General features: G+C 30.3%; 2 protein-coding genes across 2 annotated transcripts; both read right to left on the bottom strand.

Annotated features, from left to right (window-relative positions):
• Positions 1–4,671: 4,671 nt before the first annotated feature.
• On the bottom strand, positions 4,672–41,000 carry Rint1 (RAD50 interactor 1). The gene is made up of 10 exons (XM_075374965.1): positions 40,843–41,000; positions 32,634–32,875; positions 28,036–28,609; positions 22,258–22,483; positions 19,344–19,509; positions 12,048–12,213; positions 11,478–11,689; positions 8,906–9,071; positions 8,553–8,686; positions 4,672–7,296 (listed from the first exon to the last, which is right to left on the bottom strand). The coding sequence occupies exons 1-10, from the start codon at positions 40,972–40,974 to the stop codon at positions 7,122–7,124; spliced, it is 2,193 nt and encodes a 730-aa protein (XP_075231080.1). The 5' UTR covers positions 40,975–41,000; the 3' UTR covers positions 4,672–7,121.
• A 5,998-nt stretch (positions 41,001–46,998) lies between these two features.
• Positions 46,999–118,305, bottom strand: LOC142329732 (superkiller complex protein 2-like). The gene is made up of 19 exons (XM_075374465.1): positions 118,043–118,305; positions 109,192–109,371; positions 105,983–106,121; positions 99,640–99,893; positions 97,808–97,975; positions 95,528–95,640; positions 92,090–92,593; positions 82,151–82,499; positions 80,128–80,238; positions 77,201–77,432; positions 74,315–74,468; positions 69,329–69,476; positions 64,070–64,228; positions 58,108–58,343; positions 53,891–54,098; positions 52,462–52,606; positions 49,463–49,647; positions 47,455–47,601; positions 46,999–47,305 (listed from the first exon to the last, which is right to left on the bottom strand). Exons 1-19 carry the CDS (start codon positions 118,088–118,090, stop codon positions 47,105–47,107), a joined length of 3,681 nt encoding a protein of 1,226 aa, XP_075230580.1. The 5' UTR covers positions 118,091–118,305; the 3' UTR covers positions 46,999–47,104.
• Between the last annotated feature and the right edge of the window lie 7,431 nt (positions 118,306–125,736).

Consider the following 125,736-nt stretch of genomic DNA (forward strand, 5'->3'; position numbering starts at 1 on the left):
TCTCTGTATTTGAACCCTAATTTTTTTAAAATGCTGAACATTTTATTCCAGTCTACGTTATCGAATGCCTTTTCTAGGTCTATAAACGCCAAGTATGTTGGTTTGTTTTTCTTTAATCTTCCTTCTACTATTAATCTGAGGCCTAAAATTGCTTCCCGTGTCCCTATACTTTTCCTGAAACCAAATTGGTCTTCTCCTAACACTTCCTCCACTCTCCTCTCAATTCTTCTGTATAGAATTCTAGTTAAGATTTTTGATGCATGACTAGTTAAACTAATTGTTCTGTATTCTTCACATTTATCTGCCCCTGATTTCTTTGGTATCATTACTATAACACTTTTTTTGAAGTCTGACGGAAATTCCCCTTTTTCATAAATATTACACACCAGTTTGTATAATCTATCAATCGCCTCCTCCCCTGCACTGCGCAGTAATTCTACAGGTATTCCGTCTATTCCAGGAGCCTTTCTGCCATTTAAATCTTTTAATGCTCTCTTAAATTCAGATCTCAGTATTGTTTCTCCCATTTCATCCTCCTCAACTTCCTCTTCTTCCTCTATAAAACCATTTTCTAATTCATTTCCTCCGTATAACTCTTCAATATATTCCACCCATCTATCGACTTTACCTTTCGTATTATATATAGGTGTACCATCTTTGTTTAACACATTATTAGATTTTAATTTATGTACCCCAAAATTTTCCTTAACTTTCCTGTATGCTCCGTCTATTTTACCAATGTTCATTTCTCTTTCCACTTCTGAACACTTTTCTTTAATCCACTCTTCTTTCGCCAGTTTGCACTTCCTGTTTATAGCATTTCTTAATTGCCGATAGTTCCTTTTACTTTCTTCATCACTAGCATTCTTATATTTTCTACGTTCATCCATCAGCTGCAATATATCGTCTGAAACCCAAGGTTTTCTACCAGTTCTCTTTATTCCGCCTAAGTTCGCTTCTGCTGATTTAAGAATTTCCTTTTTAACATTCTCCCATTCTTCTTCTACATTTTCTATCTTATCTTTTTTACTCAGACCTCTAGCGATGTCCTCCTCAAAAATCTTCTTTACCTCCTCTTCCGCAAGCTTCTCTAAATTCCACCGATTCATCTGACACCTTTTCTTCAGGTTTTTAAGCCCCAATCTACATTTCATTATCACCAAATTATGGTCGCTATCAATGTCTGCTCCAGGGTAAGTTTTGCAGTCAACGAGTTGATTTCTAAATCTTTGCTTAACCATGATATAATCTATCTGATACCTTCCAGTATCGCCTGGCTTTTTCCAAGTGTATATTCTTCTATTATGATTTTTAAATTGGGTGTTGGCAATTACTAAATTATACTTCGTGCAAAACTCTATAAGTCGGTCCCCTCTATCATTCCTTTTGCCCAGCCCGTATTCACCCACTATATTTCCTTCCTTGCCTTTTCCAGTGCTTGCATTCCAATCTCCAACTATTATTAAATTTTCATCTCCTTTTACGTGTTTAATTGCTTCATCAATCTCTTCGTATACACACTCTACCTCATCATCATCATGGGCGCTTGTAGGCATATAGACGTTAATAATCGTTGTCGGTTTAGGTTTTGATTTTATCCTTATTACAATGATTCTATCGCTATGCGTTTTGAAATACTCCACTCTCCTCCCTATCTTCTTGTTCATCATGAAACCTACTCCTGCCTGCCCATTATTTGACGCTGAGTTAATTACTCTAAAATCACCTGACCAAAAGTCGCCTTCCTCTTCCCACCGAACCTCACTAATTCCTACTATATCCACATTTGTCCTACCCATTTCCTTTTTTAAATTTTCTAGCCTACCAACCTTTTTCAAGCTTCTAACATTCCACGCTCCGACTCGTAGAATGTTATTTTTTAATTTTCTATGAATGTGATAATATTATTAAAAAAAAAAAAAAAAAAAAAAAAAAAAAAAAAAAAAAAAAAAAAAAAAAAAAAAAAAAAAAAAAAAAAAAAAAAAAAAAAAAAAAAAAAAAAAACTATTGATAAGTATTGAAAAATGTTGGTTATAATATGTGAAAATGGAGAATGCAAACTTAGCAACATCAGTGTAACAAAAAAAAGCAACTTGCTTCTTGCTAGTCAAGACATCTTATCAAAGTGCAGTATCTACTTTACTGAATTATTAGCAGTATCACTACCACTTCACACATCACAGACTGAACTACTGTGCACATTTACAGATTTATGCTTTCTAAACTTTGAAGAATATGTGGCATGTTGTATATACAGTTCTGTCAGTTATTTATTCTTTCCCATCTAAGTAGCACTATAGCTCTAGAAGGGAAAGTATTGAAATGGGTCCAATTTGGATATATGTGGTTTTCACAGAATCCTGATGTTTTGACCCCTAAGGAAACCAAAAAATCAGATGGAAATTTTGTGGATGTTAATGTTCATATGTATGTGTGTGTGTGTTTGGTGTTGGCTTCTAAATCACTTTATATCTCCAGAACTACTAAACCAATTTTGACCAAACTTGGTCAGATTACTCCTACGTATCGGATGCCATTAAATTTTCAACTAAAAGTCAAGGGGGTGATGAGGCTATAGGGCAAGGTCACCCTCAGTATCTTGAGATTTCGCCTAATTAAGGTCATATTTTTTTAAGGCACATTTGTTAATTAAAAAAAAACAATATTTGCAAAAAACATTTTGCAAAATCGCACTCCCATCTCAAAAAAATTCTCTAAACTATTGCTATGTTGTGACGTAACAGGTGAGCAGAAGAATTATATAAATGAATAATATTTAAAGTGTAAAAATGTAACTTGGTATAGCTTGGTCTCAAACTTGATCGCTTGGTTGAATAGGTACTTGGTGTGTTAAGATTCGCACTTAATGCACCAGGTCGTCAGCACCAGTCTGCTGACAGTACAAGTGAAATTTGTTCTATGTAAGTTGTGAAAAGACATTAGTTAGTACCGACTGTTGCTGCTAGTACCGCACCCTGCGCAAATTACACGTGGTATATACGCATGCTTTAGTTAGAATCATTGAATTACATAAACAAAAAAAATATTATATTTTAAAAAGATGTTACATATTTAAATTAAGTAGTGTGTGTACGTGTGTGAAAGCCATACATCAGAAACAAATGTGTTGTCAGCTCTTCTGTTCTATGATCATGTGTATTTTGTATCAACCTAACACAACATCCCACATATTAGTAAGGTTCCAACTAACTCTTTTAGTCACTTCCTATGAAAAGTACAGAATACTGTGAAGATATTAAATACCAATTAACATAAGAATGTTAAGTTATTAACAATGAACTGACTTGAACAAATTACTTGTTTTACTCTTCGTTCACACTGAGTAATTTTGTGTATCTAAAATAAAAAGATTTAACTTTTTGAAAAAGCATGTATACATCAAGAAAAATTTCACGGTAATAGCTTTAACTTTCACCATTAATAAGTTGGCGACTTGAACAGAGAGTCTTATGTATTTTGCAGTTTGCTAGATGTGAATCTAGTTAATTATAGTTCAATGTGGGTTCCATAGAAAGTTTAATTGTGATCCTATAAGTGGCAATAACATTCATCGATTGCATAATGGTTTGAAATGACTGGATAAAGGGAAGAGTATGGGATAACAGAGGGTTCTGAAGGAAATTTTGAACTTGACAGGGAATCTTTCCTGTGCAGCCCTAAAAAATCTTAGAAAGGCTGACTGTGAACTTGCAATACTGGTGATGACAATGTGTAATATTTTAAAAAATCCTAACTTATGTGTCCATACCATTACAGCTGTTGGGTCTACCAACTATGCTGTGCTTGCCATCATTGCAATAGAAATATAGCAGGATGAAGACGATGACTTTTTATCATATTGTGTCAATATTTCATCTTATATTAATATTGTATGAGTCAATATTTCATCTTAGTGGAAAAGTTAACACACATAATGTCTGTATCTGGGGGGGGGATCAGAAAATTCCTGTAATGCTTGTAATGTGAAAGGGACTGCTCAAAATTAAATGTTTTTGTGTAATATCGTGATGGCAAAATTCTTTTACGCTGAAGCACGAGAAACAGAAGTTGCTTATTTGGATGTGATGCATACATAGCACTTTTCTCAACTGCAAGATGGACCCGAGTATTTTATTTGACAACAAGATTGTTCATCTCCTTTTAGGCATACATAAGGAATTAGTTGAATGATGTTTTCCCAACTGCTGGGTCGATCAGCATGGACCTAATGAGAGCTTGTTTATGATAGCCTCCAAGACTCAATATGACCCCATATAATTTGTTCCTTTGAAGTTTTATAAAGGATCTTGTACATGTGCCATTGCTACTTAATGGTCTACCTGATCTTGAGGCACAGGACTGAAGCATTTGTCGCTTCCACTACTCCAGACATGCCAGTACTCTACTCTACTATCTCTAACTCTACTCTACTATCATTTGGATGTGTGCTGTATGAGAATCAATACTCACATTCAATACTTGTAGGGAAATCTGTAAGAGTTTCTTTCATTTTATTTGTGATTCATTACTGTAAGTCAAAGTTAAGAGATATTGAATGGCTTGAAACTATATTATACTTTTCTTGTAAATCTGTAAAAATCTGTTAATAATTAAAGGTTATTTGCTTGGCACTAAAAAAATTAAGGTAATATTAATAAAAATAATAATAAATAAATAAAAAATTGTATATTTTTAAACAGAAAATAAATACAAATAACATAAAATTATTACACCAAAAATAATTTGCACATAAAGAAATTACATATCACTGCAGTAAAATATCTCTAAATGTGAATCTTGATCAGATAAAAAAAAACTGCATTAAGAGGATTGTCATAACATGGACGTTGTTTGTGACTGAGGATCTTAATTATCTTATTAATATTACACAGCTGCAGAAAATGTATTCAGATCAGATTAAATAAAAATAAATAAATAAAGCATAAGAATACCTAGTTTATTCACATGAAAGCAAATTCAATATGTATTAACAGATTAATAGAGCAGATAAGTAAACTGGATTTTATAACAGATTATCAATAATACTTAAACCAGAAATTATAATAATTAACTACGTAAACAATAAAAATTTTACCTTTATAGTTACATATTGAGAAGTTTTTATTAACTAACTTTTAAAGAAAAAGCTAATAATGTTCACTCTGCCTTTAGTTGAAAAGCATGTGAAGGAATTAACACTTAATTTTAGTAGTTTATATATGAAAAGGTTTCAATAATAATTTGAAAAAAAATTCTTTCACTAGGCTACATAGCATGAAATTCTCACTTTTTTAATGAAGTTAAATCACTTAATGTACATTAACAGAAAACCTTGAATTTTCTCAATTTTTACCTGACTGTAGTAGCATGCCTGTTGTGGACAGCATCTTGATTGAAAAGAATAAATTCTTTGATCTCAAATTAGCAGGATGATTATAAACAAAATGTTTTGAATGTTTAAATAAATATTCATTAATAATGAAAAAGTAAATAATGCAGATGCTAATTTTTTTATTTATTTATAGTTTATATAGGAGGAATATGAACAAGATGAATGATTCGATAAATATTTTTTTTAGTCATCAGATTGGTTTGACGCACTCCACCTTTTTTTATGTGCCAGTCTCTTAGCCTCAATATATTTTACTACATCCCACATCCCCAATTATCCGTTTCATATTTTTAAACATTTATGTTCCTATACCACTTTTACCCTGTAAACGTCATTCTACAATTCAGTTTACTAATTCTGGATATCTTGATTACCTACTTTTTATAAATTTCTATTTTCTCCAAAAAAAAAAAAAATGTTACTTATATACTTTCAAAATGTTGATATGGCTATTAGTAATAAAGATGAAAATATATCACAACTGATAATGATTTTAAAAGTATTTTAATTTAAATAACTCAAATATTATTTTCATTACATAATGTTACAAAGAGCTCTACATCCCACATCCTCAATTATCTGTTTCATATTTTTAAACATTTATGTTCCTATACCACTTTTACCCTGTACACTTCATTCTAAAAGTTTACTAATTCTGGATATCTTGATTACCTTCTTTTTATAAATTTCTATTTTCTCCAAATAAAATGTTACTTTTATACTCTCAAAATGTTGATATTGCTATTAGTAATAAAGATGAAAATATATCACAACTGATAATAATTTTAAGAGTATTTTAATTTAAATAACTCAAATATTATTTTCATTACATAATGTTACAAAGAGCTCTCTAAATAATTATATTAGTGTTTATAAAAATAAAATTTCTTAGATTTATAAAAATATCTAAAAAATTAAATTCTGGCTGACAAAATAGTTACTATATCAGCAAATAATAACAAAAAAAAATCAAAACCACAACAAATAAATTTTATAATTTATGTAATGGATGAAAAATGAATACAATCTACTAAACAATAAAAGCTTTATGACTTTCTTAAAAAGGAGAATATGAGGGAGAGAGTTTGGTAGAATGAGAGTGATGGTATTGGACATATTAAAAAGAATGGGGGATTACAAAAAGAATAATTTAAATTATTATGGAACTGGTATCGTCATGACTTATGATCTAGCTTTAACCATAGAACTGGTATTCTTTTTTATTATTGTTATTATTAAAATATTGATTGCTACAAGTAACTATGCAATTGCTATTTTTCAGGCAGTCATTTAAGAAAAAAAACAAATAATAACTGGTAGAAAAAACTAATAGCTGTCAGTTCTACAGACAGCCACCAACAAAGTGCAAGTAAAATTTTTCTCAGTAAAATAATACAATTTCTGATAACTATCACTGAAGCTGTTATTATAATAATCTTTTATTAATTATAAATACTTATGTGCATTCTAAAAAAAAAAGATCTACACCAGACTATATCTGGTGTATCTGGTGTAATTTTTACATAGTTATGTTTCAGTGTCCTCAACCTAATTAAAGGGTTTTCATCAATTGATTGTAGCTTAACTGTTTCAAAAATCTGTTCTTCAGAAAACATCTTGCTAAGAATTGCCACCTCAGAGGGGTTTTACTGGTTTACAACAAATATGATGATGTATTCAACTTTCAACTGATCCAAGTAAAAAAATTGTTAAAATAATGTCATGTTATTTACATAACATCAATTGAAAGTTCAACGCATCTCTTTAAAACTTCAACAGCCTGATCATCAGATAATGTTTGTAATTTAATATTAAGTAAAGATAAATTATTTTTTGTAACACCATTACGTAATATATCAGATGGTAATGGTCGAAATGTCAATAATATACATGCTTCTTGTATCCTGTAAAACACAAAAAAGAAACAATATAAAAATAATATCATAATGTAAAAAATAAATCATAAAATTAATGTATCATGACCTAAATGAAACATTTAAATTGTGGAAAACCAAATTAAATACAACTAATTGCTATTTTGCTTATACAACATATCTAAAATTTCCATAAACAGTTTATAAAAAATCATCAAAAAATTGCACATTACAAAAATTGCTACTAACATTTAAATACCTTGCAGTCAAATAACAATAACATGAAAACTAAACAAGATATCAGCAATCCAAGGGCATGTGATTACAGAAGGCGTTATGTGGAACACAATGCTGCCAACCACACGTCACTAAATATCTTCACTGGCGCGCATTTAAAAATGTTCGGTTATTTTTTGAACAGACCTCGTATATAGTTCAAATTCTCTGATTAATATGAACATCATCAGTGAATGCAAACTTTTACCTGAATAGGTAACAGATGTTTGTGTTTAAATAATTTCAAAACATCATAGAATCTGAGTTTCAATACTGTTAAATAATGTATAATTGTACTTTTACATCAATCATGTCCCTATATAATGCTGGAGCATCAAATTTAGAAACAAATATCATAAATTAGGTTCAGCTTGATTCATATTATTCGTACTTACAATATACTTAACTCAAATTACCTGACAGTAATGAATGTGAGTGTATTTTCCCCATTGTAACTAATCCCATTATATCTTCATCTTTCTTAAAAATATAAACATTAGTATACCAATAATCAACTGGTATATCAATAAGAGTTTCTGAAACTTCTTTGCTAAATGTATCTAGATGTTTTTACTTACCTGGTTGAATTAAAGAAGTCAGCTATACGGTTGTGTTTTTCACCAAACTAGCACATATACAGCTTAACTTTCTGTTGCACTTTATAGCCTTACATTATATTACTGATAGATACAGTCACATTTTTGTGTACTAAAATCCACACTCAGTGCATTTCACACTGTTTCTTGAAGTGCTAATACCTAAAGAACTATTTTAATTTAAATGGTACCAAAAATTCTCTCTATGATTGGATATAAACATTTGACCTACCATTTACATTGCAACTGACACTATATAAAATCAATTTAGTATAGAAGAGGTCTACTGTGAAATAAACACTTATAAGCTAGGAATCAAGAGCCATTCTCATGTTATAAACATCCAATACAAATTTTCAACAAATTAAAAAATGAATATAATCTTGAATGAAAAAAAAAATTAATAATACTTACTGACTAAAATAAACCTCAGGATGCTTTGTATATTGGCGAAATAATGGAAATAAATTGCGAGTCATATCCAATTGAAGTTGTTCAGCTCCACCTGGATTGAAGGTATTAGGTAAAATCAACTCTTCCAGTATGAACTGTAAACAAATTGTACAATGTAATAATATAGAGTAGATAACTGATGATATTTAATGAAATAAGACCCTGTCAGAATATTTGTTCTTTCCCCACTGCAAGAGTGGGAACACAAAGCATACTGATAAAAATGTGATATTCATACACATTTTCTTCTATTATACTAACATAAATACATTAAATTATTATTTAAACATTAATAAAAAGAAAAATAACTTAACTGTATTTAACTGAGTTGCAATCTTCTTCCATGTTGAATCGAATAATGGAGTTGCTAATAACTGCTCCAACTGATGTAATTTAGCAGCTAATACTTGAAACATAGGACAAGCAGTTGGTGTCACACTTGGTGAAATCTCATCACATGGACTACTCATAGCAAACCATCTGTCAAAGGAATTGTCAAAAAAAATAATACTTGCAAAAAAAATAACAGATAATTAGTGTACGAAGTCTGTAAATAAAGTAATGAGACTAGTTTTTTTTTTTGAAAATGGCAACACTGTAAAGTTACTAGTAAACATATGGTTATATAAACAGCTGATTTATATTAGGTATTAATATTTTTAGTCTATTGTTGCCACGTGAGATGTAAACAAACATTTCATGAAACAAGTTTTTGTTGTGCATTATAAAAATGAATGATACTAATTACAAGCAATGTTGTGCAAACAAGTTTTGTGTTAAAACTCGGTGAAAATGCTACTGAAACTTTTTAAAAATTGAAAAGGGTATATGTAGATACCACTCTGCCATAAGCCCAAGTTTTTAGGTGATTTAAAGCATTTTGAGATGGCTGGGAATCAGTTGTGGACGATCCACACTCTGGAAGACACGTCAAAAGGTGACGACAATGTTAAGCGAATCAGAGACTTGATATGGTACGACCGGCAATTAATTATCAGAATGATTGTAGAACAATTGAATTTGAACCACACCACAGTCCATCAAATTTTGACAAACGAATTGGAAATAAAAAAAGTGTGCAAAATTGGTCCCAAACAACCTCACTGTTGAACAGAAAAACAACAGGGTGGAAGTGTGCCACGATATTCTACGACTAATTGCAACTGATCCTGATTTTCTAAAAAATGTTACTGCTGGTGATGAATCTTAGATATTTGAGTATGACCCAGAAACAAAATGCCAGAGCAAGGAGTGGCACACTTAAAAATCACCACGTCCCAAAAAAGCAAAAATCAAAACCATGCTAATTTATTTCTTTGATAAGTCCACAAGGAGTTTTTGCCTGCAGGACAGACTGTAAATCAATGTTTACAGAGAAATTCTAGAAAGATTGTGTGGAAAAGAGTTGCCTGCGTGAGACCAGCCATCAAAGACAACTGAATGCTGCATCATAACAATGCACCTTATCACACTGCACTCTCAATTAATAAGTTTTTGGTAAAGAAAAACATTCCTGTAGTTCCTCAACCACCTTATTTACCTGACTTGAGTCCCTGTGACTTTTTCCTGTTCCCGACTTTAAAAGAAGACCTCAAAGGACACCATTTTGGAACAGAAGAAAACAAAAAAAAAATGTAACCGACCATCTTAAGGATATTTTGGTTTCTGAGTTCTAACACTGTTATGGAGAGTGGGAAAACCGTTTGAAACATTGCATGGCTTCCCAAGGGAATTATTTTGCAGGTGATAAGAGTCCATGTATAACTGGATTGTAAATAAAAAGATTTTCTGAAACAGTCTCATACTTTATTTACAAACCTCATAAATAAAAAAATTTTTTTTAGCAATTCTAAATATATTATCAATAATGTTTTTATGAAATGTTCTACTCATTGCTGTATGTCATGATCCCACTGACCAAACACTGCCATCTTTGAACTGAACAAAGCCTTCGGGTTGTCAAGGAAAATTATCAATGGTGGTTTTCCACTGCCTTCCATCAGTAATGATAAGTCTGCCAATTTATTGTCAATACTCAATATAAATGTAATAATACTGACACATTATTAAAATTTCTAGTTGAAGAATTTATAATATATTATAACAAAAATAATTGAAGATGCATAATTCTATGAAAGAGTTCCTTACTAAGTATTGGTGAGTGTTCTTACTGCTTTTTACAGTTATCAGGTGGTTTTAATTATATTTCTATTGAAACACATGCTACATAAATTTTTAACTCCTAAATATACAGTTTATTGTATATAAATACATTATATTTGTATAGGCAAATATATATATATATATTCATACACGCACACGCACGCACACACACGCACACACACACACACACACACACACACACACACACACACACACACACACACACACACACACACACACACACACACACACACACACACACACACACACACACACACACACACACACACACACACACCAAATACTAAATCCATTTTAAAAAAATACATTTGATAGATTTTGTAAATACATGTGCAGTTTGGAATATTAAACATATGTTTTTGGATTTGATGTTGCTTGATTTTATGACTAATTAATATATTATTATATGATTGTAATCCTACATCATCCAAATACTACAATTTTTTAAATTTCTTTAAAATAGCTGGATACAAAAATTGGTAGCATCTAAAAACTTGACATTTCTTCACACGAAGGATAATTACACACAAGGTGTTTCTGCACATTTTGCACATCACTTTCAAAAGAATGATTATAGAAGCTTAAACTACAGAACTTCACTTTGAAAAAACTTCATTGCTAATCACATTCTCTGTTACTGTGCCTATCTGAGCTACACCTAGAAGAATACAAAAATAATTATAAATCCATTAATTAACAAACCTGTCTCTTCTGTATGGACGACTTCTTGCTTTTGTTTCTAATATAACATTTTCACACAAACAATCAATTAACTCTTCAATAAGTCTATCAAACAACTGTAATGCATCATCGAATACAGAACCCTGTTGTAATGCTGCTATCTGCATTGTACTTAACTTGTGTTCACCAACTATCTCCAATTGACTTTTGTAATGTTGTAACATTAAGAAATGCTGAAAAAAAAGTAAAAATATTACCAATCAGTTACATTTACCATAAATCAATGACAGATTTTTATAATTTCCATACAACTAAAATTTCTAGTTAAAAACAATTTAGTAATAATTAAAAGTCGTACCAAACCTGCCAAATTCTCAATTTTAAAATTAGAATGATTAAAAAATTTAAAATTAAAAAAACTAATAAGCAAGTAATAAATAACATTTCATTTACTAACAATTAATCATAGAAAATAATTTTAAACAAGTTATTTTAGAGAAATAAGAAATTTTAATAATTTGTAATAATGTTAATTTAATCACTGTTCATAACATGAACTTAAAATATGTAAAGTTAGAAATTTAAATTTACCGGATCAGTTCCCCACTCAGACAGTGCAGTTGATATATATGAGGCAGTATTCAATATAGCAGGTAATCTAGAATCTAAAGGATCTTCCTGTTCTGTATGTAACAACTGAATAAGTCTAACTCTAAAATCATCAATCAGTTCTAACTGTACATCTAAAAACTGTAACCTGAAAAAATAATATCAAATTAACACACAACAAATAATATCCACACTGCAATAAATCCTCCTTGTAAGTAACGTTTCCAGTCATACATCTTAGTTTATCATTATTTTTGGTTGAGATTTTTCTATTTCCAAAGATACGAACATCAGTCAAATATAAATTGGAATTTCTTTGTAGCAACCAAACCTGTGATTGTGGTTTGAGAAAATGTGGGCAGGCAGTAGACATCCCTAGACTCACTGTATGCAGTTAAGTGCATCCAATCTGTTAGTTCCTAACACGGTTCAAAAGCGAACAATACCTAGTGCAATTGCACAGCATATTACACTGAACAAAAAAAAAGAAGTTTTTAATGTTTCTCTAAGTGTGATACCATTTCTTGAATTGCTTTTTCGCATATATTACAGAAATGCAAATACAATCTTCTATCACCCTTAGTTTTAAATAAATTATGCTTCAAACAAAATTACGGGAAAATATAGTTAAAATCTGTAAAATTTATTATTTTGCATGGCCATACTTGTGTTAGAATGATTTTGCTGATGCTTTTCTTTTATAAATAACCTTAGGCACATCCTGAATTAATGTCCAACAGTAATCGGCTAGCATGTTAACATTCCATTTCCCTTTATAGCAGCTTTCCATCACAGAAATCTCTTGGTGGAAATGTTCACCGTATTTGTCACTTACATCTCCGAGGTTGCCCAGGAAAAAATCCAGATATGAGTGAAGGAAATGTATTCTCAAAGACATATTACATCCCATAGCTCTGTATGAAGTTGATTAAAAATATCATGGTAATTGTCAAATTTTTGTTTGCCGAGAAAACTTTTGCAAACATCTTAAAATAAGCCCAAGCTGTACTTTCTACATTATTTAACATTGAGTTAAATACATCATCTTTGTCCAACTCTCTTATTTGAGGACCAACAAATAATCCTTCTTTAATTTTTCCTTCACTTACATTTGGAAATTTCTGCCTGTTGTACAAAAATCTGAGACTATCCTTCTTCATTGCTTTTACAAATTTTTTCATTAGTCCTAGCTTGATATGGAGAGGGGGTAAAATTATTTTTTGGGTTCAACTAAGGGCTCATGAATAATATTTTTCCCATCTGGAGTTAAGTTGTCTCGTTTCTTCCACTCTTTGGTAACATAATGTTTATCCCTAGCTCGGCTGTCCCATTTGCAAAGAAAACACATATACTTAGTATAGGCATGTATAGTATACTTAGTATTTGCCTAACAAAATAGCTATAACTTTCAAATCACCACATATGTTTTTTATAATTTATTTTTTCAAGAACGTCTTTCATCATATTGTATGTCTCTTTCAAATTAATGCCATAAGTGATTGGCATCAAAGGATATTTGTTACTGTTGTGTAACAAAACTATAACTTGGACGAATCCATGAAAAGGCGGCAGTCCTCAGGTTTATGAACTTGTCCTAAGTGCAATATAAACTCATCAATATTTGTACAATAAACCAAATTATTTTCATCAATAAAGTACTGAGAAAATTCTTTTTGTTGGCTTCAAAAGCTCAAAAGTTTTGTATTTTTTTGAAGTAAATTCCAACCTTGCAGTTTTGATCCTAACAGTTCAGCTTGATCTTTGATAAATTTAAATACCTAAAAAAGTCATTTAATTCACCTTGTGATATAAGATGTGGGTTATTGGAAGATAATTCAAAATCATTGTTGTCTTCTTCACTACTGCCTGACTCTTTATCGCTGCTTTCGAAACATACATTCACTGGCTCAGGAACTGAAATAATTTCACTGTGAGGTAGAGTCCTGATTGAAATTGGAATGAAGGATATTTTACAGTATGTTTAAATTTTTTAGAAATTCCAGGTGCACTTGTTAAATAAAAGTAACAATCAGTTACATGAACCTTTGGTTCACATCAAACCATAGGTACACCAAATGGCAAAGCCATCCATGTACCTTTCAGCCATCCTCTTAAATATACAGAAAAATTTGTGTATACTATATATCTTATCCTGATCACCAATTTTACACTGAAAGTACAAATCATATGTTTTTTTTTTTAAATTAAAGGTATAATGTTTTTTCTATTTGATTTTACAGTAAACTCACCACATAGATAACAAAAGGTATCCACATCATTTACATAATGTTGAGGCATTATGACACTGCACTGTTAACAAATTTAAGACAGCAATAAGACTGAACAAAATTAATTCATTCCTAAATCCAGTGCTTAATATAAACAATACAGCTGTGTTTTCAGCTACATGTTTTGACCCGGACAGACATGATTAATCTTGTCCATGAAGGCTCACTCTTCAGTATTAGATATAATGTCATAACATGTCACTATGATATGATTTAATTTTTTGTCTAGTATTGTTTATTTATAACTTACAAATTATGTTAAAGTTAAACAAAAAAAAAAACGGACTAACAAAATAAAATATAGGAGCTTAAAATGCTAACTATACATTGAAAAATGAAAAAACCTTTTAATTTAAATTAATAAATTTTTCAAAAATGGTGGGTGATGGTAAGATTCTGAGTTCATATTCATTTTCAGTATAAAAAACATATTAAAATCACGTATCGCATGTTAGAAAACAAAAATTATATTTATCAGTGTTATTATTAAGTTTTTAACAAATGAAAATGTTAAATCTAAGCGAAATTTTGCAAATTTTCAGATTGAGATCTTTTCAAATATACAAGTATTTGCACTCTATAAATTGTTCTCTGGTGATCATAATGACATTAAAAACTTGACTTATTGAAAATAATAAAACCTGTAAGAATTCATGAAGTTACCTCATGAATATTTAAATATTCATGAGCTACTTAACAACCAACAAGTAAAGGATGAAATTAATGCAAAAATCAGAAAAAAGCCAATCTGGACTATTATTGTACAATCTTTTATTCAAAATGAGTTACAGTTTCAAAAAAATGTCTGGATGATAGGTTCCCTGCATTTTAAATGCTAATCAGAAGGCTGAACATCTGCAATTTGTCAGACTTTTGGCTAAGTATGAGGCAGAATAGGACATACTTTCTTACTTGTAATGTACTTTCTTATCCAGACATGGATGCACCACTACATTTCCAAGGAATGTGTACATCAACAGTCTACATTCTCCACGCTCAAAGAATAATGGTGAATATTACTTCAAAATGTTGGATAAGATTAAAGCAACTTATCAGTCCAAAGAATGTGATGTTCCAATCTGTAGTGTGCTGCTTCTTCACAACAATGCACCCACTACACCCACCACAACTCAGTAAAAATTGCAGCAATCCCACTGAGCAATTGTTGAACATATTTACAGCTCTGATTTATCACTGACTATAATTTATTTGAATCACTAAAGGAAGCACTAGGGGAAGAATGTTTTTCTTATGACAAAGAGATGGAAGAATTTGTTAAATTGGCTTTGAACAAGCCCCAATACTTCTTATGAAAATGGGATAGAGAGAGCCAATCCACTAAAATAAGTGTGTAGATATAAATGGAAACTTTGAAGAAAAATTAAGTAAGAATACTTTGTAAATAAATGAATTAGTTTTTAAACAAATATGGTTTATATTTGACTGACTCTCATAACAAGATACAACTGTAAAAAAACTTACTACTTAACATCAGTTTGCAACAATATGGTTAAGATTGATTCAAATTTTACAAGCTATTTTAATAACTTTTACAAACTGATAATATGGTACTTAAAATCAACACTACTCTATGTGATGTTTCTTGTATCACTAAAGCAAACTATTTTTCTATTTCTAAAAACAGAAGTTATTTTACAATTAAAAAATATTAACATTATTTACTGATACACTTTGTGGAAATGTCTAACAAAAATTTTGATATGGTTCCTTAGAAACTTATCTAGCCACTCACAATACAATTAATCTTAATCGTAAGTCATATTAATATTAATAATAATGGATTTTTCATAAGGTCTTAATTAAGGCAAGAGCTTTTGTACAAATACATATAGAACAAATATTTCAATTACTTTTTATCTCCAAAGCTATTATACCATATTTTACCACTATAATAATAGACATGTATATGTTACATATCATGCTTATAATTACTTATCTGATGTGAAACATAAATCATTACCGAAAATGGCACAGGCATTCTTAAAAATAACAACCATTCAATGCAAAGCTTCAAAGAAAACAAGAAGTGAAGTAAGTGACTTTCCCTATGTTCAAGCTGAATATACTGTAATACATTAACCACTACATTGGGTGTCTCATGTTACTTGCATATCATGCTCAGTAACTCTAACTGAATGGCTGAAGGATAAATGACGAGCCAATGTCATTTGTTATACCAATGGTTTTGCATGAATCTAAGTACCATTTTACTGACTGCTACTTTTGTATGACAAATATATTTCAATTTCAAAATAAAAAAATTCATAAAATATGCAGATTTATCCTCAGCTCTAAAGCTGGTACGACACGGAGAGGAGTTACCTGTACCTGTACCACCATCTAATCCGACATTGCTAGAAGAACAATCTGAAAATGAAGCAGATGTAGAGGATGTTGAAGAATTTCTTCCTGTATCTAATGAGAAATTTTCTCATTTAATTAAACAACATGAACTTAATGATTAAGTTCGCAATTTAAAGTTATCAAAGCAGAAAGCTGAACTTCTGGGGTCTAGACTGCAAAAGTGGAATCTTTTAGCACAAAAAACAAAGGTTACTACATTTAGAACACCAAATAAAACTCTTTCAACTTATTTTACTATGAAATATTCATTGTATGTTTGAAATGATGTTGATGGCTTGATGAAAAAGCTTGGAATTCAGCATATTCCTAAAGAATGGAGTATTTTTCTAAACTTAGCATGAAAGCAGTTTTATTGTACAATGGTAACATACAGCCATCCATTCCATTAGCTCATGCAGTCGAACTGAAAGAAACGTATGAACGTATGGCATCAATATTAGAAGCAATAAAATACAAACAGCATACGTGGCGTTTGCAGTGATCTGAAAGTTGTTACGTTACTTACCATAAGTTGTTATTGTTACATAGTTGTAACGATAACAACTTATAACACTATGTAACGTTACATAGTTGTTACATAGTCGTTACATAGTCATTGTTTTTTCTTTGTGTTTGGGACAGTAGTGTACAATAAGTCGTTACCAAGTAAAAAACTGGCCATTGCAGCATAACTTTGTGGCTGGTGAAAAAAAATGTAAAGCATTTATCATTAATTAGGTGATAAAATCACACTGCTGCCACTTCACATAAAACTCAAACTCATGAAAAATCTTATAAGGGCATAAAACAAAGATGGACCTGGGTTTAATCATTTAAAAATAAGTTTTCATAAATTGAGTGATGGTAATCTCAAGGAGGGTATATTTATCAGTCCACATATCAAGAAACTGCTTAAGGACTCAACTTTTATGATAAACTTAGTGAATGTGAAATAGTTGCATGGAAGTCCTCCGAAGACGTTGGTGGTGGTTTTTAGGCAACAGAAAGGATAAAAACTATGTATTTTTGGTTAATAAGCTGTTAGAAAACTACAAACGTTTAGGATGTAGGATGTCATTAAAAATTAATTTCCTACACTCCCATTTTTTACTTTTTTCTCGAACATTTGGGCTATGTCAGTGATGAGCAAGGAGAGCATTTCCATCAAGATATTCTAACCATGGAGTGCATTGGTACCAAGGAAGATTGACTATTGTTGGAATAACAATAGTTATTGTTTAAAAATATTTATTTTTGTTTAAAAACAAATTTATTATTGTTTAAAAACTGTTATTTTAAAGACGTTTCCAACAATTTAGACTTTTAGAAACTGTTAGTTTAAAATAGTATTAATGTATTTCGATTTATCTGTCTTTGAATAAATAAAAATTTAGTTGATTTAACCAAATTTTAAGTTAATAAAAATAAATAATTTTTTTTAAGTATTAATTTAACAATAATTATGCATTTATTGGTAAATAAATTCTATGTATCTAAAAAAATTATATACTACACAAATTCTAATAACAGATTTGAATTCAGCACCCCAAAATTAGTTAAAATCACTGTATATGATTCCAGATACATGAAAAAGATTTTTTTGCAGACTTGTGATTAATACATATAAAAAATAAATAATAAAATATTCAACATTTACTTTTCTTAACCCTAACAACCATTTAAAAAGTAACATATTCTATAGCATACTTTCAAATAAATTTTACATCATAAATTACATCAACAAATTAGAATATTAGTTTTGAAAAAAAAAAAATAGCAGGTAAGAAATTTCATTTTCTGCTTTTGTGTATCATTGTATTGAGTACTTTTGGGCTTATTTTAACCTGGAAGATGAAATATTAGGTGAAAAATCCTTCCACCAATTCCAATTAGTTTGTGCATTGCAAACATGCACATACATGTACGTGGCATTCACAAATAGTTAAAGGTAATGCAAAGTGAATTCTAACAAGGTAATCAAATCTAATAGCTCAAAAGATTATTGAAGAACAAGAAACAATATTTTTTTCTTTTCTACGGAGTAACTAAATAAATCATCAAATTATTTAAAAATATTTTTATTTTTAAACTTAAAAGTGAATATTCTGCTAACATTTTTCAAACAGATGGAAAATGCACTCGGGGGATTTATTAATTTTCATAATATATGTAAACAATATTGTTAAACATATATCATTGACATAATATTCTTATACTTTTAAGATGGTACTCCCTGAAATGTTTTATGAAATTATCAGGTTGAAAGAATGTGTCTTCCCAAATCAGCTGATTTGGAAGCCGAGAGTTCCAGCGTTCAAGTCCTAGTAAAGCCAGTTATTTTTACATGGATTTGAATGCTAAATCGTGGATACCGGTGTTCTTTGGTGGTTGGGTTTCAATTAACCACACATCTCAGGATTGGTCGAACTGAGAATGTACAAGACCACACTTCATTTACACTCATACATATCATCCTCATTCATCCTCTGAAGTATTATCTAAAAACGGTAGTTACCGGAGGCTAAACAGGAAAAAGAAAGTAAAAGAAAGTAAAAGGTTGAAAGAATGCAGTAAACTACAACAGTTTTTAATATATTTTGAACAAGCAAATATTAAAAATGATTACCTATGTCCCGGCTGGGGTAATGTCCTGTATCTTTCAGTTATAGTAGATAATAATGTAAGGAATGCTTCACCAACTTCAGTCACTTTCATTTCATCACCTTCAATGCAGCTAAATGGTAACCACGCAGTTTCTGAATTTAACATTGCATCCATTTTTTCTCTAGCATCTAAATTTAAAAACAAATATCAAAAAACTATTATTAAAAATTAAACAGACATATTTTCAACCTAACAAGAACTGCATGCTGAGAACTCTTTATGTTCAAATAGTCTTATTTATCAATTAATTCAATAACCAAAGTCTTATTACTAAATGCAATTTTGTCTCGGGCCATGAGAACAAAAAGAGATAATTATGCAGCTTATATTTATCAAAGATGTGAAAGAATGTGAAAGAAAACTAGGTCTCTGTAAAGTATATGATAGTATATGACAAACAGAATGTAGCGAAGATATCACTGATGAGATCGTCAAGTAGAACAGTAACCTGATGATTCCTATAACATCTGGGATATCTAAGAGTGTAGCATTGTAAAAATTGGAGGGAACCCAAAGTAAGGCAAAATGCCATCAACCAAAGTCAGTTTCAATGAAGTAGTACTTTTCCTGTAGATCAATGAAGTTAAAGAGTGTTAACTATATGCTTTCAGCACACTTTGGTAGCACGAGCTCGCATTTACAAATAAGGAATACTGATGAACTTAAAATTTGGAAACAGTGTTAAATGATTTTTAACAGTTAATAAAATCATTTTAATCTTATAGCAATGACAGTGACCGTGTAATGATCAGCAAATAAACTTGATGTAGTAAGAAAAAATGAACTGCTAAAAACCTCTATTTTTTCACAGCTATCAGATTTCTCCAGAATTTAAAAACTTTTACATTAAATTAAAAAAAAAAAAAATCTTTCTTTAACTGATAAAACCTCTTTAATATATCAAATAATTATTTCTTTATGCGAGAAAATTAAAAATAAATTACAGAAAATATATTGTTATTTACATTACAAATTCTTATCAATTAAAAACTAAAAGTAAAATTTTATTCCTGTCATAACTTTTTAAGATCTTTGATTAACATATATCTTTGATTAGCATAATAACAATAATAATAAAATATTTGCAGAGTAATAATTTAAAAAATGAAACAGATTATAAAGTAGAGACTTTAGTTTAAAATAAGCAAAAATGTCTATTATATGAACATTATTCAGAAATTAAGCTATCAGAAACATAAAAGAATTACCTTTAAATTTATATTTTTATCAAATTCTATATACTTCAAACCACTTTTTAACATTCAATCCACTTATTGAGGGATTAATATTATTTATTCATTAAAAATTGTAAAATATGCTTTTGCATAAAACGCTGTACTAAAATCAGCTGTCTGCATCATTAGTAGACAATTTTTAACTATAATTAGTATTTCATCAAAACTATGATGTCAATGAACTTCTTTTTGTACAGGAAGAGCTGGAAGTTGCTGGATATCAGTGACATGCGAAGGATGACCAAAATTATATTATATCTGCCTGACAATGAAGTACTGACAAACTACCTACAGATGCAATTTTCTATTTTGTTGCTGTGGTGGTATACTTCTACTATACCACCATACTGTTGTTTTGATTTTTTAGATATAAGACACTCAAGTCTCATCTCATGTCACAATATCACTTAAAATTTTCTTTCTCTTTTCCCAGTAATGTGTGAGAAATGACAAAGCAGTTTTAAGAAATCTACTAGCCAGTCAGGGCTCACTTCGCTCACCCGACTGTCTAGGCAGGGGACTCCACCCCTAGGACCCTTGACATGTTCATATCCTCATGTTTGTGAGAATAGTAAGTATTTTACAGATATTTATTAAAGAAAAAAGGATTAGTAATTTTACTTTATATTTCTGTCGCCATAGTGACAGAAATATTATGAAGTAAAAGGATTAATACATTCACATATTATATTATATTATAATCGTTCGTATCAAGATACATGGTGCTTCTATACTTATTTGTTTTTAAAAAACTTCAAAAACTTATGTCTACAATAGTTTTTTTTTAACAAAATGTAAAAAAAAAATAAGTATAATAAATGTTAATGTAAACAATGTACGGTTTATAGTACAATTTATTATACGAGTTGGTTCAATTTTTTTCTGTGGTAGTTAAAATAAAAATGTGTGATCACATATAAGAAACCAACACACCATTATTTTTCACTTATGTGATGATAAAATTTATTATACAGTTGTTAGTTCAATTTTTTTTAGCTAGATAGTAGTGCTACATTCAAAATCAAAATGTAAGCATGTACAGCAAACAAACTAATGTACCACGCTTTTTATTGGAGAGATTACTGTGCTCCGACTGCAGCATCCTGGGTATACAACTAATTATTGGATAATTCAAATGAAACAATTTCAGGTAAAACAGAAAGTGATATTTGAGGAAACAAGGCATGCACAAAGTTGTAAAATACTGATTCTTGTAAATTTTCAATCATCTAAAGATGATCTTCTCATACATCAGGCAATAATTTAATAAAAAAATAGTTGTATGTGTACAGACTAAATAAATACACACTTAATAACCTTTCAACTACATAATAAAAGGTAAATTTGCATGAAAAGTGCAGTAAAACAAACTTTAGTTTAGATTCATATACAATGGATTAAACTATGGCCTAACAAGTTTGCTAGAATAATTATCAATATATGCAGATCTCACCACTGTAATTGAACAACCTATTCGCAAACACATAAGTATACACATACCTCTAGCAACATAATATAAATAAACAATAACATATTCACCAAAAATAATCCACATGCACATGTGCGCACGCACACACACTCACACACATGCAAACAATATAAGATTATACAGTTAGATAAATATGACAATATAAAACTGACATTTTCGTTCCATATTTATCCACTTCGTAAATATCTGTGCTTGTGTTAAAACAGTAATGGTAGATGGCAAAGAGGAAGGATAACCAAATGTTTCTTTTAATTCTTTATCAAAACCAAGAGATTCATCTACAGCATGTGAAAATAAAGAATCATCATATTGCATTGACGGAAGCTCATTGTCTAATTTTTCTAATGCTAATTGAACAAGACCTCTCATCAGCTCCACCTATTAATAACACGTACATTTATATATATATATATATATATATATATACACACACACATATAACAATAAATATGCTCAAACACAAAAAAAGAAGAAAAAAAGGTTAAATTGTTATTGTAGAAAACCACATCAGTTATAGAAATAAACCTAACATAATTAAAAAAAAATCATATAAATACATACTTTTAACTACTACGATATAAGGTAAATGTGCATGATGAAAAAAGTAACATTTATATTCTTTTTGTGCTAAAAGTAATCAAAATCAACTGAAACACTTATAGTTTATTTAAGTTACAAGAAAAGTGGACAACAGAAAAGAACTAGTGACACATGTACCTTAGGTTTTCATGAATACAGTTAAACCAGTATATGAAGATAAAAAAAGTAAATTTAACATTACTATTTTTTTCACAGATCATTTATTAAAGAATCTAAATATTTTAAAATGAATAAAGTAAACCAAATCTGAAATGAATAGCTAAATACGTATGATAAAATCCTAAAAACATCAAAAGAAATTAACTGAACAAAGTTTGCTAATGATTACAGCCTAGCAGCATCTATTTTCTAATAAAACACAAAATTTTAGTGTGATTTTACAATAATTAATTTTACGCATAGAATAATTTAACTAGTAGTTCTGTGAAAAGCAGATCTTGCTAACTTTGTACTTCGTTAATATATTGAGTTCCACAACAAGATTAAATTATAATGTACGTAATATCTGAAGCCGGGTCTGTAGTATGCTATGGCATCCCCTCCATTGCTCTTAATATCCTCATACAAGCAGCCAAAGCAGTGTATTCATAAAGTCACATCAATTAATTTGAAATGACTTGCAAAGTATCTAATTATGACATCAATATTATAGTAACAAAATATGTACTGGTAATTTGTTATTACAAATAAAATTATTTATGCCTAATATTTTGTTCATGATGTATATGAAGTAATTTATTTATTTATTTCTTGAAAGTATATGTTTTTTTTCCAAGTACGTTAAACTAAGTTTTGCTATAAAGAGTAACAATAACATAATACAAAAGTATATGAAATGAATTAATTATTTATTATAGGCTATAATGTTATGATTTTCTTTGACATGGCATTATTATTTTTAAAAAATATTTTTAAATAGCATGTAAACATTACTTTTAAGGCAACCAGTAGCACGTGTTCTGCATGCCAGGTTATAGGAGTGGGGTAGAGGAGGCAAGCAGAGGCAACTTGTAGGGAGGACCACCTTTAGATTTTGCATGTATTATAATATAGTGAAAAACCACACAATAACACAGGAAAAATAGGAAAAGTTAAATCACAATCAAAATATACTAAGAAAACATATTATAAGTAACAGATAATTGAATACATGTGTTTGGCTTTAAGAAAGAACAAGATATTTGAAAACATCCTCAGACTGTTTCCTAGAATATCTTGGATGGTAGTTTAGATTAGGAAAATACCAGGCGAGTCAAAATTTAAATGAAGAATAAGTGCTGGGTACGAATACCATTGATGCTATATTATGTGGATGGTCTTCATACTGTTGTAAATGAGGGTTTGTGAGAATTGCTTCAAAAACTAAGTGATTTGGTTGTTCTTTAAGATGGGCAGAGTAATATGCTAGTAGCTGTTCTGCCTATCCCAAAGTGGTAGCTCACCCCAATCAACAAGTATGCTTGCAACAAGGCTTAATCTAAAGGCACCTGCAGGAAAACAAATAAAAACATGGTGTATAGCATCCAGCATCTTAAGTACAGTACGACATGCTAAAGAGTAGGCGTGCAATCAAAATCAAAATAGACCAAACTTAATAATAATAAAAATGTAATATACATGATTGGTCCGCTCCCTATTGACATTCCTAAGGACTCATATCTAGCATATCTAGAATTTTTAAACATCTCACTTTTAACTATTTTACAAGTCTAACCCATGTAAGATTATCAAAAAGCGAACTAAAGATTTAACTCAGGAGAGGTAATAAATGGCTTTCCATTGACGACTTGTAGAATAAAAGGGTCTTGCAGGTGAGGAAATACTACACTTTTTGTTTCCTCAGGTGAGAATGTGAAGCTGGTAACCTTGGACCAAGTCTCCAGGCGAGATACAGTATTCTGTAGTAGTCTCAGCTGTGTCTATTGAACAGGTCATTACATGTATAGCAAAATCATAAACAAATAGAGAACATGTGAAACAGGTGGCTTTACACATTCGGTAATACTGTTGATGGCTATAGTTTAACAAAGAGGCACTTAATACACTTCCTTGAGGCACTCCATTCTCCAAGGTGATGCTACTTGACGCAATCTCCAACATGAACACAGAAAGTTCAGTCATTTAACAAACTCCTAGTAAAGACAAGCTTATTGACCATAACTCCCCATTCTTTACGAGTGTTTAGAATACCTTATCGCCAGGCCAGGTCGAAGACCATACTGATGTCAAAGAATAGCGACGAATTGCTAGAGGAGCAAAAAAGCATTTTGGATTGTTGAAAGAGCAAATTGGAACGGTTAGCTTGATGCCTTTCCATCACAGTATGACGATAGTGCTGATGCCCTAGATCAATTTACCTCTTTTAACTTCCTGGTATTTGAGAATGCTAGTATATACATTCCCAAAACAACAGGAATTCCAAAACATCCCTCCATTTCCTGGTGGAATGAGGGTTAAAAAAATCCAGACAGCAAGCACTGCGTAAATTTAACTGCAGGCCTACAAATGAACATCTGAATTTATATCATAAGTCTAGAATGATATGCCATCGTACATTCATAGATGCTAGGAGAGTCACAGAGAATTACATAGACACCATCTCATGCACTACTCCCACATCTATTGTGTAGAAGAAGCTACTTGCAATTTATGGATCTCAGAAACAGTCTATCCTAGGACTACTTATTCATGAAGAACTTCTTACATCATCTTCTGCAGTCGCAACTAACCTGGCAGACTGTCTTTGATCAGTGTCCCTAATTTCATCATATGCTAACAAATTTCGGAGGTATACGATACAGATAGAAATAGTACTGTTGAAAGTTGGTATTCGGTTGGCGAATCAAATACTCCCTTTACATCTGCCTTTCCACCAACCTGGTCAGAAGCCGTTGTCATACCAATACTTAAATGTGGTAGGCAGCATGCTCGTCAGACTACCGCCATATCTCCTTGAAAGGTCTCCTTTGTGCAAAATGATGGAGAAAATGGTGAAACGCAGGCTTACATGGTATTCAGAGAAACATCCCCGATATCTTCAAATGCAGTTTCCACTAAGGGCGATCATCCATTGACCATCTGGTATCACTGGAATAACTAACAGTTGTCAACTCTTTTCAATAGTTGTACTAGCTAGCATTTTGAAAGAGAAAATTTAAGAACTGTTAAATATATGTTGTTCTAAAATAGCAAGGAATCTTACAGCAAAATATAAAAATTCAGAATTCACATATGGCTGTAACTGCATCAAAAACACACAAAACAAATGAAATGTCAAAGGTAAAGTTAAAAAGGATCTTGTTTTTCTCAATCAGTAAATAATTTATTTATTAACTTTTCAGATATTACCAGAGTATTTAAAAACCGCAGCCTAATACAAATTGGTCATAATTTGGTTTCAGTTTTTATATGCGAGTTAACCATATTTATTTAAATTTCAATAATACGACCTAACGACCTAAAATTTGTGATTTCTACATTACAATTAGAAATTTGTAATCGACCTAAAATTTGTGATTACCCTATCACTTGCTTAAAACAGTGTTAAGAAGAAATATTATCAATTTTCACTATCCTTTTTGTAAACAAAACCACAGTGAAAGGTAACAAATTAACATACCTTTTCTGTGGTGAAACAATGTATAATGCACACAACTCAGTAAAAATGAAAAGCATCTAAAAAAATTAAATTAAATTTGTTATATTGTATTTAGTTTGAACCTAGTACATAGAAAAAACTAAACTTTGATAAATAAAAAATTATACACATTTTACTCAAAAACATCAATCAAGAGTACATATGTATTTAATGTATTAACTCTTTATAACCAGGATCAATTCTGACTTAGTATTTCAATCACATACTAAGCTTTTTTTTTACATTTTTAGAATCACTCAATCAGGGTGTTATTTACAATGAATATTCTTCCTCCTTTTTTTTTAATCTCAGGAATTTATTAAAATGTATTACATTGCTTGACATAATACTTTTGTTTCATGAACAACATATTTGAATACATTAATTTTTAATTAATTAAACATACCATTTCTGCTTATAACCTAAATCTCATTTTTAATATTGTTTACAAATGAAAATTAAATTTTAAGAGCAGTAGAAACAGTCCAGTACCTGATTTTGCTATTATTTTAACAGCTTAAAGATCTCAGATTGAAAGAATTAAACTGTTTACAACTGATGTGGATGTTTGTGTGTGATGAATCTCTGTTGAGCAACTTACAAATTAAAACCATCTTCCTACTGCTTTTATTGCATCATTTAATTACAGATGTAAAATAATTTTAGAAAGAGAATATTTAAAATTTAGTTACAACAAAACAAAGTGTTTAGATCAGATTTTTTTTTAAAATAATGCTAGAAACAGGACTTCAAATAGAAATTATTTAAGCTGTAAATTAAACTTCAAGGCTAGCACAGAGAATATTTTCAGTTTACAATAAGAAAGTTACCAAAAAACTTTCTTAAAAAACTTACTTAATTCTTGATTCCTTAGGTAACATTTTCCATGCATCATCCTTTGTATTTTAATTATAACACATAACAAGATTTTGTATAACCTTGTAGTACACATCTGTCAGCCAATTGATTTGAAGAGTAATGACTACTTCTTTCAGATTCATCACTAATAAAATGTACTCCTTTTTAGGAATTCTTCAGTTCTGTGATAAAGTGAAAATCATAAGGGATCATGTCTGACTAGATTGGATAATCAAAAAGTTTCAATTTGAAACATTCAATTCAAGGAGTAGTATTTTTGGGCAGGAGTGTGGAACCAGGCATTAGCAGTGTGAGACTAGGCATTGCCATAGAGAAGAATCATGCCAGTAGTCAATATATTTCTACTGTAACTGATCACCTGCTGCAATCACATACTGTTTCAGCACATTATTTGCCTCCAAGAATTATCACAACTAGGAGTGTTTGCTGAAACTTCTTCGGTTTGGATAGTGAATGAAGATGATGCCATTTCTACAACAAGTGTATGCTTTCTCGTAGAAAGTAGGAAATCCAAGCATGAACATTAAGTTTTACTTATAATAATAAATGTTCTCCATCCAACATAAAACTTTAGACACTAATTTTTATATCTGTAATATTATTCAGTATTACTTCCTTTTCCACCCTTATAAATAGCCTTGCCTAGAGAGTTCATAATAAGAAATACTTTAAGATATAAATGATAGATTTATGTGTTTACAACTAATGTAACCAAAATACAATTATATGTAAAAAAATAACTAATATATGAGTAAAAATAATAACAATAAAAACATTTATATTAAAAGAAGAAAATTATATTTAGAGTACATACCGTTGCTGAAATGTTCTGTATACCAACTTCTTTAAATACTGGTTGAACCCACCGATCAACAAACTGCTCATTATCTCTAATCCAAGATAATATTTGCGTTAGAAACCACTCAGGTTTATCAGGTCTATTTGTTTGTTTATTGCCACAAAAATGATATATAAAACGTTTTTTTAATGGTCTAACCAAAAGCAATATAGGTGAAGATAATGGATTGGAACTAAGAAGTTGTACTGAGGACTGGACCACAGATTTTGACACCAATTCGTCTGGTAATTGTATTAATAATAAATGTTTAATCAATAATTGAAATTTTGGAATAGATTCTGGTGAAGGAGTACTTAATAAATTATTACTACTAACAATAGGCCAATTCACTGCTTTTAGAATTTCTTCAAATTGCTTAAAAAATTTTGTTTTTAATATATTATGCCAATAATGCACAGTCTCACGAAGGAATGCAACAAGATGTGTACATTTTGAATTATGAAGTTGAGAACAAACAGCACACAATCTAGTAAATTCTGCAATAGCACGTTCATCATCATCTTCATTTAAAGCACTCTCTAATTCTTGACTGCAAATAAAAAAAAAGAACCATTATCCTACAGATCACACACAATCAAAAACATCCGTAAATGAATTTATGTAGTTGTATCATATTTTGCATAAATCATTTAATGATGTTGAAAGCAATCTGAAAATACGGATTTTATTGATAAAGGATGAAATACAGTAGTATAATAAGTTCATTTTGAATAGATATTTTAAAAACAGGATTCACTTTCTATTTATACTACTTTATATTACTTTATATTACATATCATGTAAGTTCAACTTCATTTTAGAAGGCATTTGAAAGATTAGAAAGAGATCTACCATTTAACTTAAGTTTAAATTCCTATCGTGATTAATATTACTAAAGTGATTAAACATAACAGACATATAACCCTAACAGCATACTGTTAATCTGGCTTTACACATTGATGCTGTTATTCAGTGATAGTTTAATACAAGGGTTATTTTTTTTCAAGGTCCGATTGGTTGCAAAATAAAAACCCGTGCAAAAATCAGATGAACCTTTGTGCATATGTGTTGTGCAGCAGCTCTAGTATGGCCTTCAATCACGCCGCGTCAACTTTGTTTAGTTCTGAACACGCAACTAGCACGTAAACATGTCTACAACAATAGCATCTCCCGCCAAGTGTGAAGTGCGTGCGGTAATTCGATTTCTTCAGGCTGAGGGGTGTAATGCAGCTGAAATTCATAGATGAATAAATAATGTGTACGGTGAAACTTCAATGAGTGACAGCAAAGTGCAACAATCGTGCAGGAACTTTAAAGCAGGACGTACAGATATTCATGATGCAGGCGGTCAGGGAAGGAAGCGAGTATCAATTCCGGAATGGAGTTCTCTTGATGGAATTCATGGAACGTGGCACGACCATCACTGCAGCCTCATACTGTGTGACTCTTCAACATCTACGAAGGGCAATTTAGAATAAGCAGAGAGGAATATTGTCAGCAGGCACTGTCTTTCTCCATGACAATGCTCAGCCACACATTGCAGCTGTAACAAAGAAGCTCCTGCAGTGTTTTTGTTGAGAAGTGTTTGATCACCGACCATACAGCCCGGACTTGGCTCCATCCGATTTTCACCTCTTTGCTCACATGAAACACTGGCTAGGAGGACAACATTTTGGCACAGACATCGAGGTGCAGACCAGCGTAGAAACATGGCTGAAAACACACGTTCTGTTCTACGACGAGGGTATTGGAAAGTTGGTACCACGCTACGACAAATGTCTAAATCGGAGTGGTGACTATGTAGAGAAATAGCGTAACTATGTAAGTACTAGTTACAAATAAAAATTTTTTATTTTCACTGTGGTTTTAATTTCGTGACCAATCGGACCTTGAAAAAAAATAACCCTCGTAATATACTTGTAGGTCTAATTTTTTTTTTAACAATGATCATTGTAAAATGTATGAAATAAGATTTTCTAGCTTAATTGAAATTTGCAAAATATTTTGATAAAACGTCCAAATAATAATAATAAAAGATGCAATGTTTGGTGATTAAGCTCACCAAACATTGGTATCCTTGATATCTGCTCCCTTCTAGCAGATACCAAGTGTATCTTGGCTTTCTAGATTCTACATCCTTATTTTAAGTTATAGTAGGATCAGACGACATGCCTTCACCAATAATGAGGAAGTAGACGATTAGATATTTGCAGGTGTCCAAATATGTCTGTTTATGCAATGTTGTGAGTTGTCTTGGAACCCATCTTGTAAAACTTTATCAAAGCTAAGTTTGTTGTGAATGATTTTGATAGACAGAACTATGCCTTATTTACTAATGATCAGCAACTTCATGGATAGTCACTTGTCAACTTAACAACATGTCAAGTATCTACTCAATGTTGTCATTAATTGTAGTTCTATAGATGGGGATTCAGCTCTTTCTTCATGTGTAACAATTAAACCAAACATTTTTGAAATTTTCAACCATTTATCAACAATCCATAGCAGCAAAATACTGTTTTTATGTTACTGAAAGTCTCTCATGGATTTCAGCACCTAGTAAAATTTCTGATCACAAAAAATGAATCATTGAACACTGCTTTCCTTTGATGTTGTTGATGCTTTCCTTTGATAACTGGAAGGCACACAACCATAACCTCAATTGACTTAGTTTGTTTATTTAAATTTTTTTTTTCCAGTAGTAATTATATAAAGCTTAGCAGTAACTAAGCAAACAGCACTGCTTCCAAATTAACTTAAAATACAACCTTATTGCATATAATTTTTTACTTATCCTCATACAGATTATAATTCAAATTATTCAAAGTAAGAATTGACTGGAAACAATGTGAGAGAAATTCAGAAGACTAACAAGATTTTTTATTTATTTAAGTCACTTCTAAATGATATCAAACAACTTTTTGTAACTACTACATCAGTAATTCAGAATCTGAAATTCAGACCATCTTTTTAAAAAAAATTAGGTCTAAAACACAAAGGTTAAGTTCAAGTCCTGATCAGGTAAAATATTTTCATAGCTGCAGAATTTTCTTATCATAGGATTAATAGTAATTAATGAAAAATAAAAAATTCCAGGTAAGACAGAAAAATTGCATCCTTACAAGCTGATGGTCCTTTTAACACCTATAACATCTGAGTTACTAGCAGAATAGTAACCTGGAAAATGAATTCTATGAAGTAGGAATAAAATACTAACAACATCTTCATTTATTAGTTATGATAATATACTTTACTCCAAAATTATTTATTTTTTTATAAACAGTTTATTTCAGATAAGTAAACAATTTAGCAAGATTTGGCTAGATTAGCAAGGTAGGGCTGTTTAATTAACAATTACTAAACCAAAGTAACTTCTGAAAATCTATGTCCGAAAAAAATTTCAAAATTCAAACATTCTCTACTCTACAACCATGTTTCTTCCCAAATTCATTTGAATTAATGTGATTTAATGTAAACTGGTTATCTGGTAAATTGCCAAATAACAAACGAGCAACTATTTTTCCAGAAACAAAATAAATTGTAATAAAAGAAGGCAAATTAATTTTCAAGCTGTAATAAAAAAAAATTAATAATCTGTTAAGGGACATTACATTATTGGAATTTAAAAAAATGTATATAAATGAAAGTGGGAATGAAGAATTACCTTCTGGAAAATTTCACTAAAAAAATAACAATCATCATTAAATGATAAAGTTAAAAACAAGAACATATGTAAAACATGTAATATAAACATAAACTGAAAAAAGGCAGAATTTTAATAGGGTTCCTCCAATCTGAATTGATGAAAAAACTTGTAAAAAGAAACTTAATTAAGTAGCAATCAAAAATTAAAAACAGTTTGTCAAGTTTGTCCACATCATCACCACCAATGACAGTTTAGCTCTGCATGCTAGCTCAAATTTCCACTACAGTGGATTACAACACATATAATCAAGAATTAGACAAGCATGGTATTATATGAAGCATCCTGAAGAATCACCTGATATATCATAAATTACGGTGGTGCAACCAAACATAAACAATAAAGTGTGACTTATTCATGGCTACTGTATCACACAGAAATTGACACGATAATACAAGTGGAAGAAAGATTGACCAAAGATAAGGAAAATGGGTGAATGACGAAAAAGGATAATTTATCAATAAAAGAACGACAGCATGAGACAAAAATCCTCTTCAAAAGATAAGCTTCAAAGACTCCTTCAGGCAGCAAGTTCCTATCCTACTCTCCCAACATTACATGGAATAGGTAGCCAAAGGTAATCTGTGCTGAAAGGTAATCTGAAATTTAAGTTTTATTTACTCTCAGGTTAACATACGTCTGAGACAGCCATTAATACTGAATCCCAGTGAGAATTCAAACTGAAAACATTTAAATTCAATTAAAAATAGGTTTTTTCTTTTTTGTACAATAACTATATTTTTTTGATGTCTGCAACTCTATATATGGTTGTAATTACCTACTTTTTCTACTTAATGCAATATTTTCAGTACTGATGGTCCTTAGCACATTAATATTTACTTATATTGCTAGATATATTTATAATACTTACTTTAAATTTTCAATAGCTCTAATACATGTAAGATAAATTAACAGTTGTTCAAGCTGTTCTATTTCATTGACATGTTTTTGTAATTTTATGACTGTGTCATTTGTCTTTTGAAAACAATTTTTAACAGCTGATGATAGAGATTCATAGTCAGCACTTAACCTTTCTATTTTTTTACATGCATTATCTACATCACTCACAGCTGCACTGACTTTGGACGGAACTTTACTGCTGGCAAGAGAAAACTGAAATTAAATAAAAAATAGTTTTATGAAAGATCAATTAATATTTATTGTTTTATTTTATAAATAAATATCAACTAATACAATTTAAGTAAAAGTGATTTATACATCTATAATAACAATACTTATCACTAAAAATATCTTGAAAGGAAATGTTTTTCTTTAGCGGATATGCTGGTTCACTACTGTATATGCTTTCAATTTTATTCAATTTAGCAGATGATATGTGCTTACAACAATGGATGATATGTGCTACAAGGACGAAGTGAACAGTAGATTAGGCTAAATAACAAATAACACTTTATTTAGATATATTCAGAAATGTTTAATCAAATAAAAAAAGTATTTTACACTGATTGGTACATAATAATAAATTATATAGATCTTTATAAGATAAATTATAAATATAAAAATATAAATTATACGATAAAAAATAGTTGATATTAAAGCCCATGTTAAATATTTATCATATAAACACATGAAATAATGTTAAATATAAAAAATTACAAAAATTCACAATTCAGAAAGTACTATTGAAGATTATTTTAAGCAAAATATTTCTGTACATGTTGAACAGAATACAGAAAAATAGGGGTTTTTAAAATGTTTAAACTAGTAGTATTTAAAAATTCATTGATTAAGTAATACTACTATTTTTTGTAAAGAAAAATATCTTGATTGAATTTTAAATAACATCATGATAATATTTTTTAAATGGTTCAAAATCTTATTAAAAATGACAATGGAAGCATAATAAGGCCCTTTCTCGTCTATCAACCTCACCGCTACGCTACTTGATGAAGAGTCAGTGCTAGTTGAATCTGAATGGAACAATACCACATTGGTTGCAACCAATGATGATAATCATCAAATTCTCTACTAATAACAGTCAAAGAAGACCTGGTAATCCCATAACAAACAAATACAGGTAGACAAAAAAATAGATCTAAAATTACTTGTTATTCATGTAAAAAAAAACATCACTATGTGAGTGAATGTACTAATAAAGTTACGAAGCTAGTGCTTTTACTACAGAAGCTGCTGAGTTTTCAAATTCCAATGATGACCACTAGACAATGGACAGTAGAGCTTCTACCCACATGACTTTTAATTGTCAATTCTTTAGTGAATTAAAAAATTTACAATGGCCATGATAGTATCAAGTTTTTTCGCCCAAGAGATGCTTCACCCTAATGCTATGATTTCAACTACTCACACTTCCAGACTCCTGTAACTTATCAAGAAGCTATGAGCTCTGCTCAGTCTGAACAATAGAAAGATGCCATTCAACAAAAAATAAAATCACTTGAAAAGAAAATGTTTTCCATGTAAAACAGTGTATTTACCCAAAGACAAGAAAGTCGTTGGATCTAAGAAGATTTTTAAAGTAAAATATCTCCCTAATGATAATATTAAACATTTAAAAGCAAGGCTGTGCGCTAAAGGGTTCACACAAGTGAAGGGAGTATATTTTTATGAAACTTATTCACCTACCTCACATTTTGACACAATTCGAGTTGTTCTAGCCATTTCCAGCGTCTTCTATTGTTAGCTGTTGTTGGGGGCTACAGATCTGTCTCGTGAGAGGCAGTTTCTGTGATCACCAGCATGAAACCAATTAACATCCTAGCTATGGAACATAGCAAGCCTTCTTACTCCTGGGTGCATACAGGAGATTAAAGACCACAATTTTGATAATTGGAAGATTAGGTGGAATGAATCTTCTACTAGTTGATACATGCATGGTATATTTCCAGATGTTAGGGGTTTGCAAGCTATTAGGTGGGTTTCATCCAATAGGTACATAACACAATTCCTCTTGGGACATGGTGCCTTTAGGGAAAGTTTGGCTAGGTTTGGTTTGGTCAATTCAGGCTTCTACCCATACTGTAGGGTCGATGATACTGTGGACCATGTCCTTTATATCTGTTCCCGGTACAAGGCTGAATGTATCAGAGTTGTTAGAGAGCTTGAGGAGTAAACTCCTTTCTTGATCTGCGGGTCAACTGGAACACTGCAGAAAATGGACTACAACAGCTGGCTTCCTCAGTATCCTCGCATTGGGCAGAACAGCTGTGGGGGTGTAAATAGAGTTGTACCCCGTTGGCTAGGAACTGCCTGAAGAGTTGACTGGCTAGAGGTAGACATGTTGGCATCAAGCTACGATTAGTTAGAAGTAGTTATGGTGATTTGTAATACACTAGCTGTTGGCAGGACAACGGCTGTACTACCAAGGATATGGTTATCCATGACACTGAGAGGTGAGGCGCTGCTTCAATGAGGGCAATTAATGAATGAGTAAGTATTGCTGTCAACAGGATGGTGACTGCACTGCTGAGGGCATGGTTTTCCTTGCAGCCATGAGGTGTAGCACCATCTCGACAAAGGTAGTTTATGTGATAAAATAAATGTCACACAGGACTCTGAGATGGATCTGAATGGGAGCAGGAGGTCTGTCCTCTCCCTGGTACACCAGACCGAAGTCTGTAGTTGTAATTAAACTAAAGGTTTAACTATCAAGTTGAGTTTCATTAAGGGAACTAGGTATAAATTCTGTTATTGCAAACAACATTTCTTGTGGTGTGTTTTACAGAATTAGCCTCGAATATTATGAGAAATTTACTCACTAATAACTTACTTAAAATGCAGAACTAGGGGCAGGGTTCATGCTTTCACGAGCTTGGTTAGCTAGTTCAGAGGGCAACAAAGTAGGACAGTCAAAATGTCTGAAAGAAGCCTACAGCGATGGTGAAAGCTGAGGCAGAAAGGTATTTACATTGGTGGCATCCCGAGACCTGGCTAATTACTATGAGATGTAATCAGTTAGAGGGTCAAAAAGACGATCTCTGTTAAAGCCCATCAGGGCTTGGAATGGGAGGAGTGGTGTGGCGATCGGAATCGTCACAAGTCAGGTGTCTTCCCCTACGGGGGTTGGGATGTTCTAGCCATTGTAGCTTACAAGAAATTAAGAAATAAAGACATTATTTTCATATGATAAAATTCAAGAGAAAATTTACATGGAGTCTCCTCCTGGTTTAGTTCAAGAAAATGGTTAAGTTTTTAGACTTTGTCATGGATTATATGGTTTAAACAAGCATCTAGATATTGGAAATAAAACTTTACTGACTTTCTGTTAAGTTTTATTTTTAAATAAGAATTGCAAAACATTGAATTTTTTTGGCATGTTTGAAGAGCAAGAAGTATTGTTAGTATAGTATGTTGATGATGCCAGGTTTGTGTAAAGATAAAAATATTTTGAAGAAAATTACAACTGAATTGTAATATACCTTTGATGCTACTATTTCTAGCTAGATCAGTTAATTTGTCTAGAAACAGAAGTAAATAATGATGGTTCTATATTTATTCATTCTGAAAGCTACATTAAAAGAGTTTTAAGAGATTTTATTTGACATCAATCCAGTTGGTACCATAACAAGGAGTTCATTTCACTTATATATAATATTACTATTATTATCTTTTACCACATAGGATCACTTTAGTTAATCAATTATCTAAGTCTCTTTGATGGAACTGTTTGGGCCTTGCAATCCTCCCAAAACTTTTTCATACATTCTGATCTTTGTACTCTTTTCTTGTGTTGAAAATGTTCTCATTGTGAGTTTTTTCTTGTGAGTGTGAAGTGAGTGTTTTTATTCTTGATTTTTTGTTTAATTTTATTCTATATGTGGTTTCTTCTGATGTAAAGCCAATTTCCTTCAGATCCTCGCTTATTTCTCTTATCCACCTGCATTCTGTCTTTTTTTTTTTCAATTCGAGATTGTACTATACTAGCTGTTTTAGAAGTTTAAATCTTGCATCCTCATGATATGTCCAAATAATCCTAGTCTCCTCTTATGCATACTATCAGTGATAGGTTCCAACCCTTTGTTGGGCATAATCCACCACTGCCCATCTTTCTAGTACTTTTTATAGAAGCAGGTTCTTCCAATTCTTCTTTTGATTTTCTGGCGTCTGTCTGACTTTGATTGTTCATATAGGTGGAAGAGTGTTTCTGCTGCAAAATGATTCTGGTTTCATTACTGATATATCTTATTTTTGCTTTTATTAATAGGAATTTTTTTATTTTAAGTGTACCAGGTTAATTTTTTAGCTTTAGCTAGTTTGTTTCTTCTTATTTGGATCAAGGTTTCTTTGTTTACATTATTATTTCTATAAGGTAGTTAATTGGGTTACTCTTTTGATTTTATTACCATTTATGTTTAGTTCTTTTAATCATGTAAGTTTTTGGGACATAATTTCTATATTTTCAATTATATTTTGAGGTCAATTTTATTTGCAAATTTTTGAAGTTCTAACATCTGTGATTTAGCTTTGTCAATGTCATTGCTAGCAGTGCCAAGTCATCAATGAAAAAAATACAGTTTGTTTGATTTTTTGGCCTATTTTTACTTTTGGGGGGGTTTTTTGAGCTATTCTCTATTACCATTTCTAGAGCGCAGTTGAATAATAGCAGTGAGAGCTCATCGCCTTGGCGCAATCCTGTTTTGATCTCAAATGGTTCCAAGAGCTCACTTCTAAATTTTATCTACGACAGTGTTTGTGAGGATCAATTTTATCATGTTCATTGAAGTGGTATGTAGTCTGAGGTGTGTTAGAATTTTTTGTATGGATTTTTTGTAGATGCAATCATAAGCTTTCTTGAAATCTACAAATGTTATCACAATGTCTCAGTTTCTTTTCCTGTAGTAATCCATTATTAGCTTGAGACTCATGATCTGGTCTGGACAGCTCCTCCAGGGTCTGAAACCTCCCTGGTATTCTCCTAGTTCTTTCTCGAGTTGTGAACCAATCCTGTTGATGATTCTTGAAAGAATTTTGTACGTTGTGTCTAGAAATGAGATTCTCCTGTAACTGTTAGTATCTATTTTGTCCCCTTTTTTGTGTAGCTGATGGATGAGAGCTGTCATCCACTGTTCTGGTAGTTCTTTGATCCAGATATTGACAAAGAACAATTTTTGCTGATCTTCCTTCATGTTGCCAGATCTCTACAGAAGTCTCATCTTCTCTCAATGCTTTCTAAATCTTCATCTCACCCAGTGCTTGGTAGACTTCTTTTATTGTGGGAGGGCTGATGTTTTCTGGCGGTGTTGTTATTGAGGTACTAGTGTTGGAAGTTTAGGAGTCCTGTTGGTTCTTCACAATTTAGGAATTTGTTAAAATAATCAGCTAGGATTTCTTTATTGTTATGGGCCAGTTTAACATTTTCATTCTTTATGAGTAGGGTGTAGGGTTGGGGATTCGTATTTTTGTAGATGATTTTTTTAATGTTTTGTAGTAGCCTCTCAACTGTGTTTTATTGAATTCTTCTTCTACAGATTTCAATGTGTCATTATGGTGTTTTTTTATTCTCCTTAGGGTTTGGGTAGTTTCTTTTCTTTGTTTTACAAGATTTTGGAAGGATGATTCTGATTTTTGGAATTTGTGAAATAACCATGTGTCTTAACTACACTGTTTTGTCACTTTCGCATACATACATATATATATATATATATATATATATATATATATATATATATATATATATAAAAACATCAAATAAGGTTGCAACAATTTAAAAAAAATGTATCTCAGAAACTACTAGAGATAATCAAATGACTATTTATTTAAAACATTCACAAACTCAAAAAACTTTTTTACATAAATTAGAATGTTTCAATAGAGTTCCAATAGTCACTCTGCAAACATCCAGCTGATAATCAACTTCTGCCCAGATCCTCTAGCAGTTGTGATCTGTTGTCTTAAATGTTGTACATCCTGATTTTTTCATTGTAGACAATGGTTTAATGTATTCCCATAAACAAAAGTCTAGGGGTGTCAAATCTGTGCTTCTTGGAGGTCAAAGCACAGGACCAGCCCTAGCAATTCAATGATTATGGAATCTTTCATTGAAAGCGCATTGAACACCTAGGCTAAAGTGTGGGGGCTTGCTGAAACACTACTTGCTGGTTCAATTTGATCTATCTGTTTAATTTGGTGCATACACTCAACTGATTCGTCACTTGTTTTGGGCTGCCTGGGGACTTCTTCACTTCCACATTGCCAGATTCTTTAACTAACCATACCACCATCTAATGCTGTTTGCTTGAGGGGAATCATTGCCATAAACATTCCATAAAGTTCTTTGAACAGTTATAATAAATATTATGCTAACCACAAAACACACTGCTTAACTGTTCCCACTGCATTGACTGACAGTGGCGCAGTGGTATTTGTTTTGCACATCAACTCAAGGTTATGGCTAGTCACATCTCTAAAAACTTTATGATATCCCGATTATTTTGCAGTTCCAATTAATACTTTATCTCAATTATATAGGGAGATATGATTTTTTTTTTTTGTTGCTGTAACCTTTTTTGATGAACCTGTATATATATATATATATATATATATATATACTGAGCATGGTACAGTACCATATTGTGAAACCATTCGGGGTCACTGATGTTTCTTGCCATAACAACTTATCCTGATATTATGTATGCAGTGAATATTATCAGCAGATATGAAACAGATCCTAGAGTAGTTCACTGGAATGCGATAAAACAAACTTTTAAATAGCTAAATGGACCTTTACAGTACAGCATTAAGTATGCTTCAAACATGGATGAATCTCTAGAATTAAAAGGATATACAAATGCTGAATTTGCAAGCGATTTTGACATCTGATTATCAACATCAGGCTATGTGTTCTTGATTGGTGTTGGTGCTGTAACCTGGTGCAATCAACAACTTCTACTTCTACACCTGAGTTGGGATATATTGCAGCATCAACTGCAGTAAAAGAAGTAAAGTTGTTATTGCAACTTCTTAAAGAGGTAAGTAGTAGTGATATGTGAGATAAAGGTAATACAATGCTTATTGATAATAAAGCAGCTTATTAAATTGCTATTAAAATTACATTTTTACCATAGCACTAAGCAAACTGATGTTTCTATCATTTTATTCATGAAGAATGTAATGTCAAACCTGTAAATATTAAATACATAAGTTCTGATAAATAATTAGCTGACATATTCACCAAAGCTCTTCATAAAGAAAATTTTTTTAAAATTAAGAGACTTCTTGAGTATAAAGACAAGTAAATAAAGTATATCTAAGATGTTAAATAAATTAAAAAAATGTTTGTGTGGTTTACAAGATTATGTATAGTTATTTTATTAATTAATTACTTTAATGATTAATAGTTGATTTATCAACATATTTCTTTTCTTTCTCTCAGAAAAATTTTCAAACTATTCCAAAAATGTTTGTAAACAATATGAACAAGAATTTGTCTTTGAACAATTGTTCACAACAAATATACGTTCTTTAAAGCATAAACACAATATGGATGCAGACATTTCTTGATGAACAATAACAGCTTGTCCAATAATCAGTATTTGGCAGAGACTAACAAATTTCACAGATTAGTAAGATCTGTTCTACAACTGTACTTCAAACTTACTAACTTGTTTCAAATAAAGTGAAAATGATTCAAACCCAGGACCTCCAAATGAAAAGCTGAAACGCTACCACTAGTGCCATGGAGGCCGGTAATATCACATTGCAGAAGACTCTACACATTTTTTACTAACTTGATAATTCATTTAATTCAACTGATGAATTCCTTTCCAAAAATAAACATCATAACATTAAATTTGGATGAACCTTGATATTTGAACAATTAAATATAGATTTTATGGATTTATAAGGTTTACATACTTCTGTAATTCTTTTAAGTAGGTAATATTTGCTTTACAAAATTGGCTTGATGTTACTTAATTTCAAATGTCAAGTACAATTTTTTTTTTTAAATGAATAAATAATTACTCTGTAAAAATAAACGGGCAAAATTAAATGTCCATGTTTTATAGTTTAATATTTACTATAAAACTGTACATATTTTCCGTAATTATATTTAAAAAAGAAAAATCCATGTTCTACAAAATATTTTAAAAAGTTTTACCAACCATATTTTCTATCTCTTCTTTTTCTTCCTGAAGTCTTTTAAACAAATCTTCGCACTGCGATAATGTTTTAACATCTTTACCAAACAGAAAATTAAATTTATTAATAACTTTCACCTTAATTTCTGGATTCATAACTCAAATTATAAAATACATAACCTACAAACAATAGTCAACACCAATCAGCTGATCGTAATTATAGAAGCAAACGTTTCAATTTAACATACTGTTTCGTTAACTAAATTAATTGTTAGTCTATATTCAATTTCAGTTTATGAATTTAATTCTCAAAATCAGCAGTCAAAAATGTTAAAATTAAAAAAATACACATAAAAAGTCTAAATAAAATTATATTTACATTAAGCTGTAATAAATACGAAATATGTCAATTTTAAAATCAGAAAGTTTGATTTTGAAGTAGACAAACTTATTCTGTTTATTATTTAAAACTTTAAATAATACTGGCATTACCGGGTGCGCTTATTGAGCGCCCAAAATTCTGATTCAAATTAATTTACAATTGAAAGATTCTGACAAGACGTTATACAGTGACACATACATAGAAAGACCGCGATGTGTACTTTTATATGTATGTAGTTTCTTTCGGTAACAAATGCTTTTTGTATTAGATTAAAAAAAATCAGAAGTAAAAATAGGGTACATTAATACTTTGTTATCAATTGTTATTGCAATCACTGGTTTTGTATCATTTGTTTTTATTTAATTCATGTTATAAATACCTACATTTAATGTAGGTAGTAGTGATAAAGGTATTACAATGCTTAAATAATAAAACAGCTTATTAAATTACTATTAAAATTACATTTTTTCACCATGGCACTAAGCAAACTGATTTTTCTATCATTTTATTCATGAAAAATGTAACATGTACATTTATAATAACCTACATTTATTTAATTTATGTTATTTAATTCTGTTTTATTTCATTTGCTTCCTTAATGTTAGGAAACTGAATAAAAATTTCACAGCATTTGAATAATTCCTAGGTTGATCAGAATTTAAACCAGCATCTAATTGTATGAAAAGTAAAGCTGCTGCCTTCATCATGGATGTAGAATGTATACATTAAGTTAAAAAAATAAAATTTCATTTTAAAAATCCACAAACAGCATACAAAATTAAAAAAAAATTATTCAGATTTGATGATTCAGAATATTTTTTAATTTGCTGAAAACTTAATAAGTTTCTATACTACTTTTGTTTTCCAATTCTTCTGTTTAACAGAATTTCACCAATGAATGATGAATTTGTTGCATTGCATTCTCTGTCTTTCATGCAGCTGTGAAATGTCAGATACCAAAGTGCAACTGAATTATTTACTCCATATAACTGAACCACAAAATCTGTACATGTTTGTATCCCTATAGTGAAGAGAAAAGTGTGTTACCTGAAGATTGATATTCACATGAACTTTGATGGCTGATGTGCTTGTTTTATTGAAGTTAATGAGAAACCACTTCACTGCTCACTTTTTGTGATTCACATCTACTGAACTCCCAACCAGTTGAGTACATTTATTCCTTAATCCTAAAAAATCTGGTTACCTTTTTTGAAGTGTGGAACCAAGGTTCTGCCCATCAAATCATCCACAACAAGCTCGGCTTCCATAAAGTCTGTGCATGATGGATAAAATGACGGCTTACTGTAAAACACAACCACTCAGCTGCTTCAACAAGAAAGGCAACACATTTTCAGCAGAATGGTCACTGGTGATTGAAGCATGGGTTCATCACTACAAGCCAGAATTGAAATGTCAAAATATGGAGTGAAAACATCTGAGATCTCTGACAAGGAAAAAATTCAACACTGAGCCATTGGTGGGAAAGGTTATACTAATCGTCATTTTGGAATGCAAAAGGGCCTATACTGTAACACTTCATGGAAAAGGGGACTATGATATTCCCCTTTTACTTGCACTGTAACAGTGCAAGTTACAGTGAAATGTTGGAAAAACATGCTAAAATCAGCAATTTGCAACAAATGCCAAGGTCTGTTGTTGTTGCATGACAATGCCTGCCCTTATTTTTTCCTGTTTAGCCTCTGGGAATTACTTCAGAGGATGATATGTACGACTGTAAGTGAATTGTAGTCTTGTACAGTCTCAGGTCGACCATTTCTGAGATGTGTGGTTAATTGAAACCAAAGAACACTGGTATCCACGATCTAGTATTCAAAACTGTATAAAAGTAACTGCCTTTACTAGGACTTGAACACTAACTCTCGACTTCTAAATTGGCTAATTTGCGAAGACATGTTCACCACTAGACCAACCTGGTGGGTATGACAATACCTGCCTGCACACAACTCACCTCACTGTTCAAACCATCAACATATTGAATTTTGAGGTACTGGAACACCCTCCTTACAGCCCAGATCTTGCTCCCACCAACTTTCATCTGATTGGGCCACTAAAGCATGCTTTGCGTGGTCGTCAATTTTCCATAGAAGACATTCAGGAAGTGGTGCAAAAGGGCTTTGCAACAAACTGAAAACCTTCCTTTTAAAGGAATATTAAAGTTTGTTGACTACTGGACCAAATGACATTGACAAGGTAGGTGACTATGTAGAAAAATGATGTACAATTTGAACACCTTTCTTTTTTCCTGTTTAGCCTCCGGTAACTACCGTTTAGATAATACTTCAGAGAATGATATATATGAGTGTGAATGAAGTGTAGTCTTGTACATACTCAGTTCGACCATACCTGAGATGTGTGGTTAATTGAAACCCAACCACCAAAGAACACTAGTATCCACGATCTAGTATTCAAGTCCGTGTAAAAATAGCTGGCTTTACTAGGACTTGAACGCTGGAACTCTCGACTTCCAAATCAGCTGATTTGGGAAGACGCGTTTACCACTAGACCAACCCGGTGGGTCTCAATTTGAACACCTACTTTTGTGTAAGTAAACTGCAGAACAAAACTTATAGATAATTAAATGTCTGTGATGATAAAATTGTCTGGAATCTATATTGTCTGTGATTTCAATACATTTTCTGGCAATGAATATGGGAAAAATATTAAAAAAATTCCTTCAAGTAAGGTTTTTTCACATTTTTTAATTTTTTGTTCATCTATAGATGTTAGCCTATTATAAAGGATCATTTTGAAAAACTGTTGTTTAAAATCTTTTTTTATGCATGAAAATCCAAATAGTTGATGTTCTGAATGAACATATTGGATTTATAATAAATCAGTTGAAAGATACTTTTGTTACTACAGAAGTAGTAACTTTATCTCTCTCCTATTACAGCATATTTTCCTCCTCACCACCACAATCTGCTTTCTAGACAAAAAATTACGTTCAGTACCTTTTTTTACAACTGTGGTGTCCATTTTACTTTGTGACAACTTCATTCACTTAATTTATATTATATATATATGTTTTTATGTACTTATTTTTTATTAAATTAAATAACAATGACATCATGAGGCTGAGTCAATGTACATGATTCTTCTTTGTACATTTATGGAAACTTTACACTTAAAAACCTCAAAGAAACATTATGTAAGTCATAAAAAAAGTATATATTTTGTGTATTTTGGTGTGAAATTAGGAGAAGAAGGCAAATCTTGAGCTCCTAATAAGGTTTGTTCAGCGCAAGTTGAAGAACTTTATCAGTGATCACAAAGAAAAAAGTCTTTCCACTTTGGATTACTTATGGTTGGGACAGAACCACTATCACTACCACTGGAGAGGTTCACTAATCATAGCAATGATTGTTACTTTTGTTCATATATAATATAAAAATATTGTACAAAATATTTTAGAAAAATTCAAAAATTTAGGCTGAACAATGAGCCTAAGGTGGCATTTCTAGATTCGCACCCTGATTACTTTCCTGAAAATCTTGGTTCAGTAGGAAAGAGTTCACAAAGACATGGAAAGGAGATACAAAGGGAGGTGGAACATGAGCATAATAGCTGACTTCTTGGATGTTAAAAAGGGACGACCTGCTGTGAGACCAGAGAAGAAAAAGCACCAAAAGGGCATTGAAAAAAAGAAAACTTTTATAAGGACATTAATTTTTCTGTGCTTTCATTAATTTTAATATTTTAAAATAATTTTGTTTTTGTAACACTTAAATAAATTCTAAATTTAATTAAAGACTGATAAATAAATTTTGAAGCCTTTTGTGAAAAATCCTTATGTAATGTTGAAAAATTCATCCTATTTGGATTCAGCACCTAAAAAGAATCTGCTATCAAATTGAAAACAATATTTTGATGGTTAAAAAACACAGGTCTCTGTCATTTTTGACTCGCCCTCATAAATTTCTCTTATTTAAACTCACTATTAAAAGATCTCTTAAAATATAAAAATTTAACTGCTATAAACAAATAAATTCATTTCCTGCTATTATAAACATGACATTCTGCATTAACTTCAAGGTAGTTGATCTCTATCGGGTTTCTATCTTTCATCTGGAGGTTTGGAGTTCAAGTTGTTATTACTCATGGCATTATTTCACAAGTTATGAAAAACTTATTTCATTATTATCCATCAACAGCTATTTTAGGATGCCAACGAGAAGAAAAAAATGAAATATAAGTTTAACTGCTATTGGGCTTTCTTTACTTTAAGTCAACTTTTCACATTCAACACATCTATTCATTGTTTCATTGGAACAGATTGTAGTTATTTAATTGTGTAAAAAAAAAAGCTTTTAGATAATTGTAATAACCTGATTAATTTATTACCATTGATTAACCAAATGGTAGCTGATCTGATAGTTTAGTATTTGTCCTATTCTATCTAGACTCTACAATAATTTTCTACACTGATATTTTTCATTCTTTGAGCTCATGTTACCTCTTTAACATATATAATATATATAATTTTTAACATATAATAAAAAAGTAACTATTTGTCATTGATATATACTCATTTATGAACAAATTGTTAGCTTTTCTGCTGACCTTCATAGCAGGAACAAGCATATCCAACTCTCATACAGATTCTAATTTTGAATCCCAAATATTATTCCTGCCAATAACTAGTTTTAGTTGGTATGCGGAAGTATTAATGCATCAAACTAATTAATATACAAAAATTTTATATAAACAAATCCAACATACAGCAAATTATTGGGGTTTCAGTTTGTTACATGTTTTGGATGAGGTATAGAACAGTGTTGATTTACTGCTAGAATTAGAGAGCAAAAAGAACAATTTTAGTTGGGCATGTGACCTTAGATTGATTCTCTATCTTTCTGCTAGAGAATGTCACTAGTAAAGATGGCGACTCCTAAACAGAAAGTCCTCTGTATTTTGCAATTTGCTAAATGTGAATTTGTAATTACAGTTTAATGTATGTTCCACAGAAAGTTTAATTGTGATCCTCTGAGAGAATATAATATTTACTGATGGTAGAATCAATCTAAAACAATCAGGGTGAACTTGTCTAAAATACTGAACTTGTCAGGGAGTCTTTCCTGTGCAATTCTAAAAAAAACTGTTAGAAAGTCCAGCTAGAAACTAACAGTGCCAGTGATAACAGTTAATGCCAGTAAGCATTTAAGGAAATGCTTACATATGTGTCCATACTATTTACAGCTCTTGCAGGATTTGTAGCCTATAAGACTACACTGTATGTACAGACTGCAATCAAAATGTTGCAACATGAAGATGATTTTCTTCAATATATTGTATTTAGTAATGAGTAAATATTTCATTTTAGTGGAAAAGTTAACAACATAATGTCCTACAATGGGGATCAGAAAATCCCTATGAATTCTTACAATGCAAAAGGGATTACCAAAAATTAAATGTTTCTTTTTTTTTGCAACATTCCAACAGCAAGTTTGCAAACCATTCTTTTTTACTGAAGCTAGGATAACAGGAAGTGCTTATTTGGATAAGCTGCATACATGACTTTGCCCTCAATAAGATATCCGTGAAGGACCAGAGAATTTTATTTGGCAACAAGATGGTGCACTTTCTCATTGGCGTAACTCTGTATGAGTGGTTAAATGACTTTCCTCCAACCACTTGACCAGGAGAAGTTTATTATTTGCAAAACTGGGAACAACCTACACACTGTTTGAGTCTAAGGTTACATTCTACACAACAGAATTTGATCTGCTCATATCAAGATGGTAAATAAGGTACATTCAAAAATAAAGTAAAGAAAACGATTGATTATAAATATAATTTAATCAAAAGAATCACAGAATTATAATAACTACAAATAAACAGCTCTTTTCTGTAAATTCATTAAAAAATTACATCATAAAAAAAGAATTACTGAAGATATAAACTAGCTGCAAAAACTATATCTCTCTTAATGGCATTTGAAGCCTTGTCCATCTTGCTTTCAAGTGTGCAGTCTCCAACCTTTTGAGCAACTTCCTTGACACAACGCAATACTTCATTTAACTGTTGTATACAGCGAACAATAATACCTTCTTGAACATCTGTCAACTTCATAATCTCAGAAAATACCTGAAATGAGTTAAGAAAAATTATTTAAGATCATTTTACATAAAATCAATCATTGGAAATCCGATATACTGAAAAAAAATTTAACAATATACTAAAATAAAATTAAGTTAGTATAAATATTAAGCAATTTAAATTAACATAACTGTTACCTTATCACATGCCCATTCATATACAACTTGAACTAAACCAAAATTCAGATCAACAAATTCATAAGCTGATTCACCAGTCATGTTGTTCATATGTTTATTCTCAATCTTCTGAAGTTCTTCATGAATTTCCTTAATCAAATCCCTGCCCTGTAATGAAAAAGACAATGAATAAAAATGTACTATGTTTTTCCAGTGATATTAATTTACACTTGAAGCTTTTAGAATGATAATTTAAACCAAATTTTATAAAAAACTTATTTCAAAACAATTTCAATCGTCTCTGCATCTACAGTCAATGACTTTTACTGCTGTTTATTCTCTTGTTATAACTAATGTTAATGCTGGGGTATTTTTTTAATTAAACAAATATTTAAAAGTGTTGGATTTGAATTAACTGTTCACTTAGTACATCACTGCTTTTATATGTTTAAATAGATTTCACAATATTTTTTAAGTTGTGTACAATGTTTGGTCCTTTCTTATAAATGTTTGAACATTAAGGTTATTGTCAATATTAATGAATTTATGTCTACAAGGTGATCAGCTAACACTGCTAGTTACCAATATACCAATAATGGTTGTAAAGATGACTAAAAATAATTTTAAATTAAGTTTTTAAAAATGTTTTATTCATAAAATTTGGTTTTGATTAAAATAAGTAACAATGCTATCAGAATGGATTTTAAGTTTTAAATTTCACAAATATCAATGAGGTTTTGGTTTTTCCATGTAAATGAAGAGATATATTACACCTCAGCTCAAGCAGCAAAGTCAATGGATTTTAGATACAATGAACTATCAGTAAGCCATTAACATAATTTTTTATTCTTCCATACATTTATTTATAATCTCATTACTGAATTTATTACTGTATTAATTACAAAAATTTTAATTAAAAAATTCACTTGTTACTGTGATGGTTATTTTAGGTTATTTGGCATAGTGGTCAGTATGTTGATGAAACGTTTTGAATTTTCATAAAATTAACTTATAATGTATCTATAAACATATTTTTTAAATTCTATTAATGTAAATCACCTAGTTCAGAATATTGAGTTAAACATGTCTTACCTTAATTTTACCGTGAAAGTACTTTTGTGGGATACCGCATCCTGTCATGATCAAAATGTTTATGAACAGCATATTAAATATACTAAGATAAACTATGCAAATGGTTTACTGTAATATTATAATGAAAGCTGGATATTAATTTATTATAAGAGTCCTGGTATATGCTGCAGTTTTTGTAAGACTGTCTCTCTCAAACACTGTCTGATTAAATTGAAATTTTGTTTGTATTTATATATTTTTCTAGTATATTTAATTTTTGATATTGTTTGAAGACATTGTAGACATTGTTTGAAGGAAGTAGTCTTTTAAAAACTGAGACTTATAAAAACAGAAAGCAGCACACTTATAATAAATTAATACACAATTTTCATTATTTTAGTATATTTAATTTTTAATATGCAGTTTAATTAAATATTTCAATCATGACTGAGGATGCGGGATCCCTGAAAATACTTTCAGGACAAAGTTAAGGTAAGATATGTCTTATCTCAATAATCTGTACTTTCATGGTTTATATTAACAGAAAATTAAGACTTGTCAAATTTATACCAATATTTGTTCACAACAACTTTTTAAATTTGTGTATGGGGCCACTTACATGGAACCTATTTCCAATTTATTTGTTGAGTTTGTTATTCTGATAAAAATTTTACAGGGATAAAAATTAAACTACTATGATAGTTACACTCCAATTCTATTGCTTGAACTTAAGAAATAAAAACATAAATAAACAAAAAAAACTTTAATGGGAAACATCTTCTAGAGTTTTTATTCCAAGTAGCAGGTAAGAATTGATACCCAATGAATGGGATGTTTGATTATTGAAGAAACAATTTGATTCCAGCAAAATAATTAAAAATAGATAGTTCTATTAACAAATAACAAACTAAAATTAAACTAGACAAATACAAAGGAATAAAAATAATTGTAAAATTACATTCAAAAGCCTGGGTGTAAGAACTTCTTCAATTTTTACATTAGTTTTTGCTTGAAATACAAGACAGGAAAGTAAAGCTGCAATTTCTGCAGGCTCAAAGTCAGACAGTGTGTTACGAAAGATCAGTTCAGTAACCATAATTTCATTTGTTGTCATCCTAATGGCACCTCTACCTTTAAGTTCAACTGAAAAAAAGAAAAACAATAAAATTGTTATTAAAAGCTATATAAATCTATTTTAACTATTTCTTCTAAATATTAACAAATTTTAATGATTTTTATAATTGAACTGTATATATATATATATATATATATATATAATATTTTAAAAACAAAGATAATGTTTTTGATAACCTCTTAACAATTTTATGTATTCGTGAAACACACAAAAATATTCTAAACTTTTCTTCAACTAACAGTGTAGTAATTATCTTTTCTAATTACCTAAGAGTTTATGTGTTTGTTTAATTACACACACACTTATCACAGGAGAAACAAATTTTATTAATAGTTATTACAGTTGCAGTATAATAACTAGCAACATATAAAATAATGAAATGAATTCCTTAAGAAAAAGTATTTAAAGTCATTGAAAAACATTTTTTCAATACATTTTAACACAATATAAAGCAGTTAAAATAGGATGAAAAAGTTAATTTTCCCCTATCTTGATTTTCAAAATATATAATTATGTCAAGAGCAGCTTTTGTTAAGTTCACAAAACTAATAAATTGTCTTTGTTTTTAACCTATAAAACTGCGTGTAAAAGTTTTAAAATCTGATAGGAAAAATCAATGTGATATTTATGCTAAATAGATATCAATAAATACCCATGTAATGAATGGGCATTTATACATAAATACCCTCTGGAATTAAGTTTGTACAAGGTGGGTGCATCCATTATGTTGAGCAGTGGTGCCCAACCTTTAACCCAGCTTCAGCCAATTAAGAATTTAAAATCTTTTGGTGAGCCACATATATATTTTGCTTCTAATATTTCAATTTAAAATCTATAAAATGCACAAAGAAAACTGCAATATGTTAAAGAAAATGTGGAATTTATTAAGAATTCAAATACAAATTAAATAAAAGAAAAACATATTTTAATGTGAAACCTGACAGTGCATTTCTTCTGCCAGTTTCTTGTACTCTGGTATATACGATGTAACAGTTAAATTCTTGCAGTCATTCAGATGTTCATTAATTATCCCGGATCTGAAATTTGATTTTAGCAAGTTCATTCTACTTTTGCAAAGGTAAGTTGATCCAAAGAAGGGGTGTAGCCTTTGAAAAATTTCTTTTAAGAGTGGATATTTTTTGTCATCTAAGAGTATCCAAAAATCTGTTTGTGGTATTCTTGTTTTTAATCGTAGATCAGATTCAAAATCAATTATTTCCATTTCTAAATTAGTAGTATTTTTATTTATCATATTTGAAATTTGTTAAAATTCAGAAATATTAGTATTAACAAATGGATTTAAAATGAATGAAGCAATTGGATGAATTTTACGAAAATCAGAAAATTTAATTTTAAAATTATTTTTAAGCTCAGTGAGAGATTCAGAATAATATCTGTTTCAATTTTCTTATATTTCTTAACATATTACTCCAAATCTGTGAAGTGACCAAAGTGTCATTCTTTTATTTGGGCCATCCACAAATTTAATTTTGATTTAAATGCATTGATACTTCCTATTAAATTCAATAATAGTTTCTATTTTTTCCTGAAGTTTAAGATCAAGTATATTCATTTTAGTTATGTCTGTAAGAAAGGCTAAATCAGCTAACCAGCTATCATCATTACTAAGTTCTACACATCTAATTTCAGAATGTAACACAGTATTGAGATCATCAGCCAGTTCATTGAATAATCTGCTCTGAAGTGGTCTGGCACGAATAGAATTGACAATTTCATGATGTGTTCATAATGCAGCACTTTTGTACAAAATACCTTTTGATGTACAACGCAGTGGTAATGAAAAAATGTGGAAACTCAGCATTGTTGTTGTAAAATGTGATGAAGTCAACGGCAGAAGTAACCATAGGAGGTGTGCCGTCTGTTATTATGACACAAGTTTTTGAAGCAGAAGATTAATTTCTGTAATATGGTTATACAAAGTTATTAAAAACTTTGTATGTTAGTTAGTTAGTACAAAGTTATTAAAAACTTTGTATATGCCATTCCCTCGTGTATTTCCTTTTAATGGTAAAACTGACAGTATATCTTCCTTTGCTAAGCAATCGTTAAAAACCATCCTTATAAAAATATTTATTTGAGCTACATTGCTGATATCTGATGATTCATCACACTGTAAACCTAGAAAAACCCTTTTTTGTAATCTTTTAATAATTCTCAGACATTGCTTTTATTTTATGAGTATCTGAATTTCTGGATAATTGAACTTCTTGGAATCTATCATACTTATTTTAAATTCTTGACATAACATCTCTGACGCAGCAAGCATTGATACTTTAATTATGTTGCCATCCTCAAAAGGTTTTTTGTAAATTGCAATATATATGCAATCTTAAGTGATGCAATTGTAGCAGCTTTCGTTTTATTCATGGACCTGGTAAACAATAATTGTCTGTCAACTAATGCGGTTTTCATTTTTTTCAATTTAGATTTTCTTAAATTGGTGTTAGGAGGATATGCAGCATCATATTTTTTATGAACCGTTGTAAAATGTTGTTCTATGCTGAATTTTTTCCCCAACAGTAACTGTTGAACCACAAATCAAACAAATACATTTGTTCTTAAAATAAATAAAAAAATATTTCTTTTCCCACTGTTCATGAAAATTATAGTTATACACATTTCTTCTTTTTTTCTTGTTCATGTGCTAACATGATTATGGTAACTACAAAATAATTTCTTATATATAATAATGACTGATGTTCTGATAAATACAAATATTTCTATACCTGGATGAGACCACTTCATGCACAACTTCTGATAAATAAAAGTTCTGTATATACATGTATTACAAAATAACTTACCGCTATTTGAACTGTCTACATATTTCAACTCCTTTAGAATTTCTAGTTTACTTTTAAAATCTTCACTCATAGAAAATTCACTTATCTTTTTATTATATGACTCTCTTAATCCTTCTAACTTTTTATATTTATATACCAATGTAAACTGAAAAAAGAATGAAAAAAATCAAATTAAGGGATCGTCTTCTCAGGCAAGATGCTAAACTGCTTTTCTTATAACTTGATTATTTTTTTTAATAATCTAGAAAGCCCTTAGAATAGCATGTATAAAATAATTTTGGCAAAGTAAGGATTAAAATGCCAAGAAACAAAGCAATCATTAATAAATTGGTTCCTTTAAATCATGTTACATAATGTTAGAAGGTGCACCTTGAAAATATATTATTGGGTAGCTTGAATTATGTTGATGCAAATATTAATACAAGTATAAAAACTGCTAAATGGAAATATTAAAATATTTCATCAAATATTCTGAAAGAATCTTTTCAGAATAAATAATAAACAATAAAAGAACCCATAAAATATTTTTAACTATAAATTAAAATCATAAATGCTAATAATTAACAAGATATTTTTCAAAGTGAATAAAAGTACACAAAAAAAGAAAAATAGAATTAATCGATGGACTTAACTCAATGACAATTCTACATAATATTTTTAACAATGTATGACAGATAGATCACACATCATGAACAGTTTTCCAACTTCCTTACTCTGCCAGTTTATTATTCAATTATTTTTAAATACTTGGACAACACAATATTGACAAAAGAGAAAGAAACTATGACAATTTTTAAATTGATATAACACTTTTAATCCATGTTCTATGATTCAGAATACACACACCTTTATTGATTTTTGATATAATTTTTTATTTATTTTACAATTAGTATTTATGTAATAAAATGTAATTTTGTGAACAAGCTCTGCAGTTGTTTAACAAATGGATTTTCAAATAAATATTACAAGAAATTATTTGAATGTATCAAGAGTTAATTGCCCTTGGTTAAGTAGACCTTTACCTTTCAAGACCAAGCCAGACAGAGTTACATTTCTATTAGCTGCTGTCAGATTTATAGTAAAATTGGAATTGTATTTTACTATATCGACTTATTTTGTATATACTAAGTGATTCTAAGAGTAAATAAATTGCATTTGTAAGAATTTTTACCTGTGCTATCTCTCAATATTCTTGTCAAACTACAAACATGGTGACAATATTGTAATATGCTTTCAACATCCATGTACAGTACAGCATTTAGTTTTTTATTATATAAAAAACTCCATTACAGTACCTCTTAAATGTGGAAGTGACTGTTTTAAAAATATTTTAATTAGATGGATTAAATATAAAGCAATAGAATAAACAATGAGTAAGCTTATACTTTAGTTTATGTTAAATTATCAAACAAAATAATATTGAACTTACCAAATTATCACAGTTAGGGATAGAACGAAAACTATATACACGTAACTTACATCTTAAACTTTGTAATTTATCATATGAAGTTTTATATGTCAGACTTGGAGGCTCAAGTTTTTTGTATATATTAACAATGTGGTTTACGGCAAAATATGAACTTTTTTCAAGAAGACCCCGCAAAGCATGAAATGTTTCATCATTTGGAGTATGATTTCTGAAACGAAGTAGTAATGCATTAAAGTATGAACTTCTGAGAAAATTCTAATAGTACCTTATAAAATTAATTTAGAGTTATACATATTTATGATAAATAAAAGCACTGGATCTATCTCAACTACCTGTTCTATTTTTACATATTACTTTTCACCTCCTTTCTAGGATGTACAAGAAAATGTTTACATAAGAAAACATTAAAGAAAAAATTTAAATTTCAGTAATTAGTAAAAAAAAATATTGTTCTTATAAAAACAAAACGATAAAAACTAAAATACTTGTATGAACACAAATATTAGCTTCTATATAATCAAACTCGGCAGAATACTCAATTAAAAGTGCCTCTCAAAAGCTTTTAACTCAAATAATTTACAGCAGGCTTAAAAACTATTTATTATGAATTAAAAAAAAAATGATAATTTTTTATTTTAATTCATAATAATAGGTTAATTTTACTTTTTCAACAGTTGTAATAGAGTATACACAGTATGTCTGAAAAGTTTCCAAACTAAATTAAATAAAAACACAAATAAAAACAATTAAAGATGAACAAATTTACTCACATCAGCCCTCTATATAGAACCCTTCTCTACTTTATATAACTAGAGAAGGTTCTATATACGAAACTTGAGTTTCGAGAACAGAAAATAGTCTGTTGTAGGCAAGTCGAGTGGGATAAGACAGAGATTTGATTTGCAGTATAATAACGTGTTAAAACTATTGCCATATGTGCTAGGGCATTGTCATGCAAGAGAGTCCAACTGCACGGATTGGATGACTGCAACACATCAGGCATTTCATTACTTCCAAATAGAATTTAGAATTCACAGTTCAACCAGTTGGGACAAATTCATGATGAATCAGGCCCTTTTGAGTTGAAGTATGCAATCAACATCGTTTTCACTCTTGATTTTTACTGTCCAATTTTTGCTGTTCTTTGTGCTCCAGGACTCAACCAAGCAGCAGATCGGTGCTTTCTTTGCAGAACATACAAGTAGCACCAGCTTTCATCTCCAGTTATAATTGTTTGCAAAAAATTCAGGTTGCTATCGGCAGTTTCAACAAATAATTTTATTTACCATGGCCCGTTGGTATATAAAATATATAAATTATAATTCTACTTACCAAACAATGTTATTAATTATTATGTGCTTTCAGAAGTTATTTTTCCATCTTCAGGAACATCTGATAAACTTGTATATAAGTATTAACTTCACATATTAATTTGATGTAGATTAAAATTAAAATAAAATAAAATTTTCATAAATGTAACAATCGTTCATCAAGTTATAGAACATAACTAATTACACTGATTGGTAAGCAGAATTATAATTTATATATTTTTAGAGTTTCAACGATATCTTGAGTGCAAGTGACGCATCTGTTTTTGTTTTTCCGTCAAGAAGTGTGGTACGAAACAAGAGCACACCTTTCGGCAGTTAATTTTTTCTGTTAGAATTGTATGTACCGTGTCTTTACGGATGTTTAGCTCTTCTGCTATGGTCTGAAGGGTAAGATGAGGTCATTTGAGCAGGAATATGTGTACTTTTGCAATGTTTTTGTCATGAACAGCTGTTGACGACCTCCCGCCTTGTTTGTCATCATCCAACGACTCTCTACAGTCTTTAAACTGCTTCTACCAGGATTATGTTGTAAGAGATGCGGCTTCATCATTGAATGCTTGCTGTATCATAGAATAATTTCAATGAAAGATTTTTGAAGTCATTTTTAAACACAAAATTTTATCATGCTTCTCTGTTCCATGTCACGACACACGAATTGGTCTATAAAATTTAGAACTAGGCGGGGGTTCGTGCTTCCGCGAACTCTGTTAGCTAGTTCAGAGGGCAGCGATGTAGGACATTCAAGATGTCCGAATGAGGCCTGCAGCGAAGGCAAAAGCTGAGTTTATAAAACACTGATGTAAATGTCTACCGAGGCACTTACATCAGTGGCATCCCAACAAGGCGTGGCTTTATTATTATTATTGTGAGAAGTAAAAAGTTTTAGGGTGAAAGACAACTCCCGTTAAAGCCAATCAGGGCTAGGAACAGGGGGGATGGTGGTGTGGCAACTGGAAGGCGGATGTCTTCCCCTACAGGGTTGGGATGTTCCAGGTCACGAGCTCACACAAGGTCACATGAACACAACATATGCGGTTGAATATAACTAGAGATTGGAGAGACAAAACGTTATGAAATTTTTTACAGACACTCATCAGACATATTACTGCATAGTTCCTTGGTTGTTTGAGAGATGGCACTACTTGTATCAACTACAGAAATTTAGTTCGTAAACTTTACGGACCTACTGTGTGTACTGTTTAATACAGCCATCATTTATTGTCCAAGCATAATTTACATTATAATTGTATCAAAAATTATACCTTTCCACGTTTTGGACTCAGGAGGGCCATAAAATATTGAGAAATGAAAAAAAATGGGAAGATAAATTCATTGATATGTATAAATGTTGTGTATCAATAAATTGTATAAATTGTATGTGTATCAATACTTTTTGATTGGCTGAATAAAAAATCCTCATATTTAGTAAGTGATTTCTAAAAATGGAGTACTGATGATAATTCTGAGACAGAGTAAAGGTAGTTGGGAAGATTGAAGTATGTTACGCCAGGTTTCTTATTTTGCCTGGGATTGGACTTAAAAAAATTTTAATAAAATAAGTTTCAAACTTTTAAAAACAATTTTCATCTTATACTTCTTTCTAAAATGATTCCAAATATAAAATTTTTCCTGAACTGCTGTTTTTGATACAAAAATTGTATATATTGTGTTGGTAATATTGTTTTATTATGTGTACGTCAGTATCTCTTAATAATTACAGATTTACTGAACAAAAAATCTTCGTTATAATGTAAAAACATCAGTTAAAATGAATTGGTAGAGTTTAAATATTTCTAGGTGTAGTAGCAAAGTGTATTTTTATATTACAGCATAGTTTAGTAGTGACACTGCAATTTCTTTATTTATATAAAGATGTTATAACTTTTTGACTAATGTTGTAGAAAATAGATTTTCAAGAACAAAAACTGTAAAATTAATTAAAAAAAAGACTAATATTACTGTTTGAACAAAAACAAGAAACTACTCCATTATAGACAATTGCAGCAGAATTAAATTATTAAATTTTTTGTATTGTTGTTAAGTTCATAATATTTAGATAATGCATTTTTAATACTCAAAACTAAAGCACACATAAGAGGAAATCATAAGATTTTGAACAAATTATTAAGATATCCACAAAATTGTGTTTACAATTTTAAAACTAGAAGTAGAAAATGACAGCTTAAATTATAAAATTCCTAAAATTACTGCTTACTTTTATTTTTGCAGTTTTTTTTTTAGTAATATTAAGTTAATATAACTATTCTAACATTCTCCTACAGGACCACAAGAATGTTAAAAATCAGATGTGTGAATAAAGTGACAAATGAAAAGGCGGTGCAGAAAATTGATGAATAAAGAAGCATTTGGAAAAATATAGTTAAAAGAAGAGACAGACCTATAGGCCACACGTTAATGCATCCTGGAATAGTTACTTTAATATTGGAGGAACACGTAGATGGGAAATATTGTGAAGGCAGACAACATTTGGAATAGTAGTTATGCTATTGAAAATTTATTTTTGCACAGCAATACTGCTGTAATATACATGATAAATTTTAATACTATTTTAACACAACACAGAACATTTTAGTTTTATTTTCAGTTACAAGTGGATTTGATGATGGTTGAAGCCAGAGTATCGCTAAAAAATAAGAAGATATCATATTCTTCTTACTACATCCGTGGCATACTATATCTTATGCAAAGACATACTTGTAGTCTATGAACCTAATTTACTTCGAGCAGACCTGACTAGCAGCTAAAAATTGTATGATAATGATAACACTATAGAAAAATTCTGTTTATCTTTTCACGGGCCCTCAAACTAGTAACTGTTTTACATAATACGAAGGGTATGATTAAGTATTAAAGAAAATAACTTACTTATTACACTGTCTGTATCGCCAATCATTCAAAACAGCATCATAATTTAATTTCATATTGTCAGTCATAGTTGTAATTTCCATAATGTTCTGTGGTTCAATTTTAATTACCATATAGTTTGTAGTATCCGGAACAAATCTTTCAGAGCCTCTAACTATATCACGCATTCGAAAATATATTTCATCATGACAAATGCATTTTTCTGATTTATGATCACATTTAGGATCATAATGTCCCTGTCATATAAATGAATAAAATTAAATGTAGCATCAAAACATAAAATAATTAAATATATTTAAAATAATAAATTTTTCCTCGCTTACTTTTGAGTGGGTTAATTCCCAGCAACACACATACTGAAAATAACAATTATAGATTAAGCTCTCTATCTGATAATAGAAAAGAGAATCTTTAAACATAAATACTTTTATTCAACTGGAATAAGATTCAAGTCAATAGAAAAGTAAAAGAATATACTTCAGAATTCATGTAAAAATTACTGCAGTTTATTACTTCAGTATCAATTTTCATATACATTTTTTTTTACAAATTTACCTAAGATGAGGTTAATGTCTTTATATGAGGCATATTCATAAATTAAGGGCCAGTTGGTCATTAAAAAAAATTAACTCGTGAGAAAAGTTTTTAGTTACTTTTAGTTTACTACCTTCCTATTTACTTTTCTACATAATTGTCATTCAGTTCTAAGCACTTTTTGTAATGCTGCACCACTTTCTTTAACCACTCTGCATAAAAGTTCATCAATTTGAAATTGAACCAGTTTGACAAATGCAGTTTTGAGTTCCTCGTCATTTTCAAACCATTGTCTACCAAGCTACTTTTTCAAATGCAAGAAGAGGAAGTAGTTGCTAGGTGCAAGGTCGGGACTATACCGAGGGTGGTCAGAAAGTTCCCAACGAAAATCTTGAATCATCTTCTTGGTAAGGCAGTGGTGTGAAAACATGTATTGTCGTGAAAGAGGATTATGCCAGAGACAGTTTCTTGCATCGTTGATTTTGGATCACACATCTCAGTTTGGTGAGCATTTCACAGTACACCTCAGCTGTAACTGTTGATCCACGTTCCACGAAATCAACATGATGCCCTTTTCATCCCAAAAGACAGTAGCCAAAATTTTTTGACTCAAGTATGGTGTTTTTCGATTTTTGGGAAGTTGGGGAACAATGGGGCCACTGCATTGACTGTTGTTTCAATTCTGTTGGTGCAGGATATCCATGTCTCATCACCCGCAAAAATGTGAGAAAATAAATCATCTCCATCTTTTCGATAGTGGTCCAAAAACGCTTGTCCCCTGCACCTTCTTTGCTCTTTGTGCTCATCAGTGAGCATTTTCAGTACCCACTTGTACATAATTTGTGATATCTGAGCTTTTCTGTGACAATTGTGTAGAGTAGTGCCCAACATGCGGAAATTCATCAGCTAGAGCACCAATCATCAATTGCCGATCACATCATAGTTTTTGGTTTACTTGTTCAACAATTTTGCTGGTCTGAATACTGGGCCTGCCACTTCACTCTTTGTCATGCACATTTGTGCGGCCATTTTTGAAGTCTCTACACCATTAGGGCACCTTTCCTTTAATCATTACTGTAGGTCCAAACACTAGGCACAACTCCTGATGAATTTCAGCAGCTGAAGATCCTTTTGCACACAAAAATCAAATCACAGCGTGCATTTCACGACGGACAGGAGAAACGATTGTAGCAGACATTGCGATGTACATTTACCAGCAGGCAAACAACTACTGAATCAAAACAACAATTGCAGTGGCTTCATAAATGGCCCTGCATGCATGAAACTGTGCTCAGACCCGCTAATATTTAAATATAAGCTAATGACCGTTACTTATGAATATGCCTCATATATAAGGTATGTTCAAAACGTTATGCCATAGTTTTACTTATAACATTTAGTTGATTTTAAACTACATGAACTCTACACTTTTTTAACTCTTTTTTACATAATTCCTAAAATTGGAGAAGCATCTGTGCCAGTGGTAAATGGGTATATCAAATAAGGTCTCTTTGTTAAGTTTCTATTTGCAATTGTTTATCAACACGGAATGAAACTATAGAGGCCTACAAAAGGGAAGAAATATTTTCATATACAGCCTGCAAAGGCAACTTCAGATCAGTTAGTTCCAATTGTACCAGCTTTGTAACTATAAATATATTATTTCTATCTTCCTGAACATTTTATTATCAGTCAAAACATAGAAAATTGCACCAACTATAAAAATCAAGTAATGATCAAATTTTGAGCAAGGAAGCTTACTTTGTAAAAATTTATCAGAAAGAATTTTCAGAGATCATACTGAATGACTTTTGCTTGTGAATGATTCACTATTAATGAAATACATAAACATTCCCTATGTTTTCAAAGTCCATCCTACATGGAATAGTCAACATTTTGCGTATAAACTGATATTAGATGGAATCCTTAATTAGTACCTAAGAAAAAATTTCATGCATCCTGGAATAGTTGCTTTAATATTGGAAGGACATGTAGATGGGAAAAATTGTGTAGGCAGGCAATGTTTGGAATATGTAAAACTAGTTAAGTGCAGGATGTAGGGGGTATACCGAAATAAAACGACTGGCACTAGATAGGGAACTTTGGAGAGCTACATCAAACCAGCCAAATGACAGAAGAAAAAAAAATGAGAGTGATCATTTTATATTGATATAACTCAGAAGGTGATGAATCATGAGTCTCGCACAAACCTATTGAAAGTAGATTCCAATCAACTGTTAAGTTTCTGTACAAGAACTGGAAACATCAACAAAGAGACATATTTGATAAACCCATTTATCATTGGCACAGGTGCTTAACCAATTTTGGGAATTATATAAAAAAAGTGTAGATTTCATATAGTTTATATTTAACATTAACTAAATGAAAGTAAAGATTTGGCATATTTGACAATAATTAGTGTTATCTTAGTTCAATCATTCATTCATGTAATCAACCTAAACCTAAGAATGTCAACCAGACTTTCAGTACATGCAAATGTACTGAAAAGTGATATGATTTTAATGATAAAAATGGCCTCTTACTAGCTGATTTCATGCCAAGTAGAGAATAATAAATTCACAGACATGCTTACACTTAAATGCTCTGTTGCAAAACATAAAACCAATGGTAAGGGCTTATGGTCAAATAACAATGTTATACAGTAGGCTCTTGATAATACAACACGTATCTGGCATCCATAGTGTTGGATAATCAAAATCTGTTGGATTACTAGAATTACCCTAATCTCAATGTAATAACCATCACAAAATGCCACGTACTTTCATATGCATTTATTAATTTGAATAATTGATTTATTGATTTGAATAACTACTTACGTAACAGAAAAAAATATTGACCAATAGTCTTGTTTTTTTGCTTTAATGAACAGTTTAAAATTATTTTCTAGCAAACGTTATAATATTAAAATATCGACAGCTGCCTCTTCATTTTCTTCAGCCTACTTGATACACATGTTAAATGCACTCGAAGCACTTTCATGACCAGCAATATTTGTTCATTTTCCACTGGTTTTTTTGCATTTTTTGTATAAAAGATTTTTCTATTTTTACCAGTTAAAATCACTGCACGTCTAATTCTGTACAGTGAAGCTGGGTCACTAATTTTTTTTGCTTTTTTCATCTTTTAAGAATGAATTTCTGCTTTTTGAAATAAACTTAGCATGTGTGCTTATGTTTTTGTGGTTTCAACATCTTCAAAACTAAAAACAACATTTTTCGGATACCGTTAAAGATACACAAAACTGGACACTATAAGGTAAGGAAAACTAGACACGTTAAAACAAATATGACAACTAAACATGGCACACCACGTGATACTAGCATGTAGTAAGATACTATAAAAAGTTTATTGCTGTCTGCAGACTCTGGTACTGTACAAGTCGTGGAATACAAGAGTATTCCAAGTAACCGTGGCCTACTCACTAAAAACATCATATTCACCACTTGGCTGTGGTGTGTCTGTTTTATTAGTTGTGAAGGCATGCATAAGTTTCAGGGAAAAAACAACAGTAGCATTACACGAATTGCTTCAGCAGTTGGCCAAAAAATGTCAGATTACCGAGGTGTTTGACTATAGAAAGTTGGATTATCAAGGGCCGACTGTATTTATGATAATGTTTGCCCACACTTCATTTCAGCTTGAGCAACGTTGAAAAATTTGGTTGGGAAATATTCAAGCACTCATCCTAAAGATCTGATTTGTTTCATAACTAAAAGAACTTTTAGCGAGCAGTCATTTTGTTAAACGTTGGGAAGAAAAAAGCTACTGCTGAGTGGCTGAAGAACCTTTCAACAGATTTCAATAATGATGGAACAAGTAAGCTAGCTAGAGACACACTTTGTAAATTATAAAATTCAAATAGACATTATAAATAAAGTTTCTAACATGTTCAATTAATTAATTTTGTTAATTTCTTTATATAAATTTATTAGACTCAAATGATCCTTTATTTTCTGAATGAGACAGGGCATAATGTCAATATCAAAGACTGTAATCAACAAAAAAATCTAAGCAAAAACTGACAGAAATTACAATTCTTTCAGTGCTGATTTTTTAAGTGAAAATTTCTCTAGGTGCACCACGCATTTATGGATGGGCATTGAAAAATTCAGGGTCTGAAATGAAATGCTCATTCTGTAGACTTAGATGAGCTGAGTTTATATATACTATATGTAAATAATATTAATTTGTCTTGTTCCTGATTCGCCCAAGTAGGGTCATTCATAATATTAATATCATATACATTACATTAATGCAATCAACTGAAGTACAGAATTAATAAAATAAAATAGGATGACACCTACCTTATTCCACAATCCAAGAAAGAGTGCTATCGTAAAACTAAAAAAAATTTTAGTTTTATTTCTGTTTTGATTTGATTGGAAAAGGATCTTTTAACAATTTTAAATCTCAATTTTAATTTTAATGTGTAATTTGCAAAGAAAGATTTGAAAAATTATAGAGCAACTAATGATGCGAGGTACTCATGATAGCGCTCTTGCTTGGATTGTGGAATAAGGTAGGTGTCATCTTATATTTTATTAATTCTGTACTTGGGTTGATTTAATATAATTTGAATATTGTGGAGGAAATATGATTCCTAAAAGGATTGATTTTAGAAAAATATATATATATATTATTTTGAAATGATTACGATTGCCATAGAAGTTTTCACTTCGGCCGTGTGGTCTTAAGAGCACATATAATTTTTCTATCAAAATAGATTTAAAAAAAATTTTTTTAATTAAACTGAAGGTTAACATACATAGCAGTTTCGTACTACCTCCAAAAAACATAGTCAATATTTGAACTTTATACAATATAAAAACTCAGAATAAAACACAATGTTATATTAATGAACTCACACTTAAATCCGACACACAATTTTTTCCCCTTCTAGAAATGTGTCTGACTAATGATATAATGACCTGTGACATTAGCAGTAATATAACTATCAACAGTAACATTAACTGATGCCACAAATAAGATCAGCAGCACCAATCATTTAAGACAGTCGCAAAGACATCTAAGATATTTTGAACTAAATTTAAAAAAAATCTTTATAGTAAAACTTGGTTCAGTTTGTTAAAAGAAAAGTTTATATTTTAAAATTATTATCATTACTAGTTTAAGAATAAGTTAATAATTTAATATTAAAAATTTAGCATTAATATAATGCAAAAAAAAGTTTACTTTGTACTGAAATGTAAATCCATCAGACATCCATGAAATACCAAGAGATATTTTGTTTAATTAGAGGATTTCTTACTTGATTGCTGTCAATACCCAATGATTATTTTTAAATACAAATAGTAGGTATTGTGTGTGAATGTAACACTGTATATTGATTTAACACTGTATTTTTGATTTTAACAAATTATAGTGAGTACTGGAAGAAAATTATTACATCGTTTTGGTTGACCAAAATTAATACTTGAAACATCTTTTTGTTACGGTCAGTTGATAAAATAAGTCCTAATCTATTACTAAATGGTCCAACTGCAACAACAATAACACGTCCAGGCACCAAATCTTTAGCAATCTTCATTTCGCCCAACTGGAATTCCTGTTAACAAATCAAATTGAAGTGCTATATTATATAACACATCATGTTATAATAGTTATAATTTAGACAATTGAAAGTTAAGGCCATGTTAAAATTGATTAGTTTATACTTAATGTTAAGTTTCTTCAAAATTTACAAATTAAATTTTCAAATTTTATCAAAAAAGAAATGGAAACAAAAAATATACTTCTTTTCATTCTTAAGAATTACAGTAAGACTTTATTTATAAAATTAACAAATTAAATCTGTTGTATCTTATATTTCATTAGTGATGTATAAGATATTAAACACCCAACAATTATATTAACATAAAATTGGTGAATGATAAACATTATCTTTACATTTATAGCTTCCAATCCTATTTTTATCTGTTAATTGTTTGGTACTTTACCAATATCTCTTTGCTCCATCTTTGAGTATCCATTTACCATATTAAACAGTAATTAAATCTGTAAAATTTGACCACTATATCTGTTCAGTTGATTACAGACAATTACACATTAATATAAGCAATAAAGAAACTACCAGTAAATTAAATAAGATTCAGAGAAAATATTATATGTAAATTAATTAGTACAGAAGCCTAATCCAGTCTTTTACAGACCTATTATCCACTTTATACAGTCCTATAATAAGTCCTAATTATCCATTTTCCAGTCTTTTAATTTGTCATGTCTACATGAAATGTATCAAACAAAAAAAAATAAAAAATAAAAAGAGCTGTAATAAAAGTTGCATAGAGCTGTAATAAAAGCTTGGGAAAAGCTCAAGTTATATAACATTATACAGAAATGATCTAACCAAAAATTCAGGAAGAATCTAAAATTGTTCGAAACCTAACTAGAGGGGGCTACTAAAGATTTTAGAAGGGAGGTTATTATTGATAATACTTCAGATAAATCTAACATTAAGTTATAACAGTATGTAATTAATAATGAACATGTAGTAACTAGTATAATTAGTTTTTTACTAATATCGAATGATATTCTTTTAACAGATCTAACATGAATGTAGCAATATTTTTAATAAATATTCTTCCACATCCGAGTAAAAATTAAATAAGCTATTTAAGAATCAAATATAAATCTCAGGGTAAATTGTTGACAAAAGGTTTTAAATCCTACATCTACTGACTCAAACGGGATAAGTATTGTAAATGGTTTAAAGATATCCGCACTACAGGTCGGATATCTTTAAACAAACTGTTTTAATCGAAAAACGAAAACTACGAAAAACAACTGTTTTAATGGAGACAATTTGAAATATTTAGGTGAAAATAGATGTTTTTTTCAATAAACTGGAAATGCTTAAGAGATTTCCTGGTTTTTAAAAAAGTGAAAGGATGAACAGTAATAACTGTAGGCCTACTAAATATTTATTAACCAACACATTTTACATGTTTTTAAAATTTTTCTAAGCAAAATGAATCCGCCATTTTTATTCTTCTCCAAGAACAAGCCAACTTACATTGTCTTTACAAAAAATAAATTGTTTTGTATAAATTTAGTCAGATAACACAGGCTACAATCACATGTTTTACTCAAGAAAAATTGAAATTTAATTTTTCCATGTATATCCATCCATCGGATGGTGCACGCTATCACAGTTCAGAAAATACTAGGATGTATCAAAAGGTTACTTTGAAAAATTTTTTTAATAAATTATATTTTTAAATATAACAGAATAAAAAATTATTAAAAAAATTAAATATAATTAAGCCCACTGGGCTGTTCTAGTGGTTAACTCGTTGCAAATAATTGTTTTAACAGCTAATTTTCGAAGTTGAAGGTTCTGAGGTTCAATTCAAAGTAAAAGTTAGTTGGTTTTATACAGATTTGAATAATAGACAGTGGATACCTATATACTTTGGTGGTTAAGGTTCAATTAACCACACGTCTCAGGAATGGGTTGGGGCCTGAGCCTGTACAAGACTACATTCCCTTTACAAGTCATACATATCATCTCATTGGGCAGGAGGGATATGCTTATTGTTCGTTCTCTAGTTGAATGGCTGCTATGTATTCATTAGAACAAAAAAAGTATAAAAAATGAAATATAATTTATATTAAACAAATATAATTACATTAGCATCAATGAATAATTAATTATTAACAAAAATAATAAAGTCATATTTTTGTGTATCATTATAATGAAGGATAAACACAGTAAATTTACAGCTGAATTATGATTTTCTGGTCTATGACCAGTTAAATGGAAATAATACACGTATATGAAATAAGTAATTTTTCCAGGAAGATTGAAAACTAGAATTTAAAAGTTAAATGGTCCATTTGTTTTTTATTTATTTTATGTTATGATATACATCATGACAAAAGTGATTTTAAACATAATATTATAACCAAAATAACTGATATCACACTCACCAAAAAAAATTTTCAGTAAAAGTGTTAATGAATCTCCTTATGATAAAAACATTTGAAATCAAAAAAATTGAGAATAAAAACTCTTACAGTGTTTCTGCAGAAAAAGTATGAAAAAACAAGCATACTACTCATTTGTTAAGAGCAACATCTATTTAGAGTAACACTATTTTGCTATTTATTATTTTGTAACTGAAACAGCCCCGTGGGCAAATCAATCTTTTAATTAAAAAAAAAATTTCAGATTCGAGATAAACAACTGATTTTTGAAGGATATCTTCACACTGTAAGAGTTTTTTGGGTGATTGTATTATTCATCATTTTTTTGATTTCATAATGTTTTGTTTCAAGGAGATTCATGAACATTTTTACAATGAAATTGTTTTTTTGGTGGTTGTGACTTTAAAATGAAGATAACAAAATATGTACGAGTGATTAAGGAAAAAGAGAAATAATTTGCGAACTGGTTCTAGAGTTTGAAATATGGAAATAACTTCATACAAACATATGTCTGTAAATGATTTGTTATAGATTTACATCTAGTGAAAAGTTTTACCAGGATTTCAGTTCACCCGGTGAAATGAAGTCATATTTAAATTTTTAAGACATTATTTTGATATCCAACATAAAACAGAAAATAATTTGTGAAAAAAAACAAACTAAGCTAAACTTTTTTTAGCTTTGAAGTACAATAACTTTGTTAAATAACTAATAAATGCATAAATTTTATTTCAAGACTTGTAAAGAAATTAATTCTGAAAAAATTTCTCTAAAAGAAAAAAAATCAAAACTTATTATAAAAACAAAACTATGTAAAGTGTTATACTTTGTAAACATTAAAAATAGCTCTTTTCTGTACAATAAATTCAGAATTTTGAAAAATTAAAATACCTTCAATTTACTTAAAAAAAAAAAAATATTCACTGTGATTTATACTACATTAATTTCCAATAAATGATTCAAAATTCTTCCATTGACATTCACGCACTTTTCAATATGTTTCCTTACATTTTCTATCACCAACCTAATTATATCTTCATGTTCCTTGATGAGGACAGTAGTACTGAAAATGCGAGTGATAAATTTGAATTTTTCTAACTTTTCTTTGTTTTATTCAGCTTATCTTACAACATTTTGATCAGGATTAAATTCTCTTTACATTCTGTTAAATGTTTTATGTGTTTATTACCCACTTAACAAAGTTATCAAGTACTCTGAACTTAATTGGGTACTGTGAACTGTGCTGTTGTTAGCAAGGGTTTTCTGTGAATTTTAATTTGAATATGATTGGTCTGCCATTGAAGTAATGCCGTACTTATTTACAATAGAGGAATATGCTGATATGGTATTCATTTTGGGTGCGTGTAATGGTAATGTTACAGCTGATGCAGTAGAATATGACATTTTCTGAATCGCAGGATTCAAGATTCCAAAACAATTAGTGTGACGTGTGACACTTTTCATAATCTTCAGGAAACATGTTCACTACCTAGTATTTGTATCAGCTACATGATTTGTCCAATACAATGCTGTTATTGATGAAATTATTATCGATGCAGTTCAGCATAGTCCACACGTCAATAAACGACATCTTCTGTAAGCAGATCGAAGTTCCTCATTTGATGATTTGGAAGGAAATTTTCAACATTGATTTAGCATCAATGTACGGTGTGGCCTTCTTCACAATCAATATTTAGACCGTTCATATTATCTGGCTGATTAAATACTAAGATCTACTTGCACTTTCTTCAAGATGAATTGCTGTAGCTGGTTGAAGTTGTTTTTCTAACACTGAGATGGAAAGTATACTTCCAGCATTATGCCTCCCCTCTTCTCTTGTACCATTTCCACTCACTTACATCATCATTTCCATGAGAACCAACAAGATCGACTGATCTAACACCTTTACATTTTTGCTTCTGGTGATGGATGGAAAAAATATTGCATACAAAACAAAAATACATTCTTGAGAGGAATTAATTGTCTGCATTATGATGTGGCTGAACAACTTAACAGCAGGCCTGAAGAACCATAAAGAGCAACAAAAGTAGTATAGAAGGGTGTCAAGTATAATATTACCTATAATGCACTTTGGTCTAGTGTACAATTTTTAAATAAAATTTGAATTTTTCTAACTTTTCTTTGTTTTATTCAATTTATCTTAATTTTGTTCAAAATTCAATTCTCTACAAGTTTTGTTTAAAATTTTATGCTTTTATTATGCATTTAACAAAGTTATTATATGTCAAACATAAAAGCAGAGTTTTTTACTCCACTTTATTGATTTTTACCCCAGATTTTTCAAAAACTACTGTATATACGGTTCTACCTATTTTATTCAATTTTTCAGGTCAAAACCAAAGAAATCACTAATTCTGCTCTTAATGCACTAAACTTTCAGTATGACCTCATTTCACGAGGGTGGCTGAAATCTGAGCAAACTCTTTTACTAGCCTAACTCCTATAAACAAAGCATTTTAGGACATATGTTTACATGAACGTTTTCCATTATTTTCACGAGAAAATAGGTTATTAAAGTCCTGGGAGAAGTCTGTGATACAACTGTATATACTACTACTACTTCTCTAATATATATAAATTAGAAAAGTACCCTATATCAAAAAAGAAGCTCACAAACAGTAAAAAAAAAAAGCATCTAATTCTGTTATATAAAACAGTGTTTTTTCCACAACATTCCATCGTACTAAATGATACTTACTTGAACCTCCTTCCTAAGACTAATAAAATCCAGAGCATCTTCATAGAAATCTTCTAATGATTCATATCCACGGTGTTTGCCTGAATTTTCCTGCGACTTTTCCTCCATCAAGGATTCATATGCCCATTTTACTTTATTTAATTTCTCTCTGAAAGAAAAAAGTTAACATAAATATAAAAAATAAATACAATTAATATAATAATAAAATTAACAAAAGACTTGACACACGTTTGAAGTGATAAATACCTATTCTTCCATCTATTTTTTGATAGTCTGAACTGGTCTGGACCATTAAATGAAATTTTGTGCAAGTTTTAGAAAAAGTAATAAATGTAAATATAGAAGTAACTAACTTACGGATAGTCATATGCATCCAACTGCATTTTTGGAAGCCTAATTTTGACAGACTGTAACACATTCTCTGAAAATAACTTCTTAATAAACTTCCTAAAGTAGTACTTGGGACTTTAGTTCCAATTTAGTGCTTATATATATAAATTTTTACCTTAAATTTCATTTAAATTGTCCAATAAAGAAACCATGAGATAAGAGATTATTTGTTCTCTCAGTAAATAAAGCACAAAAACTGCTGGAAGAATAAAAACAATTTTAAAAACAAAAACAAAATTTTGTTCACGAATTTTGTAGTGTATGAAAAATGCCTAGCCTAACTGGACTTTGAACTCACAATCTTCTATTGGAAGGTTGAGTTGGTACCATACCACCATTGATATTAACAATCTGAAACCCAAATGTAAAATTTGAGTCACAGTTAAAGGGAAATCCAGTTAGTAATCAAGAAAAAGAAGCAGAAATCTATCTGGTTTCTAAAAGTTCCACCAGTTTCTAAGTTATTAAGGTGAGTCTCACACAAAGGCAAATGACAATATGCAACTAACAATAAGCAACTTGTGATACGCTTTGGCATTCTCTTACACTGAACTAATGAATATCAAAGTGTTATGACACGTTATGTAAATCTGATTATATGAAAAATTGTATTATATTAATTAAAAAATACACATCCGCTACATAACTGTCAGAAAGTATGACACAATAATGAAAACTGTCGTGTTATCATTTGCTTCAAGTAATAAAAATTGCTTTTCACTCTTCTCATCACTGGTGACATTTTGACAACTGTTGAGAACCTTTTGATAGAAGTGATATTACATTGATTTTGTGTAAGATTCAGACCTATTCTAATACAAAAAAAGTCAAAACAAGCATTGCCTACTAGTGTTAGTTGTTAGATGCATGCTGCCTACTACTCCATGAGGGCCATCTAAGTGCTGCTAATCTTGAAATTAAAGAAAATTTGAGTATAACAAATTTTTCCTATGAAAAGACTACAATTAAACATTTTTATAAACTAAAACTACACATCATAACCTACCTCTCTTTTTAATTGTCAACAACATGATGCGCTTGTCATAGCAATTCATGAGCTTTAATTAAAATAAAATACCTTTATCATATTCCTTTACACCAGTTTATTAAATCCCTTGTAAGGTACCAATCATACACGCAGCCTAAACCTTGGTGAAGAATTTTATAAAGAAACAAATTCAAGATTGTGAGTTGCTTGACAATTGCTTTTTCTATTACCTGTTGGTGATGTTCAATATTTACTCTGAATGCTCTTCAATGTATTTACATATTCTATACTCCAAAACCTTACTCAACAATTAAACTTCTTTCATGCATAGCATACAAAATGCACACAGGAATCATTTGCTAATGAATTTCAGTCTGTACAAATGGGTTCAAAGAATAAAAAACTCAAATTTCACAGTCTGTGTAACAAATATTAACTATCAATTATTTTAAAACTTTACAACTCACATGTAAATGACCATAGAGGTAAAAAATTCTTGCAAGAAACAGAAAATTCAAATTAATGAATCGTTATTACTGTCAAAGATAATATTTTTTTTTTAGCAAACTTCAACCTGTATATCATTCTCCATCATGAGAACTGATAAATTGAAATATATATTAGTTGCTAGATTGCTGTTTTAGATAAATTTACAAATCTGATACACTCCACTCTTCTTACAACAATCGTTACTTCTCATAATAAACATTTTTTTTTTTTTTGTATTATATCCTCCATATAATATTGTCATCTCCATGGCAAAATGGTAGCATCTTAGAAATTCATTCAAAAAGTTCAGAATCTCAATCAAAATTAGGTTTGGAGTCTTAAAAAGTACACAAATATTAAATTTCAAACTTCCACGCACAAGTCTTGAGCTATGTGGTGATTTAATTACCAAACAAAAGAAAAAAAAAATTAATTGTATAATAGCATTCTAAAATGCATATGAAGTAAGGATAAATAAATAAATAAAATAAATGAAGATAAATAAATAATAAAACCTAAATCTACATTCAATCAATTAGATCCTGTAAATTTTAACTTTACTAGATGTAATTTCACTGCTTGCAATTAATAATATATTAATGGGCTATGACTAACGCCTTAGTCAATGACAATTAAAATATGTTATTATTGCATCCAGTTTGTTTAAGAGTATAGCCAAATTAATTCTATGAAAAAAGAAGAGAAAAAAATGAGTTATAAGTTGAATGACAAAAATCAACCTTACCTAAAAATTCTCAATAACAAACACTAATGGTCAGTTAAAAATTATTAAAAAAGTGAAAATCCACCTTACCAGCAAATTAAATGTGTTTCTCTAGATCTTTCAGTCCTTAGACCATCGTCAGAGAACAAAATAATACTATAAAATAAAGTCAAAAAACTAAAATGGTTAAGCAGTCATAACTGTTTGCTGTTATCAGCAAACAGTTATGACTGTTTGAAATTATGATCAGCAAACACTTTATAACTATTTGCAGTATATTGGATTGATTGAAATGTAAATTGTAATCTGGTGGAATAAAATGAAATTAACGGGAACCATTTATCATGTTGTAAGAATATTTTATTTATTTAAATTATATCTTTATTTTTTTTCTATATTCAGAGTATGATTAAGCAATTTATCATCTTTAAAATATTTTTGCTCATTAATTAGCCTTTTATGATTACTGTAAACGTGATATTTTTCTAAATTAGATGTATTATAATAATTATAAAAAGTCTAAAATTTTCATGTGTTTGGATGATTGAAGTATTTAACATATGTTTAACAGTTAGAATTTTCTGGTTTATCGTTTTTAATACTATCCATGTCTTGCTTTTGTACGTATAGAGAATTTACGATTGGTCATACATTATATATATATATATACTCCTTGTTTATAAAAATTAGCATCATTATTATATGATATCTTATAATTATTATTAGTAATATATTTAGTTAATTTATTATTTGTAGTATATGCAGGTGTTGTTACTAAATGGGAGTGTATTTATTTTTTATATATATATTTTTTTTCATTTTTTATTTGTTGTTAATTTTATATTGTTAGTCATATTAATTTTATTATTTATTATATTGTATAATTTATTTACAGTATTAACCATTAGTAATAGCAATATTTTTAATTAAAAATTGTTTCATCTTCAGTTCTTTCATTTACATATGAACATTTATTATTAAAACAAGCTGTAGTATATTTTTTCTAAACTTAATTATTTCAAGTACATCATGAAGTTTTTGTATGCTACCTAGCACTATCAAGTACTGCTACCTAGCAGCACGATCTGTAAACTCACCTTTTTGAGGAAAAAATGACATTCGAGTCCCATGGTTCATCAAATGGAAAAAAAGATGTTGTCTAACAAAATTTGAGGTATTTTTTAAAAGTATTCTTTATTACAAATCTAATTGAACTGAAATATAATATTTCATGCTTATTTTTTTTTTTTTTTCCCATTTTCATTTCACTTTTAAGTTAGGTCATGTTAGAACTATAAACATAGTTCACAGACTTCGCCGTGTCATCCAGTTCTGTGGACTCTTATGGGTGAAGTTCTAATGAACTTCTTTATAAATAAAACGTTAAAAAACAATAAAGATTTAAATATACAGTATATAAACTAATTAATTGATATGATTTAATTATGTTGTGATTGCAGTTTTTTTTATTTTTAATAACCAAAGTTATAAACAACCTTTTCATTTAGCGATGAGTGAACTGTTATTGACAATAATGGCAGAAATATATCTACAATTTTTAGAAGATACTTATATTAAAAAAATCCTAACCCAACATGATATGTTATACGAACGTTATGTTGATGACACCATATCATATATAATGAAAATAATCAAAATGAATCAGGTAAAATATTAACATGATTGCTACAGAATTATTTTAATCACATTTCACAGTGTGCTATCCTGGTCCCTGGAATCTACCTTGCATTTAGTTTGGCTGGGGTTGACAGAAGTTCTCCTCAGTGCAGTTGCTTTTTTTCTTTAATGTGATTCTTTTCAATTATTCTATAAAATGTTACAGCAAAAAATAAGTGATTTTATGGGTTTTTTGTAAATATTTACCTTCCAGTGGTCAGCGATACAGAACGCATCAACTACTTAATTTAAGAATATCTGTTTGAATAATAACCAGTATCTGGTTAGGTCTAATGGTAAAAAATAATGCTTATGGTTCACATTAATAAATTGCACAATTGTTTATTTATCTAGGCGAGCTCACTGGGATCATCATTAAATGTCTAACTTTCAAGTCAAAAAAAAAGCTTGTCAAAACACACTGTTGTTATAACTCATGGCAAATTCCTAAAAGTGTAATAACATTATATAATTTAATTATGCTATTGTAACATTTGTTAATTATCATTTAATATTTTCACTCTAAAAAATTTTTACTGGTGGATTTTCACTTTTGTTTAATTTTTAATTTATTAATACATCAGCGGTAACCATGTTTGAGAAATTGACTAATGGTTAGGTTAACTTCTTCCACAGCAAGACAAAACAAACATTTATTTTAATAAACATTTCAGATTATTTATCTTCCTTTAACAAAATAATTAAAAAAAATACTTACAAGTACACACCATGTTTACTTTGTTCTGAAAATTCTTTAAAGCTACTGGACATCATCCTTTCTACAGGATTTGTAGCTTCATTTGTTCTTAACAAGTTTTTCAGAATTGTAGCATATGTCATCTTGAACTGAGATTCTAATTTTGATGGTTTATCTGTTAAAATGAAAAATTTTACTTTTTTTTAATGTAATGGTGGGTAATGATTTAACATTAATGCTAGTAGTGAAACGTACATAAAATTTAGATATAATATTCATTCTTCTTAATTGACTGTGAATATAAACAAATAATAAATGAAACTGCAAACTGTATAATAAAGCAGATCTCCCATCAATTGAAAGATTTTTTTGATCTTTAGACCATCTTCAGTTTCAATTTCCAATTAAAATTTATATTAAAAGTTAATTCAATTATTGTTGCACTAATAATACCAAATATAATAACAATTGCTTTATTATATATTATCATTAAGTCTTGTTGCGTGAAAAAATACACTGAGTTCTAGGATACTGTTTTTGGCAATTTCTTTCATTAAAATATAAAATGCAAACATGGAAACAGCATAGATAATCCTCTCCCTGGGAAAGGAATGCATAATCCCTTTTGTGAATGTTTACATTTTTTTCAGCAATTCAGTGCTGAATATAATATAGGATTTATAAAATACACTCACTACTATATAAGCATAGTATTAATGAGAACTTGATTTATGAGTTTTTGTCTTAAATTTCAAATATTTAAGTGAATGTATTTTGTCTACCGCAAGCTACATATAGAGACGAACACCTCCTTAACTTTATGTACATCATTACAAACATTTGTTGTTCTTTGAAAAATCTCTGGGATGCTTTTCTGGGTACTTTAACACTAATAGTGAATTTTCCTTGTTTATTTTTAGTAAATAAATTTGAAATATCACACTATAAATTCATCTTCAAATTTGAGAAATACCGAAAACCTACATATTCTCCAGTCAAGTGCTAAATCAGGTGAATATAAAGGATTAGGAACAATTACTGTCTCATTCAGGTTTTACAAAACTAATGTATTATAGGTACTGTAAATGCAGGCATATTGTCAGGATAGGGGTACTCACCAGTTTACTTTAAGCATACTTTTCTTACCAGATAGCTTATCAAAAAAATTCCATTAATAAGAAAAGGTTTCCAGTTCAATGGCTTAAAATGTGGAAAAGAAATGCATAATAAAATACCTTTCTGTAAGCATCATGTGATATTGTCTTAACTATACTCATTTGTGATTACTAATAAACATGAGACGAGTATAGTTACTTGTGACAATGGATGTCACTTTGACATCCATTGTGATGGCTCGAGTTTTTATTAAAGCTTAAAGTCTCATTCTCAAATGCAACTTTAACATATTTAACATCCCCATAAAGGAATTTCTTCCTGTTGGGAGATTAGGGCATTTTTATCCAAACAGGAGCAGCACATTATTAATCAGCGATTCTCTGTAGATCAGCTTAAATATACTGTTCTTTTAGAAGAACAACCAGTTGATACACGGTTCCAAAAGTTATGATGAAGTGTCCAACTTTACTATTAACTGTTTAGCTGAAGCCCCACAGAAGCTCATTCCATTCCCTAATATAATCCCAAACAATACTTTGATGACATTAGGAACCCTAGTTTTAGCACTATAACAACTTATTAGCCAGTTCATGTAGTTAATCAGCAAAATATAATCATGCTAAAACCATAGTTAAAACCAAGAGATATGCCAAGCAGAGGTAAGGAAAATAGATAACTTCTTGCAATAAATAAAACAAATGTATGATAACTAGAACTCTTCATTAAAAACAAATTCCCACCAAGCAGATATTAAATCATTTTTTTTTCTTTTAGTGTTGTTTTTGTGACTTAGAAAAGTGTTTATGAAAAAGTTTAATCATAAGTATAAAAACCCAGAAGTTACGATTAAAACTGGGACTTTAACTAATCAAAGATGATAACCGATTTACCAACATAGATTTTCCACTAGAAATCAGCAACAATAAAATTTAAAAACACAGAATTATAGTTATAAAAATTTTATATTAAGAAAAGTATATACTCTTTTTTCATACAGTCAACTCCCAACTATCCAAGCAGTTTAACTGCGATGCCTTTCAGAAAAAAAATAAAGTTTTAAAAACTTATAAAGAAGATAAAAATTTAAAGTTTTTTCATTGTTCTGTGATAGGTTTTATTCCATTAATTCATTTGCTGCTTGAATGTGTGCTTGTTTTGAATATGAAAATTCTGTATTAGTTTCACTGTGGATATGATAAGACTCACTGGATATATAAGTTCATTGTGCGCTATTATTATGCTACGCAAACTATTAAGTTCAATTAAAAGAATGCGTTTTCAAACACTAAAACAATTTTACATTAAATCGTTTTATTTTTTTTTTAAATCTGAAAGAGCAAAACGCACAATTTATTATTATTATTATTTTTTTTTTAATATCTTATTACTCTCATTAGCTATTCTAGTTTTAATAAGCATTTGTTAATGTATTATGTAGTACACACACTACTGTGTGTACAATCTCTTTGCGCACACAGTATTAGTGATAGTGAAAATTTGTTACATGTTAATATGTACTTTGAATAAACTTCTGGATATTACTTTTACCATATATATAACAGTGTAATGTAGTGTACTGTATTTTATTACATTATCTACCATTATACCTAAATATAATACTGCATGTAAATGCTGTACAGCTGCACACTGAAGACTGTACAGTTGGCAGAATTAGATCATTTTCACACATATTATTTAACTAAATATTATTTTTGGATTATCTGCAATCCTCTTCCTGATTACAATTGTGGATAATTGGGAGATGACTAATTAAAAAACAAAGCTGCTTACTAAACATCATATTCCTTAGATCTCTTTCAGGAGGTACCCTATTTTTACACATAATGGCTACAGTGCCAGTTTTATCAATCCCACGACGTCCAGCACGACCTGCCATTTGGATGAACTCTGCAGGCAGCAAATTCCGCCAATCATTACCATCATACTTTCTTATAGATTCAAACACAACAGTCTTCGTGGGCATGTTTACCCCCATTGCAAATGTTTCAGTGGCAAGAAGTAGCTAAGAAAAAAAAAAACAAGAAAAGGACTGATAATAATACATCCCAAACAAAGAATAAATACTTATAATCACATTATATGATTTTGTAATGATAAATATCAAAATGTATGCACAAAAATTTAGTTCCCTTTGGAGTACATCAAATTTTTATATACGTACACTGCCAATAAAATAAATTTTTGACTTTCAAGCAGACATTTGTACAATATTTCATTCTTCAGAAAATTGATTTGTTATAAAACAGACTAAAGAACTTTAGAACCTAAAGTACAAAACAAATGACTGGCCAACAAGATCAAAATTATGCTGCTCAGAAGGTCAAAATAATTTTTTCTGCCAATAATCCCTTCTTTGCAGCTGCAAACTTCATGAGATATATTCTCTTTATAAGAAATTTTATGTTTTTTATAATTAACATTGGGTAAATCTTCAGTTTGAATGGAAATGAATAATTAAAAATTATTAGAGGCCATTTTCTTTTTGTTTTTCTAAATTCATACTAAGTTATAACACCATTATTTAGTATTTAGTTCAACTAAATACTTATGAAAAGCCTTGTAGGCTTGTAATAGCCTTGTGAAAAGTTAGGCTGGCATTCCTAAACAGTGCCATTAACTTAAAACCAACAACTGAAAAATACCAGAAACGTGGACAACTAAATAAAAGTGACACCTTTATTTGGATGCCAATAGTATTTTTCAACAAACTCAACAGCCGTAAGTACTTTACTATGATGATGCTAACCACTTAATCTCATTCATTAATGGCTTCATTGTCAGTTACCTTTGAAAGAATAAACAAGTTTCATGATTATCTGAAATAGCACACTAATAAGTTATCATTTAATTTTGTTTACTGCCAATTAAGAAAGATACTTCAAATTTTACATCAATGTACACAAATGTTTTACAGTAGAATTACATTACATCATCACAACTAGCACTGGAGTAAAGTTCTTAAGAGAAGGTAAATCCACTCCAGATCATCCAAAAATAGTTGCACATAAAATTTATTCATTATTTATTTTTCTAGTCAGGGTCTTATCACAATTAGAAAATTGAAAACAGGAGTTATTTATTTTTAATAAAAATCATTTTATGAGCAGCAATTTTCTGTAGGGCATTGGATAATTTTGCATTTTTAAAACTTGTAGAAACACTAATATTAAACTTTAAAGACATAAATTTCAAAGAAAAACCACATTAATCTGTATGAACTATATTTTATGTTTACAGATTAATTCTGGCCTATACTGAAGGATGTAACTAAAAAAAAAACTAATTCAAAATCTAAGCTACAAGGCTCGACTGATAAATTTTGTACACTAGCGTGCTACACAGAGACAAAAGTTACTATCGAGTTGATAAGGCAGCACCCAAAAATCCCCTCTACAAACCTGATAATATGTTGAAATCCGTTTACCAGTTTGTTTTCAGTAGCAGTTAAAATGGAATCGAGCATGGCTAATATGTCAACACAGTTAAAATAGTGTGCAGTGATCAAATTTTTAACAGCTGAAAATGTGAATCCTACGAAAAATTTTCATCGTTTATAAGCGGTTTACGGTAGTGAAACTGTCGACAGGAGTACTGTGAATAGCTGGGTGTTGCTATTTTGTGAATGTGAAGCTGGTAAAGCGATAATTGAGAAGACACCTCGCAGTGGACGACCAGTTTCTGTACTGACGAGAAACATTGAAAGGCGGTGGACAATTTGTTTCAAAGTGACTGGCGAATCACCCAGCAACACATTGCTATTCAGTTAGGCATATCTAAAGAACGAATAGGGGCCCTATTGTTGAGCAATTGGGTTACCGTAAAATCTGTGCATGATGGGTATTGCACAAACTTTCATGGCTCTCCGCTAGCTGGAGTTTGAGCCTATTCTGTATCTGCCATACTCACCGGATTTGGCTCCGTGCAACTTCCACTTCTCCCTCATCTCAAGAAGGATCTCCAAGGCAATCATTACACCACTGATGATGAGGTGAAGTAAGCTACGGCTACTTTGATCCAAGGAAGACTGCCATAATTTTTCAGTGATGGAATGCAAAAACTTGTCACACATTGGAAAAAGTGTACAGTGCAAATGGGGATTATATTGCAAAATAAATACCGCATTTTATAGCTAAGGTATTGTACTTTTATTAATTTTTTATGTTATTTCAATATCTCTTTTTATTCTCATGCTAAGCATATATGTGCAAAGTTTATCCCAACTTTGAACTAAATATTTTTAGGATCATGTATTCACCTTCAATTATTTTTTTTTTTTTTTGGTTATAGATCTTTTATAAAAATACTTCCTGAAAACGTTTGGGATAAGGGATAATCCTTACTTTTTGGAAGCCTTTAAAACACTGTAACTTGCATGAAATTAGGTATATTCAAAAAGAAATACACTGCCAAAAGTTGTACCCTGTTTTGAAATGCACTATTTTAATAGAATTGGCTCAAGCACTTGTACTAAGTGGCAGTGAAACAAAAACCTTTTTTAAACAGAAGTAAACCCTTGTTTCTCTTTTAAGTTATAAATTTGGTAAATAGTATAAAAAAAAGTTATTTGCAACTTTTAATTTTGTATCAGGTGATTTGAAATGGTTTGACCCAGGAATGTTACTCAAAATTTAATAAATATAATAAGTACTATGAAAAAATTAATTTCACACATTTAACAAATTATTAAATAATCTTACTTTAACTTGGCCCTGTTGAAATAACATTTCAACAATTTCTTTCAAAATTGGTAGAATCCCACTGTGGTGTATACCAATTCCTTTTGATAACAGCTTGCCCATATTAGACACCTGTTGAAATATAAAAAAAAACTGTATATAAAATGATAAATAACAATAATAATAATAATAGGTAAAATATAAACAGTTATTTACTACTTAAAAATATATATTACATGATTTACCACTCATTTTCCATAAGATGGCATATCAATTCTAAGTAGTGTCTAAATTTGAAGTCTTGTTTTATTTTTATGCGCAACTTGTATTTTATGAACTTCAATGAATTTTTGAAAGTTATTTTTCAAACTGATAAACCCAGTGATGAATGGGGGGTTTACCATTCAAAATGATATGCTTTATCAGAGACTGGACAGATTGATAAAGACAAATAATTAGGAAAGGCGTTTAAAAACTAATCTCGTGTAAATTATAATTTTTTTAAACAGGTGATATAACTATAACACTGTTGATATAACTAAAGAAATTTAACATTTTGGATGAAATTATGTATTACTATGAACCTTCCTAATTATCAGATAAGACATGTTTTTAAAAACATAAAATTAAAAAAACACAAAAAAAGTCATTTTTTGCTGTCATAGATTTCTAATAGTATGATTATGAAAGAAGGGTATTGAACTACCTCATCAGACTTCACTTGAGTGTCACATTACCATTCTTCATTTCCAAGAATGTGCTGAATGATTCTTTGCCATAAGATAGGTGTCGCTGATTCTTTACTTCCATAATTAAAGTCTTGTTACATATTAAATTCATACCTGAGGACAATAGGATTGATGTCAAAAGAATATATTGTGAAACATAGGAGGAGCTCAGAAACGTGATTGAAAATTGATGGCCAGGGTTATTGACAAAAGGAGTTGTTCTTATTGACAATGCTACAATGCATGCAATTAGGTTGTTTTGAAGGTTCCTTTTAAACAATTTAAAAGGAAGGTAGTAGGAATGCTAAAAGTATTCAGTTTCAGTCTACATCTGGAATTTTGCAACATCAGATGTTTGGCTCCATGAGAAAGCCTTTCAAAACTGCACTTTGATGGTGTCAAAAATATAAATAAGAATTATTATTAAAAAAAGTGATGCTATGCTATGATAAGCAATTAAAAAAAATATAATTATACAGAAAAGTAGTTCCTGAATTTTACTTCCAAGAATAAAAAAGTCTGAAATCTTCAATAATTACTCTTTTCTTTTTACACTACTGCAAGTTACTTTTTTAATTCTCATATTAAAACATAAGCAAGGTGTAATTTTCAAAAGCAATATAAGAAATTAAACACAACACAATCTTGGAAACTTTGTATAAAAACTTTGTATCTTGAAAAACAAGTATAAAAAGTTCTTGAGAATGATTATTAATGTACAGTATTGCTGTTAAAAACACATGATTTACATTCTCTTACATTTTATTCTAACATTTCTAGAACATTTTATTCTACATGATCCAACTGATACTGCTTAATGTCAACCATATAAAGTTTCATGTTGATCAACTGCACTTAATGAGTTACATAAAAAATGTTATATTTACAAGTTTAGAGTTAAACTTTTATTTCAACAAATATAACTTTAAATGATAACCGAATAATTTACAGTGACATGATAAACAGGTATAAAATTTAAATTTATTTTTTTTAATTGAAGGAATCAATCAATAATCAGAACTGTAATCAAACATTTGGTATTGTATAAACATGATTATTAAATTAAAATTAGTTCTTTTGTTATATAAAATTAAATATTATTCAAGAAATAGTAAAAATGTATTTTTACAGAAACAATTTATTAAATATTTATTGTTTGTATACTACTTTTTTCACAAAACTGAAAAAGATCTTATAGTGGATCAATGGATCTATAGACTACAAATAATTTTGTAAGGATCCACAAAAGATAATCTCATAGGTACTCCTAACCCACACAATAAATATTACATTAAGCTCAACAAAAACTAAGATACCTGAGGTAATCCCTGATCTTCTGCTTTCAAGTGAATAATACTTTTTTTAAAAAAATTTGTAATACTCGCAGATTCAGTATGACTGACCAGATTGATACAATCTACTAGCATGTGAGCAGTATAATCACATCGACCACGAGATAAAACAAATGTAACAACTGGCAATTTATCTTTTTTCTTTAAATAATTTACAAATGATATCCACAATTTTCTCTCTTGAGCTTGAGTATTAATACCACCATCATTACTGGTTCCTCCTCTTCCTTTACCACCACCTCTTCCTCCCCTTCCCCCACGACCACCAGTGGGTTTCTCCAGACATAATCTGGACATCTCTGCTTTGTGATACCTTAGTAAGAAACAGTTTGCTTTAATTTTAATTTTATCAAAATACAATATTAATACAAAATACAAGAATTTTTTTATTCTTATAACAATTGTTAATAAAAGTACAAAAAATGTTTAAAATAAGCAAGTTGAAAATATTCAATACTGTAACAGATGTTTACGGATAAGATTATTGGGCAGGAAAACAGAAAAGGTAAACATTTTTAAATCATTAGCTCACTCATGAGATATACCCAAAATACCTGCCGGTAGCCAATTTTAATTATTACTGTGGGACATAAGAACTCGCAACCCAGTTTTATTCACCATATTTCAAAGTATATAAGTTTCAAACTTTTATTATACAGAATAAGAATTAAGGGATTAATATGCCTTTATGTATATGCCTATATGTATTATTCCATGTCAATTTTTTTTTTTAATTGAGAAAATATATATGCACAACCTCAGCATGAGCAATACACAATGCTAAACAATTAGGTGTTTAAATTTTATTCTGCAGTAAAGACTAAAAGTAAAATTCAGCAATCCACCACAGTACAGAATCTAGTAATATTTCTTACCTTATTATTACTTCTTCATTTGTTGTACATCAAAAGCACTTTGAGGATTTTCCCTTATCATCAGTTAATCAAAAAATTAAAAACTTTAAAATTACACATTATGAAATTTATCACATATATAGTGTAAAATATGCAGTCAAAAATTAAATATTAAACATTCTTAATAACATAAAATTTTTTTAAAAATTTCCTGTACAGCCAGTGGCCAGCCTCTACATACAGAACTTTACTAATATTTTATGAATTTTACTTAATATTTACAAAAGTGCAGCTATCTATAGCAGCTTTGATAAGAAAATCATTATCAAACTCTGCAGATTAATCAAGCTGATTTTTTGTCTATATTTGTATATATAATATTTTTCTAAAATGTCTAAATATTTTATCATTATAATCATTTTCTTTTGCAATTTCAATTATTTTTAAATTTGTTTCTAAATCGGTAATGGAATGTTTGTTAACTATTAAATGTTCGGCAACATTAGAAAATCCTAACTTATTGTTTTTATAACGTCTAAAATGTTCAGCAAACCTTGCCCTAAATGATCTATTAGTTTTCCTAATACAATCTTTATTACAATCATTACATGTTATTTTATAGACACCACATAAATTACACTAATAAACAATTTTTGTTTCCTAACATGCGATACATGATTTTAATCTGTTTTCTGATGTTGAAAATGAATATGAACTCAGAATCTTTCTTTCGCCAACTATTTTTGAAAAATTTTTAAAAGTTTAATTAAAGGATTTTTTTTCATTTTTCAACATATAGTTAGCATTTTAAGCACTTACATTGTATTTTGTTAGCTCATTTTTTATTGTTTAACTTTATTAAAATAATTTGTAAGCTATAAACAATATTAGATAAAGAATTTAATCATATCATAGTCATATCTTATGACATCATATCTATCTAATACTGAAGATTTGAGCAAGATTAATCATATCTGTGCAGGTCAAAACATATAGCTGAAAACACAGCTGTGTTGTTTGTATTAAACACTGGATTTAGGAATGAATTTGTTCAGTCTCATTGCTGTCTTAAGTTAAGTGTCATAATGCCTCAAAATTGTGTAAATGATGTGGATGCCTTTTGTTATCTATGTGGTGAGTTTACCGTACAATCAAATAGAAAAAACATTGCACCTTTAATTAAAAAAGCATATCACTTGTACTTTCAGTATAAAATTAGTGATCAGGATTAGACATGGGCTCCTCATATAGTATGCACTAATTATTCTGTATAATGGATGGCTGAAAGGTACACGGAAGGCTTTGCCATCTGGTGTACATATGGTACCAAAGGATCATGTAACCGATTGTTACTTTTGTTTAACAAGTGTGTCTGGAATTTCTAAAAATCAAAACATACTGTAAAATACCCTTCATTGCAATCTGCAATGAGGCCTGTATCTCACAGTGAAATTATTTCAGTTCCTGAACCACCTGTGAATGTGTGTTTCAAAAAGCAGTGATGAATAATCAGGCAGTACTGAAGAAAACAATGATTCTGATTCACATCTTATATCACAAGGTGAATTAAATGACTTTGTTAGGGATTCAAAATTACCAAAAAATCAAGCTGAACTGTTAGGATCAAGACTGCAAGGTTGGAATTTTCCTTAAAATTTTGGGTTTTTGAAGCCGACAAAAAGAACTTTCTCAATACTTTATTGATTGATAAAAATAATTTGGTATTTGGTTTATTGTACAAATATTGATGAGTTTATGTACAATTAGGACAAGTTAATAAATCAGAGGACTGGCACCTTTTCATAGATTCATCCAAGTATAGTTTAAAAGTGGTTCTACGACACAACAGTAACAAATATCCTTCGATAGCAATCGCTTATAGTAGAGACATATGATGTGATGAAAGATGTTCTTGAAAAAATAATTATAAAAAACATAGCTGGAACATAAGTGCTGATTTGAAAGTTATAGCTATTTTGTTAGACATGCAGTTAGGCTATACTAAGTATATGTGTTTTTTTTGAGAATGGGACAGCCAAGCTTGGGATAAACATTATGTTGTAAGAATGGAAGAAATGAGACAATTAACTCCAAATAGGAAAAATATTATTCATGAGCCCTTAGTTGAACCCAAAAAATAATTTTACCCCCTCTCTATATCAAGCTAGGACTAATGAAAAATTTTGTAAAAACAATGAAGAAGGATAGTCCCAGATTTTTGTACATCAGGCAGAATTTTTGCAAATGTTAAGTGATGGAAAAATTAAAGGAATATCTGTTGGTCCTCAAATAAGAGAGTTGGTCAAAGATAATGTATTTAACTCTGTGTTAAAAATGCAGAAAGTGAAACTTGGGCTTCATTTAAAGACGTTTACAAAAGTTTTCTCTGCAAACAAAAATCTGACAATTACCACGATATTGTAATCAACTTCTTACTTCATACAGAGATATGGGATGTAATATGTCTTTGAAAATACATTTCCTTCACTCACATCTGAACATTTTTCCAGACAACCTTGGAGACATAAGTGATGAACACAGTGAACATTTCCACCAAGACATTACGGTGATGGAAAGCTGCTATACAGGGAAATGGAATACTAACTTGCTAGCTGATTACTGTTGGACATTAATTCGGGATGCAAAATTATAATTTTACAGATTTTAACTATATTTTCCCTTAATTTCTTTTGATGCATAATTTATTGAAAACTAAGGGTGACAGAAAAATTGTATTTACAGATCTGTAATGTACGCAAAAAATGAATTTAAGAAATGGTATTATACTTAGAGAAACATTGAAAAGGTTTCTGCATGTCTTACTATATGGTTTTTGGCTTATATGCTGGTTTATATTTTTCATAATTATAAACATTAATCAAACTTTCAATAACATTATTAGTATACGAGGTGCGACAATAAAGTAATGAGACTGATGTGAAAAAAAATGTTGCTTACCGTTTTAGTCATGTTTAGTGTTGTCTCCTTCAAAGTAGTACCCCTCTGATTGCACACACTTATTCTAGCGCTTTTCCCATTGATGGTAACATTTCTGGAACTCATCTTCTGTAATATCCGCCAAGACCCTCATCACAGCTTTTTGGACATCTTGTGTTGTTTGAAAATGGTGTCCCTTGACCGCCATTTTGACTTTTGGAAATAGAAAAAAGTCGCACAGAGTGATATCTGGTGAATAAGGTGGCTGTGGTAGTACTGAAATTTGTTTTGAGGTAAAAATTGCTGTACTGACAGATGTATGGGATGGCGCATTATCGTGATGCAGAATCCAATTATCAGCAATGTTGGCACGGACACTAAGAACTCGTTTACGAAGTCTTTCTAAAATTTCTTTGTAGAAATATCGGTTAACTGTTTGTCCAGGAGGCACCCACTCTTTATGAACAATTCCCTTGGAATCGCAGAAGCACACAAGCATGCATGTCACTTTTGACTTTGACATGCAAGTTTTTTTTGGTCTGGGTGATCCCTTTGAGCACCATTGCGAACTTTGGCGTTTTGTCTCTGGATCGTATTGAAAAAACCAACCTTCATCACCAGTGATAACACAGCTCAACAAATCTGGATTGATTTCCGTTTGCTCTAACAGATCGGCTGCCACATTTCTCCGTGTTTCTCGCTGTTGTTGTGTGAGATTTTTGGAGACCATTTTTGCACAAATCTTTCTCGTACCAAGATCTTCAGTTAATATTAGATGAACCGTTTCTCGATCGATTGATGTTGAGTTCTTCTGCAATCATTTTCACGGATAATCTTCGATCAGATCGTACGATTTCATGCACCCTGGTCAAGTTGACATCTGTCCATGAGGTTGATGGTCGTCCACTGTGGTCTTCATCTTCAACATTCATTCTGCCTTCACAAAAAATTTTATGCCACCGAAAAACTTGAGCTCTTGACATAACCTCCTCTCCAAAAGCCATCTGAAGCTTACCGTAAGTTGTCGTCGCGTTTTCACCCGATTTAACACAAAAAGAAATGGCATACCGTTGCGCAATATTTTTCGGTTTCATTTCTGTGACAAGAGACACAAACATGTGTTCACTTATTACAGCACAACTCATGACTGAGCAGTTGCATCAATGTGCCGCTTGGACTAGAAGTAACTTATAGACCAGGTCAAAGATGGTGTGCCTACGCAAGCTGCAGGGTTGCTACACCTTGCAAAGAAAAATCAGTCTTAGTCTCATTACTTTATTGTCGCACCTCGTAAGAGTATTTTATATAGGTATTGTCACTGCCATGTTTATTATTTATAGGTTTAATGTTTTTGCATTACTAGATTTTAACCTTTATTTTTTTATAAATATTATCAATGAGATGTGCTATATCAATTTCTTAATGCAATACTTATTAGGATATTTATTTTTGTATCTAATTTTTCCTTGTTCTGTGTGTAATGTATCACTCTATTCAACATGTTTGTAAATAAATTAATTTTGTGTGACCAAGGATGTTTTGATCTTCTATTAACTATTTTATTTGCTGTTGGCTTCCTATGTATAGATGTTATAATTTTGTTATTTTTATCAATTTCCATGTCAACATCCAAAAAGTTTATTTTTTTGCATATATCCATTTCAAATGTAAATTTTAAACTATCATGATATGAATTGAGTTTTTTCAAAATTATAAGATGTTCATTTATAACAAGCTCAAAGACTACCAAGATGTCATCAACATATCAAACCTATAATTGAACTTTGTGTGTATGAGTAATACCATAACTATTTTATTTTTGAATACTTAAAAATAAATTTCAGACATAACGGCCGATAAAGGAAATCCCATCGGTAAATTCTCTTGTATGTAATATACGTTATTAAATTCAAAATAATTCTGTTGACATATGTTCCTAACGATGGTAATAATATTATCAATAAATTTTGGGTTCTCATTGTTATATTTCAGTTTAGTTTTTATTATACAAATAGTTTGATCTATAGGGATACTAGGGTACAAGTTATGACAACCATAACTTGTTGGTTATGTCAACTTATTCTATTATTTTCATTTATTGTTAAATTTTTAATTTGTTAAACCAAATCATACCCATTTTTAATTATACTTGTTGGGTAAAACAACTTTAGATCTGATATTTTATCAATTATTTTGGAATAATTATTTTGGTAGAAACCATGTATATAAATAAAATAATTCTGTGATTTTTTTTTAGTCACACTTTATAGTAAAAAAATGACATTTGTTAAGAATTATACACTTTGATAAAATAAATAAATCAATATTTTATTCAACTCTACAACAGTACAGATTCAATTAGTTATGAGCCAACCGTTGCTAAAAGATTGAGCATAAATATAAAACATCTAACAAACGTTGGGCACAGTCTGAAGTTTAAAGGTAGTGGAAAGTAAACCTGATATGAGTAAAAAGAGAAAAAAAAAATACTAAATGTTTATATAATAGGTTGGTTAGAGCACCTTTGGTTGCAATTAAAGTGAGCATATTCATTCTCACAATAACCAACCACCACAAAAAAAAACTATACCACAATATCCACTTACTTTATACAATAAAACACAGAAACTCAATGTTTTTCAATGATTCGATTTTTAATTATTCTGTCAAGTTTTGAAAATGTTATTCTAATCAAATAAAACTAATCTTTTACAAGTGTATGAAATTTACTTTTATAGAATTCAATGACAAGAATTTTATAAAAAAGACCCTTTTTTATGGTTTCAGTTTTAAATTTTTACATTACATACATAAATGAACAAGATTATATAAATTTATGTGTCCAAAATACATAAAAAATAACACTTGAGCTTCCTGTTAAATTACTTCATTTAACAAAGTATCATTTAACCTGACAACTGAAACCAAGCCCACTACTGAGTATAGGCTTCTTTCCCAAAATGAAATTTATAACTTGTTTTAAAGACAATAACTATCTTATAAAGTAATTCACCATTACCAATGTTTTCTAAAATGTATTTTCTGAATATTAAGTTATTTTATTTTCTTTCTAATCCATGGATGCAAAGGTAGATTATCTACAGGGTTGTAAAAAACTAACAATAAAAGATAAATTACAATTACGATATTCATACTTCATTTTTTTGTACGAGAAGAAAAGAAGAGCAAAACGCAGAATCTGACAGTCAGATAATGAGGTTGTTTTTAGAAAAAAAACAATTTTTTTTTTCTGTGGTGGTTGGTTTCTAACAGGAGTTCAGTTGAGATTCAGAAAAACAGTTAAAGAGATAGGATGACTTTAGACATGGTGAAGGAATTTGCAGATCCATAGTCCAGGTCTTTCAGGGGAGGTAGCTTGGAAAAATAGATCAGTAGAAGAGTACAGACTAGCTTACCCAGATATTAGATGTGTGTTGTAAAATAAAGATATAAACGGGTATGTAAAAAGGTCTGAAAGCACAATATATACCAGAGACATGAACAATGACTTATAGAATAGTCAACATAAACAAAATGTATGAGTATTGAAGGTTTAATGATAAGGAAGAGAATGACAAAAAAATGCATGATGGAGATACTGCTGGAGAAAATTACAAGTAGCAATCTGAGATAGTATGGTCATATATAAAACAAATGAAATGGAGGGAGATATATGGAGACAAATAGTGGAATAAGATGAAAAATAGGGGAAACCAAAGTTCATAAGAAAATAAACAGTGGGTAGGATTGGCAAACCAGTATTAACTAGCTTAAGCAATGGGGAAAAAATTGGCAGAAAAAACAAGAGAGCTGTTAAATGGCACCCCACAGAAAACACGTAACACAGAAATGAGAATGATGACAAATTCAATCAATAATTAATGAAATCAATTTAAGTAAGGCTAAAAAAAGATAATTACAAAATAAAGAAAAATTCTGTTACAACAGTTTCTACAGCGAATACTGATTATCAGTAACATAAAATCAGTCTTTTTTTTTAAAGCTGTAGAACCTAATCTCTCTTTTATTTAAAAGTTTTCTCAACATCAAGACAAACAATATGCAGTTCTGCACAAGAAGATCATTTTATTTGTTTCATTTTGAAAAAGTATAAATTCATTCTAATATAAAGTTTTACAAAAAAAAAACCTTTGACCCACAAAAAATACTTAAGTCAAAAACACATTACAATAAAAAATTTTAAAAATAAAAATTCAATACTTTGAAAAATATGTCATGTTTAACTCAAAAAAAAAAAAAAATGCAGGTCAACTTCTAACTTGCAGCTCATAACGAACAATGCTTCCAACTTGTCCTGCTAAAATATTTTGACTTTAAATTGAGGATAAATTGGCTCAACCGATTATCAAATTTTCACATGCACAACTTCAGGTACATTACAGCAGATCTAAATTTCAATGAAATTGATCTAGAAATTTTGGAGATTATCGAGCTAATTTTACACATAGGTATATATATATATATATATATATATATACACAAACATACATATATACATACACAGTACCATACATATTAATCCAAACACAGGGAATTTTGTTTATTTTTGTGTTGTGCTACACTGTTTGATCACACCCTTTCTTAAAGTTGTCTTTGTAATGCGAGGATATTTAGCAATTATCATGTTATAAACAGCATTTTGTGAAAGTTTATTCCATTTTTTATTAAAAAATCATATTTTCATATTTTTTTATCTGTATGTCGAACATTTATAATAATGAACATAACTCCAAGAAAACTTAGAAAATGTACGCTCTTTCTGAGCGTACCAGTATGACATAATGATGAACAGCTTCTGAGTGTGGTGTTGTACTAGGGACAGTGAATGCTATTCTAAAACAATTTAAAGAAACTGGTTCCTTTTCATTTTAAAGGAAAAGACAAATGTGGCTATAAAAGAAAAACTACTCCAACACAGGAATGGTTATTAGTGATAAAAAGTAAACTTTATCAAAAATGATCTGCTGTGGACTTAATTGAAAATTAACAGCCAGTGGAACAGATTTACAAGTGACAACTGTTTTATGCAGACTTCTTGCACATTTCCTCCATGTACAAAAGACTGGTAAAATGTTATGTTTTCTGATGAGTCACATTTTTATATTTAAGGACAAAGGGTTCTATATGTTAGAAAAGCATCTGATGAAATTAATGCATCATCAGCTCATATCCAACAATCAGTTAAATATAATCAAAAAACAAATGTATTGGGGTTGTTTTACATTTGAAGACTCTTGTTCATTAATTCCAGTAGATGGTATGACAAAAAGTGATGGATATATCAAGATTCTTAATATATATATATATATATATATATATCAAGAATATATCCATTCTTGATGGATATATCAAGGAAATGGTTGTGACAAAACTTCATATTCCCATAAGGCAATGGACTGTTCCAACAAGATTTGGTGCCATGCTGTAATGCCAAAAAAGTATTTCAAGGGATGAAATATTAAAGTGCTTCCAAGGCCAGGCAACTCTTCAGGCTTTGGGTAATACTCAAACAATGACTCAAATATGTATTGTACCATGAAAATTGACTTCATTAAAGCAAAAACATCAGTATGGTTTAATGATGAAGCAATCAAGATAATGTGTAGTACCCTTGATGAATTTATGCCAAATCAAAACTGGAAGCACTGAAGTGCTTCCAAGATATGTATACTTAAGCTACAAGTGAAACATTAATTAAGTAATAATCATTAAATAATACTAAAACACAAGCAACAAAAAATTGACTTAAATGCGTGCAGTGCTTCACCTTACTTATGCAAAGTGTTACTGCTATTGTATAGTGCAGAAAATAAATGATTTATAGGGTGAAGTACAATTTCTGTTACAAAATAAGAAAGTTGACGAACAGCTGTAACAGATTTTCACTAGGGTGTTGCAAATATATGTAAAAAATGATTTCACATATACTACACTACACTGAAAAACAATATAAAAATGTAAATGGGGGAAAAAATTATAAGTATAATGATATAAACATGTTTTACTATATCACTTTTTTAAAATATGGAAAGAGTAAGCAAAATAACTATTAAGATTAAACAATAATCAGTGAAAAGAAATATATACTCACTCTTTGTGATCCCACAATCCTTCAGCTTTTCTTACTAAAAACATGTTATCAGTGTTGCCATCATGAGTACCAGTATACAGATAAAAATGTAGTGGAACAGGTCTATTTTGAGTACAAATAAGATAGACTTTTTTCTTTTTAATCTGCCCAACCCAATTTGCAAATTCAATCGCATTTGGAACAGTAGCACTTAACATAACAATTTTTACGTGACTTTGTAACAACATCATAACTTCTTCCCATACATGCCCTCTATCAGGATCATTTATATAATGCACTTCATCGAATATTACAAACTCCAAGTCCTGTACAACTTCACTCTTATTATACAACATAGAACGCAATATTTCTGTTGTCATAATTAAACAAGGAGCCTTAGGATTCACTTGAATATCACCAGTGATTAAACCTACTTCACCCATTTTCTTTGTAATCTCAAAATTACTTCTAAAATCACGATATTTCTGATTAGAAAGGGCTTTAATCGGTGAAGTGTAAATCGCTCTAAAAACAAATGTAAATATACACATAAGCAAATATTACAGACATTCTATAAATGCACAAACAAAACTTATCTAAATAAACCTCTTACTTTTATAACAAACTTATTCTTACAGAAATTCTATTGCATTAAAATTTAGTTAGAAGAATGTTATTTTTACAGAAATAAATTTCCACAGAGAATGAATTGCATGCTTATTTTCAGTTAACACTTACCATTTGACTGCTGCACAAATGCAACAGTCAATGGCCACAATTCTATAATTGTAATGTGTCATTCAAAAGCCACACAAATATTAGATAAAGCTACCCCTAACATTATCATAATTATTAAAAACAAAAATTTCCCTTTTAAAGAGATATAATTTATAGTATTTAGATGTGTATTTTTTGAAAGAAAGATTTTTTTAAACATGTTTTATTTTGGGTTTTACTGGTTTGATTTTTTTTATTTAACAGTGGAACTTTTTTAAGACAATCTGTATGTATAATACAATTATGAATAAACCTTTCTTATAACAATCTGGTAATAATTATTAGGGCTGTCCAAAAAGTAATTTATGTTTTGGTATAAAAAAAGAAAACAACTTTTCAAGAAAATAGTTATTACACACAATTTGAAAATACATCCTTAAACTACTTTTCTACATAGACGTCAAATAAAGGGAGACACCTGTCATATTTGTGAATTTGGAAAAATTCTGCTGCCTGGTTTTCCATCCACTCAAGTTGCACCTTCCTGGAGCCCTTCTTTGACATCAAAATATCTAGTTTTCACTCATGTTTTTTAGAGGGAAAAAATCGCTTGGTGTCAGATTTGGGCTGTACATAGGATGATCAAAATTTTCCCAAAAGTTCTTAAGTATGATGAACCACACACAGATATTCATTATGTGGATGAAAATCCCAAAGTCAATATGCTGAAGCGCATATTTTTGATTGTTCTCTTTTTAGGGTCTCACAGTACACTTCTGCATTTATTTTAACACCATGCTCCATGAATTCAACAAAAAATATCCCTTTTCTGTCCCAAAAACTGTTGTTCTGAAACAGAACCCATCAAGCAGGTTAACTTATGGTAACCTAACTTTTTCATCACAATTTTATATAAAAGGCTATGTGAAATCTTTGCAATGGTAAAGCACTAATTAGTGTGTATCTTTTCATCAACTTTCGCTAACAGTTTGTTTGACAGAACATTAAGCCAGCCACATCATTTTTAATTATGAACATTTGAGCAGCCACCATACACCACTGCCTCACTGCACCTTCACTCATACATCTTAAACATCACATGGTATTTGATAAATCTTAATGTATTTATTGATTTTTGCCAAAAGAAATCTAATAACTGGCAGGATTTTCTATAGTGGTACACATTTTAAACAGTTGTAGAAAATCAACAAGACAGTTCACTTCACATAGTGCAGCTTGATGTATACTGAATGAAGCAAGCAACCACCAACCACCACCAAGATGGTGCCACTACACCCACTCCTTTTTGAACAACAGTAAAATGCAAGTAACTTTCTGAACAGCACTTATATTTAGTAATCTATAACAAAATATTGTTACATTCTATACAAAATTTTGTTTTTAATATTCTACAAATCATAATATGGAAAGTTGAAAATTCAAACTATACTTCTTGTCAAGGAAAAATTTAACCAGATTTATAAAAACTTAATTTCTTAAACTCTGTTAACATTTAACAAAATTTTATTTCAACTACAACAAATGATTGATTAAATTGTTCTCAAAGAACTTGTATAAAACACTTAAAAATAAATCATAAGTGAATGTTTATATTACAGATGTACAGCAAATACATAAATTCTGTATATGATAAAAGGATTTATAATATTTTGATTAAAAAATTTTTTTTTAATGAAATCAAGGCAGAATGTATTTACCTAAGCTCATCTAAATTTATTCTAACTGTTTGGACCATATTCTCAGTGTGGACCATATAATTACAGTTACATGACCTAGAACGGTTAAAGCTATACAAGTTAGTTTCACTTCAAAATTGGAATTGCAAAGTTCTCTCTTAATGCACTTCTTTTTAACATCAAAGTTATCACATGTATTATTTGTAGGTTGACTTTTGCAAATGCAACTATGATCTTTTAACACTGAATGTTCAGTAGTAAATGTTTATTCTTTTGGAACAAAACGCATGAAAACCACTAAGGCAGTAAATAAACTGCCATTAAAGATACCTTTAATCTAAAACTGAAATGTACGTTCAGGTATGTGGAAAGAGGTTTGTATACTTCACTAGTCTTTTTTTTTCAATACTTACTACATTTCTAACAATAGTTTATACTTGACTGCCGGTTTAACATTAACTGATATATTGATTGTAACATATATAAAATTAGCTTCTAAAATTAACTTCTCATCAGATCAATATTGGATTTTCTTTTTATTATGTGTTTCTCATGAAAAATGTTTAGATTAAATTCAAAAATCAGCAGAATAAATAATATTAAATTATTAAGTATAAATAGAATATATTGTGTCGATATTTTATTATTCACGTACATTAATTTTTATATGAAAAAAAATTAAACATATCCTCAACTTATGAAACCTCAACTGCAGAAACCTTTGCTCTAGATCATAAAGGACAACCCATCAACATTTTGATGCATTCATTATTACGTGCAACACAAATTTTAATGAACAATAACATAACATAAATAACAAACAAAAATCAAACACTGGATAAATGTAAAATTAACTACTAAATATAATACAAATCCAGTAAAAATTCTATGTATAAATGTAATGAATTTGTTCATGTAATGAATTTTTACACGATGTAAAAGATAAGACAGAAAAGTAACTAAAATTTCAATGTGATAAACCAAAGAGAAAATAACAATTCAAGGAAACAATATACTTAATTCATAATGAAATGTATTTATTGACCTAGTACATCGCTGTAGAGATAGAGCAATAGCGTATTCTGCAACAACAGTTTTACCAGCAGAAGTATGAGCTGCAACAAATACATTACCATCTTCTTCTAATTTTACTATAGCCTATAAAAAGTACAATAAAAATTGTAAAAATAAAAATAATATAAATTACAACATGAAAATTGAATATAGAATAATAATTTTATAAATTTTACATGCTTAATAATTTTTATTGCATCAAAGACACATCATCACTACCTGAATTATTATCTAATACAAGTATATTTACGCACGTAGTTAGTATTATAGAACATATAAGTGACTGTGAATTAATAACACAGAAATTTTATGCTATCCTTTTGGCAAGCAAAAATCTATATCGCCATTAATTACCAGTTATAAATTATTTACATGATAAGTTGCAATAGAAGTAGCGAGACTAAACCTAACTCAAAGCTAATAATAAAGTATAAAGGACATTTAGTTATTGTTATATGTAAACTACTATTTATCAAAATACTGGTTTGAATATTAACAATTCCACTACAAAGTGGAGTACACAAAGTCCAGCAAATACTAAAATTTACTAAACAAATAACATGTTAGGGAATTGATCAGTGTTCTCATTATGATTAAAAATTGACAAAATAAAACTATTTAATACAACAAAAAGATTCTAACAAAATAATATTTAAAATTAAACACATCAAATTCTGAAACAAACAATTTTACTTTTTGGTTTTACAGAAGTAATAAGACATGAGTTCAAAAATCAATCTGACTTACACAGTGCTGTCATCAGTTGTATTCAAAGCCTAAACAGCATTAAAATTATAAATATATATACAGGCCAAGAAATCAAGAATATTAAGCCAATTCTTTTTCTCATCTTTATAATAATGATTTTTGTATTGCTTAGGTCTACAGCTAAATGGGAAAAATGAGAATACATAAATATATGAGTGAAAAGCTGAAAAGGTTATCACTGCTTAAAGCAAACAAAAGGTTTACTTCTGAAAAAATGTATTAGTAACTTAATCTACTAGTAAGAAAATGACACCACTAATTTTACTAGTAACACAATGTAAGATATGAACAAATATACTAGCAATTAGAAAGTTAATGTGTACTTGACATCAGAGAGACTGACAGCAATATTTGGTTGAGCTGGTGTGGTAGAGAATACCCAATTGTAATAATCCTTTTGCTGACGTCAGTTTGTTATTAAAACTGGTGTGATGCAGATAATAACATTAAGTCAAACTTTGAAGTCAAAGTTTTCAAAGAATTTCAAGAAAATCCCATTTCACACTGCAATGCAGTTCATCTTCAAAACGTTTGTGGATTAAGCAGAATGGAGACCATAACAGCTGAACAAACAGAAGCTACTGGACATTTACTACTCATATGACAACATGGCTCAATACAAATGTAATCTTCTCCCAAACAAAATAATTTTTTAAGAACTGCCATAAAAGCAACGCTTCCAGAAACTGCTATTATAAATGGATGAAATTTGACTGAAAACCATTCTCAATGTGTTTTTGATGTCATATTCTTCCAAGAAAGAAGCTCAGTTTCCTATATCGACTCATTATAATTCTCAAAGAATATGACTTATAGTCATTTAGAACCCTCATGGTTAAACATGAGGAGTATTTATACAATACAGAGTTAAATATGGGAGTTTTAAAGGCAGTTTATACATGTATTATAAAATAAGAAACAGTTATTACACATTATTACTGTTCTAAGATTTAACAAAGTTAATAAAAGCAGAGATCCATTGCATTGTTTCTTACAGTGCTTATTGTTGATAAGATGAAAAGATAAATAATGCAATATTAATGATGATTATTTTTTCAATTAATTAAACAGATAATTATTATTATTAATAATCAATAAGAATAATAACCAATTAGATTATTTTATTTACATAATTTTTAAATGCCACTAACTGCTGTTGTGTTCATTAAAATCAAACGGATACCAACAACATACAATAAAACTGCACCTAGCATTCTATGAAATGATTTATTTAAGCATGACTTTGGCCATAAACATTTTATCCTTACTTTAAATTCTACATTTCCATATACTTCTATATCCCAACATTAAAGCATCAAGGTATACAGTCCATTAATTATTACAATTACGTACATAAAAACATCATAAAAGTCCACAGTAACTTTCTAACACACAAATAATACCTCGTGCAATAAAAAACCACCAATAACGTAATAGCATTATTGATTAATAAACAACAATCAATAAAAAAAATATCACTTACCAACTGTTGAAATGGATCTAATTCAAAATCCCACTTATAAGCCATCTTAGGAACTCTTTCTTTGAAATCCAGAACCGGCTTGACAGCCAATTCTTCAGCCCAGTCAGCTTTCTCTAAAACTTTTAAACTTGGCGTTTCAGAAATCTTCAGAACTGGAATACTAGATTCCTATAAACATAAATAATATTAAAATAAACCACTACAAATATTTATTAAAAAAAGGACGTCATTCATATATCTTAAAATTTGGTTTAATATATACAATTATATTCCACAATCATATACTAGGGTAACTCCAATTTTATCATTTCTGCATCACTTTATGGCAATTCTACTAACAATTAGATGAAGTTTATTGCTATGTCAAACCTAAAAGAATGTATTCTGCTACAATTTCTTTGTGTTTTGCTAAGGTTTCTAAAAAAACTTACAAGAAATTCAGTTTTATAAATTTATTTTTATCATTTCTGGATCATTTTATGGCTAATCTACTAAAGGAAGCCTCAAGGTTTATTTATAATATTATAAATGTAAAATGTCTAGGTTTGACCAGGTTTTTCACTAAAAGTTTATTCATAAACTCCTATTTAAGGTTTGGGAAAATTTGTTGTAAATACAGAACTGCTAACATGAACATGTACAAGCATACGTGTAAACCAAAATTGAAATAAATGGGTATCTTACAAAGAAATGGACAGAGTTTCAGGATATGACAAGTGAAAAAAAGAAAAAAAATTTCATATAAACATGGGTATGGTAATGCTTAGATTCTGACATGTAGCTTGCAAACAATTTTGTGTTAATCTATGCTCCAAAGGTTAAAGAAGCCATAATGAGATTCTTGGAACTGAAAATGAGTGATAGATTTGATGGTTTAATAGTTTATAATCAGAAAAATTAATAAAACAGGTCCTAGAACGGAATTTCTTGTAATTTTTTATAAAACTATTGCAAAACACAAAAAAATTGTGTCGCAAAATAAAATTTTTTAGGTTTGACAAAGCAATAACTTCATCAAATTGCAAGTAAACAAAATTTTGTAGAAAATTTTATTCTGAGAAAACCTAGTCAACTAACATTAACAGTTTAGGAAATCTGACCTAATTCTAAACAAAACATGTCAAAATGTGGCAGAAAAATTGTTAACCACAATTAACAGTCAAGATTTAGAAAATTTACACTATGCAAGTACAAAGTAACATTCCATTCATACAAGAATTCATTTTGCAATGAATCTCTATGCACTTTGTAGCATGTTTCTATTACTCATCAAGAACTTTAGGGATGCTTCTGATGTAGTGGAAAATCAACTTGAATGTTGGTTTTCTGTTTCTTCATCATTTACATAATAACAATTGAAGAAAGATTCAATTTTCAAAAACTTTCACAAATATAACATCATAAAATTGTACACCGCAGTTTCTTATTTTCACTTCTCTACTCATAAAAAAAGCTTTGTTGTACTTTAAATAGTAACTGTTTCATCTGTTTGTTAGTAATAACAATTTCCAGCAATATCACAAATGCTAAGTTCACAACAGATTTTCTCAAATTTAAAAGTGAGTTTATGAATTAACTTTCAGTTAGAATTCTCATCAGCCTTGGCATTTTCACATGCTATAAATGTCATATATCATATTACTACACAAGCAAACTTTAGTCTGCTGTATTGGATTATAAAAAATGCAGAAATGAAGTGCATAAGTTTGCACATGCATGCATGTGCATGAGAACATGCTCACCCCCCCCCCACACACACACACATAAAAAGGGGGCTTGAAATTAGAATTTCTGAAAAGATAACTCTTTAACATTAACAAAAGAAAACTTACTACTGGAATAACTTCTTCCTGTTCTTCAGTATCAATGTTAACAACTTTAGCAACAGGCTTTGGTTTAGTTTCTTTTATTTCTTCTTTCTTAACATCTTTTTTCTTCTCTTGTATAGTTAAACCCAGTGAATCTTCTACTTGTAAAATGTTTGTCAAATTAATAACATTTTTCTTAGCCGGAAGTACAGGGAACTGCTGTGTATCTACTACATTAAAGTCATATCCACACTTCATACCAGGAGGAGTGCTCATCACTGTTTCATGAAACATAAAAATAAACCACTAAATATTGAAATATATTAAACACAATTATAACACAAAAAAAAAATTTCGCTTATAACACAGAACTTTCATAAAAAAAATCACATAACATGAGGATAGGAATTTAAAACTTCAATGCACAATAATTTGTTAACTTTTTACTCTGAGACAAATTAACTAATTAAGAGATGTATAAAGGAAGGAGCTCTGACAATCATCAATTTATAAATCTCACCTCCAGTTTACAAAAACACTTACAAGATTAGAAAATACATACAAAAAACTGAAATCAACTAAATCCCAAATCTTAGTAATTTAATGATGTATTATACATCCCAATCCCATAGGGGAAGACACCCACCTAGTGATGTTCCGGTCACCACACCCCCTATGGCCTTTAATAGCCCCCATTTCTAGCCCTGGTGGCCTTTAATGGGAGTCGTCTATTGCCCTCTGACTTTTTACATCTCATAGTAATAAGCCTGGCCTTATTGGGATGCCACCGATGTAAATGCCTCGATATACATTTGCATCAGTGATTTATTAACTCAGCTTACTGCCTGCACTGTAGGCCTTGTCCGGACTTCTTGAATGTCCTACATCATATCCCTCTAAACTAGCTAACCGAGTTCGTGGAAGCACGAACCCAGCACCTACTTCTACTTTTATTGAGCCAATTTCATGAATGTCTCAATTTTTGAGGCAAGTTTAAACACAACATACCATCAAAAATGTTGATCACAACAACAAAATTTAGTCCTAAATTCTCTTACTGAACTCAACTTAGTTCATACCCCCGACTTAGGTTAAATTGTGGACTCCGGTCTGGTCTACAAGGGAGAGGCGGACAGACCTCCTGCTTCCACTCAGCTCCATTGCAGAGTCCCTTATGACATTCACCTCATAAACCATCGTGGAGATGCCATTACACCTCACGGCTGCATGGGATCCACGCTCTCGGCAGTGCAGTTGCCATTCTGCCGACAGCTTATATAATTTATAATCAACTCAGATCTAACTAAACATGGCTCGCCGCCAAAGTACCTATCTTCAGCCAATCAAACTGTCCAGGCAGATCCTAGCCGCCCGGGTTCTACTCTACTAAATCCCCTTGGTCATCCTATGCTGGGCGAGGAATCGAAGGAAGTCAGTGACAATTGTTCAATCTATGAGAGTCCTCTAGGTGACTCACAAATCAAAGAAGGAGTTTACTCTCCTAAGTTCCCTAACAACTCTGGTATGCCCAGCGATGTAGTAATACAGTGCTTCCCTAATATACTGTGGATAAATATGGTCACCATTGCTTGTAATTTCTTTAATGAAGAAATAAAGCCTTATATTGAGAGAAAAAGAAAATACTGCTTTGAAATTATATGAGAAAAGAATGGATTCAATCGAAAATGAAAACTGAATTTTTCTGCTTCAGTAAAAAATAATGATTCAGTCAGTAAACTCATACAGTTATTTCAAATTAATGAAAAAAAAAAAACACTTGGAGAATCAGATTTAATATCTTTTGTTGTGGAACAGTTGTTAGATACTGACACTAACAAATAGGTACATCATAAAAATTAAGAATGATGAAATGAGCAATATATATTCAATAATAATATTTTTTCTAAAAAATATTTTTGCAAATTTCTTACATTAGCAGAAAATGGACACCTCCTGGAGATAAAAACAATGAATCAACTAATTTCCCACACCTCAAAAATTGCTTCATGGATCAGCAACAGCTATCAAATGGTTCAAAGTTAATATATCAATTTAATGAAAAAGCTACAACTAAATTCAATCATATTTTACAAAGTAATTAAAGAAATGTAGTGTTAACACACAAAAGTTATTGGATGTTAAAACTACAGTGTATACAAGAATCTTTTTTATAAGATGGAAATTTAAAAATGTTTCAAAAAGCTTCTTGTAAACTTGAAAGGTTTTTTATTTAATTTTTTTTATTCAGATTTATTATTATCTTATTATCTAGGAAACCAGCAATAGAATATCAAACTGCTCCAGACTGAAAATCTTAATTTTGACATTTTCAGTTCCTGTAATACAAGTTTCATTGGGTTAGGCCTTCTACAAAATTTCTCCATCTGCCCCAATCCATTAACAATATCATCTCTCTTCCAATATTCTCATTACATCCCCTCCCTTATGTACTTTCTCCATCACTATATTTATCCATTTCATTCTTGATCTACCCCTTGGTCTTCTACCTGTTTCATTTACATGCATCATTTTGTTTGGTAATCTTTCCTCATCTATCCTTTCAAAATGTCCAAACCACTTGAGCTTTGATCTTCCAATTGACTTGACAAGGCTTCCCAATATCAGTTCCTCTCTAATCGTACTGCTCCTTCTCTTCTTGTCTTCTCTAGCATGATGCTCTTGAATTTCATTTCTGCTGCCTGTACTTGATCATACATCTTTTTGCCATCTGTCAAGGTTTCTGCCACATAGGTAAGAATTATTACAAAGTATGGTTTATATATGATACTCTTACACTGCAAAGGTATCTGTTTGTTCCAGACCAGACTTCTTACACTCTGATAAAATCCACTAGTCTTCTGTACTCTTGTACTAATTTCTTTGGCCATTCTCAGAAAAAACTGCTCCCAAAAAAGTAAACTTTTTTACACTTTCTATTTTTCTACCATTCATAGTTATGTCCATTGAATTTCCCTTTTTTCTGTCTAGCACAATCATTTTACTCTTAAAACTGCATAGTATATAAACAAAAATTACACTAAGAATTATCAATATGTAACGATGGTGTGCAAAATTAAAATAAAGTAACTTTAAAAAAAAGCCCAACAGAACTCAAGAAATTGAAAAGTTTTTCTGTTTTGTACAGATCACCCATAACTTGCAAGTCTTTTATAACATGTAAGTAATTACATGTTATAAAAATAATACAACATTCATTTTGAATAAATACCGTATGCAGTATAATCTCATTATTTTTTAAATGTGTTCGCATAATGTGCTTTGTTAATTAGTATAAATTAATAAGTAGTCTTTTATTATTATTATTATTATTATTACTACTACACTTTAACTGAAGAGTAATTTTATGTATAAAATCATCTTAAAACCACACAAAGAATGTCAATACAAAAAATTATTTGTATTTATTACAAAATGAAAGAAAGTATTTTATACAACTAACAAGATCCTGCAATATAACAGTTATATTGCAGGTGCGCCTTTAACAAAGAGTCTTGTCATATTCCCTTTGTGTCCAAACTCAAGAAGCACTGTACAGTAACATCTTATTTTGTGGGGTTAAGGGACCGTAAAAATGCTGTGAATACAGAAAACAAATATAGAACCAGAACTAATACTCATTTAAGGAAGAATGGTTAAGTTCTATGTTAAATGAAAAAAATTCATGTGTACTTTCTTAGGGTGATGTTACTGATAAAATACAGACGGCAACATTAATTATAAGCACTGGTTTAGTACAATACATAGGTATACTACACAAAAAGTGTTTAACAAAATACAGTATATTTCCTAATTTACTCTAAGCTTACTCATAAGCACTTACCAAACTATTTATTTTAAAAACTCACTACAGTACGTACAGTATGTACTGTATTAGAAAACGGTGTTACATGTTCAAATTGTACTCAGTAACTGCCTTAAAAAAGTAAAAAAAAAAAAAAAAACAGTACTACAGTACACTAAAACTAAAATTACTGTAAAGGAAATTTACAAAACTAACCTACAGTATTTTGGATTATATTTATAAAAATTTGTAATTTTTCCTTGTCTTGTTCTTGTTTTTAAATCCATGTGAAGTTCTGTGTATTCTTGCATGGCGTCTTCAAATCTGCGCTTAAAACTTAAGCTTCTATTCTAAGATGGATCTATAAAAAACTGGATAAGATCACGCGATAGTTTACTGCCTTGGGTAACTGTTTTTCAGAGATCGTATCTTGTACCTCTTCACGTTTCACATTGTACCTGCGCCATTAAATCTTTTAATATTTTAATTTTTTGTCACTACATATTATAATGTATGCAAATATGGAAAATTTTAGCCGTGAATCTAGAAAAGACATCGCAAAATATTACTCCGTGAATAATGAAATTGCGAATACGCGAAGCATGAATAAGATTTCACAGTATTTAATAAAATTACTTTTTTCTTAACAATATTTTTACAAAATTCTTGTTAGTACAAAATGACACCTCGGCAGTAATTTTATATTATGATTATATATATTATTTTAAGCTACTGTATATAACTTATTTTATATTTTGATATATTCAGAATAATAGAATAAAAAATCAGCGCTAAACCATTAACTTCAAAGTGAAGATAATATGCCATCATCTAGTTATTTTTGATATCTATAAAATTGTTTAAATTTAAAAAAATGTAAAATGATAACTTGGATAATTTTAAAAGTAAAAATCCAAAATGATCTACCTGTTTTACTTTAAAATTTAAAAAAGTTTTTTATTTTCTTCCAGCAAAATAATGTTTGAAATTTCTTTTACTAGTTAAAAATAGGCATTTGAGTATAATTTCACTTACTTTAATCATTATGTCAGAGTAATAACAAGTTTAAAAATTTATTCCACAATAGTATTAAGTAATGATGCTCTCTTGCCCTTTTCCCCAACATTAAGCATTTTTCCATACAATGCCATTATTTTCTATTCTAACTGCATACATATAAATAAAACATTTTAACTTTTGTGTATATAATACATTATCAATTTTCAATGCCAAGGAAAAAGATATAGTGTAGAATGTTAATAAAAATTCTTAATACATTCTACATAAATGCATCTTAGGAATAAAATTATGTGAAAATGAGCCTCCTATATTGAATACTAAGGAGCCAAATGTACTGTTAATCTCTATTTCTTATTTCTGTATCTTCATCCATTTTGATATATGTAAATAAAATTACAATGGATTGTAATATCAAATCATCCAAACTGACTAAAATAACCAAAACATTTCTTTAATAAGAAAGCCTAAAACTGACAATTTCAGCAATTACCAGGTCCCAAAATATATAACCTATTTCTCAAATAAAAGTATCTATTAATACAGGGAAAGAAACTTAAGTACTTTTCCCAAAATTATAATAAACCCATTAATAGGGTTTGTTTGAAATAAATCAATGACACTATCAATAGATTACCATACACAGCTTAATTTTCTTGTTTTGTCATATCACTAAATTTCATATACATTATACTCAACACAAAATAATAATATAAGAAGTTTGATAAAAGGTTTAAACATAATAAAAATAACCCAATTTATTCAGGTAAGATAATTGTACAGGTAACATAATTCAACTAACTTAAAAATTATTACTTCAAATATTTTAATAATAAAAAATAACTATAATAATACTGAATACTTATATAATAATAATGGACTCCTTTTCCATTTTTTTAACTGATTTAGCTGAAAATACTATATTGGCAATAGAGTAATTCTCACCATCTGCAAAACAGAATCCAATTTCTTAAAAAACAAATGACTGTTTCAGATTAATGCCTTTATAAAGTAGTACTAATAACAAACAATACTAAAATGTTATCCATATTTAAGATAAAACCAAAATATGTCTTGTTATAAAGGGGTTAACAACACATCAGAAATAAAATGATTTAAATTTATATTTGTATTTATAAAATAAAAAAATAGTAGTAATTTTTATTATAAAAAAAATATATATATATATGTATATATATATATTTATATATATAAATATATATATGTATATATATATATTTATATATATAAATAAAAATAAAAAAGTAAATTTAAAACAAATTTACCAACATTAATAATTAATTTTTTTTAAAAATTGTAATAATGTACACATCACTTTGTAAAGTAATTTTAATGTCAATGAATAAACTGCAGAAAGAGCAATTTTTTTCTAAAAATATAATAATCAATCTATCAACTCTTTTTTTCTTAGTTTAAATTAAATATTTATTAATGTAAACTTAACTAACTAACAAAACGACTAAAAACTAATTTACTAACAATGTATATGCATGCACAAATAGTTTTATTTAGTTAAATTATACTAACAATTTTCAAAATCAATTGATATTTCATTATTAGCAGGATTACTACAACTTTTATCATTAAACTCGTCAACATCAGCAAAATCAGTCACAAATACCTCTTTGAATCTTAGCAATTCCCCTGTTTTTGGGTCACGTTCAGGCTGAAATTTTAATACAAAAAAAGATTTTAATATTTATCTTTAACTAAAAATTTCTTTAGTATTAATAAAATAATGGTACTTGTTTGTTATCAAACCGCCAGTTTTTTTTATGCAATTTCTTTGTCAAAAAACAAAGTAATAAATTTATTATTACAATGTATTAAAACAAAAAAATATGTCTGTTAGCAAGCAAAGTGGGCGTAGGTTGTTTGTTCACTCGCTAAGCTCATTAATTAGATAAGCGAAGCAAGCGTAGTTACGTTTGGTTAGGTTACCATTTTACACTGATATACATATGATTTGTCAAACACAGAGTGAACGTAATCTAAAGTGTTTTGTATTTTTTATTTTTAATTAAAAAAATGTACTTCTTTTCTACCTTAAATACATGTTATACTCATTTTCTCATGAAATGAAGTTGCATAAAAAAAATGGCGGTGAGATAATAAACAAGTACTAGAATAATAATAATAATACTAATAAACAACTTCAATATGTCAACATTTTAAGATGCAATGTAATAAAGAAAAGGTTACTTTTAATACATTTGCTGTAACAGTTATCTACTTATCCAATCCAATAATCTAAATGATTTTGTTCATCAACAAATAAACAAAAAGAGGATTTGAAATAGTATAAGTGAAAAAATGATTAACGTTTTTACAATAATTAGAATCTCAAAAATTAAGAATCATACACACCCACGTGATTTGTTCCAAACAAATATTCAAGTAAACTTTTGTCTTCCCTGTGAGTCTGGATCACTACCAATCTATATGTCATTGAACTTCATGTATTTTCATTTATGAGCAAAAATATAGCATTTTATTTTGCTGTTTTTTAAACAATAATAACAAACTTGAAATAATCTGTGCAAGAAATAATTTGTTCAACAGAATGAATTTAACAGCATTAGTGATAGTTAAGAGAACATTTTCTTCTATGTTCATATAACATATTGAGAATAATGTAACTATTCTTTCTCATTTATATACAAAACAAGGAGACCAGATTATAAGATTAGAAATGAAATCTATGGTAAACTTATAAATAAATATATATAACTATTAAAAAAATTGAAAACTGATTTGAGAAAATTACTACTGAAAACTAAAATTATTACCGATTTGAGGAAATAACTTATCAAATATTCACAAAAAATTTGTAAATATGTGATGATTTTAAAGATTTTAAAAATTAAATTATATTTTCAAACAAAGGATTATTTTGTAGCTAAGGTAAAACTACTTCTTGTAACATTTCAAGGTAAGAATCGCCACTTACAGTGCCACTGAAAACGTACGAACCAACAATTTCATCACTCCATACACCAGGCCATACATTGATTCCTGGAATATTTAGTACCTCAAGTACCTTGTGTCAATCCAGTACACACAATTATGACGATTGATATATAGTTTAAAGAAAGTTTCATTCGTCCACAAAATGTGATTTTGAATGTTAGGCTATGCCTTACAGCGTATTACAAACCATTAATAAAACTCAAGATGCCTGTTAAAGCCATCTTCTGTAAAACTTTGATGCAGTAGTGAATGATAAGCTTTTAGTTTCAATGCTTTAAAAATACAATGCACATTACCATGAGCAATATCCAACTCAGCAAATCTTTTACGAATAGATTTCTTGGTCAAGCGACTTTTGGGACACCTAGTATAATAAAGCTTCAGAGTTAATGTAATACAACAAACTGTTGTTAATTAACAATTACTATTCTCACAGATTTAATAAAACCTTTCTATATTGATTACAGTTGGGATGGTGATGAAAAGTGAAAATTTTAAACAGGTAGTCATTGTGTAGAAAACACATAAAAATTATTTATGATTTTTTTTTTCAACCATTACTTATACTGGTCTCAATGATTCAGATTCACAATTCACACATAAAATTATGCTATATTAAAACAACAACAAATATTCATGTAGCACATTACATAATGTTATAATTAATAATTTTGTAATATAGAAGAAATATTAAATCCATTAACCAAAAGTAAACATGGAATTCCCTATCTTTTCAGCTAAGACCAGAGAAGGTTAAAGATAGAAAATCTAATTTTTAATTTAAGAAAATGTAATTGTTCAGATGGTACATTGACATGTTTCCAATTTTATATATATTGCATTTAAAAATATTAATCACCAGATACAGAGTAAGAAGCAAGAACGATTTCAAGAAGTTCTCACATCATAGTCTTATTCTGAAGTGCAACATATTGAGTTAAACATATATTAGGTAATGTGCCAATTAGTACGGTCATTAACCACATTTCTTATCACTATCACTGGTATATAAATTTATCATGAAGATAAATTTTAACCAAATATATTTTCAATACATAGTGTGTATTAGATGAATGTGTATTTCACGTATTAAGTGTAATAATTTTACGATGAAAAGATTTCTTGACAGCACTTTGAGTATTCAACATTTTATTAATATTATTAATACTAGCTGACCTGGCAATGCTTCACCATTGCTAGTTTTGAGTATATACATAGACTAAATGAATTCAAATAAAAGTTTGAGAAAACATTATGGAACTTCACAAAATTTAACCTCACTCTTTTTCACATCTTCCCTTTTTCCATTTGTCACAAAAATATTTATTTTCATGTAATTAATATATATTCTAAATATGAGCCAAATCGAACCATAAATGCAATTTTTCAAAACATCTCGACCCCAGCACTGTCTAGCGGGTCCAAACTAATTCAGAAACCTTTGTGGGCTTGCACACAACTACTCACTAAAGTTTCATTGCAAACAAACAAACATTCATTTATATATATATATATATATATATATATACACAAGATTTTTAATATCTGTTTTTATATGTTATACACAATTTTATTTTATTTATTTACATAAGAAGATTTCAGTTATGACCTTAAATCATATTTCAAGTCAAATATTATATTAATTTTATTTTAATATTAATATGAAAAAACTAGCCAAAATGACTAGGAGGTAACAGTTCAGTACCAGTGACTACATATCAGAATGAGTTAAGGAGATAAAATAATAATATAAATGAGATATTTACTTTTAAGGTTGTAGCAAACAACGAAGGAGAAAAATTTAAAAGTGTTGATAGCTGCGGTTCTCTTGACCAAAATTTATGAGATTTCTCATAGTTGTACGTAGGAAGTTGTTCTATATCCAATAAATACTGTTCCAACTGCTTCAAAGCATCAGGACACACAGGAGGTGGTCCAAAGGGCAGCTAATAACAAATAATTACATACATAAAAAATAATAATGTATACATTATTGGATATACTGAAATAATATTTTTAAGATTCATATAATTAAATATAATATAATACGACACATAATATAATACAACACTATCACATAACATTAAAAAAAACTGCAGGCTATAATAGTTGAAAAACATCACTTAAGAAGAACATACACTACAACACAAGTAAAACTTTACATTAAACTCATTTTATTAGTTCAAAATACAGTTTATCTGTCCTGAAATAGATTCTCTTGCACCATATCAATTGCCATTCTAGATCCAGCTAAAATGTCGACTTTCTGATGGCTTTCACTTCCTTTTACATTTCATGTAATTTTGTTTTCTCTTCATTACACTTTGTTATTTTTTTAGAACTATTTAATCAACATTACTCTTTGCTAATGATGTAACCCAGAGAGACGGCTTAACTATTCTGGTTTGTTCTGATTAAGTTTTTCTATTCAGCCACTGTCGGCTGTCCTCATTATATTTTTCATCCTGATCATACAAACTTTCTGAAATGTTTAGAGAAGGCTTGGCAGAATGAGTGGTTGGATACTGCTGATAATAAGCTACATCAAATTAAAGCTAGTACAGTAGCTGCCACGTAACGGCAAGCTTGGATGATCAGTCCACTCATCACTGTCATAATATTGATCTCTGAAACATTGGCACACTATGATTAGTCACCTCTTAGTATCATAAACATGATGCAACAGTTTTTTATGAAGCAATGTATTTTTGTGTTTACAGTATTAAGCAAGTGATATTGTGTTTCAAATACAAAACAATTATTTTTATTTTATTTTTCTTTCTCTTTTGCTTTTCCTTGTACATAAAGCTCAGTTCTGTAGTACAGCCTCTGGGTACGGTTCTTTTGACATGTGTAGTGTATTTTGTTACATGGTCGATTAATGTAAGATACGATAATTTGTAAAAACTTTTTATCATGGTTTATGGTTCAAACTTTTTAAATGTAGTTTAACATGCAAACAATTATGGCTGAATTTAAGACTGTTGTAAAATGTAAAAAGCTTCAAAGACAGGTATGTAAAATTATGCATACGTGTATGATTGGATGAAAATTAAAAAAATTGAAGCATTTATATAAAGCATTTATTTAACAATCTCTGTAACAAACTGAAAATTAAAATTAAATTTTAATTTTAATGGCAATGAAAATAGCTTAAGAATAATTCTGAAGGAATTAGGTTTTAAATGGTGCAAAACAGAAAATAAAAGGAAAATTATAGTTAGAAAAAATTATATTAGGCAGAAAAGGTTTTTTCTAATTTGCAGGCAGTGATTTTAGAAAATGTGACTGGGAGATCGTATACTTAGATGAATCCTAATTTTTATCATCTCATTCAACGACAAAATTATGGGTTGACGACAGCAGTGCAGGACTTCATTTACCAATAAATAAAGGTGAAAGCTTAATTATAATTCACGCCAGAGGTGAAATGAACTTGATTCCAAATGTAATGTTAATTTGGACAGCCAAATCAAAAAGTGGTAATTACCATGATAGCATAAATACTAAAAAATATTTGAAATGGGCTGAAGAAGAATTAGTTTCTAACTTTCCTCCTGAGTGTAGTAATTATTGACAATGCTCTGTAAATAAACACCTGTCTGAAAAACTTCCGCTGTCATCAAGCAAGAAATATGACATGACTGTTTGGCTTCAGAAACATCATATTCCAGTTTCATCTCAAATGCTTTAACCACAATTGTGTGTACTAATTAACTTGAACAATGTTAACAGAAAATGATACCTATTTGACGAACTGTTGGAGAGAAGTGGGCATCAAGTTCTGTGGCTTCCACCTTACCAACCTGATTTAAATCTAATTGAGATGGTATGATCAGAGGTAAAACATGTTGCAAGCCTCAACACTGGGAACCTTAAAAAGGTTAAACATTGAAACATTGAAAAGGTTAAAAAAATTGAAGATGAATCTTGAGCCAAGTATTATTAACAGATTCTCTGACAGAATCATTCATTGTCTCTTTATGTAGTGACAGTGATAATAGTGACAATTACCCTGAAAATAGGTTATGAGAGAGAGGAAAGAGTTCTAGCTGAGGAATTAGTTGGATAATCCATTTTCTAGTAATTAATTAAATTTACAGTAATAATCATCTATCAAAATATTTACCATGTAATTAGCAATAGATAATATTCTGTCATCCACTAGTACATTTTACAATGTACAATACAGAATTAGCTGATTAATTCCATTTCAAAATTGTTGCATTCATTTGTTATAAATACAACAATTATTTGGTAACGGGGATTACTAAGAGTGAGAAACATGTTTTTATGTTGGGTGGTAATTGTTATCACTCCAAGTTCACCGTTACATAGTGGTGACTGTACATGTGTACTGTACATTAGCAATTATTGTAAACACACATGCAATTTATTGAATTAAGTCGGCAGACTGTTGCCTACTGCAATAAGGCAATGAATCATGAAAACAAAATGTTGCGCATGTTCCTTCACTTCTCTTCAATGAAACTTGTTTATTGGGTCTGCACTGTAAGTTGAAGATTGGTGCTGTGATGGGGAGTGGACTGCACAGGAGGCTGAAGAGCTTTACGCATGCATTACACATAAATTGTTCTTACATAAATAATATTATAAAATCATATTTACAATGACATCATTGTCTAATTACTGTATCTACATTTGCATTTTAAATTATGTTTAAAGTATGATTAATGTTATGCAGCACATATTACAGTAGACGTGTAGGTGCTTGGATTTATAACATATAACAATTAATAAGTACGAGGCATATTCATGAAGTAAGGGTCATTTGATCATCAAAAAAAAATTAACTTATGAGAAAAGGTTTTACTTAGTTTTAGTATACTACATATCTACTTCACTTTTCCACATAATCGCCATTCTATTCTAAGCACCTTTTTGTAACGCTGCACTAGTTTCTTTAGCCCCTCTGCATAGAAGTTTGCCACCTGAGAATTAAACCAATTGATAACGGCAGTCTTGAGCTCCTTGTGTTTTCAAACCATTGACCACTAAGCCACTTTTTTAAATGCAAGAAGAGGAACTAGTCGTTTGCTAGGTGCAAGGTTGGGACTATATTAAGGATGGTTAAAAAATTCCAACGAATCTTGAATCTTCTTTTTGGTTAAGGCAGCGCGGTATGAGGACACATGTCATGAAGGAGGATTACACCAGACAACTCCAGCATTGTTGATTTTGGATCACACATCTCAGTTTGGTAAGTGTTTTGCAGTACATGTCAGTTGTGATGTCTGCTGCAACCAAAATAATGCCTTTTTCATTCCAAAAAATAGTGGCCAACATTTTTCGACTTGAATATGGAGATTACTTAAACTTTTTCGGTTTTGGGGAACTTGAATGGCACCACTGCATTGACTGTTGTTTCGATTCTGCATTGTTGTACGATATCCACGTCTCATCACTCATAACAATGTGGGAAAACAAATCATCTCCATCTTGTCAATAGCGGTCCAAAAATGCTCATCCACTGTACATTCTTTGCTCTTTGTGTTGGTCGATGAGCATTTTCAGTAACTTGCACATAATTTGTGATATCCAAGCTTTTCTGTGATAGTCATATAGATAGAGGAGCATCCAACACGTGGAAATTCATTTTTGTGAATTGTGATGTCATCGCAGTTTTTGGTTCAGTTGTTTAACGATTTCATCAGTCTGAATACTGGGCCTGCAACTCCGCTCTTTGTCATGCACATTTATGTAACCATTTTTAAAGTCTCGACACCATTGGCTAATCTTTCTTTCACTCGTTACTGTAGGTCTATATACTAGACACAACTTCTGATGAATTTCAGCAGTTGCAGATCCTTTTGCATACAAAAATTGAATTACAGCACGCACTTCATAACTGTGGTAGAAACAACTGTCGCGGACTTGCGATCTGCATTCACTGGCAGGGAAATGATTATTGCATCAGAACAACTGCAGTGGCTTCATAAATAACCAATAGATGGCCCTGAATGCATGAAACTGTGTTCAGACCTGCTGCTGTACTTAAATTCAAGCCGATGACCCTTACTTTATGAATATGTTGCATATTTAGTATCTTCTTACATGACAGTATGATCACAATCTTCTGAACTTTAACAAGGCAAGTTTAATACATTTATTTGTGTGCTTTTAATTTAAATCTATTAAGTAAAATTTTTTAAAGAATTATAATTTTTTTCTGTTCGTAAAGTATATTATGTGTAGGTTTTAAAAACGGATTGCAGTTTCTTTTTGTTATAGGGCATAATAGTGTTAGTGCATTCACAAGAAACAAAATAATTTATTTTAGTGACTTTTTTTTGTTAACAATGAATCCTGTAACTAAAAGCAAATTAAAAAATAAAAAACTGTATGCACAGAGCAAAGAAATCATAAATAACATGTTAAAATTTATGGAAGAAAAAGAAGCTAAGCTCAACAAATCTAAGAAATCAGATGACAGTTTTCTTATTCCCTAGCAACAGGTTCAGTTTCATGTTGGTAAAGCTACTAGTGCATCTGTTAGTGTGAACATATTTAAAAAGGGAAGCTGAAAGCATGTTTTCAAATGAAAATGGTGAGTCAAGTTTCTGTACACCACATAAAAATCGCATGAGACAAAAACCTCATAGAATGATTGACAATTGATTACTCAAGCTGTCAGAAGAAATCAAAATTTTTACTTGAGAGATAAAACAGTACATACTATCAAAAGAATAAAAAATAAGCTTCAAAATGATCTCTGTTGGCAAGAAGGAGAAACAAATTTAAGGTTTATATTACACAATTTACAATTTTTTTTTTTTTTTTTTTGTGGGCGAAAAACGCCTGGGCATTATCGCCCGGTAGTTATTACTACCCTTTTACTAAAACAACAAATAACTGAATATTGGTGACAAAGAAACCAGATACTGCTATGAAGAGAATTTTTATTTGAAAGCCATTAAGAAATTTTGAGAAGAAAATAGACCAATCACACATTGAGATGAAAGTTACATTTTAGCTTCACATTCATCTGCTAAATTGTGGGAAAATGACAGCAGTAAGGGCTTCATCCACCAGTTTCCAAAGGCAAAAGGTTATCATAATTCACACAGGAGGAAAAGATGGGTTTGTTCCTAATGCCTTACTGACATACACAGTTAGCCAAAAACAGGCCACTACCACAATAGTATGAGCGATAGGAACTTTCAACAATGGGTTTCCAAAAAACTTTTAGGAAAATTGAAACCAAATTCTGTAATTCTCACTAACATACCGTAAGATTGTTGCAAATTGGGAAAAATTCCAAATATGAGAACTCTTAAAGCAAGTGCAGGAGTGGCTAAATAGATCAATATTTCCTTTGTTAAACCAATGATTAAAAGAGTTACTTCAGTTAATACAAGCATCAAATCCAGTTGTAACTTATTCTCTTGATAGCATTTTAAATGCAGAGGGTCCATATGGGTCTTAGGCTCGCCCCTCTGTACCACCTGGATTTAAATCTAATAGAACTAATTTGAGAAATAATAAGAGTGGGTGCCAGTTCGAAACTCCAACTTTAAAGCAGCAGATATTATTGTCCTCAGTGAATAAAAAGTTTCTTCTATTGAAGCTAGTATTAGTTAAAATGTTGCGACAAAGTTATTGAAATTGAAAACTACTTCTGATGTAAAGAATGTGCCATGGATATTGAAGTTGACAAACTAATCATCAACTTTCTGCTGAATCTTCTACTTATGACAGTGAGAGGTACTGAAGATGAGGTTCTATCATTGATACTATCTGGAGTTGGAAGAAATGGATTCATAAAGTTTGAATACAAATGTTAATGAAATATTTAACCTATGTGGGTATCTAAATTAGGTTTTAATTAAAAAATTGTAAAAAATAAATAACACAATTTGCTGTTACTTAACATTTTACAGTAATCTAAGTTTTTGTTTTCCATGGATTTTTTATATTTCATAAAGTTCTCTAGAGTTATTACTAATTAGAATTACATTTTAATTAATCTATTTTGATTTTCTTTCACTAAATTATCTCTTACAGTTTCAGTGTATCATGGTTTATAATTAATAACATAAATATGTTTGTGGTTTAGTTTAATTTGCATTTATAACAATGATATATGTCACACTTGCGATGATGTGAGACAATATTAGTAGAATGTACAATGTACTGTCCCTTGCATGATAGGCTGCAATTGTCAAATTACGCCGTGCGACCTGTACAAATGAAAAACACAAAAGGGTTTTAAACACTTTTTTTAACACTGGAGGTGTGAATTAATGTGATAAAGACAGTGAAAAGGCCTTTCCCAATGGTGTTTAGTCAGTAAATACAAATGAGGAAAAACTGAAGATTCAACAAATTAAAAAAAAAATCAAGAGCACATTAAAGAGTGGTTTAAGAACAGAAATAAAGTCTCAAAAAGAGTGTTCACAAGAATTTAAACAAATTAATAAGCTTACTTTTGCAAGGTTTAATGAAGCTCATAGTAGAGGATTACCGATCAGCGGGCCAGTGATATAAGAAAAAGCTTTGTTATTTGTGAAATCTTTAAATAATGAGCAATTTAAAGCTTTTTTTAATTGGCTTCATAAGTTCTGCACTTGAAACAATATTGTCTTTCTTGTGGTAAGTGGAGAAAGTGCCTGAGTAAGTGAAAATTATGTTAACAATTGATTGGTTATTAAGAATAGAACAGGCATAATCAAAAATAACCATTTACACAATGTTTTTAATCTGGACAAAACCGGTCTCTTTTTTCATGCTATACCTGATAAAACCTTAGGAGTTAAAGGTTCAACGTGCATTGGTGGGAACCTAAGTATTACATGGAACAATTGTTACATTATCCAGACTAAAAAACACTACTGGTGATTTTCAAAACAAGAGAGTTTTTCATCAATGCCCTTATTAATTAACTTATTCAAAATCAATACATTATTAATGATCACTCACTAAAACAACTAATACAATAAACAGGAAAAAATAAATAAGGGTTTTTTCAATTTTTCTCCTCCTCCCCACACTATCCTTTATCCACTTCCTTTATTCTCCCCGCACTATCATAATATTATAAAAACAATGACCTAATAACTAGAATGGTAGGGATGAATGGTGATAGGGATGAATAGTAGTTCAACAGAGTTTGTTTGTTTCTTATCTTACCTGCTGCACTGCACTTTCCTATCATCATTCTTATCATTGACCTTCTTCAATATGCAGTTACCTTCCACAATTTTATTTTAACCATATGATAAGTGAAAAATGACATGGGGTGTTCGGTTATTGCAAAATGTGAATATTTTACTGAAAAATAAATTATGTGCAAATAACCAAAAAATGGGATTGAACATTTCAGAAGACCACAAAAAGCTGGTGATATAAAAAAAAATGAGATTGTTGTGTTGAAGTGCAGCTGCGCCCAAATACATGTTTTCAAGGATTAAACTAGGTATGAATAAAATAATTTTTTTCATATATTCAAGCAGTTATGAAATTACAACCATATCTTTCTGTTAATGAGAATTACAAATAAATCATAATAGCATTGACTGGAACCATTATTTAATAATAAGTCACTGTTTGAAAAAGGATGTCCAGTGAAAGAAGACTAATCAAAGAGAAACGAGATTTTGGAGGAATTTGCCAGGAAACAGACAAGTGTTTTCTATTTACTGTGAACAACAGAAGAGCCGACATGCCAATAATTGTGGAACATACAGCTCCAGGATCCATAATAATGTATGATAAGTGTACTCTTAACTTAAAACAAGCATTATGATCTTACAGTCAATCACTCTCAAAATTTCATCAATCCTCTGTCAAGAGCACATACATAGTTGAAAGAATGCAGGGATAAGCAAATAACAAAATGAAGCATAAATGTGGTACAAGAAGTTTGCTATCAAGCAAACTTTAAGTAATAAGTAACAATTTATTGGTACTTATGTGTAAACAGGAGCCACTCAATTTGCATTGTTTTCCTGTTGTTATTTTGTATCTTATTTATTGTATTTAATTTAAAAATAAGTCTTGGTATTAATAAGTTGTATTGGCACATTTAACGTTCATTATACAAAGTTAGCGAACGGAGAGGGCGTAGGCTATGTTGATTATGTTAATCTAACCTAACAAAACCTACATTTGCTTCATTCCTAACCTCGTCTAATTAACGTTATATATTAAAATTAGTACAACTTATAATAGCAAAAGTAAACTAAAGACGGCGCAAATCGAATGAATCCCCGTTTAACACATAAGTACGGGTTTTAATTAGTTTCAATGTAATATTTTGTGAAGTTTTCAACTAACTATATTTGTTAACATATAGTTTTATTTTCTTTCTATACTTCCGAGAGTTTATTTATTTAAACTAATCAAACCTGTCAGCAATTTATCAAGTATCACGTTACAATGTTGGTCAATTTAATAAATCAAAATAACCTACGTGGGCAATAACGGAAACAAAGTTAAGAGGTTGGAAGAGGATAGCGGTTAAAAACGTTAAAATATCAGCTTTACAAACCAATAATTTAATTAACTCTGTATAAATAATTTCATAAAAAAAATACATATAACCTAACGTTAACGGTATGGTAAAATAATCAGCAATCAGAATGTAACAAAAATTACCTGTAGTTTTAAATCGTTTTCTTTTTCACACATTGTGTTTTGCGGCATTTATTACAACATAGTTAATTATACAAACAATGTGATCTATCATCAATCAAATTTTCAAACTACTTCAACAAAACTTACAATACTTAACGGAACATTTTTACTCTGCTATCACCAGATGTATTGTTGGGTTGTAGCATTTCGATACATGAAATAATGTAAGATATCGATTGTAGTAGTATAAATTCAGAACAAAACGTTGCATTGATTTATGAAAGCTTTAAACGGCTTTAAAACAACGTGACTTCCGAAATAAGCATCGATTTGTTTTTCAATTACTTATCTTACAGCATTACTGCTTTCAAGAAGTTAAAAATAAAAAAAAAACGACTGCCAAAAACAATTAGGAAGTGCAGAATCATAAACATGACAATGTAATGTGTAAGTGCGGAGCCCCTAAATTCCGGTCTATTGCTATTTGATCCCGTTAAAATGCCCACGTATTATAAACTTCCCGCCGCCTATATATTGGAAATGACAAAAGTATATTTAGATTATTTAAAATAGGGTACTAGTTTTAGGTAGTAAGTTTGTTGTTATTAGCTCATTAAAAATGTAAATTAAAAAAAATAATGCAATCATCCGTAATCTTATTCGTATTATTATTGTCTTAATTCAATTATATGTAATTTTTCTCTATAATATGATTATTTTATCATTCTGTGTTGTTTTGAAATATTTAGTCTTTTTGAAGCTTGAGGGTGGAATTTTTTGGATTTGCCTACAGTGGCAAAAATGTTAGAGCTGGTCCTGACTATTTCTTCTCTTCCCAACAGTCATTTTCCATTCAATCTTTGATAAAAATACATTTTGGCTTTATTTTACAAGTTTTCTCTTATTACTCAATTTGCTACTTTTACCTTTCTTATAATCTACTTTTCTCTACTTCATACCATCTTTATTTCAACCATTATTTTTTTGCACATTGTATTTTATCTTTCATATGTCCTTGTAATTTTCAGTCTTTAAAATTTTTAACTTTTTTTTATTACCTTGAATATTCATCAGTTTCAGATATCTCATTATCCAAAGTTTTCTACCAAATACTATTCTTACTATGGATAACTATGTCTATTTGTTTTCAACCAAATCTTCTCTTTAGTACCTTCTACTATATCTATAATTTGTTCATACCTCAACTTTACATCAATTTCATTTAGTGTGTTTGTAAACAATCTCTTTATTTTCTTTAATTTTTCTAAAATAAAACTTTCCCCATTTTGGTCGACCAAAATACCAAATTATAGTCAGAATCAATATCTTTGAATTCAATCTGCAGTCCATAATTTTGTTTAGAAATTTCTGTACAACCCTTATATAATCTATCTGATATATAATCTTCTGTTTCATTATTGGCAAGTTTGATTCAGGATGAATATCATAAAGAGAAAAATTCTTTAGTGAAATAAGAAATAAAATTATACAAGAAAGGTAATTGCAAGTAAAAAATTTAGAGGTCTAATATTCAGAGACAGAGAAATCCTTTGGTAATCCTTTGGGTTATCAATCAGATGAGATCTAAAAAAAACATTACTTACCTCATTACTTCTCCATTCCCATAACCTAGGTACTAGCAATCAAGTTTTGAAAGAAATGTAAAAATGTATTATTTATTCCATTTTACAGTTATCACCAACCAACCAAGATCCAGAAACAGGTGTATTTTGTACAGATTCTGAAAATGGAGTTATTGTTTGTGTATGTATAAATTATAGGAATAAGTGTATTTATATTATTAACTATTTTTGATTTTACATACAACATAACTCAGTACACAGGAAAAATCACATCAAAAATCTAATAACATAAGCTTGAGTATCATTTCTTTCATGGTTTTGTATGTTTGGAAATAATAATATTTTCTGAAACAGCTAAAATATTAAATTTTCTATGTGGCAAATTTTTGATATAGCAAAAGTTTTCACATTCTGTTGTTTGTATAACTTTTGTGTAAGTATGTAAACACACACACACAGACTTTTTTTATTATAAACTACTAGGATTTGAGCCTCAGAACTCTCGATTTCAAAATCAGCTGATTTGCGATGACGAGTTAATCACTAGACCAGCTCAGTGGGATAGATTTAAATTGGGTTACTATTTTGATTTTATTATGGTTTATGTATACTTCTTGTAATGGTATTGGTTTTTGGGGCATAATTTCTGTCTTTTCAGTCTTTCAAAAAATCTCCAGACTGGAAATTTTTTCTCGAGACCTTTACGGCTTGCCTTAGATGTCCTGGCAGAAAATGTCACTTCTTCTGTGGTGGCGGCTGCTGAAGCCGCCATTCTTAGAGGCACTGGCCAGGAATGTATATCTGGTTGGTGGTCTCAGAATCTGACAGCAATGAAGCAGTCTGTGAATTAACTCTGAAGGGCTGCACGAGAGGGTGATCCCAATTGTTGTGCGGCCCTAACTGCGGATTACCACAGAAGGAGGGCTAGGTACTTTCATGGCATTAGGTTCTCCAAGAGTAATTCCTGGCGTTCTTTCGTTCAGGAGCAAGGGAATAGAGACCCTTGGGACGTTGTGTATAGAGCTCTGGGACATAAGCGCAGGAAAGATGTCCTCTTCAGCTTTGTGACCCTCGAAGGTGTGGTAATTGATAAGGACCGTGTCCTTAATATTTTTCTGAATGATTTGCTCCCAAATGACACTATGGTGGGTGAGGTTTCATACCACCGGCGTGTCAGTCGGGAAGTCGCGATTTTCGAGACCGACTTTACAATCTTCTGAGATCATTGAGGCGGAGGTTAGCTGCTCTTCGCCGGCCACTTTCCGGCGTGATGGAAGCGTGGAGACTTGGTATTGTTGTTCAAAGGTGGCGTCAAAGATCCTACTGTTAGTTCTTCTTACCATCCACTAACGCTCTTGCCTGCGATTGGCAAGGATTTTGAGAAGGTCTTATATTTGCGCATTAATGATAGATTGGTCACTGATTATTTGCTGATTGACAACCAGTATGGTTTCCGACCGGGCAAGAGCATTGAGGATGCCACACTAAAGGTGATGGATATAGCTTCCTCTAGTTCAAATATGTATTAGGGATTTTTCTGAACATATCCGGGAAATTTAATAACTTATGGTGGCCCTCTGCACTGTTCCAGATGCAGAAGCGTAAGTGTTCACGAAATGGACTAGAAATACTCTCAAATTATTTCAGCCATCGGACCGTTTCCTGCGTGATGGCGGCTTGGAGATTCGCAAAACCTTAACTAAAGGATACCCTCAGGGCGGTGTTCTGAGTGTCCTTCTTTGGATCATAGAATTCGATTCCATGTTGCGTTTGAGGTTGTCGTGTGACTGCTTCCCAACGAATCCGGGTTCGGATGGCTGGTCTCCCCATTCGGTACGTTACGGTTCAAAAATACCTGGGTGTTGGTCTTGATGAGAATTTTCGGTTCAAGGAACTTCTACAATATGTAGCAAAAAAGGCCGCTGATGCTTTTTACGGAATTCGTAGTCATTCATCCCGATTGGGGTTTGAATTACCGTACCATGTGTATCCTTTACAAAGGTGTCAGTGAGGCTATTTTGCCATATTCTGCACCTGTCTGGGCTCACCGCTTGGCTTTTAGGTATTACGCAGACATTTTACTGTGGGCCCAGCGACTCCTCGCTGGCTGTCATAAGCGGTTGTAGAACAGTCTCGCGGGAGTCAGTCTGTGTTATAGCCGGAGTCAAATCAATAGATATCTCGGCTAATGAGCCTAAGGAACGCTACATTTCCAAGGTAAATAACCTTTTGACGTCAGGACGAAAGCAGGAGATTGAAGACCGGGGCCTTGCGACTTGGCAGATCAGGTAGGACGAATCCCCCACAGGTTGCTACACGCATGGTATATTTCCTATAGTGTCTGATGTAGGTGTGATTAGATGGGTCTCCCCCATCCTATACATCATGCAGTTTCTCTCCGGGCATGGTGACTTTCGGGCGAGTTTGGCTAGGTTTCGTTTGGTGAATTAGAGTAAAATAATATCTCTACAATGACCGGATTGTGGGACTGATGATACAGTGGACCACGTCCTCTACATCTGTCCCCGATAAGAGGTCGAACGTTTACGAGTTGTTATGGAACTTTGGATAATACATTCCTTTTTGGATTTCCGTATTAATTGGATGATCCGCGAGGATTGGTCTCTAGTGGCTGGTTTTCTTCACGCCCTTGCGGTGTGTAGGTCTGCAGAGGGAGTTTAGTCGAGGTATTTGATCGTGGCAGGATCTCGGGTGGCTTACGGTTTCGTCCTAGGCATTTGATTGGTTGGAGGTAGGCACATTAGCATCATGCCACGGTTATATTGGTATTGTTTATGATTCGATTTGGGGCTGGTCGCGCTGCCGGGGTATGGTAGCCCGTGCGACCGGGGGCGTGGCTTCGTTCAAACGGTGGCGGTACTGATTGTGACTTGGTAATGCCGCGCAAGACTCCATGATTGGACCGGGTGTTGGTGCGGGGTTTATCCCCGGCTCCTGCGCGGACCGGAATGAGGTTACGTACACCTTGTTAGGTGACTTAATTTGGTCTACTTATTTGAGTGTAGGTCTGAATTTCTATGTTGCGAAAACATCATTTTTATTGGTATGAGTGTAGCACTGATTTAACCTTCAACTCGTTCGTTTTCTGAGGCATTCACAGTCACGAATGGTGCTGTCAAATTTGGACTAGGGCGTGGTCCGCGGTTTCGGCTAGTTAGTTTGACGGAATCATGTTAGGTTGAAGGAATCATGAAGATGTCCGTGTGAGGCTTACGTGAAGGCAAAATTTGATTTGTATTTTACGATGCAAATGTTTGCCGAGGCATTTACATAGGTGACATCCCGACCAAGAGCTGGCTGATGGCTGTGAAATGTAATCAGTTAGAGGGTCTAAAGACGACCTCCAGTAAAGTTCCTCAGGGCTTAGAACGGGAGGGTGGTGTGGTGACCGGTAACGTCACACGCTGGGTGTCTTCCCCCTACGGGGTTGGGATATCTTTTCAAGTGATACTTTGAGACCAATTTTATTAAGTTCTAATATCTGTGATTTATCTTCGTTGATATCTTTTGTTAACAGTCCCAAGCCATCGGCAATACCAAGACAGTTTTTTCTATCTATTTTTACTTTTGGGAGTCATTTTTTAAGCCATTCCCTTATTACCACTTCTATAGCACAGTTGAATAATAGCAGTGAGAGCCCATCGCCTTGGTGCAGTCCTATTTTGATCATAAATGGTTCTGAGAGCTCATCTCTTAATTTTACCTTCAACTTAATGTTTGTGAAGGTCAGTTTTATCAAGCTTTGGTAATTAGTTCAAGATGTCTTAGAATTTTTAGTAGGAATTCTCTGTGAATGCAGTCATAAGCTTTCTAAATCTACTAATGTTATCACCATGTCTCAATTTCTTTTCCTGTTGTAATTTATTATTAATTTGAGACTCATGATCTGGTCTGGACAGCTCCTCCAGGGTTTGAAACCTCCCTGGTACTTTCCTTGTTCTTTCTCGAGTTGTGAACCTATCCTGTTGAGGATTATTCTTGAATGAATTTTGTATGTTGTGTCTAGGAGTGAGATTCCCCTGTAATCATTAGGGTCTGTTTTGTTCCCTTTTTTGTGTAGCGGATGGATGAGGGCTGTCATCCAGTTTTCTGGAAGTTCTTCTTTGACCCAGATATTAAGAAGCTGTTGATGAAGGGCAATTTTTGCTGATCTTCCTGCATGTTTACAAATCTCTACAAAAGTTTCATCTTCTCCCACTGCTTCCTAAAACTTCATCTCACGCAGTGCTTGGTAGACTTCTTTTTTGTGGAAGGGTTGATGTTTTCTGGTGGTGTTGGTATTGAAGTTTAGGAGTTTTGTCAGTTCTTCACAATTTAGAAGTTTGTTGTACTTTAGTATAGTCAGGATGTTTCCAGGTTTTTAGTTTTGAGGTTTTGTCTTGAAATATGTGGATTTTGAAACCACAACCTAATCAGGTTGTGGTTTCTGAAGATCGGTGAGTCTCTCTATCCATTTTTTCTTTGGAGCAGGCCATTTTCCAAAAAAATGATGTCATGATATCTTCTTTCTCTGCCTAGTTGAGCCCTGAAGTCTCCGATTAATTGTTTAACATGGTTTTTGGGGATTTTATTTATAGTCAGATTTAGTAGATCCCAGAAGTTTTATGTTTCTTTACAGTCTTTTGAAGAGTTATTTTTACTATTAGTGGGTGCATGGGCATTTATCATAATGTAGATTTTATTAGATGCTTTTAGGGTGTGTTGAGATTCTTGAGGATTGTGACTTGAATTCTTGTATGGTGGAGTTTATTATTTTGAGGCTGACTAAAAAGCCTGCTCTAAAGTTTAGGACATTTTTCATCACTCTTTTCCTTGGTATATCTTTGTAGAGCCAATATCCTTGAGACTCCATGGTTGGTTTTTTTTATTTCCTGCAGACCCATGATGAGAATTTTGTGTTAGTCCATTAGGCCAGTTATTATTTTTAGTTTACCAGTCTAAAAGAGCGACTTTACATTGTCTGTGGATATGTAGGTTATTTGCTTTGGCTTGATTTTGGACTTTGTAAAAGTCATAACCATTAGCAACATTTCTGAATTGAATAATAAATTTATATTGTTTTATTATCTTTTATTTATTAAACAGTGCACAGTAGCTTATTAGTGATGTTACGGTAAGATGGATTGTTAGCCTTGCTCATGCTGCTATAAACAAATAAAATATTTTTCTGATTTATAAAATTTATGAATATTTTAATAATGAAAATTGTAAATCCTTGATTTTTCCGTTATCCATGTCAACAAAAAATCAGGAGTGATGAAAATTGCATAACAAAAATTGAAGAAGTATTTAGAAAATTTGACTTTTATTAAAAATAAAACACATTGAAACGTGCCAAAAAATAGTGTAATATAATATTAAAACCAATAAAAATCATTTCAAAATTGGAAAATCTAGAAAAAATTCAATTTTTAAGAGTAAAAATTAATTAAGATCACTGTTTAATAGCACTAAATATTTAACATATTTGTTTTAGAAACATATTTTTTCTTGTTTTAGTTACTGCATTTTTGTTACAAAGTTAATTAATATTCAAGATCATAATTACATAACCCACTAACCAGGATTATTTTTCTTATAAAAATCTATTATAAGCTTCATTTTTCTCAGAAATATCCTTTCATTATTCTGATCTAATTTTAGAAAAGGCTTAGTGACACTGTTTTTTATAAAGTGGCTGTAACTATAGAATTAATATATCCAGTGCTTAAATCCAGGCTCTGTGTAATTTAATATAACGTATTAATGCATTATGGAAACCCTTAAATAAATTTTCAACTTAAACATACAAAAATAAAATTAAGCCCATGTTTTACAGCAATGAGATGATCTTTGTTTTAAAAACTGAGTTTTATGACATCAACTTTCTCAAAAATTACTAGAAACTCAGTTCTAGGAACAGTTTTATTCAGTTTTACAGGTTAAAACCAACATAAAATTAGTAAATTTACTTCTTAAATGATGTTTAAAAATTTCAGTATAACTTTTTTTTATCCTTGTAACAGAAAAAATGACTAAAATTTTTTTAAGCTAAATTTAAAAACAAAGCATTTCCAGAACTCATATTAATATAAATTTTTTTTAATTTTCATTTGTAAGAAATGTTCTGAG

Source organism: Lycorma delicatula, chromosome 9 (assembly GCF_047948215.1).
Source record: "Lycorma delicatula isolate Av1 chromosome 9, ASM4794821v1, whole genome shotgun sequence".
NCBI classification, from domain to species: domain Eukaryota; kingdom Metazoa; phylum Arthropoda; class Insecta; order Hemiptera; family Fulgoridae; genus Lycorma; species Lycorma delicatula.

What these genes read in the sequence shown, in the direction of transcription:
- Rint1 (XM_075374965.1), bottom strand. Translation starts at nt 40,974, where the DNA reads ATGAATCCAGAAATTAAGGTGAAAGTTATTAATAAATTTAATTTTCTG. An exon ending in TTACCCCAGCCGGGACATAG is followed by an intron (nt 12,214 to 19,343) that starts GTAATCATTTTT and finishes TTATTTTTTCAG; the next exon opens with GTTACAGTTTTTAGATGTAC. An exon ending in CCTGAGGTTTATTTTAGTCA is followed by an intron (nt 7,297 to 8,552) that starts GTAAGTATTATT and finishes TGTGTTTTACAG; the next exon opens with GATACAAGAAGCATGTATAT.
- LOC142329732 (XM_075374465.1), bottom strand. Translation starts at nt 118,090, where the DNA reads ATGCCGCAAAACACAATGTGTGAAAAAGAAAACGATTTAAAACTACAG. An exon ending in AAAACGATTTAAAACTACAG is followed by an intron (nt 109,372 to 118,042) that starts GTAATTTTTGTT and finishes ATTTGTTATTAG; the next exon opens with CTGCCCTTTGGACCACCTCC. An exon ending in TGTTTGCTACAACCTTAAAA is followed by an intron (nt 106,122 to 109,191) that starts GTAAATATCTCA and finishes TTAAAATTTCAG; the next exon opens with CCTGAACGTGACCCAAAAAC.